Below are 144,179 nucleotides of genomic sequence, written 5' to 3'. Positions count from 1 at the left end.
CAATTAGTCAAATATCTTGGTTCTAGAAATAATTTTTGAAGACAAATTATGTAAAATGTCCCACAATTATAAAGAAGTTATTTGCCACTGATAGCTACTGGGTGATGAGAAATTGTTTTTGTTCATAGCAACAATGCTCTGTATATCAGCTACATTCCAGGACTAGCTCCATGCTCAAACGTAGTTGATCAATACCAAAATGACTCTATGATTCTTGTTTATTTGTCATTTTTTAAATTTTTCTTCCTTTTAAGAGAGGAAAAAAAAACCAAGACATTGGGTATAAGGTGATCTGGGAAGAATTTGAAGAGTAAAAAAGAATATGATCAAAATATATTCTATGAAAAAATTAAATAACAAAAATAATTTTTATTTTCTCCAAATGAGTAAATAGTGCTGCAGTGTCCATTACATCTGTGGAGGACAGAAGCTGCAATATGAGCTTTGTAAAAAATAATTAACAAATTTAGAGCTTTAGGATATTTATCACTTTTACTTTTACAAAGGTATAGAGGTTAGTTCACAATATGCAGTAAAGGAGAATAACCCACAGTCAAAATAAGTTGCTCACATATGTTGCAGTGAGAATTGACACTCTGGTTAAAGGAAAGATTGAAAGCTGAAATGAAAAAGGCTGGTGCAATCAGGAAGATGAAGAAGAGAGTTTATAGCTGGGTATTAGTTAAGCAAAAAGACATGCAGAAGGACAGCTCTTCAAACCAACAGTGGGAGGCTGGCTGGCCACTGAGGCCCGTCTGGAATGGCTATAAGTCCCCATTTCCTTTCAGATTTTTTTCTTCAAATGCAGTTAATTGTAACAGACTAAGTAAAAGTAGCATCTAAAAAAGCCTATTCCTATTTCAGGAAAGAGAACCGAGACCATCTTATAGACAAGGAATTAATTGAGAACTTCTTTGCTGCTGTAAGAACAATAGGACTTATTGTCATTAATAGCACTTGAGATACCTGAAAAGTCAGAGGATAGCAACTCTGGCCAAGTGGCTAACAACTACTAAACAAGCAAGGTCAGCAATGAAAAATGCCACTTTAGAGATGGACAAATACCCTTAGCTGGATGGCTGCTCATGAACAGAGGGATAATGCATAGAGCAGAGCCATGGGGTCCTCCATTAGGTTGGCTCAAGATAGCTCAGAGAACTCATCTTTTTCATGATAGATAGGTGAAACTTTGTCTAGTTTCTGCTATGGCTCTATGCAAGTTGCCAGGCAGGAGAGTTCAACAATTACTTCCTCTCTTCGGGACCCCATCCACTCTTGGGGATTTTAGTTTTCTTAACTTCTCACTGCTCTTGACATTTCTTAACAAAACTTGCTCCAGCTATGATCATTCTCTGTTGGGTAAAATCTTTCGTCTTAATTGACATAAGACAGTGAACACAGGAACCAGTATCTGGAGTGGACCAGTATCATACGTTCTTGAGCTAAGCAAAACAAGGCTGAGTAAGGTTCCATTAAACTAATAAACTTTCATCAACATGACCACTTATCAAGATGATCTACCTTACGATATTGTAAGCAACACCTTCACAATTGGAACATCATTCTCCACCCTTACACCATGGACCTGTTTTCTTTACAAATGAAGACTCGCCTTTTAATGAAGCAAGGCTTTTCCATTATGAATGGGAAACTACTTACCTATAACTAGGCAGCCAAACTATTAATTGTGTATTTAGAAAGAAATATGATCTTAGAAAGATGAAAATAAAGTTAAGTTTTTACATGTTAAGATAAATGTTGAATAAATTTTTATATGATAAAATAAATTATTTATTCTTTAGCCTCAGAGCTTTGGGTTTAAATTAAATTGATAGAAATGTGCTGCCAGGCAATGGGGCACATACTTCTAATTCCAGCACCAGTAGGCAGAGACAGATGGATCTCTGTGAGTTCAAAGCCAGCCTGGTCTTTAAAGCAAGTTCCAGGATAGCCAGAGCTTTTATACAGAGAAACCATGTCTTGAAAAAACAATTCTAATAATGATGATAATATGCTGAGATGTTTCTTTGTTTTTGTAAATAGCATGTTATTTTTTAATACATGGCACTTCCCCATGCCCTTATACTCCAGGGAGCTACTATTTCTGGGGATGGTTTTCATTCTCTCTATCCCTTCTACCTTTTGGCAATTTTCCTTCCATTCTTTTAGTGTATACCTTTTCTTAGAACACCAGAACTAACAGCTAATAACCCTACATAACTCACTGAAGAAACAATCCCACATTCTTCTTTCATGCCCCTGTGCTGCTTGTGATTCCTGAAAGGAGAATGGGTGAGTTCAAGATAACTGCATCAATGAAAAACCCATCCTAGCCTGCACAGAGGTGCATCCAAGGAGCTCCCTCCCCAACATAAGTCAGTGGTAAAGAGTAATCTTCTTTGCCATGTGATATGGATTTTAATTGTATTTTAATAAATAAAAACTGAATGAAAATCTGAGAGTAGAACAGTTCCACCAGTAAACCTTACAGACCAGATTATTATGGTATATTACACCTTTAAACCCAGTAGCCACACTAGATGCCATAAAAATCTGGTGGTTCATACTTTCAATCCGAGTGGTGCATGTCTTTGATCCCAAGCCCTAAGACACAGTCTCCTTTTGAGATTCAGGAGGCAGGATCACCATTTCAGACCGAGGTCGATGTAAGAGCCAGTGGTTGGCTGTATTGTTTTTCAGATCTTCGAGTTGAATCCCTAAGTTTTTATTAATCATGCTTCAGTCCTAAAAATTGTTTGTAGGTTATACAACTACCATAATTGGGAGGGAAGTTAGTCTTCTTCTCATTTTATTGACTTTCTGAGTATTGTGAATGTTTTGAATTTTCAGAGGCCTCTGAGCTTCCCTCCTCTCTCTGGGAAGGCATGTTATGAATAAGAAATGCCCAACAATATAGGACAGCAGGTTTTCATGATCAGTTCTTATTAATCAATTTGACTATTTTTATCTTTTAAAGCATATTTTCTCATATCCTTCTCCTTATAAATCATTGGTTATGGTTTATAAACTAGTGTCAAACAATTGCCCTGTATTAGCATCCCCATTTCTCATCATAATATGACTGGGTTCTCTAAAGTATATTATTCATCTTCTCCAGTTTTTTTAAATTGAAAATGGAATTTTAATACAACATATTGTAATTATGTTTTCCCCTCTCCCAACTCCTCCTAGAATCCACACTTCCTCATCCATCAAGATCTGTACCTTTCTTTCTCTCTTGCATTAGAATACAAGTAAGCATCTATACTAACAAATAATGAACTCCACAGTTTCTGTGTGTGTGTGTGTGTGTTTATTTGATTACAGTTTTCTGTGTATCTATTGTTTTGGTTGTTGTTTTGTTTCTTCTTCAGTGATGTTCTATTTTGTTTATAGGTTTGTGAAATTTTGATGTATTGGTTTTTGTTTGGTTTGTTCTTTTAAAAGGACTTAAAGTTAGATAGGGAAGAAGGGAGGATCAGGATTTAGTTGAGGGAGGAAAAGATATGATCAAAATCTTTTAAAATTTAAAAATTGTTTTAAATTATATAATTAATTAAAATAAAATTATAATAGAAAAAACAGACAGCAGAAGTAAAAGAGCCAAAGAAAACAGACAAGAAACATATATAGACACAGAGACTCATCCATTCACACATAAAGGAATCCCATCAAAACACAAAGAAGCACCTCTTTCTCACCCCTCATGACCAATGATCTGCTGGAGCCCATGAAGGGGCCAGGCCCTGCAGATACAAAGTTTAAGGATCTCCTTGACACAGGACAGTATCAGAATGTCTAAAAGGAGTCCCAGAAACGGCCCAATAGAAGGCAGAGGTCTGGAATAAGACCAATGACTCATTGCAGTGAATACTTGCACGTAAATGGCCTTAAATCCAACCAGATATTTGTTAATCACTCTCAGAAGCTTTTTTGCTACTATTGTGCATTGTGCAAAGGGGTCACTATTACAGACAAAAGAGTTTTTAGGTGGGTGGCATTTACCTTCCCTTTTCTGTACCTTGGTATAAGGTACAGAGGACCTTTCAGTACCATGAACGCTAGTAGTAGAGGATGAAGGATCTAGTTAGTTACAAGGTCAACTTCTGTATGTTCAGTGAGTTGAATAATTGTCTTCAATAAAACCTACCAATCAGTTAGTGGACAACAGTCAATAGCCTTGTCGATAGCTTATGTTATTTGGGGGTTCCCATGTTATCCCTTTGGCCAACAACTCAATTATATTCACCACATTCCCAGAATTGGAGGCTTCATATGGTGCAGAGTGATGTTCAGTTGGGTTCCCATCTCATCCATTATTTGGTGATTTCATTTAGACCACCTTCATATATGTATAAATTTTAGGATGTTTCTACTGTATTAAATTTCCATCATGTTCGTCCAAATATTCCTGATGTTTAACTCTCCCTTTCCACATTTCTTCCCTCACTACCTTTTCCCCATCCCTCTTTAATCTTTCTATTATTCACTTATATATAGCATTCATATATAAGTGAACATATACCTATTTATATTTGCCTTTTGGGTTCTAGGATGTCACACTCAGGATATTGTTTTCTGGCTCTATTCGTTTGCCCATGGTTTTCATATTTTTTTAAAAAAATAAAACATGAATAATAATTGATTGTGAAAATGTGCCACATTTTCTCAAGTATCTATCCATTGATGGGCATCTAGGTGGTTTCCAAATTTTGGCTGTTATTATAAATAAATCAACAATGAACATGGTTGAACAATTGTCTCCATAGTAAGATGTAGACTGTTGGGTATATGCCCAAGAGAGGTACAGCTGGATCCTGTAGTAGACCAGTACATAGCTTTTTAAGAAACAGACATAATGATTTTTAAAGTGGTTGTTTTCATTTGCACTCCCACCAGTAATGGAGGAGTGATCCCCTTGTTCCATAATCTCGCCAGCATGAGATATCACTTGTTTTATTGATCTTGGTCATTCTGATTGGTGTAAAATAAAAATCTCAAAGTAATTCCAATGTGCATTTCCCTGATAGACAACAATGTTCTATTTTTCTAGAAGTGCTTCATAGTTATGTGTATTTTCTCTTGAGGATGCTCGGTTTATATCAGTATCCCATGTTTTAATTGGATCTGTTATGTTCGGATATTTTAGTTCTTTTCATATTTTAAATCATGGCCATCTATTGGGTGTGTAGTTGATAAAATTATTTGCCATTCTGTAGTCTGCCAATTTGCCTGAGTGATGTTGTCCTTTGCCATATAGAAGTTCTTCATTGAACAAAACTATACTCATATGCAATTTTCTTTTAATATATTCCTCCAATTTTACAATATTTTGTTTAGATTGGTAAGTCCGGTATCTTTTCAGAAGTAGGTGACTGAACCTAAACTGGAAAACCAAAATCTTCTAACTGTTCAGTCCAGAACAGAGCACCATGAAGGAATAAGAGAGTAGAACTGAATCCATCTAGTGATTGCTTCAGTGAGAATGTCAAATGTCTCTGCTGTTGACCCCTGATACTCCTCTTTTCATATATGCGTAGAGATTTTGCTGCTCTGTTTCTTTTTTCAGCTATGTGAGTTAGGTAGTGTGACCAAACTTCTTTAGTTTCCAAAAAGACAATGATTGTACACATCTTTCCAACTCCTAACCTTACCACTGAGACTTATTGAAAACATTGTACTTTGCTAATTTACCAGCTGTCATTTTGCTTAAAATCATTACTGTTCACATCTTCTTAATAAAAAAAAACCCTTTATTTGGTCTTTATTTCTTTAATTCCTACACGTCCTCTGCAACTCAACTTATTTTTCCCAAGAAGAATTTCTTCGAGTTGTATGTCCTTTTGCTATGATCTCCTATGATCCCTGTATAACATACTGTTAATAGTTAACTATTTCCTGTGAAAAGAGGGTTTCAATAAGTCTAGAGACTGTGTTTAAATTGATCATATTTTAGTATAGTATTTAAACTATTGTGACAATTTTTGAACTCTATAAAATATTGTAATATGCCTCAAAGTGAATATATTCAATGTCTAAAAAATCAGAAAAAGTACGGAAAGCAGAAATTGATTAGTACTGACTTGGATACTTCATAGCACAAAAAAATGAATAGGCAACTACATGATTAATAGAGAGGCAATATTCAATGAGCTACAAACAAAAAACTCAGGAGGACATTTTGACTCTGGCATTATAAAGTTTGCAATTCAAATCAATGATTGCGAATTTGGGCTTTTCCCTGAGGTAGCATTTCATCACTATGTAGATAGGCTGACAAGGTTTATCTCATTTATCATTTCTGAGTACGAGTGGGATAATGAGGCCTCATCTAGCCTTGGCATGAATGAGTGTGGTGATTGATTGGCAATGCCTGCCTGAGAAGAGAAATTACCTATCAGAAGAGTGATAGGTATTTTCCATTTCTATGCTCTTGTGTTTATGTAATAAATCATCTTTTAGTTGCCTTTTTATTCAAATTTTTCCAGAAAATTCCTAGGGAGATATAGAAAATAAAAATGGACTTAAAGAACCCATAAAAAACTGATGCAAAACTATAGAAGTGTAAAACTGTAAAATGCCGGAAGCATAGTTGTTTTTTCTAGAGATAGGGAAGTCAGGATCTGCAAAGAGTACAAAGGATTGCCATGAAATGCTTACTGGTCTATAATCACTAAAACTTGTCCTTTCTAATTCCTAGTCTAGCATTTTCAACATACACAATCCAATTGAATTTTAAACCAAGGACTGTGTAACAATAAAACAACTTAATACTTGTGACAACTGGCCTAATTTTGTTTACACTCCCCCCACTTTAAAATTCATATAATATACCGAGTGATTAGATCATATAGAAACAGACAACTAGCAAAATTTACTTTCCCCACATATTTCTATATAATTTTATCTATTTTTAATTCTTAACTGAAAATAGATTTTTCTCACATTCAATACATCCCAACCACAGTTTCTCCTTCTTCCACTTTCCCCAGATTCATCCCTTATCTCCTTCTCCCCCTGAGACAATCCACCTTCATTTCCTTCATAGAAAAACCTTCTAGAGACAGCATTCAAACATCACAAAATGAAATACAATAAGACAAGGCAAAAGACATGATATCAAGGCTAGACAAAGCAATCCAGTAGAATGAAAAGGATCCCACGAGCAGACAAAATACTCAGAGACATGCCTGCTTCCACTATTAGGAGTCGCATAAAAATCATCAAGCTAACAGCTACAACATATATGGAGAGGACCTGGTACAGACTCATGCAGGCCCCATGTTTGCCACTTTTGTTTCTGTGAAACCCATATGATTCCTGCTTAGTTGATTGAGTGGGCCATGTTCTTCTGGTGTCCTCTATTCCCTCTGACTCCTACAATCTTCCCTTCCCCCTCTTCTGTAGGTTACCCATCTCAGATGGGAAGGAGTGACCCCTGGAGACCTCCAATTTAAACTCTTTTGATACATAATATCTGGTAGTGGGAGCCTGCACCTGTTCCCATCTTCTACCAGAGGAAGTGCCTATGATGGGAACCCAACAAAGTACTGATCTATGAGTATAGTAGAATATTCTTAAAAATAATTTCTTTAATCTTTTTTCCTTTTGTTTGGTTCCACTCTATGTCTCTGGGCTTTCAAGTCTTCTGTTTCTGTCCACCCAGGTAGTGTAGGCCAAGAGCTACATGCTATGAGCTTTAAGTTAAATCAGACTCTGATTGGTCACTCTCACAAATTCTGTGCCACCAGTGTCCCATGACATCTTGCAGTATGGATAGATTGTAGGTCAAGCCTTTTGTGGCTGGGTTGGTGTCCAGCAATGTCTTTTCATAGCTTTCAGAGTACCTTTATGTGCCAAAGAGACAGATGAAAAAATATCCTACTTCCTCAAACAGTGATTTTTCTCTTTTCTTATACCTCCATGTTTATCTAGCTGTGTGACTGCCTATTGCAGAAACAACTGTTTTAACAAACTCAATACTTCCAATAATCCTTCTCAGTGTCCCTCTTGAACCTTATCTGAGACCTTTCCTATACAACTGAATATGTTTCATGGAGAAAGACTATATTTCATGAAGAGTTATTCATTGCACTGCAGCCCCTTTAACACAAGCTTTTTCTACATGGAGGATCACAAGATGACGCTATATTAGAATATTACAGTTAGGATGTAGGTCACAGAAAAACAAGGGAAGGGACAGAGATATGCTTAAATTAGGAAGAACTATGGGAAAGGAACCAGAGCACCAAAGAAGGTATTTAAACAGATATGTGTCTATCTCTTTTGCAATCTGCCATTCAAGTTTCAAGATTAAGTTTTTTGTTTCTGGTGACAAATTCACTAAACTGTTATATTATATTTACACAAAATAAAACTGGTGACAGACACCATCAGGAATGGTTTGGAACCCCCTAAAACTCATGCCCCAAACTATGAAGAATAAAATAATCAGTGATAAGGACAGTTAGCAAGTACATTTATTTTATTCCAAGCATTGAAGTAATTGTTGCATTCACGTCACCTTACTTAAGAACCACTGTGTCTGTGTTTGTTTTTTAATGATCCTGTCTTACAGCTAAGGAAAAAAAAAAAAAGAAATTTGAAGCCGTCAACTAATACAAAGCCATGAAGACAAGAAAACACACAAAACCATCTGTCCCCAACCCTACACGATTCACAAAGCATCTGTACAGCTAATTTCCTGTCTTATTCTTTTTTCTGGTGACTTACCCACAGAAAGCAATATTTTCCTCCATCTCCGCTGAGGTAAGACTTAATCAAACTTGGAAAACTCTGGATCCTCATCCATTCTACTAACTGGATGTTCTCTTGGGTGAATTAGTTGACTGAACTATTCTAAACTTTCAGTGATAACTTGCACATATTCTTCTGGCTGTGTGAAGATACATTGATGACTTATCAGCTGTTTCATAGAAACATTACCCTTAGACACAAAGCAAGTATTTTGTTCTCAGGAGCTCAAATGCGCGGCACTAGGGGTAGTTCACCCCCCTGTTGCAGTGCAAAAGCCCTTGCAATTTTGTATTAACATTTATCTCCTTATATATGACACAGTATTAAAACAATTGATTAACTTCCCCAGGACACACACATGTACAAGCAACACTAAAGGAACTCAGCAGGTTACATATAAATGGTACATTATTTTATATATATTATATTTATGAATATGTATATCCATGTAACAATAATTATTAAAGCAGAGATTATAGATTTGAAATGATTAGAAGGAGGCATAGAAGGAGCTGAATGGGTGAGGGAGGAGTGAAAGTGATATAGATGCAGTGCTCTTATATAAAATTATCAATAAAAATTATTGCCAATAAAGGATGACTCTCTTTTTGGTCTTGGATAGCCAATTGGTGAACTTTCCCCTGGGGAATACTATTTATGCTCTTATCAGCATTCCTTAGTTATATACATTATATATATATATACATACATACATACACATACATACTTATACATATGTGTGTATGTGTGTGTACATGAAAACATCAATTAATGAAAACAGAGGCCAGAAATTAGGAAGAAAGTAAAAATGGTATATGGAAGTATTGGAAGTAGGAAAGGGTGAAGGGAAATGATGTAATTATAATCAAACAATAAAATAAAAAAAGTGAAGGTAGAAACACATTTTATTTACGCTTTGAATCTATAAAATATTCCAGTAAATATAGCACTTATTCGATAATTTACAATAATTTAGTTCCCGAATAATTTTATGGTCTAGTCCTTTGCTGTTTTTTTATATATTAATTTATTCAGCTTTTGTCCAATATACATAGAAGCTAAAAATGATTCTTACTCGAAAAGTCTAGAAAATTAGGCTTTTTCTGAGGATCTTTGCTTTTATATATTTTTTGAAGGCCACGGGATTTTTTAAAATTCGAATCAATACTTACAAGCACTGTGTTTTCTATTAGATCCCCTTTTGGTGGGAAATATCACAAACATCAAGATGTGGGCTTTTAAATGTGGATAGACTCTAAACTATGCTCCTGTTTAGAATTACATGTTTTTCAACAGCCCATTTCCTCACTATTGTCCTAGAATGGCTGTTTGTCTCCACCCTGGCACCTTTGTCTTTGGGCTCTCCCTTCCCTGATGGTCCCTACTATGTTCTTAGTCTCACCTTCTCTTCCCATTTGAGCTAAAAAAAAAAAAAAAAAGTTGTGGACTCTTGATTTCTAAATTCAAAAGCTCCCAGTACACACTGTTCAGTCTTTTACTCTATTTCCTGTGAGTTTGGTGATGTGTTGATGTTAAGTGAAGTAACCCAAACTCAGAAAGACAGAAGCCATGTGTTTTCATTCATATGTGGTTCTGTTTACAGTGTGTGTGTGTGTGTGTGTGTGTGTGTGTGTGTGTGTGTGTGTGTGAAACACATACATGTGGTTGCTGGTTATGAAGCTAGAAAGCAGAATATGACTAGAAAAGAACGGTTTTAGGTCAGGGTAAAACAGAAAAGGTACTATTGGGGCAAAGAGTACAAATGGATGGGTGGAATACATAAGTACAAATGATGTATAAAATTATCTTATATGCTAGTTTAAAAATGAACCAGTGAGGAAAAAAAGTTGTTTCTTTGGAATCAATAGATCTCCACTAGATATGATTGCAAAGCAATTTTGTTTTAAAGTTGTGTTGGCTTTACATATTTAATTCAGATATTGCCGTTGAATCCAAAGCAAGTCAATGGTGTTGCTTGTGGAAGTAAGCAGAAGACACATGGGTTTGGGATGATTATAGATCTAGATTCTGATTTCTGAGTTTGTCTTTGTTGGGTGGGGGTTTTATTCCTTGGTTTTTGTTCCCTCTTCTGTTCTGTGTAGCCTACAAAGTCTACAGTCTTTAAGTCTATGAAAAAAAACTGAAAACTGTTATCAAACTGTTAGTAAAATATAAAAGGCTGATAAGAAACCACACATTTGTCACTTGCCAGCTGAACTGCCCAACTCCCTAGATTCAGCTTTTAAAGTGCCCACCCCACTACCCACCACATTGTTCACCCCACTTCCCATCTCACTGCTCAACACACAGGTCACCCCACTGGCCATCACTCTGCCCACCTCACTGCCCTCTTCACTGCCCACCTTACTGCCCCCCACATTGCCAGGCCTCTTCCCCTAACTCCAGCAGGCTCCCTCTGCAAGGTGCAGGTTACACAAATCAGAAGAAAAAGTGACTGACCTGCCTGCTGACTGAACTGCTCTACTTCTTAGATTTGGTTTCCAAAGACCAATTCCACACTACCCATCCAGCCCCGCCTCACTGAACATGAACCTGCTAAGTCCCTTGTCCTAATTCTGAAGGGCTTTTGCTCTCAGGTACGTAGGTCAGAAGAACAGGTGCAGGCTACAACAGTTTGAAGAGCAGGCACAAGCCAAGCAAGTCAGAAAAACAGATAAAAGTTATAAAACAGAGACTCCCTGATGGACCAGAGACAGCACCTGCTGCCAGAACCACAAATAGGCAGCCCACCAGCAGAGCTTCTCCATTCACTCAGTGTCCCCAATCTTCACTCTCTTCCTCATCACCACTCTCAACTCTGGCAGACACCCTGTTACACCAAAAGCTCAACTAGCCAATAGAAATCCACTCTCATCTTGGACATGGACTCTTTACTAAATCAGAGGACATAATGGCCACCAGGAATACAGGCAATGAAGACAAGAAGACAAAACAGAAACCAAGGAACAAAACACCCACCCAACAAAGAAAAACTGAGAAATCAGTATCTAGACCAATAATCATCCAAAATCCATGTGCCTAAATAGCTAAGGAAGAACACAATCGTCAACGATCAAGTCAGTGTGGCACAAAGAGAGTCCAATATCCTACAAGACGTGAGTGTTCCAACGCAGCTGAGAAACAAGAAAATGATCTTAAAGCCCACTTTATGAAGATAGTAGGGGTCCTTAGAGAGAAAATGAAAAACTTCCTTAAAGAAATTGAGGAAAAGGCAAACAAGAAATCAAAGGAAATCAATAACTCCCTTAAAGGATGCAAGCAAAAAAGAAACAGTGGAAGGAAATGAGATGTTCAAGAGATGAAAATGGAAATAGGAGCAATAAAGAAAACACAAACTAAGAGAATTACGAAAATGGAAAATCTAGGTAAGTGAATAGGAACTACAGACTCAATCATCATCCAAAGAATAAATGAGATGGAGGAGGGAATCTCAGGTGATGAAGGTATAATAGAAGAAATAGAGTCATTAGTTAAGAAAAATGTTAAATTAAAAAATTTCCTAACACAAAACATGAAGGAAATAAGGGTCAATTTAAAAAAGAAAATTTAGGAATAATAGAAATAGAAGAAGAAATCAGTTCAAAAACTCAGAAAATGTATTTAACAAAATCATAGAAAAATATTTTCCTAGACTAAAGAAGGACATGCCTATAAAGGTACAAGAAGTTTACAGAACACCAAATAGACTGGACCAGAAAAGTAAATGCTTTTGTCATGTAATAATAAAAACAGTTAACATACAGAGCAAATAAAGAATAGAAAAAACTGCAAGGGAAAATGCCAAGTAACATATAAAGACTGAACTATTAAAATTATATTCAACTTCTCAATGAAGAATCTAAAAAGCAGAAGGGCCTGGACAGAAGTTTTGCAGACTCTAAGAGACCATGAAGCCAGCCCAGATGATTGTACACAGCAAAACTTTCAATCACCAGAGATGGAAAAACAAGTTATTTGCTGACAAAATCAAATTTAAACTCTATCTATCCATAAATCCAACCTTAAAGAAGGTACTAGAAGAAAAATTTCAATCCAAGGAAGTTAACTGCCTCTCCAAACCTTCAAACAATAAATAATTTTACACAAGCAAAACCCAAAGAAAGAAAACACACACACACACACACACAAATGCACACATACACACTACCTCCACCACCACCACCACCAACATAACAAGTATTATCATTCATTGGTCAATAATATATCTTTATAACAATGAACTCAATTTCCCAATAAGAAGATCCAGGCTAGATATAAATATTGGACCCATCTTTCTGTTGCATACAAGAAATACACCTCAACATCAAAGATGGTATTACCTCAGAGTAAAGGGCTGGAAAAATATTTACAAAGCAAATGGACCCAAGAAGCAAGCTGGTGTAATGATTGTAATATCAAAAAAAGATTAATTTTTAATTAAGAAAATCAAAATTATTCAAAAGAGATGAAGAAGGGTATTTTATCCTCCCCAAAGGAAAAAAAAATTAACCAAAACACCATTTTAATTCTTAACATTTATGCACCAAATTCAAGGGAACCCACATTTTTAACAGAAACATTGATAAAGCTTAAATAATTCATCAAACCTCACACATTAATACTGGAAGAATTCAATATCCTACCCTCATCAATGGGTATGTCATCCAGATAAAAACTAAACAGAGAAATAATGGCGCTAACAGACATTATTAATCAAATGGACCAAATATAAACCTATAGAACATTAAGCCCAAACACAAAAGTATACCTTCTTCTCAGTGTCTTATGGAACATTCTCCAATATTATACATACACAGAAAAAAAGCAATTCTCAACAGATACAAGAAATTGAAATAACTCCCTGTGTCCTGTTAGACTACTGCAGTTACAGCTGGATTTCAGAAACAACAGAATGCCTACAAACTCATGGAAACCTAACTCCCTACTAAACAACTGTTGGGTCAAGGCAGAAGCAAAGGAAAAATTAAAAGACTTCCATACATACCCAAACTATGGGACATGATGAAAGTTCCTAGCACTCAGTGCCTTTATAAAGAAAGCAGAGCAATCGCATACTAGGAACATAGTAGAATATCTGAAAGTTCTAAAACAAAAAAAAAAGAAAGAAAGAAAGAAAAAAGAAGCAAACACACCCAATAGTAATAGACATCAGGAACTTATCAAACTGAAATCAATAAAATATAAGCAAAGAAAACAATACAAAAATAAATGAAATAAAGAATTGATCCTTTAAGAAAATCAAGAAGAGAGATAAACCCTTACCAAACTGAAAGACAGAGAGAGATATTTAAATTAACAAAGTCAGAAAAGAAAAGGGGGACATAATGATAGACACTGAGGAATTCCAGAGACTCGTTAGGTAATTACTTCAAAGACCTATGCTTCACAAAATTGGGAAATCTAAAAGAAATTGAACTTTTCTTGGGAGATAACACTTACCAAAGTTAAATCAAGATCAGATAAACAATTTATATAGACCTATAACTCCTAAGAATATAGAAACAATTGTTAAAATTTTCCCTACCAAAATGAAAAATAGATAAAAATGGTTTTAGTGTAGAATTTCACCAGACATTGAAAGAAGGCTTAATATTAACAATCCTTAAAATTTTCCACAATATAGAAACAGAAGTAACATTGCCAAATTCATTGTTCAAGGCCACAGTCACCCTGATTCCCATAAAACACAAAGATTCAACAACAAAAGGGAACTGTAGACTAATTTTCTTCATAAACATTAATGTAAAAATACTCAATAAAATACTTGCAAGCCCAATCCAAGAACACATCAAAAAATATCATCCACTATGATCAAATAGGCTTTATTACAAAGATGCAGGGATGGTTCAACATACAAAACCTGTTCATGTAATCCACCATGTAAAAAAGCTGACAGAAAAATATCATATGAGAATTTCATTAGACACAGAAAAGTCCTTTGACAAAATGCATCACCCCTTCATGATAAAAGTCTTGGAGCGATTATGGATACAAGGAATATAACTGAACATAATAAAGGCAATTTTCAACAAACATATAGCCAACATCAAATAAAATAGAGAGACAATCAAAACAAGTCTACTAAAATCAGAAAAAAGACAAAGATGCCCACTCTCAAAGTATCGCTCTTTGTACATAATATGATAATACACTTAAGTGACCCACAAAATTCTACCAGGGAACTTCTACAGCCCTTCAGCAAAGCGGCTGGTTAGAAGATCAACTAAAAACAAAAGGATTAACTGGATGCATTGATCAGTGGAATGGAATCAAAGACCCAGATATATATCCATACATCTGATTTTGGATAAAAAAAAAAAAAGCAGAAATACACAATGGATAAAAGACAGCATCTTCAAAAATGGTGCTGGTCTGACTGGATGCAGTATGTAGGTAGGCAGAAGAATGCAAATAGCTCCTTATCTATCATGATGGACAACACTGAAGTTTAAATGAATCAAAGACCTCAACATAAAACCAAATTCACCAAATGCGCCAGAAGAGAAAAACGGGGCTTTTTTCAGGTGGGGCTGATTGGACAAAAGGGATATACCTTGAGAAACACTGCAACTCCTAATGCCACTAGAAAGAATGAAGAGGTGTTCAAAGGATTTGTAGGCATGGAACACAATTTCCTAAAAAGAGAACACCAATATGATAGGGATTAAAATCAACAATTAATAAGTTGAAACCTCATTAAACTGTAAACTTTCTGTAAAGCAAAGGACACTATCAATGGGACAAAACGGGAGCCCACCAAATAGACAAAAAAATATTTTTACCAATTCCATATCTGACAGGGAGCTGATATCCAAAACATATGAAGAATTCAAGATACTAGACATCAAAAACCTAAATAATCCATTTTAAAAAATGGGGTATATATCAAAACAGAATTCTTAAAAGAAGAATCTCAAACGGCCAAGAGACACTTAAAGAAATGTTCAACATCCTTATCCACCAGGGAAATACAAATCAAAATGAATTTGAAATTCCATCCTATACCCGTAAGAATGACTAGGATCAAAACCACAGGTGCCAGCTTATGCTGGCAAGGATATGGAGCAAGAGAAGCAATCCTCTACTGCTGCTGGGAATGAAAACTTGTACAGTCTCGTCGGAAATCAATATGGTGGTTTCTCGGGAAAATTGAGAATCAATCTGCCTCAAGAACCATCTGTATCTCTCCTGGTCATATACTCAAAGAAAGCTCCATCCTACCACAAGAACACTTGTTCTGCTAGATTCATAGCAGCTTTACTCATAGTAACCAGAAACTGGGAACAAGCTACTTTGTTTCCTCTACTTAAGAATGGATAAAGACAATGTGGTACATTTACATAAAGGAGTTTTACTTTGTGTTAAGAAGAAACGTCATGATGAAATTTTCAGGCAAATTTGTGGAACTAGAAAATTTATCACGAGTGAAGTACCCAAACTCGGAAAGACAAACATGGTATGCACTCACTCGTAAATGAATATTAGTTTTAAATAAAAGATAATCACGCTAGGTTCCACAGACCTAGGGAGGCTAGACAACGAGGGCTTAATGAGGGATTCAAGGGTGTCGTAGCAAAGGGAAATAGAATAGATTGGAGAAACTAGAAGGGTCTGGGATCCAAGGAGAACTGGGCCCACAGAATGAACTGACCTGGTCTCATGGGGGCTCACTGAGATTCGGGAGCCTGAAATAATCTAACCTAGGTCCTTTGCATATAAGTTATGACTGAGTAACTTCTTGTTTTTGTAGGATTTCTAACAGTTAGAACAAGAGCTGTCTCTGTTGTCTCTGACTCTTTCTATTTGTGGGACCATTTTCCTCCTCTTGTCTGCCATTGATGTGATATGTGCTTGGTTTTATTCTAGTTTCCCGTGGTGAATTTGATCGACTTTCCTGGGAAGTCTGCTCTTTTCTGAGTGGAAGCAAATGAGAGGTGTAGATTTGGGAGAGAGAGGAGTTGGGGGAGGGAAGAATGAGGTAGGGAACTGACATGAGGATGTAATATATGAGAGAAGAAAAAGAAGGAAGAAAAACACACTTGCAATCCAAAGGTTGAAGAACCGCAATAAGTTTCTATAGAGATTAGAGAAGACCTCAGGATGACTTATATGCACCCCTGAAGACAAATATTCAGATCAAGTTTAGTTTTAGTGCTTAACTTTACCATACCTTGGAGAATGGTTTCTCAGGAATATGAAAGGTTAAAACTGAAAACTCCCTGTAAAATATCTGGACATATTTTACCTTGTGGCTGCTTCTGCCCTCTTCTAATTCTGGTGAGTGTGTTTGTGTGTGTGTGTGTGTGTGTCTGTGTCTGTGTGTGTGTGTGTGTGTGTGTTTGTTTATTTTTAATTCTTATCAATCAAATAAAAAGGAAGTGTAATCTCTCCTTAAAATAGCCCCACTCTGCTCTGGAGGACATCTCTATTCAAGGAGGCTGGGCCAGTGGAACAGTTGGGAAAAGGATGGTCACTAATTTCCCTGCGTTGTACCAAGATGTCCATGCACCCTGCCACCTGGATCATTTAGCAGTCCCGATTAAAGAGCACAAGGCCAGGCAGTCTGGTAAAGGCTATTCCCTGGTGCCACCTGGACCGCCTTGGGCTGCAAGAAGCCATGCTGTCTCTCGACAATCTGTCGTTCTGCTGTGTCCCAATAACCTTTGGCAAAAGCAAACGCAAACATGTGCTTCAAGGCAGAGGTGTTACAAGAGAGAGAATTTGCCCTTTATTTATTTTTTATTAAGTATCTCTACCACTGCAAGAAGTCATTTGGAGGTTTCTCTAAGTATCAAGAACATCCCTGGGTTTACAACAATTCTAGATCAAATAACATGTAGATTTAGAGTGGCCAGTTTTTTTTTTTAATGCTGCTTAGTCTGTTTCACAGGGTCCTGAGAGTTGGGGTAGTGTTTTAAAACCGGGGCAATTGATAAAAACTTGTAAATGTTTAGTTTGAATCTCTCTCTCTCTCTCTCTCTCTCTCTCTCTCTCTCTCTCTCTCTCTCTCTCTGTGTGTGTGTGTGTGTGTGTGTGTGTGTGTGTGTGTGTGTGTGTGAGATAGAGAGTGAGAGAGTGAAAGAGAGAGAGAGAGAGAGAGAGAGAGAGAGAGAGAAAGGTGTAAAGATGGAGAAAATCATGGAGTGACAGAGGAGAACTATATTTTGTAGTATCTTTTAAATGTGAACAGAACTAAATATCCAGCTATATGAACACTACTCCTTCAAGTTTTGGTGCTCAGATTCCATTGATTCCAGACAGTGTAGGTGTCTCCTATTCCTACAAGGTGAACAAGATGACCACCAGTCAGTTAATAAGTGTATAGGCACAGCAGAGGATCAGTAGGCTTATGGAGACCTGACTGTTTCATGCCTAATCAGGAAGCGGCCGCAATCACTGGTCTCCTGTTCACTACTGTCTGAGAGATGCAGGTCCAGTGTTGGTAGATGCTCTTTTGTTTCAAAAGAAGCTGATCTGACAGAATGCAGGCTACTTCTAGTGACATCAAAATGGGAATTCCACAGGCTGAGTCATGCCTTTGAAACATACTCTACAGAATATGCTTTCACCATTAAATGGCTCATCGTGGGTCCAGCTCTTTCTTCTCACCCCACCCTTCCCAGTCCTCTTCTCCCATAAACAGCCTTAAACTTAACGATGAGGAATTTTCTTTTTCAGAAACGTCCTCAAGGTTAGAAAGTAGGTCAGAAGTACATCACCTGCCTAGCTTGGAAAAGATTGAAATGTGGTCCCTCAAAACCAAAGCAAAACAAAAATATAATTGTAACCATTTCTTTAGGGTATAAGAAAAATTAAAAGTAAACAAGTGGTAAAATTGTTTATAATTAGCATTCTTTATTTTGGACAAATCTTAGTTGATATTACCAAGTGACTTTTATTTGAATCTATTGTTTGTTTCCATATCAAGGCAGCAACATCTTCTAGTAAATATTGTCTACAATTTTAAATCTTTAACTCATTTTTACTGATGTTTAATAATGTTACACAAGTACATAACCAAAATCTAGCTAATGTTGTTTTTGCAATACCATCACAGATGTCCTAGACATTTCTGGTAAGTACCACAATAGGATCCATGGGACCAGAGGAACATGGAAAGATCATACGAAATAAGATGGAGGATTCCACATTTGAGGGTTTTAGCAATGCTATGCGACTCTTTCTAATGCAATACAGACATCTCTATTATCTATCATTACTTCTCTCAGCTCTGCTCTCAAAACCCTCTTGAATTGTGATAGCTGCTACCTATTATCTGGTGTGACTTTTTAAAACTTTGCTCTCAAATTCTCTTTGCATCATAAAGTACTAAGTAAGCCAAAGATTGTCTTATATGTTTTATGCCCTTGGCATTTGATGCACTAAAAGTTGGATGAAAAAATATTTAAATATTTATCTAAACATTAAAATAAATTCATTAGGCATAACAAATATTTCGTTGGAAATTAGCAGTTGAAACGGAGTTTATCTGGAAATGTGGCTCAATGATAGAGTGCATGTCTAGCATTGGGAAATTCTTGAGTTCTAATCTACAGAACCACATGCAAAAGTCCAAATTTATCTGCAAAGTTAGCTTAATGGTTAGTAGCATTTACTGCTTTTGCAGAGGAGCTCAGTTCAGTTCTGAACACTCACATCTGGATTCTCACAGCTGTGTATAACTCTAGGTCAAGGAGTTCAGACAGTCACTTCTGTCCTAAACTGGTATCCACATAGACCTGGAAAATATGCACACAATCACAACATATACATTTTTAAAATTTATTATGTAATAAAAGGATGTTACTGTTTTATATTCTTTGTAACTACTATGTGTTCTAGATTAATAGAATAAAGCTAAACATATAAAAATAATATATTAATATATATTATATTATAATAAATAAATATATGTGCATGTATATGTGTTTATGCATGCCTTGAAAATAATGAAGCATGCATGGGCAGCCTGTATATGGCAGTTCTGTTGAACTTGTCCATATTGAGTTTTATGGTCTAAGTTAATGAGGACAACTGACCAGGTCCCTTGTCGAGAGGGCACCAGATCACATTACAGATGGTTATGAGTCACCATGTGGTGGCTGGGAATTGACCTCAGGACCTTTGGAAGAACAGACAGTGCTCTTAACCACCAAGCCATCGTTTTTTTCATTCTAATGTTTGGTTGTTGTACTTGAAATTTAGAAAAAATTCTGATCACACATGTAGCTTTTAAGATATAGCTAGTCCTTCCTTTTCAAGAAGAATAATGTATATTCATATGTATGTATATGAGTAGTCTATGATATTGTATAAAACTTGAGTCATAATATTTTCTTAAAGTGTATCTTTAATATAGAATCATTTTTTTATTCTTTTCTCATACATTACATACTGACTGAATTTCTATCCCTTCTCTTCTTCCAGTTTATACCCCTATCTCCCTTCTTCCCAAGTTCCATTCCACACCCTCCTGTCTGACTCTCCTCAAAAAAAAATGCAGGCCTCCCAGAGACATCAACCAAACATGAATATCAAGTTAAAAAAAGACCAGGCACATACCATCACATCACCATTGGACAAGGCAACACAAGAGGAGGAAAAATAGTCAGACATAGCCCCCGCTGTCACTGTCAAGTCTCACAAGAACACCAAGCTTCTCAGTCATAACATATATGCAGAAGACCTAGGGCACACTCCTTGCAGATTCCCTGATCTCTGCAAACTCCCATGAGACCAGGTCACTTGGTTCTGTGGGCCTTGTTCTCCTGCTGTTTCTGACTCCTCTGGGTTCTCTGCTTCTTTCTCTCCCTCCTCATTACGACTCCCTGAGCTCTGCCTAATGTTTGACTACGAGATTCTGCCTTGGCTCCCATCCGTTGCTGGAAGAAGTCTCTCAGGTCTCTTTGGTGATGATTCTGCTAGGCTCTGGTACCAAAATACTTTGCAGGTAGGACACACTGTCAGCCCCAAGTTTTGTGGCTGAGCTGGTGTTTCAGTCCCTTCACTTGAGGCCTTTTCTGGTTATAGAAGATAGCCAGTTCAGGCTTCATGGCCCCCATTAGCAGGGACCTTCCCTATGATTACTCTCATAGATTCCATAGAGATTCCATATTTCCACTGTATTTCCACTTCCTCCAGAAAATACCCTCTAAGTCTAGTCATTTCTCCCAGTATATTCTCCCCCCCATAACCTGATCCCAATGCCAAACACCTCAATTCTACCCATACAATATCATCTATTTCCCCTTCTCATCCACCATTAAGTCCTTTTTTTTTTTTTTTTTTTGATTTAGCCACTCTGTGTCTGGGAACTCTAGCATGATTATTTTTTACTTTACAGCTAATTTCCACTTATAAGTGAGTATGTACCATGTATCCTTTTCTGGGACCGCATTACCTCACTCAGGATGATTTATTTTTCTAATTCCACCCATTTGTTTGCAAATTTCCTGATGTCATTGTTTTAACAGCTGAGTACTTCTCCATTGAATAATAAATGCAGCAATTTTCTTGTTCAGTAGAGGAAACAACATAGCTTGTTCCCAGTTTCTAGCCACTATTAATAAAGCTGCTATGAACATAGCTGAGCAAGTGTTCCTCTGGTAGGATGGGACTTCCCTAGGGTATATGGCCAGGAGTGGTATAGCTGGGTCTTGAGGTAAATCTATTTCCGATTTTCTGAGAAACCATCATATTGATTTCCAAAGTGTCTGAGCACTTTCAGCAACAATAGAGGAGTGTTCCCCTTACTCCACATACGTGACAACATAAGCTGTCACCTGTGTTTTTGACCATTCAGGTGTAGGATGGAATCTCAAAGTTGTTTTGATTTGTATTTCCCTGATTGCGGGGGGCCATCCTGTCCCGCAGGAATGAACGCCACCAAAAACGAGAATTCCTTCTCTGGTCACATCTTTATTTGGAGCACTCCCTTGAGGAAAATTGGGGGAAGGGAAGATAGAGCAGGGACGAGAGAAAGCTTAGAGAGAGAGCGTTGGGCCCCAAGGCAGCTGCTTTTAAACGGTGGAGCGGCTTGAACGCTGTCCTGATTGGTTAATGCCATTCTGCTGGTCTGAGCATGTGCAAGCAAGGGTGCAGGCAAGGGTACTCAGCCCCACATGGCTACCTCCAAACTGCAGGACCACCTGTGCCTCCAGGTGGCTCCCAACACCTGATGACTAAGAATGTTGAATATTTCTTTGCTTCTCAGCCATTTTGTTTCCTTTTATTGATAATTCTTTGTTTAGAACTGTACAGCACTTTTTTATTAATTTATAAAAGTTTCCACTTCCGCCCCTCCTACCAATACCCTCCATGAGGAACAAAAGGAGGGAGAACATGAACAAAGAAGACTGTACAACATTTTTAATTTAGTTTATTGATGCCTCATTTCTTGAGTTCTTTTTACATCTCTGGAATTCAACCTCTGTCAGATGTGGAGTTGATGGAAATATTTTCCCATTTTGTGGGTTGCCATTCTATCCTATCTGCTATAGTCTTTGCCTTGCAGAAGTCTTTCGAAAACTGAAAGGTAGTCCACAGAATGGGATGTCTAGAACCTAAAATCTTGGATTCATTAGATTTTTTTTCATTCTGCTACAATAAAGTTCAGTATGCAGTGTGTGTGACAATGAGCAGACGATTTTCCATATTTGGCATCTGCCATTATCCACCAGTTATTTGGAGAACCAGTCTTTCATTGAGTTATGAAAACCTTTATTAAAAGCTCAAATCTTATCAGGGGTGATAAATTTTATTAGCTGTCTTTTTTGAAGGGAATGTATGAATTCATCATTCATTTTGAGGAAATGTCTGCTTTACACCTGAATTAGAGCCTGCCCATTGTTTTTAAGTTAAAATATTTTATAGCACAAGATTTTTGATGGAATTAAAAAAAATCAGTGCTCTTTATTGTGACATCATGATAATCTGTCAAGCAGCAAAAGGATCTTTCCTATGCATTCCCCATCAGCACAAAAATACTAAGAAGGCATGAACTCAATGATTGATATTTAATAAATCAATAACCTTTACTGTTTTATCAGGAACATTGCTCAGTACAACTGGCTGTGCTTTGCCTGTGCTGTAGAGTGATTAAACAACACACGGACCTAGTAACTCAGAGTTTATGTTGATTTTCTCTGAAATGCAAACATGTTTGATCACAGATGTTATTACATCCGTGGTATAAATGCCATTATTTTGAAACAAAGACAAGAATCCTTTGGTACTATACCTCTAAATATTTTAAAGGAATCTTTGAGCTCCACATAGCATAGCTTGTTGTCTTATTGCATTTAAAGACTCACATCTTTCTCCATAATTCATTTGCATCCATTTAAATACAGCTTCCTTAAAACTAACAAAAGCTCAATAAATTTTACACTTTCTTAGTTGTTTACACAAAATTATATTACTAAAGAGACTATAATGAAGAATGTAACTTGCTATTCAAAGGAAAGTCACTTCAGATATTTTTTCTGTCCTTTTTTTGGCTAAAAGCTAACAAGGACGTTTTATTGGCTATGTAATAAGTAAATCATATAAAGTATCTTGTTTTAGAATAACAGATGCAATGATGAATATTTAATAGTCTATGGATAGACTGATGCACTTGTCAATGTTAAAAAAAATAGAGCCATTTGGGTAGGGCTATTGATTGTTTGCCTTTCTTGGGAAGATGGCATATCAACTTCTGATACTATGAGAGCTAGTACACAGGAAGGATTCTAGTTTGGTACCAGCTTGAATTCTCCTGTGTCTTCACATGTGATATCTCAGCAATACAGTCTTATCTTGAAGTTCCATGGGTCAAATAAGAGCAATGGCACTATTGTCAGTGGTTTTCTCATAGATCTGCCATAAGCAACAACTTGAAGAGGTATTTCCATTGTTTTACCCTAGGCTTTTGCTAGTAGCATGTGGCCCCTAGGGAGCGGGATATCACTTCACATCGAGTAGCTTCATTTCAACTATATAATATGTGTATGCATATATTTATGGGGAACATATAAAATAATGTTCCCCTGTGGCATTTTCAAGCATCCTTATCATTATATACTCCTCTTTCCCTTCTTTTCCTTGATTATTCTCCTCCCTCTGTGAACCACTAGGTATAGCCCAGCGACATATCCCCACAAGACAAAAGTGGCACTTATATCTTTGGGTAACCAACAGCTTTCTAATGGGACTTATGGTCTACTATCCTTGTGTTTCTCCAATATAACAAGAATTTTCATCCAAAGCCCAACAGAAGCTTCACCTTTACTTGAACAAAATTATCTCATATCTAATGACTCATTGTCAACTGCAGTGGGTGCATCATAATGCAACGTGTTTCATGGAGAGTGGAGTTTAATTCTAGTCAGATATTTTTTTTTTGGAAGGAGTACAAAGAAAGGTGGGCGTTAATTGCGTGATGATTAAACAACTTCAAGAATTATTTCAAATGCTTACCAAAAAAATATTTCTACTATTCTTATCACTTCTAAAAAAATTAATTTTTTAGATTCAAGTAGTGAACTTTTGAAGAGGAATTTAATTTACTCTGCCCATTCTAATATCTTTTCTAGTGACGGGATATTTCTGAGGAAAACAACTGAACAATATGCCCTCACATTTGTAATATTGGTACTTGTAAAGGGTGGTTTAAGTCCTTTTATGTTAAACCTAGTACAAATGATGTTGCTTTTACATTGATAGAATTTATAAAAGAGTTGTAAACCTCTATGTGACTTGAAAAGGTTGTGCCATTCAGATAAACAATCACATAATAGCCATAGACATTAGAAGGTCCAGGTTTTTGGCTGGATATCATACTGTGGATTTTAATGTACATCCCAATTTAGTAACACCCAGTTTCCGTAGTATCTTAATGTTACCCATTACAAAATACCATGTCTTAAGGCATCCTATTACTTTTAAGCCAGGAAAATACAACTGTTGTGCACCTATGGCCATTAAACATCATTTGGGTCACTATTTTATATGAGTATATGACACTTGTGAACATTCTCAAGATAGAATGATCACTAACTTCCTCTCTCAAATTCAGTGTCTCTAACATACTTTCAGTTTTCCTAGCAACTTTGGTACTGATGCCTTGTTTACAGGGATTTGTGAGTTAATCAGCTTGAAGCAACAGTATCTAAAGAGGAAGGATCACATTCAGGTAACACCCTTGCCATAAACAGTGCAAACTAGTTAACTCACAGCTCCGCTGCTCTGACCTCCTCTATGAAACAAGGCTGCTGCCCTGGATGTGCCTTTTCAATTCCATGACCTAAATTTCATTTCTAAAATAAGTGGCTGTGGTTCCTTGTATATGAATGTTTAAATACAATCCATTAGGACTTATTTATGCTCCTCTTCTTAAAAGTAAACCGTAATTTTCTATGTTGGTATGTTTATTCAACAACATACATGACTAAGGATTTTGCGATATGATGATGAATAAGATAAAGATGAAAAAATGAGAAGACTAATTTGTACTAAAGATGCCACCTCATCCCCAGAAAGATGCAGGTTTACATACATATATACAATTTTATGTGTATCTATAAAAAAGACAAGATAGTGCTTTCCTTCTTTATTAGAAATTTAAACTTATAATTAATATTTGTTTGTGCTTTTTCTCATTCATGATAATTATCTGATCCTAAATAGGGCCGTCGTGCAGAGATACTGAGCACCATCAGTGATGTACTATGCCATTATGGATTACTGTGATGAGATCTTCGATACACACCTGCTTCATGGTGACATGATTGAAGACAGGGACTTCTTTCAGTAAACAAGTATAAATGTATTTAAATGTACTTTTCTTTTTAAAGAATTGCAATTATATCTGTGAATGTACATGTTTTGGGGTGTTGGGGGGCAGTATACGTGCATGCTGTGACACCATTGTGCAGGTTCGAGGACAACTTATGGAGTAGATTCCTCTTTCCATCATGTTGGTTCAGGAATTGAACTCAGGCCATCAGGTTTGCAGGAAACTGCCTTTATTCACTGAACCATCTCAGTAGTACAGTAGTAAACTGCTTAAGGATAAGTTTTAGCTAATAAATGCCTGGTATAGAGAAGGCCTATGTATATTGATATTCAGATAACAAATAAGATGAGGTTAAGTTATGAGAAGAAAAATCACCCTTTCATATAGAACTAGATGTTACCGGATTGAATTTCTTAGGGTTGTTGATACAAACTAGCACAAGTAGATGATTGTCTTCAGCTGAATTCTTTTCTCAGCATTCTAGAGACTTCAAAATGCTGTCAGTGCTGGACTCTTCCCATGATTCTGTAGGGAACTACTTTCCTGTCTCTTCCAGCTCTACTGGCATCAGGAGTTCAAACACATCACTAAACAGGTCTTCATAGTCTATGGTCTTCTTGTGCCATTTCCCACATCCTCAGTCAAGTCTGTCTTTGCAATTAAAATATAATGAGCTTTAAGTGATTTTCAGTAAACTTAGGGCTCAGTAGTTGAGACTATCTTCTTCAGGCTTTTAATTATATTTTCAAACACTGCCACAGATAATAGAAATTAAGGCACAAGTTTTAAGATCTGAGCAATATTGATATTTATTTGTGAATAGCTACCATCCAAGGCATTCAAACTGTATACAAATGTGCTCCATAAAACTGCTAGTTTATTACTCTATATGTCACATATGTCTAATGGAAGAGAAAAAGATTTCCAGAGATAAAGGGTCTATTTATATACATCTTTCTATCCCCGAGGTCAAACCTGTTTTCTAACAGACAGTCACTCACAACACAAATCTACTCGTTGTTTTATTACCTCCAACCTGAGAGCTGTATCATTATTTACATTTTTGAAAAGTTTTTTTTATGCCATCTGGTTCAACTTTCTCTTTCTTACTCTTAAAGTAGAGGATTATAGTGTTAAATGATGCTGTGGAATGTGCTATATTAAAGAGCTAAGTTTTTGTTCTATTTCTTAGAGAACTTGAGAAAAATACATGGTGATGTCTGATCTACCTTTAGTGAATGGCTTATTCATTGTAGTTCTCTTTATATTTTATTTATATAATAATGCTGAATTTATAGGGATAATCAGCTTCTAGAATTTGCTCACTTTTTCAATGGCAGTCTGTAAAATATGTGACTCTTGAGCCAGAAGCCATGAATATAAATACAAACATCTTTAAGTCATCACAATTTCTTGCCTGAATACCTGTATTTTGAAGGGAAATACACAATAGTATTATGAAAGGAATCGATTTGTCATTCTTTTAAGATGTAGTAGGGACCCAGAAATTTAAATTATATTTAACGAGATGTTTTCATAACCCCTTCTATGCAGTGTTGCATGCAGCTTGTACATTTTCCAGTCTCTAATGATAGATCTTTGTCATTGCAATCTAAAACTCATTTTTCAACACTGCGGAAGCTGATAATAGTGAAAATCATCCTCAAATGTACCCCTAGACTTAAATCAGTTCAAAATTGGAGCCACTGGGAAAAATAGACAGACCCACAAATAAAAGGGGCTAATTTCATTCACTGGTTGGCCTATGATGCGTTGATCTGTAATGTAGGAATAAGAAAATCTTTCACTTATGGTGTCTGAAATTGAGCAAAACAATTTTGCTTTCAACAATAATTGAGTTTTCTTACATAAGGAAAACATGTTTTCTGATTTAGCAGATTCATTGATTTTTATTCCTTCACTTTGCTTGTATGTATCTTTCTATTTGTGGTGCAATTTGACAGTTTTATGCTGAATAGGATAGAATCCCCAGGAGGTATTTCAACAAACCTTTGAATTCTTTGTCATTAACAGTAAAATATATATGTTTTCCCTCGGAGAATCTTCACTCTTCTTTCCCCCTTTCCCCCTTCACATGGATGTTGAATCCATTGCATAAGCTGTGGTGATGTTGATGTCACCTGTGAATTGCTAGTCAACAGTGTCTAGGGACATTTAGAAACACAAGTTAATTAACTCCATCCAGACTTATTGAATTGGAAACAACAGGTTATATCAGGCTATCAGTTCTACAAAGCCTTTCTTGTCACTGCAATGTGTGCTCGAATGTGATGGCCACTGGGAGATTGCCTTCCAGAATCCTCAAGTTGAATGGTCCTATTCTCTCACAAAATTTCTTCAAGTGTAGGAATATAAACACTGTGCATGAAGAAAAAAGATAAATCTCTTCATTGATGGTTTGAACAGGTCACTGAATTCTGTCTACAGACCATATCCTTGGTAACCACTGTCCCTTACAATTTGCAGATTTAAATATTTTTTCTAGTTTCTTTGGTTTTATGATATGAATTGTCCATTGATACTTTTCTTTCTTATTATTTTCAACTATTTGTTGCCCCATGTCTCTATCTTAAGAAAGAATCAAAAGTCCACTAGGTTTGATCACACCCTAGGTTTTATGGGTGATACCTCACATCATTTCATCCCATTAGCTGTTAGTATATTCACAGGTATGTTACAAATAACTTAAAGATTTAATAGATAACTATCCACAATAAAGAGTTGGATAAATTGTACTAAGTTGATAATGTATGGCAATGACCAACTCACAACACTCTTTCACTATATCCAAAAAATACCCAGTGGATACCATAGATTTCTTTCAAAGAATATTTTGTGTATATGGGAGCATTTAAAGTAGGGTTCTCAGTGTCTAGGTTCTTTCACTTCTTTTACAGGCTTTTCAGTTTATCCGTGTCACTTGGCTTGCAGTGCACCGTCTCCCCTTCTGCAATTCCTTTCTTTTTCCTTCTCATCTTTCCAGAATGAAAATTTTGGTAATCATCAGTTTGGTCAGCATTTGTAAGGTTTTCAAGCTTGGGTGATAATGGATGGTGCTCCTATTAGTATTCACACAAAATTTTGAAGGAATTTGCATTTTTATTTTTATGGGGAAATTCAACTGCGGACACTTATGGTAATATGATATCAAACATTTTAAGAAGAAACTAAAGCATTTCCCACAGTGTCCACACTGTTTTATATTTTTGTTAGGTGTATGAGATTTTAAATTTTCCATATTCTCTTTAGTACATTCCCTGACCTCCATTATATTAAATTCATTTTCTGAGTAGAAAGTATTTTAGCATTTTGTTTTTAATTTGCTTTCTTCTGATAACTAATGTTATCAGTTATGAAACATCATTTAAAGCACTTATTCACTAAATTTTAGTACTTATGAATGTAGTACATTTTAAAATGGGTTGCTAATCTTTTAAATAATTCCATAATTTATATATTCTGTGTATTTATTTACTAACAAATGAAATTTCTTTCAGACAATGATTTCAGCTTTTATATTTGTCTTCACTGTTATAATTTTGTCTTTGAAGCACAAAGTCTTTTGATATTTAGTGAGTATAATTTATTATGACTGTTTTTTCAATATATTGTATTTAGAAGTTTGCAAGAACTTGAGTTAGCAAAATCGTGAAGACTTTTACCACATATCTGGTTCCAAGATATGTTACAGTTTGGGTTCTTTTGTTTTGATTTGATTTGATAAAAAATAATATAATAGCAAATTTAGTGATATACCTCTTTTATTATTTTGGGGAATTAAATTATATTTTTAGCATAACCTTAATCGCTTTGATTTTTGATTTGGAATTTTAACATTTCAAGTTATATTTTTAAATATTATTATATTTAACTAATTAAGATGTGCATTTTATTACAACACACATTTTGAAGTGTATGGATTGTAGAACACCAAAATGGAGCTTCTAACTATCTTTATTTAATATGTATTTATCATTTTTGTGATAAGAAGAGTTAAAATATAATGTATTAGAGATTTTCAACAAGTAATATTATGCCTACTAAGCAGACTATATTTAGGAATATATATGTATATACATATATATATGTAGACAATAACAATCAGTAAAAAATATAGGACATTTATTTGAAAGAGATTTGGAAAGAATATGGACAGATTTTGGAAGAAGAAAGGCATAGGAAAACTGTTATAATTATTTTATAATCTCAATAAAAGAATACTTTGTTATTAAATGTCAGTGTGTTATACAACACAAATCTAAAATTTGTATCTCTTGGACAATATCTTCCCAATTCTTACTATTCTATTCTCAAATGTGTCAGTTTAATAGTACTTAAGTTTGACATGTTTGTTTTTCTGTCCTGTGTTTTGCATTTAATATAATGTTTTCCAATATCACACAAATTTTCACAAGTGATAGAAGTTATCTTTCTATAGACTGAGTAAATAGTAGTCAACAATTATTCGTTAATTCATCAATGAGATACTTTTAAATGACAAATATATTCCTTTTATTAGCATTTATTACTCCTGCAAGCAAGTGATTATTTTTTACCTTTCAAAATCCAATCTTGGTAACAAGTTTATTTAACAAAATATTTTCATATCATTTTCCAAGTATGAGTTCCTTATATCTGTACAATAATTCTATTACTTTTAGGAATTTATAATAACTTCATGTTTTCATTTACTTTATTTTATTACCAACGGTAAACTGTCAGCTAAAAGAAGAAAAGTACATGGGATATTTGTTCTCTCACCATCTCTATTGTAAAAGGGATGAACAGAGTAAAATGCCTTGGAAAATGTTAGCACAAGGTCTTGTAGTGAACAAAATCAACAGTGGAAGGTAATTGTTTTGGCTAAATCATGTTGAAACAGAACGAAGTCAGATATTTGTTTTGGTTTGCTAAAAATGGTATATAAATTTAAAGATCTCCAACTAATCACTTCAATTAACAGATGATTGGCAGTAATGCTAAGCCTCTCTTTTTCCCTTGATACTTATGAACGGCATTGACATGGGCTCAGTTTCTTAGTCAAATAACCGTCATTCCGCATGGTCCTTCCTAGGTATGTTCAGAAATGAATGAACCTGGAAATTGATACGGTATACATGAGCAGTGTTACTGGATCAAGTAAAGTTATTAGTGTGTGTTATATAACATGACTAGTATTTAGAGTTTTTTTTTTTTTAAAGTTTGAAGAGACTACTGCATTTGTTGTAACTGAATCTCCATTGTTCTGATCCTTTCACCAATGGACAGGTTACTCACATCATCTCATCTATCATAAACTAAATTTTATCTCTCCATTGGATCTTGTCTTGTGCCTTTTATCTTTCACAAATGCTCACCATCAAATGTCAATCAAGCAATAACAAACAACAATTATTTGATAAATTCTAGTTCTTAGGCAATTCTTTACAAGCAATAATATCAATCTGTTGACATATCATTAAAAATTCTTCTGAGTGGTCAGGTTACTGTTGACACTTGGTACTTGCTGGTATTTCTAGCCCCAAAATGGGTTAAACAGGGCAATAGACGGACCTTTGCATGTTGTATAAACAGAATCAAATATTCCAGGTTTTTATTGAATAATGTAAGCTTTATTATTATCATAGGATACAGTGAGACACGAGATTAAAAGCTTTTGCTAAACGCTGTAAAGCGCGACATGCAGCTGCCATGAGCAATCTTGACTCAGGTTGGGTTTTATTGCCACTTCACTGCACGAAGGTGCATAAACATTCAGTGTCATCTTTTAAAAATATTCCTGGGAGTCAACAGGAACTGCCCTCAGTAAGGGTGTATCGTTATTTTCCAAGGAAGACTAACTAGCATTACATTGTTTAGCAAAGCACTGTTGTGGTAAAGCTACATAGAATAATTTCTCTTTGATTAAGTTTGCAATCAATTTACACAGTAGAATGCTACTCACATGTACTAACAAACTAAGAAATGACGGCAGTGCAATCATTGCAAAGCAGTAAGCAGACTAATAGATATTCACATCTAATAAGCAAAATACAGACCCAAAACTAGGCATGAAGAGTCTGGAAGATAAAATGCTCTCACTAAACATGTCAGGTTAACGTCGGAAAATAACAAGATAAACGGCAACACAAATGTTAGAGCCATAATTTATTTTATTTTCTTTACATATCTATACATGAAATGTCCTTGGTTTAGCCATTTTTGGCGTAGCTCATGAAATTTAGGCAGGACCAAATCAAACAATGAAGCACATTTAAAATGAAACCAGAGATTTGTCATCTTTAGGGATACACAAGCAATGTGTTTTCCAACATCATTGGATAGCAGCTTTTTGAGAAAAACATCACTCAAACATCAGGTATGAATTCTAATTGTCTTATTTGGCAATTATACTAAAAGGTTTGCATCATGGTCTTATAAATGTTATTAGACCATGATCTGTGGATTCTGAACACTAAAGTTAAATATCTGTGAAAATCTATCAGACAAAAGGAGACTTCAAAAATACCTTCTTCATAAATATTTACTTCTAAAACATCTGGGCAGTAATGAAAGGCTAGAATTTTTTTATAAGGAATATTAATGGACCTCTTTTATTTAAAGCCCTTACATAGTATACCTACAAATATATTGCTGCAGTATAAATGAAATGTAATAATATTACTCAATAAAAGCTAGTTCCTGTACATTCTTTCATGTATTTTATATTTTTGATGCTACATATGGTACAGCTCTTATTGAAATAGTTGGTATCAGCAAATAGAGAAATAATATACAGTTGGTTTTCTAGCTCCAACTACTGTTCCCTATTTTTTTTCTCTTTTTCACAATAGCCTAAAGTAGGGTAAATATGGTATGACAGAACTCAAGCAGATAGCAACTGTTCTCTTATTGAAACACTGGGCAACAGTGAAGTTATGAGCGTTCTCTATATAATTGGAGTTCATTCTCAATATGTTTTAAGTGGCATCTGTCTCCTACAGGCTGTTCTGTTCTTAAATGCAGGCTCTAAATGTATTTCCATAGCATTTAACAACATTCTAACAGCTATAAGTGGAGATTCCTCGATGATATTTTAGGAACATAACTTTAAAAAAGTTTTAAATGTACAATCTCATGCTGAATATTTACATATATAATTTATATATTCTATTTTTTATTGGCTAGTCATAAATTTCAATCTAAAGCTTTTGATGTAGTTATATAAAAGAATACATTCAACAATTCTAGAGCTTGCAAAATAGTTTTGCCCTTCTGAAAAAATCTTCATCATAAGAATAGAGTGATTCTTGGATGAGTGGACTATCTGGGAATAAGAGTGAAAGGGAGGGTAGTTTTAAAATTATTTAGTTAATTGATTTATTTCCTTTTCTACCAAGTAAACATCTGTGTTAGGCTAGCTGATCTCCAGAGGCTACTGGTAAAAGTTCAGATGACAATGATGCAGCCCGTTGAAAGGGTTTCCTTTCATTGGATTGAGAGTGCTACTTTGACAGCTGCATCTTACCCTGTTAGACTTCCATAAATTCTAAAATAGCATTGAACAACAGAATACTACGTAGTAAGATTTAAAAAAGAGCCTAGGGAATTTTTTAAATTTGACAATCAAAACATTAAATCTATATATCAGCTTAAGACACAAAACAAATAAACATAAGCACTCCATCATTTGAGCATTAAAGACGCAGATTTAAAGTTCATTAAACATTTGTCATGTATCCTTTTTAAACACCTTCACACAAAAATATTTTTGACATATATATTTTTGAGAATATTTGGAAATATATATTACAAATGACTCTGTGGTTATAGTTAAACTCTGTTTTTCTTCTACTTTCTATCCTATCTTTGGACCTTCTTCCCTTCTCCCTTGCTCTCACGTCTATCACCTTCCGACATGATTTTGCTTCCTGGCTTCCTCTCAGAATCCTGTCTCCAAGCTGAGAACTCTGCTCTGCTCTGGACTGTCAGACAGGGGTCTCTTGTTCTTATATAAAATATGGAAATAAGGAAACCTTCAGACTCTTTAAGACAGAGGCAGTTAAGCAGATAGGAATCACTGCGTTGAGAACAGAAAGCAATTCTCGGTGCAGAGGACTGAACAACAGAATGTGACTAAAAGAACCTATTGATGCGGTGTGGGGGCTTTGAGCTGAGGCTCTCTGTTTAAATAGGTGGCCCAGTAGACTAAGTTGAAGATTCCAAATAGCAGCGGGAAGGCTATTCTAGACAGTCGGTCGATTTTGCTGACGCTGTTAAAAGTCTTCTTGGGTTCTGGTGGTTTTGTCTCAGGCTTCACTTCTTTTGGTTCTATGGTCGCACTTTTAGCGATGGTTGCCAAGCCAGGATCACCTCTGGCCAAGTTAGGGGTGTAGCTGGTAGCTGTTGGAGCATATGTGTTGTTTTTCTTAATGAGAGGATCCTTCACTTTCTTTGGCTGGAGAAGAAAAAGTAATTTATTTAGCAAACAGTGGGAAACAAAATTATAAGTTTCTGAGCAAAATAGCACTTGCTGCAAAACCCAAATCTTTGCTTGACTTAAAAATCTACAATCTGTAATTTATGACTAACATAACTGTGATCACTTGAAAAGCCAGACAATGTTTGTAACCTTTTAGATCAAGAGGTAGAATCTGTTTCTTCACCGGTTAAATACAAAACAGGTGGAATTATAGAAGCAATGTTATGCAAGCTCAGGACAATGGACTCAAAACCTTTCTGCTGTCAGCCTTCACCTTCTAGATAATTCCTGGAGAAGAAAGCCCAGGATAGACTAGAGAATATCTTAAGAATAAGTACAGTGCAGGACTCTAAACAGCCAGAGCCCGTTGCGGCCTCACATATGTGAGGAGGCCAAGTGTTCCTCAACTTGTGTCGAACCTCCAATAAATCACAGCTGTGTGGATAAACCCAGATCACATGAAAGGCACACTCCAGGTTGTTCCCAGGAACAAATTCAGGATCGCCAGCAAATAATTGGCTGTTATTTTGGTCTAGTTCCTAGGCTTTCCATCAGGAGATTGTTCTAAACAGCTTTCCTTTTTCAGACATACGTGATTTCACACAGTTGCCATTAGCCATTTGTAGATATTGAACACTTGAAATTCACCTAGACTTACTTGAGATGTATTGTAAGCAAAACTATGAATGTAATATGTATCACTAAAAATATAATATAGTGCAACTCCTTAATGGCTTGCAACTATAAATTCAGTATGTTTTCTATATTCTATATATTGGAAAGCAACATATTAATGATCATGATTAATGTTTATTTATACTTTGTTCAGGTATTTATTATTATTATTATTATTATTAATTCTTTTCTGAGATAGGGTAATACTATATAGCTTTGGTTAGCCTCAAACTAATAGAGATCCACCTCCTTCTGCCTCTCAAGTGCTGGAACAAGATGATCGAGGTGGCAGAGGGACAGAGAGAGAGAGCAAGGGAAGAGATATCTTGAATGAGGGAGCCATTATGAAGCTAACAAGAAATCTGGCAGTAGGGAAATACTTAGGAATTCACAAGGATGACCCTGGCTAAGACTCTAAGAAATAGTGGAGTAGAGGTCCATTAATATTAATTCACCTGACTTCACTCTTTGCAGACTGAGAAGATAAGAAAGGAGTCCTCCCCATTCCCCTCTTGCATCTAATTCCACAAACCAAAATATTCCCCTAAAAGGCTTATGGCCTCAAAATCCTGATATAATAAAGAGCCACTGTGGTTTTTACCTTTTCTGGAACCACGCTTTTGCCATCCCACGCATACCCTCTCTTGGTGAAATAGTTTACGGTGGCAAACTCAATCAGAGCTGAGAAAACAAAGGCATAACACACTGCAATAAACCAGTCCATAGCTGTTGCGTAAGCCACCTTCGGGAGGGAATTTCTGGCACTTATACTCAGGGTTGTCATGGTCAGAACGGTTGTCACTCCTGTAAGGAGAAAAATTAAGTAAATATACTGGTTTACTGTAGACAATATCATAACAGCAGGCCTAAGATCAAAGGGTACCAACAGCATCATTCTTAGATTTGAACTCATCTATTTTGATTTGCAGTGGAGGATGCAGGATTTAGGCTCAATAGAACAACAATAGATTGGGTATTTTGGAAGAGATAAACCACTATGCTAATAGAAAATCTGTTACTAAAGCAATGAACTTTTTAAAATAGGCATCTTGTATGTGTATCCTAAGTAGGATAGGGGATAATTCAATGCACCCAACTCTTGATACAAAAATCTTAGGTATCTACTGCCTACGGTATTCTAGAAATATCTATAGTGTTGTTTAATAGTCTTTGTCCCAAATATAGGTACCTGAAACTCAATTAGTGCTTGATAGCGGAAAGATGAGTAACAGTTTGGGGAATTGATTATTTACTGCATTTGCAACTTTGCTCTTGTACTATTTCTTGCTCAAAAGAGTTGCTCATTTTCTAGAAGCAGCATGTGCATGCATGAATGTATAGCAAGTTGCATAAAAGTTGCTGTGAACAAAATAGTATGCATACCACTTGCATATAGATTGTATATATCTTGCTTAAAAACAAGTGGTTTAGTGGCAGCAAAACTCGTCCTTAAGCACAAGTCTGGTTCAAATGTCCATGACCTTTGTTCTTTCTAGTGTTGCCTCATCATCTCCACTCTGTAATTCCAAGGCTAAGGATTTAAGTGTTAAATTGGTCTTTATTTTCTTGTCTCTAGAAATATGATTCCACCTCATTGTAGCCTCGCTGGGCACTAGTGGGTGGGGTGGGGCTGTACCTTTCTTTAAAAAATCATTTTACAAACCAACAACAATTTTCCCTCTTTCCTCTCCTTCATCTTTGCCTTCCCACCTCCCACCCCACTCCTCATCTACTCCTTATAGAGCAAGGCCTCCCATGGGACTCAGCAATGTCTGGTATATCAAGTTGAGGCAGGACCAAGTCTTTCCCCCCTGCATCAAGGTTGAGCAAGGTATCCCACCACAGAAAATGGGCCCCAAAATGTCAGTTCATGTACTAGGGATAAATTCTGGTCCCACTGACAGATGTCCCACAAATTTATTTAGATATTTCAATGAGAGGGAGTGTGGGTAATGATACAGTTTACTGCTGATGTAACTACCATAAGAAACACATTGTGTTGGTACCGTATACTCAGTTTAATGCTTGGAGAGGCCTTTAGTAAAATCTATAAATGTTTAAAAATATTTCAAAGTCATCTTGCCAGAATGGGTCAAAGATCACCACCAGGGAACCTTGAGCTACTACAGGGTCTATTTAGGGTGCCATGGTAAATGAACTCACAGACCTTTGCCACTATGACTGAGAAGAGGCTAAATTCATCTTCAATCTGTCTACTGCCCATGCCATCAGTGAAATTCTCAGAAAGGAGAAGCTTTCCGCAGTCACTCAAAACATTACTGTGAGGATTACATTTAATCGCCTGAAGATGGCTGCATTGCTAAGGAAGGAGCTGTCAATCCATGAATCTGAATCTGGGACTAATTCCTCCTGCTGATAACTTGAGAAAATCGGATGTGCTACTTGGCTGATAGAAATTGTTTGTAATCTGCTTTAAATCAACAGACATTCTTAGGTTTTCCAGGAATATCACAGTGGATATTTGTAGTCATTTCACTACACTAGAAAATTAAATGAACTAGAAGAAATACAGTTGAATATCTATTAAATGATATTCTTGACACATGATCAGGATTGTAAGGAATATACTTAATTTAAGTTTGAATGGCACAGCGTTCAGAAAATTCTAGGGCAAGTTCCTTATTACATAACCAAGCTAAGGAATATTAGCTGGCAAACTGCCCCCAGATTTACATATCAATATTAACTAGAGCAGATAGCAAGGTAATTAAGAGTCAGTAATTGGGGAACAGAGCAGCCCAATTCCAAATCCCAACTGGATAATTGCTGAATGACCTTGGGACAAATTCTCCACAATCTCAGGCTTCGGAATTGTTGTTTTTAATTTCTTCCTTGTTAATTGATTTTATTAACTCTAACTCACAGTGTTATTGGGAGTATTAAATAAGATAATATAATAAAATATTAAATTCTTAGCCGAAGGGTTAAGGGAAATACTAACAACTATGAAGGAAAATGTCTGTGTTCTATTTTATATATCACTACTGCTATAAACTTCAGTTTTCTAAAGTTCAATTTACAAGTGCAAATATCAAAAGTAATCTGGAAATTAATTATTTTACCCCCCCCCCAAAAAGACCTCTGTAAACTAGGAATAGTACAGAATAGTTTAAAGGGTATGCTTGTGCATGTGTGTGTGTGTGTGTGTGTGTGTGTGTGTGTGTGTGTGATTTGAATAATTTGAAGTCCCTGCCATATAAAAAATGGAAAGAAACCAAAAGGTCAAAAGGTACTGAACGGTTTTTAGATTCCAATGGTTAAGCCTGATAATTAATATATTTTACCTATCCTGTGGATACATTTAAAGATTGTCTTCCCTTCCTTGTACCTGCATTTGACTAGAAATAGAGTTCAGATATATACATTAATAAAGATATTATATTGCTATTAGTGGACAAAATTAAAGCTAAAGCTTGGATCTTTTTAGCAGCAAATTTACAAGACATTGTTTGCAAATAAGAGAGCACAGGAAGATAAAAAGATTGTATTTTCAAGTTATGCCTCATTTTGGATTGCTTTGTATCAAACTGTTATAATTCTAGTGAGATTTTTTTTTCCTCTATTGGTATTTCTTTACATACTGGAGACGTAGTTAGGCATCCACAGAGCTAAGAGAAATGTGCTAAGTTCAGGTTAAAAAGAACAGAAACATGTACTGAATAAATGTTAAAGGGCTAAAGGGCTAGGAAAATGTATTTGTGATTTTTATTGAACTTAAACACCACAAATATATGACTTGGCACACAGAAATACTTGCTGTAGCTGAGTTTACAGTTATACACTTATGTTCACCAAAAGGTCATTGGTCACTGTGGTTTAAGATCATTGAAAATGTTACAAGTAATGTTTTGAACTCATAAAACACTGAAATGCTTTGGCAAATTTCCCATTAGAAAGGACATTCATGGCTTGAACAAGAAAAGGAAGGTAGGGAAAAAAAGGTAGAGAAAAAAAAAAAACCTTTTCTGTGTAATACTGGTTTCATTCTTTTGAAATAAAATAAAACCTAAAACTAAACCATGTATCTAATTCAATGTTTATTTCCTAGTGCAATGAGGGCTGAGATGGGATGCCCATACAGAGGCAAGAATCTCTCACGAGGTCAGTCTTAGTGTTTTCAATGGTTGTTAACATTAGCAAATAGGTACAAAGAAAAATGAATCTGAAATGAACTGCTCATTTATTCTGCAGGTGGAAATCATTTTGCAGGTAAATTTAGTTGTGTGCTTAAACTGTTGTCAGAAGGCCAGCGAACAGATTAGGAGATCATCAAGCTACAAGCATTGCTAAATTCAGAAGACAAGAACCTTCTGAATAGATAGGGCAGGGTTTGTCTCTTTGAGAGAACTGATATTTTATCCCTTAGGCACCATGGGTATCAGGGACATCAGAACCTCAGCATATAACATTTAAATGGTTTTCTATGTAGTACATATGGCCTTCAACACAGCAGGTACATAGTAGTTTCTCGTTGAAGAAACAGGGATGAATATGCCTTCCTCCAGTGAACATGTGGTTATTACTTCTAAATGAATGATCGGGACCAGAGTGAACCCATTACATGCCAGCTTAATGTAGCAGGATGAAACAAAGGTGACGGCTCTGGCCCTGCATTAAGTACAATGAATCTGGAGCTAATACTTTGTTGTGATTCCCCAGCACCACTCCTACTAGCTCCTAACCCGAGATGAATAATTTAATCATGTGTTCATTTGGCTTCAAGTTAATAAGATGTTCAGAAAAACAGTGTCTAAGATGATTTAGGTATAAATGACATGATGTGGTGGATCTCATTGAAAATGACTAGTATAGAAATCACATAACAACTACTCTTCATAATTTGATGATTATTAAAACTTCAAGTTCAAGCATGTATTTCATTAAGGCAATAGTGTGCATGTCAATTATGACCTCATCTTATATTCCACAACAGAGTCCTAGCTTGGTGCATTTCAAAAAAAAATCCAGTGTCTAAGTGATCGATAAGTTTACTGTAACATTAGTGTCTTCATCAGATTGAAAAGCATGGTCAAGATGGTGTTTTAGCTGAGATTCAGTCAGGAAACACTTCTTTCTATGAAACATAAACTCAAAAATAATGTACCAGTAGGTCAGTTTTCACATTATACAAGGGTGTTCACTGTTCAAATAATTTTCTAATACATTGTCTTAACATACAATGTTCAGGTTATTTTAGAGACTCTAATAGAAAAAAGTCTGTTTCTAACTCTTTTGGAGTGCACTTGAGAGGTAAAAGAAAGTATCTATTTCTTTGTTCACTAATGACCTCTCCCTGCTTAAGGTAATCCTGGTTCTAAAAATAGGCTGCTGCTATTTTTCATGATTCTCAAAATCATATGCTATACATGATTTTAAAATTTTAGGTTATTATATTTTAATCATGTAAGTGCTTTTGATGTCCATTTCACTGTCTTCTATGCCAAAACATCAAATTAAAATTATATTAAGACATTCTATTTGTATTAGCAAAACAGTTTTCTATGCAAAGGCATTAGTTGTCAAATTATATCATAATAGAAATGGTAATTCTTCAAAACATTTTAATAATACAAAGCTCAAATTTGAACATAAAGTGACATTTTTTCATTTTCTTTTCAATGCCACAACCATGGGCTACCTGCCCTCTAGATCTGTGCACACATATATTGATTCCACTTACCAAAGACAGTTCTTGCTGGAACCGACTCTCTGTTGAGCCAGAAGGAGACTTGCGAGAGAATCACTGTCATTATGCATGGCAGATAAGTTTGTATAACAAAGTAGCCAATTTTCCGCTTCAGGTGGAAGTGAGTAGTCATAACCACATATTCTCCTAAAGCGAGAAATGGACAGTGAATTTGAATAATGTACCTTTGAAAAGATATTATTCTCTGGCATTTCAAATGAAGCACAGTTCTAGAGGTTAGCCGCATCTTGTTTTCTACATGACATCTATATGCTAGAGGGCAAGAAACGTTCTCTCTGAAGATAATATAGAGCTATTTTAACTTGGGATTTCTTCCTTTTACCATTGTTTAATCATATACCTAAGGGATAAAGTTAAGCCTATATTTCCAGATTAATCCTTAAAAGTGATGCACTCAATCGATCAACAATAGTGTGTTCAACAAACAAAACCAGACTTGGTTTCAAGTGTGACTTTGCAAAACAGATTGGGGATGCCAACTGAGCAAGCTTTGATATGAAAGTTGGAACAGTTGGATTCTAGTTTCAAGACTTCCTTGGGCCTTAGATTAGTAATGGAATTTGGTCAGAAATAGAAAATTCACAACAAGGTAAACTCCATTTTTTTTCTCCAAATTTATTTCCCAGAATCAGTTGTTAGTATTTGGGAACACATAACTCTCTTTCAGGTATGTAAAGAATTCTTTAAATTTACAAGGAATTTTATACTGGTAATAATAATTTTCTGTTTCTTTTGTCATTTTTTTTCAGTATTGGGGATAGAACCTAGGACATCACACATGTAAGGAAGCTACACTGCATCCATATCTCTGTAACTCCCTTTAGGGTTTATTTCAGCCCCTATCCTGGACTGAAAAACAATGCTAGGCACTCTCTAAGATCTTTCTGTTTTAATAGTCTGAAACAATAGGTAAACAACACAAACTACAGAAGGGTGGGTGCTTTTTTCATTTTACGTCTTACTCAATTGCAAATCTTCAAAATGTTCAGCCTGATTCACACAGAATCTATATGGGGATGTATACATGAGAAAAATAATCTATTCAGAATAAGAAATCATCAAGCAGTGTAGAATAATTCCCTAGCAATCCCCTTCTTCCTATTCTAAGCTTCGCAATACTTGATTTATCACTTAGCAACAATTCCTGGACCTGACTTCAGTTCCTATAATGTGCCCACACCTCCGCCAGAGCCCAAATCTCATGATTCAGTTTTCAGTTTCTTACTTCCCTGTCACTCTACTTATAGGGCACAGTAGTGGATGTCCCTTCTCACTAATACATTCTCACAAATATCTTCTTTTTAATTTTTTTTCGTTTGACCTCTCTTAATAACTCATTGGCCTCATAAATTACTGAGTTCTGTGTCAAATCATCGTTTCCCTTTTAATTTTGAAGTAAGTGATGTGTGCTTCTCTCCACAAATCCCTCCTCTAATCTTTCTTGGATGACAAGATTACCCTCCATCTCTCTTCTTCCTGGCTTTGTGGAAGTATAAAAATGCCTGCTGATATTGCAGTGAGAATAATTTGGTTTTAAAAATAAAGACTTGTAAGAGAAATTCAAAAAAGACAAATAATAGCTTTTTATGGTCCACTAACAACTATGCTTACAGTCAACATTGCAGTTCACCTAGCTATGAACTAGCTATGAACTATGGTACATAGCTATGTACCTGATATTCCTATACTGAAGGACAGAGAATTCTAGTCCAGCCTAGGTTACATAACCAGAAAAAAATCATACTAGTTTATTTCCTTCAAAATATTGACCAGCACATATCTGTCTAATCATTGCCAATAATATATTGGATTAGTACTCACATATAAAAGGTTTAGAAGGAGAGGATTCTATCATCACAATTGATTTTACCTCTGCAGCATCTTTCATCGCTCTTTTTGCTTTTCCATGCTTACTGTTCCCATCCCTTTTAGAGATTAATTACAATACGCTGTCTTATGTTCTACCAGTGACATCTAACTCTAGTTTTTTCCTGCCTTCAAATGTATATGGATCTTTTACTTGTAATCGTAATATCCTTCCTACTTAAAAGATCTAAACAGATTTGCATAGAGATGGTTAATCTTAGTAGCTAACTTGAGTGTATTGGATAGAACAATTCTGGAAGTGTCAGAAAGGGTGTTTCTGACGATGGGAAATGACTCAGGGAGCTAAGAGTTGAAGACCCACTTTGAATGAAGGTTGGACAACCCAGGTTCCGCCCAGAAGCTGAAAGCCCAAGTATGAAAATATGCATGATTCCCTCTGTCTTACAGTGATTTTGCTGCTGTTCTAGCTCGCAGGCATGAGACTCTGGTTGCTTCTTCGATCCTTGAAGTGGGACTTACGCTAGCAACACTCTTGAGAATTTCAATAACCACAAGTCCCTCTTGTTCTGAGCCTCTAAGATTTTGAGCTCAGCATTTTTGATTCACCTCGGGCTTGGTGTCATATATTCTACTATGCCACATGCCCCCAAACCATGGAACCATACAGTTATGGACTAAAATATAAAAATTCTTGAGCCAAAGGCATACTTTTCCCCCATTTAATTATTTTCCTTGGTATTTTTTTTAATAGTGGTAGAAAGCTAACATGTACAATTATCTATATCAAAGTTTCTCAAACTTAAAATTGGCATTTGGGATCGAAGGTTTGTTTGTCGTTTAAAGTCCGTCTTGTACTCTGCATATCATTTAGTTTTATCTCTAGATTTTACCTGAAATGGGGATCCCAAAACAATAGATATCACAAACTTAAATTTCCCAAATAATCTCACATTAGAGGAGGAGAGACCTAAAACTCTGGTAGGAAGGAGGAGGAGCTGCTTCCCAGAGGAAATTTCACACTGTTCCAACAGTTTTTCTGAGATTACCACCAGAAAACCATTATGCAAATATTTCCCAGCTTTCATTTCATCTTCTTTGTAAATTATAGTCCTGCTAAAAGAGAGATAGACTCTAGTAACCTTTTGTGCTTCCTACTGCTACCTAAATCAATTCTCTGTTATCAACTTCTTCGGAATATTTTTTTTAAGCCACTGTGTTTGTGTCACTAACTACGAGTCAGCAGCATCAGGTGCTGCTTCCTTCCCTGCGATGAGGATAGAAATGGTCCACATTACACACAATAAGGCATAATTATTATACTCAAGGTTCTTTACAATATAGATTAACTATGCATTACCGGTTCATGCTTTTCCATACATCTTAACATCTTTGCACCTTGGCCAAGCAAACTCTATTTGACTTCTATTGCTGAACACTTTGTACACCAATTGATTGAGAAAAGCCCAAATACCAGGTCCTCAGAAGGATAGCAAGAACTGTCCTGAGGGGAAATTGTATTAGTCTTGGAAGAAAATAAGTTTATTTGAGTTTAATACTCAGATCTATTTTCTATTTGTATAGCTGTGGGCACCACATGTAGACTTTCTAACTCTCAGTTTTCTTGTCTGTACCATAGTAAAACTCTAGTATAATTGAATAAAGAATAACTGCTCTAACAGGACATTACATAAGAATGTTAAAATAAATTTTAGCTACTTTCTTCATTTCTTTCACTCTTTGCCCATATCAGAACTGGGGAGAAGTATTGGCAGAAGAAATGCATTTAGAGTTACAGAAAAAATAACATTCCTAAATTCATCAATTGGTATTAATGACAACTTCAACTTATTGAATATTTACTAAGTACTTTGTATTTTAATTACAGCTGCTCCTTATACTCATTTATTAAAACTATGTTATCCATTTTACAATCTCTTTTTCAACTACTATATACAGCCTTTAGTAGTTTCATTTTAATTTCTCCATATATTGTTCCTGATATCTTCAAGGTAAATAGGAAGAAAAGCAAGAGATCCAAATAGCATAAAAGCTCAATTTTCTGAGATCTTTGTTAAAATATATCCTGTGTAGATATGTTAATGCTGTTTTTCCATCCCAGGGGTACACTTTACTATCCCTAACTGTTTATTCTACTGTGGCCTGAAAAATGTCATCATCCTAACGGCAAAAATATTCCATCTTTCATAAAATGTCAGGAAGATGAGCATCTATCTACATATATTCCTTCATCTTTTGTTATTTACACTGTGACATTTTTATAAAAAGTCTGTAAAGAATATGATTCTGGAGAGTTACTTTTTGACATTATATTGTATTATAAGCAATATATTTTACTGAGAGATTAGAAAATTACATGAGGATTTCCACTGCTTTGAAAGCATCTTAATTTAAATAAAATGTAAATAGCACTGGCCCAAAACTTTTAAATAAGTGGCAGAAGTGGCAGCGACACCAGAAACAAATTGTAATCATTTAAAAATTAAGGAAAACCAGAAAAAGGAAATGCCCATATCTTAATATGAATTAAAAGTCTAGACACCAATTGTGTGTTACTAAGTATAACAAATTTGCAATGTAGAAGAAGTTTAAGTTAAATATCCTCAGAGAGCATTAACCCTGAGGGAAGAGCTTGTAAATTAAAAGTGATAAAGTCCCTGATATATTACAAAGTAAGATTAAGGAGAATGCAACAATGGAAATGGATATAATTTGACAAATTGGTATTTGGAGTTGGTTTGGAGGTGGCTTTCTCAAATGCTTATTAAACATCTTGTTTGTTTTCTTAGCCTTCCTTTTATTATTTGTCTACATTATATGACACTGTTGAACTAGCCTATGTGCTATTATGATCTGAGGATAAAATTTAACAGCATGTGTGACAGTATTTGTAATCCTAAATAGTGTGTAGATTTACAGCGTAAGATAGAGCGGTAGATGTATATTCTTCCTGACTTAGGAAATCAAGCCTCAGTCAACTTGTAGAATGTTATTGAACATTGAGTTCATATGGAATGTTTTCCACATTCCATGGGGAAAAAAAAGGAAACGTGCTTTTGTAATGGAACGCTTAGCCTAACCAGATCTTTTCTCTCATTTGAAATATGAATTAGTTGACTAGAAAACCGCAGAAGCCTTTTCTCTGAAGACCATGCACCAGGCATTACAGATAGGAGCTCTGAATGTTGATCACATTTTAATCCAGTCAGATAAGATGATCCCTGAAAATGTTGATCTAGGAAGTTATCTTTCAGACAAAATCTAGAAAAACCTCCTTATCTAAGAAAGGTGACCCTGCAGTTTTTCTTAGTCATTTTTCTAAGGATAAGATATCATAATTCAGAAGAAGCAAGTTACATTCTAAGCTTATAACACACCCGCAGATCAAATTGGCTTTGGAAAACAAAGCAATGTCAAGTTGTCCTTGAAGATTTTAAAACCATTGCGTGAACTACTTTCTTATTCTTTTCTGGATATTGATGTTATTCTTGTCCCAACGGCCAGTGCGATGATTTCATTTTTCTTTACATGAGCTGCAATCACTGACCTAAAGTACCATTCTTTCTCACATCTCTGAAGTGATATAGAGGTATTTGAACCTGAAGCCTGTCACGGGATTGCAAGATGTGTGTTTACAGGTAAGTAGGAGAGCACTGATTAACATTGTAAGTAGTCGTTTAGAATTGACTAGGCCCCTCAAGGGACATTAAGGTGGCCAAGATTTTTTTTTTTTTCTATCCAGCGACTGTTTTGTGTTTAGAGGTATCATTTCTCTGGTCTCCTGGCAGGAACAGGGAGGTAACTGAACTCACTGTCATCTATCTGAATGTTTTCTGGGCTCCACAATGTGGTGTGAAATACAGCATTGACACCCATTCACGAAACCTTTGTTGACTTCATCTGAAACCTGCAGAGATGGATGGTTGATGAGCTAACGTGGACCCAGAGGATGTACAATTTGGTTTCTTATTGTAGTGTTGAAGATGGACATCACACTGAGCTCATGTATTTGAGAATTTGCTGTCATTTCCTCTGCTCCCCAATACTTAATAATAAGCAGTGATCACCTCTTTTGTTCAGGTATATTCAATGTCAACTTACAGAATGACTATTCCAAGTAAGGTTAACCTTTGGGATTGATCAGCTCAGTGACCGGAGTGTTGGGCTTTTCTCTCCCTGCCTCCACCCACCTTTCTTTTTAATTATATTTTCTTCTCTTAATAACTGAAATTTTGTTGGTATGACTTCTTAGGAAGCAAAAGGTCATTTGACAGTACCATACATTTAAAGACATAGTATCTCGTAGTATCTCATCCTGGAGTGGGCTACAATTGTATGGTCACAGTCATTAGGGATAGAACTACAGTAGAGTCTTTTATGTCCAAATGGTCTTCCAGTGTGTGTGTGTGTTTGTGTGTGTGTGTGTGTGTGCGCGCGCGTGCATGAATTACTGCAATATGATTGTCTCCTTGATATCACCAACTACTACCACAAAAGATTAAATGTGCCTGTGTATATGATACTAAATGTATAGAACCTGGAATATTGGCTACAGTTTCCCAACAGAGATACATACTACCAACGTGAAAACTTGCCTTGGGTTGTAATTTTTCCTCAATTAACCAAAACTACATTTTTCCCTTATTTATTCAAAATACTTATTCAATGCCTCCTCTGCCATAGCTGCTACAGAAAATAAGAGGATAAAGAAAATAGAGATCATTGAGCACTTGATCTTTGCCCTCACAAAAGCATTAGCCTGGCACTTAGCACCATTATGATAATTACAGTTTATGTGTTCATCCACTCTAGACTTCACCTTCCCTGAGAGCAAGGTCTGTGCTGTGGTCGTCACTGAAACTCCCGTGCCAGCCATGATACCTTACTTATCAAAACATTCCTTTTTAAGAACAGAACTTGTTTAGATATCTTTTCCAGCACATGTTGCAAAACAAAAACAAGCAAAAAAAAAAAAGAAAGAAAGAAAGAATTTAGGACTGGAACAACAGCCATTGTGCAGTAATTTGAGCATCTGCTGTGTGATGTTCCTCAGTGTTTTATACTAGGGCTGTACCTCCACTTCTAGTTTTCCTCTTAGATATGAGGCTAGAACCTGAATGCTTATTCATGCTATGTAAGTCACTCACACTGAGCTACATCCCCAGCCACTATCTCATCTTTAATGAAGTATGTCATTCTGACCCCTTAAATGGAGCACAAACTTCTGTCTGGAGAATGAGGAAAAGTTTCTGTCTGGAGAAAGAACTGGCTCAACATTTCCACTTCTTTGGTGACAGTACCAGGATGTCTATCCACATCCTCCTCATAGTAGAGAGGACATCATAGGATTTCCACCACACTGCTGCATTTCTAATAAGGGCAAAGTTGAGAGCAGATTCTTGTCATCTTATAAAACAATAAGTATAATTATTTTAGCTCCTTAGAAAGTAATGGGTATTTGTAAATAAGCAAAAGACACATCTTGCATAAAAATTAGGTGATTGATCTTTTACATGAAAATGTTAACATTTTCAGAGTCCCAAAATGAAATCTGAAACAGTAGAGTTTTGTTGTCATTCATTGATGGTCATGGTGGTTTCTTGATAAATTAGCATCGCTACGTTTGTACATAACATCATTTTTTTAATCAAAAATTAAAGTGCATTAAATAAATTCAAATTCTGTGAGATGCGTGCAAAAATAATTATTAGCTCTTAACAAATATTTAGCAATTTAACACATGTAAAATACAGAACTTTGAGGGGAAGCATACGTTTTCTGATTTACTATGTCCCATGTTTAATTTATAATATTTTATTATCAGTTTTCAAATAATCCAAGATGATCCCTTGTATTACTTAACTCTTTACAATAATCTTAGAACCTTTGGGCACAGTTGGCTTGAACATTAATTGATAAAACTTTATCTACTTTCAATTCCAAAATGGAATGATCAGTGTTGTATACCTCCACTGGCTTCAGCTGTGGGACAGTCTTTTTGGTGTCCTGTGTATAGTGGTCAATGCTTAAATTAACACACGATTCTTTGACTATGACAATAAGTAGGATACAGAGGCCACAAATAGCTAACATTTATATAACGACACTACATGCAAAAGTTTGTAGAAAATTACCTGCACGATTTAATCTATTCTTCCCAATATACTGTAGTTACTACAATCAGTTGGAAAACTGAAGGCATAACAAATTAACACAGACGTTCATCCATAACAGTTTATATCTCAAGTTTCTGTTTATATTTCAGGCTGCCCTGATCACATATAACCAACTTCTTTTATGCAAATAAAAAGGAAGCCTGATATACTGAGTGACAAGTATAGCACTGTAAGCTTAGAGTTCACACCTTTTCTACTTTTCTGTTACTATGGGAGTTACAGAGCTCTTACATTCTTACTATACACTTTTCATTTCCTTAGTATCCAGAGTAATTAAATTGAACTTACCTGTACTAGATTGAACAATTCCAGAGTCAACTGTTTGACCAAGAAGGTCATACTGGTTTAAGCGTGACCCATCTTCGGCGACAACCACTGAGCGAGCCGGCTCTCTGGTCCACTCATAGACAACTTCTGCTCTGGTATAAGCATCTGAGAAAGAAAAAAAAACATAGTTATACATCTTGTCTCTGTTTTCCTCTAATGAGCTGATTGGTCCATCAGCTTCATATTTTCAGCCTCGTTGTTACAGATGGCATGCTAGGAAATGAAAGCTCAAATTTGGTTGATTGGTAATATAAATACACATTTATTCTGAGGTTTTCTTTTAATCATTTGTTCACTCCTAACATTAAGTACATACAAAAGATACAGCACTATTCTAGTATTGCTGTAATAGACATACACAAGGTTGCTGATATTATGTGACTTCTATTGGCATAAGAGAGACACAGACAGAGAGCCAAAAGGGATATATTTCCACAGAGATTTTAAAGTCATACACTACTGGGTGAAAAAGGGATGGAGGGAGAAGGGCTACATTTAGATATGGGAAAGGACTTGGAGAGACTCATAGTCAACACTTTTATAAATGCAAGTCCAGAAAAGAGAAGGTGGGTAGAACAGAAGTCAGAAGAAAGAACTTGTTCAATAGACAACATTCTTTGTGGCTGTTGTTTGCTTCTCTTTCAGGCAAAGGTGTGACTCAGTTGAGGAAGACTAGCATATCCACAGTAGAAGGCATGAGATTAGCGACAACAACCCTGGGTCCATATGTACCATATGTACAGTAAATGGAAAACTATCAACAAAAATGTTGCCGTAGAGCCTTTGGAACAGAGACTTGTACTGGCATTCTTTCAAGTTGATTATTTGTGTGGATATTTATAATCATGATGCAGCTTACTTTTATTAGCCAAGTCACTACTAGAGAAGATATCTCCCATATGAGGTTCTAGTTCATAAATCCTTAATCCACTCAGATTAGAGATGAGTGGATGGAAATGAAGGAAAAAAGAAGGAAGAAAAGAAGGTGGCAGGAGGGAAGCAAACATTTCACAGAATTTTCTGTTTTCCAGTCACAGAAGGCCCACTTCACATGACTGAGATGCTGTCCTCTGTTTAGATGCACAAAGATGTTAACATTGTAAGGAGTATCAGATGAGGAAGAGTAAGCCGCTTTAGATTATTTGATGGGAGGGCATGACAACGAAGGTTGGCCTTATGATACAAGCTTGATTCCCTGGCCAATGGCCAACTCATCCATTAGTCACATTTGGCAATGCTCCCAGGGACCTAACCACTTTCAGAGGGTTATGAAAATGTTTTAATTTATTTAAGATCTAAGATCAATATAACCTAAACTGTCATGTATTCATCTTTATACCACCAGTTATAAACTATGATTTAAATAACGTTTTGGAGCAATGCCCCTCCCCCAAATATAAAATTATTTAGAGTTCATTGAATTCTTAGTACTGACCTTTTCAACACAACATTCAAGCTCAGCCTTGAGAATTATGTTCTAAAGTATTGTAAAATTTTGCATCATGGTTGCCTTTTATATAAAAATGATGCTCATTGCAAAAGGATACACTGACTTTGAAACAAAACTTGGAACATCACTTTTCTCTGAGCTGAGGGATGCAGGAAAGTTGAGATCTTATGTCCCCATCTTAAGTAGGCATCCTGCCTGTCCTATCATCATTTATAAGTCAATTTATAGCAGCTACTCTTGGAGAAAACTCTTATAGAAGTTTGTAAGAAAATAATGTATCCCGAGACAAGTTTAAGTGACAAATGACTAATCTATAATTTGCCCCCACAGACTTAAAACATTTCCTTATTTTCAGTGGGTAAAAGAAAAAGGTGTTTCACCATTTTACAGAGTAGGAAAATTTCATCAATGAGGAAGGTATAAAACTAGACTTTAAAAATTCTCTTAGGAAAGGACAGAGCACACAAGTTGGTAAAGTATCTATATTACTTGCAGTCCATGAATACGAAGTTTTAGGAAAATATCTTTTCTGGTTAAAGCAAGCTTGTTTTCTTACTGAATTCAACACACTGTATTTGTTAGAGCACGAACTGACCTAATGTACCTCATTGGGAAAGCTTCAGTGGCCACATGCTTTTATCACATTTTATAGACAGTAAACCGGGTCACAGAATCAAATACATGTTACAAGGCACGTCACTATTTAGTGGGGAAAGAGATATAAAAGCTTAAAATGCTATTCATTCTGCTCCATCTCATTTGAAGTATTTTTTTCTAGAAAAAAAAAATGTCCACTTTGCACATAAGCCAAGGAAGTCGACTGGTTCTGTAAATGTCGAGGAAGCTAATTCTAGAGCTCATGCCATTTTGGAACAAGTTAAATCTCCTGCTACTATATTGTACAGTTGTTGGCAATAGTGGCAGCATGGTATCATTTTATACTTGAGTTGTCTCTAGAATGCTAATATGGTTAGAGCGGGAAAAGTGGTGTGCTATCTTTGATGCCTCATGCTTCATATTTTTAGAAGTACCGTGGTGTATGAACGCGTTCCAGCATTCTTATCCAGGGTAGGGAAGATTTACATCACTTACTACATTGAGTTTTTCCTGGAAATTTCCCTAAATAGGGCAAAAGTTGGGAGCAGGGGGTACGGTTGGGGGTAGGGGAAGGGGAGATGGGGAGAGAGAAGGGAGAAGGGGAAGATTGGGGAAAGCTTGGGGAAATGGGATGGTTGAGATGGAGGATGGGTAGATATGGGAGCAGGGAAGAAGATATCTTAATTAAGGGAGCCATTTTAGGATTGTCAAGAGTCTTGGCTCCAGAGGGGTTCCCAGGTGTCTGAGAAGATGTCCCCAGCTAGGTGCTTGGGGAGCAGGGGAGAGTGTGCCTGAACTGGCCTTATCCCATAGCCACAGTGATGAATATCTTGCATATCACCATAGAACCTTCATCCGACGATGGATGGAGACAGAGACAGAGACCCACATTGGAGCACTGGACTGAGCTCCCAATGATCAGATGAAGATCAGAAGGAGGGAGAACATGAGCAAGGGGTCAGGAGCTCGATGGGTGCGTCCACCCATGGAGATAGTGGGGCTGATCTAATGAGAGCTCACCAAGGCAAACTGCACTGGGATTCAACAAGCATGGGATCAAACCAGACTCTCTGAATGTGTCTGACAATGAGGGCTGACTGAGAAGACAATGATAATGGCACTGGGTTTTGATTCTTCTGCATGTACTGGCTTTTTGGGAGCCTGCTCTGTTTGGATGCTCACCTTCCTAGACCTAGATGGAGTGGGAGGACCTTGGACTTCCCACAGGGAAGGGAACCCTGACTTCTCTTAGGACTGGAGAGGGAATGGGGAGGTGGAGTTGGGGGATAGGGAGGGAAATAGGAGGAGGGGGGGAGGTGGAAATTTTTAATAAATAAATAAATTTTTAAAAATGTTTAAAAAAATAAAATAAAATAAATAAGAATTAAAAAAAAGAAAAGAAAAAAGGAATGCACTCCAGGATGCAAGTTGGTACTTTATAATAGAGAAGACAGAAGGAAGCCATTGGTTGAGATTATGAAATAACGTAGTGTTAGTACTGCATGCACACCTTTATTTACTATCAAGAGAAGAACTATAGAATCTAGTTAGAATGCCCAATATCAGCCTCAATGCCCAGGTTTTTATGTTTTCCTTTGATTCTTCACTCCTCTTCCATATATCACCTCAAGTTTAAATGCTGAAAAGCAAAAAGATACTTAAAACCTGGTTAGTATAATCTATCTTTATTCAACAAACATCTATCTACTGAATTGTGCTTCTCTCTGCAATAGAAAATGCTAAATAAAATATACTCTGCTCCTACAGTTTTGATTGTGAGCCTAGCCTTTAACGGCGGAGCAATCTCTCCAACCCGACCCTGCTCTTATAAAAGTTGTAGCCTGCATACAACAGAAAGTGCTCATGAATAAACAAAAATGATAATGAATACATACAGTAGCAAATGTTATAAAATAAGTGGGAGAAAGAGATCAAGAAGATTGATAGGGCCATAGACAAATACTACAGAACCATGGGGAAAGAATTTAAGAGGTCCTGCTGAGATGTGGAAGATGAGAAGGCTATCCACAGAGAAACAACTAAGAGAAACGCAATACAGGAGTGATCACAGGCAAAACATCCAGGGAAAAGCTGCTTAGACATTTTTCTTTAACTTTATTCTTTTCGTAGGGTACCTTATTTGTTTTCTTCCCAAGTCCCATTCTCTTCTTTAAAGCACCTCTCAAATCCATCAGATAAAAACGGGTCTATTTAAAAATATATTCTGCCCAACCTCCTCTGAGAACATAGGCAAAGTAAAACACATTACATTACGCTGAGAAGTAGGTAGATGATGCTTAGGTTTTTGGAAAAGCTTTGATCTGTGTGGCCACTAATTTCTTCTTTTCTTTACCAACAATTCCTCATCTCCCTGAAAGCAGATGCAAGTGCTTGAGGTGCCATTTTGAGATGAAGAACTTCATGTAAAGACACCCTCTGTTAAGAGGTGGGACTGAACAGACTTCAACCAACAACAACCTCTACATATTTTATATGAAAATACATGCCCCTTTTCTTTAGCTGTCCACACTATCAAAGTACGTCTTATTGTAAAAGAAACTTTAATTCGTTGATCAAATAAGGACACACTTGAAGCCTAATTGAAGTTGAGAAGAAGGGACATTATTGGTAACCACACAGTGATGGTGGTGATGGATCAATACTGTCTTAGAAACAATACAGTAGGTGATCTTCTTCCTCCTAACGTTACATTGTGGACTGTGAGAACTTATCAAGGATTATATATTTGATGCACTAATTGATATCCAAGTAACATATAATAGCATCACTGTTAGAAATGGAACTCACTCAGAAGGAAACAGAAGAATCATAATGTAAAGAGTACATTGAAACAAGAAGGGGGTGGGAGAAGGCTGTCTTCCCTAAAGTCCTGTTTAGCTGGAAGGTATGGAGGAGATTAATTTTGAGTCTTCAGGATAGAATGTGATCCATAAATAGAGAACAATGTCTCCCCATGACTAGAGCTGCTAGGCACATGAAGGCCCTTTGCTATTTTCTTTGCTTGCAATCATCCTACACTATCACTATTTTTCTTCTGTGAATCATATTTTACCAAAATAGTTGCTCAGTCTGCCTGTCTAGTGGGAACAGTAAGCTAGTTAGGTAAACCAAGATTGACTCAGTCCCTGTCTGAAATCCCTCTGCAGGAAGCCAGGAATACATTATCCTCACTCCATGTATGCATTACAGTCAGAAATAGAAGGGAAGAGAGAAGCTCAGAAAGTACAGCTCAGTAGCCCAAAGTTCCCTTGTCTCCCCAAAGGTACACCTTGGTGTTGTTTTCAAACAGTACAGATCTATAAAGTTGACACAATAGAAATATGTCTATGATACTATCAAGTGGAAACGAAAGCATCAACACGTTCATGAATTCCATGGAACACTCATACCAACCTAGAAAATTTTAGAGACAATAATTTATTTTCTAGATATCTCTATTGCATGCCTTTGAAGATATATCTTTAAAGCATGTTTTAAGAAAAACACCTACACTTTGTCACAAGCCAGCTATGAATATTTTCTCAAAACCTTGTCATACATTGTAAATTCAATAGAGTAATCTACTTTTAATAGAATGGAAATGTATCTATGAGAGTCAAGATTCTTGTTCATTTTCCATAAATACTATTTGATGCTGTTTTTATACTGGATGGTTTAATCCATGGTTTTTATTTTAGTAAATAAAAAATAACATGGGAACTGGAGAGATGGCTCAGCACTTAAGAGTGTGTACTACTCTTCTCAGGATCCTGAGTTTGGTCCCGTGCAGTTCACGGCCACTTGCACCTAAAGCTCCAGGAGATTTGATGTCCTCTTCTGGCCTCAACAGTTGCACACACATGCATGATGTACATTCACATAGTGTCCAAGCTAGAGTTACTATTGCTGTGATGAATTACCATGACCAAAGCAACATGGAGAGGAAGTGGTTAATTTCAGTGTACACGTCTGTGTATCATCCCTGAGAGCAGAAACTCAAACAGGGCAGGACCCTGGAGGCAGGAGCAGATGCAGAGGCCATGGAGGGGTGCTGCTTCCTAGTTGCTTCCTATGGCTTGCTCAGTCTGCTTCCTTGTACAGTCCAGACCCACCAGAGCAGAGATGACACCACCCTCATTGGTCTGAGACACACACACCCCAACTAATCACTTATTTAAAAAATGTCTTGCAGCTGGATCTTAGAGAAGCATTTATCTCAACTGAGGTTCCTTCCTTTCAGATAGGTCTGGCTTGTGTAAGCTGATGTAAAATTAGCCACCATACATAGACACACATACATATATGAAAATAAATACAATGACTTTTTTAAAAATAAAAAAGGACTATTACTCATAGGCAAACAACTCTTGTAATATAGGGCTGTCTGAATTTTCTTGATATATTTGTGACTCTCCAACAGACCATAACTAATTGTAAATCTCTTGCTTAAGTTCATAGATCTTGCAGAAGAATAATGACAATTTGAAGTAAATTTACTTACAGCTTCCAAATTTTAATGGGCAGGCATGAGCATCCATTGGGAAGTCCTCCAAGTGCATTGGGCATTCAGCTCTCACCGTGAGTCTAATTAATTAAGGAGACAGAATACAAGCAAAAGATCTATAGATTAGACACTTGCTGATAATTAGCTCTTGATGTTATTAACTATAGAATACATATTACCAAAGCAGATTATATGGACATAAAAGGTACACCTATGATATAGTCCCAATAATCAAATGATCTAGAAAGATTCTGAGCTACCATGATTGTTTTCTATAATTTTCTGTTTGTTTTGTAAAAATCAACAAGATTGGATTTTGAGAAGGGAAAAACATTACTGGTGTTTCTTATAACAGAGAGTATCCACTATTTCATCTGGCTATGAGAACTGTTCAGAGAATTAAAGTAGATATAATCAGGTATATAATTGCCTAGTCAAATAATGGATATAGTAATTTGCCTGATTTGATTATTAAACAATGTATACCTAAATTGAAATCATATTGGAAGTCCTAAATATATATAATTATGTCTGTCAATTAAAGGTGCAAAAACTCTTATTAAAGAACATGCATCATTGCCACTTGATCCTTGATTGAGAAGGACACAATGTCAGCAATACCAAGAATAGTCTTCCTGTCCTAATCACTCTCTAAATCCTTCCCCAAGTCACACCAATGAATGGGACAAAAATGGAACAGGTGAAGCAGAAAGCTCCCTGGACTTTGTGAGACTGGCTCATGTAAGGTGCACACCCTCCTTAATAATTTTCATGAAGTAGGACTGAAATTCCAATAGTCAGTTCTATTCACAAACCCAATGCCTAGTTGAGGCAGGGCTCTACTGTATTTTCGAACAGTCTCAAATGCTCTGGGAATGTGGACTCTACTCATGTTTTCGTTTGTTTTTTTTGTTTGATTTTGAGACAGGCTTTCTCTGCGTTACAGCTCTTGGCTGTAGTGGAACTCACTTTGTAGACCAAGCTGATCTCAGACTCATAGAGATCTAGGTGCCTCCGCCTCTCAATTGCTAAGCTTAAAGGGATGTACCACCCCCACTGAGACATTATATTCATATTTTTAAAAATATGTTAAAAATTCATAGGATTATAAATATATATTTATATTATATATAATAGATATATTAGTAAATACATGTGCATGAAAATTTGTGTTCATTTTCTTCATAAAATTTAAAAAGAAAAAATTTATTTGAGTGTGTGCATGGATATGAATGCAAACATTCCTTGGTGTATGTGTGTGTGTATATATATATATATGTGAAAGAACAAGTTCCAAGAGTCAGTTCTTTCCTTCTACTATGTGTGTCTTGTTTTCCTACCCACTGAACCACATAGCCAAAAATGATTGAAAGATTTTTAGCAAATCCTGCATTACTCCTTCTATTAAATAGCTCAGAAACATGATAGAATTGCTTCACAGCCAATTAAAACAATTAGGTCTTATAATACAGGTCAAGGCATCTCAGAATGCATGTTAACATTTGTATTACATGTTCAACTATTTTAAAAGTTGATAATGCAAGGAAACTGGTGAATAATAGAATGTGTCATTTATTTATTTAAAGAATTTTACAACCCCAGAAAACATTAATCCAAAACCATTTAATATCTGAACATAATGGACACATGAAAGGAATAAACACTGGGTTAGGTTCAAGCACAAATGGACTTTTGTGAAGAGGAGAGTTGCCCATACGTAACTAAAGCAGATTTTAGTTTGCAGCATGCTTGGGTCCTGCTCGGGTGCTGCCACACTCTGCGTATTCACATCTACCGGTCCCTTATTTTCTTTTCTGTTATTATTTTCCCCATATTCTTAAATTCTACTGTGCTTTGATTAGATTTGATTCAATTCCTAAAGAGGTTTTTAAACTACTTTTTCTATCTTTTTTCATCTAAATATTTGTTTTTGAAAACATGTATATTCTGGCAACATCTCGCAAAGGCAAACCATTATTCTAATCCCGTATTAAATACAAACAACACAGTTGAGACTTTTTCTTCCTGTTCCTCTTCTTCCTGTCCTCCTCCTCCTTCTCCTTTTCTAAGAAGGGGATAAGCCCCATAAAGATGGCAGCATGAGGCTTTCCCTGAGAGCTGACTTCTAGGCCACTGTACGCAGTCAGTCATTGAATGCCTCTTTAGGATCAGATGAAGACACATATTATACAAGATGCCCATTTTTCTGGTATTTGCCTGTATCATCACCTCAAAACAAAACCACGAACTCAGAACGTGGCATGAATATCTATGTTGGTGTCTCAGTACCTCTTCCTCCTTCCTTCATCCAGGCATTTTCCCTAGTGGAATGTGAACAAATTACTTCTATGTTTTCAAATGAAAAAAAAAAGGGTTTTCTTTTTTTCGCCTTTCATTTCAACAGAGAGAAAACCTCAGGTTACAATTATCCTATAGATTTCTCCAGGATGAAAACAAAGTAAAGCAAAGCAAGCAAACACGAACACCAGCTAGTGTCTTTTGCTAATTTGCTCTATTATTAAAAAACATTTTTAAATACCTTAATTTGAAACAGGTGCTTAGATTGTGGTAGTTGGGAATTCTTTCCCCTTTGCTCCATACAAGAAGATATCTCCAGTTTTGATACTACTGTGATTAGCATAGATGAAGTTGTAGCAGCTTATAAATAAGCATGCAGTATGGAATGAGAGGGATGTTAAGAAGCAGCACACACGAAATATAGCTCACCCGGGAACATAGAAATATTTGACAAGAATGGAAAGTTCATAAAGACAAGATGTCAAGAGGGATTCTAGGTGTGAGATAAATTGCAAATTCATGTCTTCCATGTGAAAATGCACAAATTTCAATGGAAACATTTTTATTATGGATTTTGGAGAAGGAAGCTCTTGCTAACTTCTTCAGAAGGCTTTGGACAATTAGATATATTTAACAGTTTTTCATTCATCTAAAGATGGATTGGGCAGCCCTGCTAATGTGTGTTTGTGTTTAGTTAAAGAAAAAAACACGCAGTAAAAGAAAACATGGGTTAGAAGTAGTGCTCACCTTGTTATCTCAGGGGTTTTATATGAAAGGTCAGAATTTTATATGAAAAGGAAACCTTTGCTCTCAATTACTTGTGAATATAGAGAGAGTTTTGCAATTTCTAGATGAAATTGGAGCCAGACAGTGTTATATTGGATATCTCAGTGTATGGAAATGGTTAGGCAAAGATACCATGAGGTAGGGACAGAAGGCAGTGAGGCCAAATTTTAGCTAGAAAAATAACCAAACATAGGAAACACTGACCATTCCAATCAATAGCCACATTGAGCAACCAACTTTCAATTGAAAAAACTATTTGTTTTTCATTTAAAAAATCAAAGAATAAATCATAGGCCATTCAAAATTTGTAAATTAATATGTAAACTGTCTTTCTATAAAAATTATTTAATAATTTTTTATGATTCATACTTCCTTCATTTTATCTCAAAGATGCTGTATACTTATGACATGCTTTTCAAAGGAAGGAATTTTTTATAACATACCCACATACATACACACACAGTCTTCACGTTAAGCCAAATTAACTATCTCTAGTTAAGAATACTATTTGAGAAATTATTTATTTCTTCATATACATAATTCCATGTGAATTTTTAAAAGAACTTTATGCAGTTATACTTTTCATTTTGTCTTCTATTTTTGCAGAAATGTTTTTGAATATCTACCATTAGATAGCCTCTAGAAATTTCACCTAGATCTTATCACAAATCAGGGAGATATGAATTTCATAACAGGGACTAAAATGTCCTCGTGTTGAATTAAAGCAGATTGGAAATGCAGCCTCTGCAACGTTGTATTACTTAATCTAGACTTCATTTACATTTTATTTTACATTGCAGGCGTGCATGGTATTTCGGAGCATTATGATTGCTTAGCAGAACAAATTTAATGCTGAAAAAGTACAGGAAACCCAAAGACCAAGCGTGGTCTATCAGCACCCTGAGGATTTACGTCTTGTAGCAGAACAGGAAATACCGACGTTTTCCCGCAGGAACCGCAGCCGTCCTTACCTCATGGTGTACAACAGCGTGCCATCCTCTGTGATGCGCAAGAGCTTGTTAGGCATGGTCATGTTGTGGGCCACAGACTTCTTTCCGTTGTGGAAAAACGTATCTGGAGTCCAGATTTTACTGGCCATGAGGTTGTTTAACCGAAGAACTGTCATGGGCCCTTTGAATTTTAATCTTTCGTCCTTCCAGCTTTGACGAAAAAACACATCTATTGTATATTCCTGGATAATTTTGGGAAAGAGCAGAGCTCAGTCTTACGTTTTGCATAGAAATAACTTACAAATATGATTTTGGAAAGTCAATGTGGCTTCGGTGACATTGTAAGCAAATGTGAAGTGGCATTTACAAGTTAGTGTTAGAGGAATCACTGGTGGCTTTTGCAATAATCTTTAATATATAGATGTATGTATGTGCATACTACACATATGTCTGAAAATTTATGGGAAAAGAATGCTCAATTTTCTCCTTAGATATCTGCACGTACAACACAAACAAGGGTCACCAGTAGTAAAATAAAATCGATAAATTACACTTTGAAATATAAACGCATACTTGCAGGTTGTGTGTAAAGGAGAATATTTAAATTAATGGATTTCAGTAGTATGAAGAAAACATAAAATTTATAGCTTAGTTTCTTTGTGTTCCCTGCAAACCTCATCATCAAATTTCAAGCCAATCATGGTGTTGATACATAAGTAAAAATCCTTTGACTAAGGAAATAACTTCTTGTCTTTTTTTTAAGAACAGTGTACATAGCTCTCAAGTTCTCCTACTTAGTGAATCAAACTATAAAAATATAGAATAAACTAATCACTTTTCACTAGTAATTCAAACTTTTTTTTCCATAGAGAGGGGCAAGAGTAAGGAATGCAAAGAGAGGAGGTGTGTGTGTTAGTGATCACGTATGTGTGTATATCACGTACACATGTGTGAACCTCATCGTCATTCACAGCCAGGGAGTCTATTTATTTGAATAAGCACAGCATTCCTTATGGTATTACCCAGAGATGGACATCTGCTCATCTACAAACAAGCAATGTGACTTACCAACTCCTGAAATTGAAAAGGATAGTGTTCATCTTCCTTGCAGTACTTGCTACACTGGCACTAAATTTAGAACTCAATGGTTCAAAATAAAGATTGCCACATCTCCATTAATCTTAGCATACTCAAAACCAGGAAGGGGGTGGCTAACTAGAAAACATTATGCCACATTTTCCTAATCCTGTGAAGCTTGAAGCTTCTGAAAGCAGCTGCTTTTGAATCCTATGCACATCATCCTTAGGACATACAAAGCAAGTAATTTCTGTCTCTAGGCATTCTGTGTATGGTTTCAAGTACCTGTCTCTTTCTTAGGATTTAAACAATATGAAGTGAAGTCTGAAAGTATATTCACCCTTCTGGAAGATGTTTGATATTGTTCAGTCATCACGGATCCATGACGTTACATCATTAGTGAATGTCTTCTAATACACCGTGTGGCTAATTGGGGTGACTGACTTATAAAGAAGGAAGTGAGCAAAACGATGCTACTCTCTTGATACAGGCCAGACAAGTTATCCTATTTGTTGTTGGGTTTTTCTGTGTCAGAGTGTCAGATGGAAATCACTGGGATACGTGATAGGAATTTATTCACTGCAAACATTTGTTAAGCATCCATTAAACTCAACAGAGGGGGAAATTATTAAGCCTTGAGTTTTATTGGAAGAACTCATGGAGGACAGGAATTGGAGATTAGATGATGAGTCAATATTACAGAAGAACAGTGTATATCATTCATCCTATATATAGTCTTGTGCATATGTCTCCTTGTTGATATGATATCTGATGACCTTTCTATTCTTCTTTATCTAGCTATACCCAACTGTTCTCAATACAATGAAATGACTTTAGACTGAGTCATACAACAGAGAATATCTACAGGTAAATCGAGATCCCACACATACCTAAACAGGTCATGTTCTCGGTAATCACAACACCATTCATTTGCTAGTTCTAAGGAAGATTCGGTTTGTTTGGGTTTGGTTAGTTTTTGAAAGCATAGTAAGTGTTAAATGTAAATTAATCATAAAAATAATTTTCAAAGAGATAATGTCTAAGAGCAATGGCTCAAAAATTATGCCAAAATTGTCCATGTCCTAACGTTTGTGTTTTTATTATATTTCCATTCAGCCTTATTTATCTGTGTTAAAGACTGACAGTGAAATTACCTTTTCCAATTTTGTTTGAGACAAATTCTCAAAAATAACACAAACACACACACATGCACACACACACACACACACATGCACACACACACACACACACACAGACACACAGCAACTCTAAGGGTAAAATATATTCCCTCCTTTTCTCTGGTAGAGGAGAAACAAAACCTAAACAAAAGCAGTTGATTGTGATCATATCCCACATAACTTCAAACAGAAACACTCTCTGCCCCATGTTTTCTGAACCCGTCCATATGTTTGAAATGGTAGCAGCACACAGCTTCCAGGATGTCCTTGTAAACATGGACTAGACCCCATGGCCACAATTTGTTAGATCAAGATTGGCCATTTGGAACAATATGAGCCATGTTTCCCTTTTCAGAAAGATGAAACAAAATTTAGGGAAGATATATAGTGTTAATGGGTATAAAATCAGTAGCTATTATTTGCTTTCCAATATTATCAACACAATTTTTAGGCCGGAATTCTTTATAGCTTGGGATCAAGAAAAAGGCTATTTGGGAAAAGTGACGTAGTAAAAGTTACACAATGAAAATTTGAAGAAGGTAAAAAAAAAAAAAAAGCAGTCATAACCAAGATGAACCAAAACAGACTACAAAACATGGGACTAGGACTAAGTAGAACAGATTGAACAAATGCAAAGTTTCCCTGAAGGAGTTACTAACGTTTCAGAATTACGGCTCCCACCTCACAAGAGAAAATTCTCCCCAAGTTTTTCTGGTTAATAGAGTAGGTCCCCAGAGAATATGAGTCTTATTTCTCAAGATCTGGGACAAAACATCCACTCTGTACCTAAATAAATATCGTATTGAAGTGTTCCGGTTCATGCTATTTATTGACATCTGTGTGTGCCTTGACTTGATACATTTTAAGCAGCACAGGAAGCAAGGCTGTGGGATTGTGCAGCCTGGATATTTCTGTCAGAGCCGAGTGCCCTGGGAATGTGCTGTTTGATGGCCAATTAATGGTTTTTAAAATAAGCTTAAGGAGTTGACCTCATTTTTTTTTTTTTTTATTCTAGATGAAGCTGGATGCCTTGGGAGTTAAGCAGTCTTCGGGGATGGTCTGCTGAGGTTTCAATTGGTACCTTAGCTAGTGGGTCACTTTCCTTTCCTGAGAGCATGCAGATAAAATATTCTTGAGCTGAAAGTTTTGAAATGGGGAATAGATAGAATAACATTTAAGTAACATTTAGAATGTATTAGGACCTTGAAAACACTCAGTAATGACAAGTTCAACTATGGCTACTATTAATCAGATATTTTATTAGTTCCTTCTGAAAATATAGAGAAAGCTTTTCCTGTTTGTAAAAAAGGAACTTTATCATCCTGTCTTTAAAATTTAACTGCCTCTAAATAAAACTCCTTTTTATACTTAATCTCCCGTAATACAATTTGAATGATTTTCTAAGCAAGAGAAGAGGTACAAATTCCAGGACCCAATTTGTAATTCAGTTGTGAAGCCTAATTGGATGATATCACAAAACAACTCGGACGCTGTCTCAGAAATTATAGACAATGAGAAAGATTCTATACACCCTCTATTTTCCTTTTTGAACGTTTGAGTTTTGTGTTGCTATTTTGAAGACAGGATTTCTCTGTGTAGTCTTAACAGTCCTGGAACTCACTCTGTAGACCAGGCTGATCTCAAACTCACAGAGATTGCCCTGCCTATGCCTCCCAACTTCTGGAATCAAAGGCATGTTCCATGGTTACCCAGCTCTTTTATATTTTTTTATCTGAAATTTATATATTAAATGCAATTTTGATTGCTATAGGGATACAGACAAGTAAAATAATCCTATAATGTACCTTTATCTTAAGGCAAAAGCATATCATTGGTCCTTGGAATTTCTGTTAAATTAAATCAATAACTCAAATTCATGGTCAAGACAGTCAAAATCCAGCATGGATGGAGGAGGAAACTCCACCCCTCGTCGAGAAGTTATTGGCAACTGGTGAGTGCTCAGGGAAGGACAATTAGTTTTCATTTGGAATGTGGTCCCTGCTTGCCTGCCCAAGCTCTAGGGGCTGGTGCTAAAACCATAAATATTGGCAGTACAAATAGGACACGGTGGGCTCAAAATAAGAGTCCATGAAGTTGGAAAGGAGATTCTCTTGGGTGATTGTGGTGGTAGTTAGAGGGAAGAGAGGATCCAAGCTCATTGTATAAATGGGTGAGGTTCTTAGAAGAATAAGTATAAATGGATTTTTAAAATAAAAATAATTAAAGTTTGCTAAACATTTTAAGGAAATTTTATGTTTCACTTTTGGTTTCCTTTGAGTGCTGTCCCTTAACAACATGGGGCAAGAGACAAAGGCAGAATTATTGTAAAAAAATAAGTTAAAAAGTAAATATAAACAAAAACAATATGTTATTCTAATTCCATAACCTTTATTCCATTGTCTTCCTTATCATGGAAGAGAGTTTAGTTTAGTTTAGTTTAGTTTACAATGGCCCACAAGAATTTATTTTTTTTCCCACAGGAATTGGGCTTCTAGTTTGTTTTTATGTTGTTGTTTTTGGTTTTTTGAGACAGGATTTCACTGTAGCTTTGGAGCCTGTCCTGGAACTAGCTCTTGTAAACCAGCCTGGCCTTGAGCTCACAGAGATCTACCTTCCTCTGCGTCCTGATTGCTGCGATTAAACGTGTGCACCACCGCTGCCCAGCCTGGGCTTCTAGTTCTAGCAACAAGCAACTAGTAACCCATTACTCCCTTGAAACTAGCAATGCCTTCACACTGTGATGTCAGTAAGACATGTTTGTCTTTGCAACTTCTAATTCCACTTTAAAAATGAAAGACATTAATTTGCAATAAAAAAAATAATCTCACCAAGCAGTACTGTGCATGCAACCTAAAGCAGTATTAAATTTAATGCCAAGGAATTTGATTGAAACACAAGTAAGAGGAATTAGTTTAGTATTGTTTCAGTGATAAATGGCAAGCTTGTCTTTCTCAGTTTGGTCCCTGTGTAAATATAGAGTTCAGAGGAGTTTAGAAATGAGAAAATTCCCTTGAAGGGAGTGTGGGGGTGGGGTGAGGGTGTGATTTAAATCATTTGTAATCTTACATGAATGGGTACCTATCACAACACAGATATCTGAGAGATTTTGAGCTTTTGGTTTTTAAAATTTTGCCCAAAATACTGAATATTCTGTACCATATGAATGTGATTTTATTATATCGTACTTCAATTGGGTGGTGGTGAGACTTTATTTATTTATTCCTAGAGACAGGTTTGTGAACTCATAGACTCTATCACCTTATAGTAATAAGGTAAGCATGATGGACTATATGAAGGTGATGAAGCCTGTGAATGAGTAAAAGAGAATGCCAAGATTAAGTATGCATAATATGGAATACAGGAAGTATAATTTGAGTTTCCTTTTAAACCAGAAAAAATCTGCAGCTTTTATTTGATTTCTCCCTGAACTACTAAGAAATCAAAAACACATTTGTATGAAGAACTAATAAAAGACATCTTAAAAGAATAAGACATATTTGAAATATTCATAACAGTATGTTTTCACGACATATTTATAATATTTCAGTTTTATTGATGGAACTCTTAAATTTTCTAAGATTTTCCATACAAAAGAAAGGACAGACACACACAGTTCCATTTTTGGAAATAATTTGATGCACATTTTGCAACAAAAAATATTTCTCTGTCCTGTATTTCTCCCTCTCAGTATTTTTTTCTTTTAATTAGGGTCAAGTGTTCTCTCAACTTTGATATTCATTCTCCATATATTGCCAAAAAGCATTCAAACATGGTGGTACAAATAGCTGCTTGTTCTGGAATAGCAATTCTTATCTGGAAACTTGACATCCCTGAATCACCATGTTCTCACAACTGAAGTGAAAGGCACAAGGCACATTGAGTCCTGTGGTCAGAATCTAAGCAGGATAGTCATTTTAGAGATGAAAGGGAGAATGCTGTAATGGTTGACTAATAAACAAAGAAACTGTATGTGTGTTTGTGTGTGTGTGTGTGTGTGTGTGTGTGTGCATGTGTGGGTGAAAGCATGTGTTACAAAATGTATATTGTCAATATATAAACATGTATTTGTTATAATATACACAAAGACACAAAATTATAACCAAACAAGGCTTTTCAAGTTCTTAAATATTCTATACCTTCTTTTTAAAACATCCATTTAAAAAAATACTAGAAATGGCGATACTAGAAATGTCAGGTAAGCTTCCCTCGGGATCCAACAATGCCTCTGTCTGAACAAGACCTGAGGTACAACACCAGCAGCCTTCCTAACATAAAAGAGGGAAAATGTCATAGGGCTCTACCAAAAGACAAAGAACTAAAGGCAACTAAGGATGACTGAGAGGGGGAGAATTAGTCTTCCCTAGGAATAAGTTATCTAATTACAAAAAAATATACCACTGCAGATATCTAGTACCAACTGTTCAGCCCCCAGATCACACACATACACACACACGCACACACACACACACACACACACACACACACACACACGTTACACTAAGTGACCTGAGCACTGTATATACATTGTTAGACATATATAACAATAGCAGTCAAAGAAAAGGAGACCATGATTTCAAGTAGTAACAAGAAGGAAGAGGGTCCTTAAGAAGGAATTCAGACAGGGCAAGCAAGGGGGAAACGACGTAATTAGATTTTAATTTTAAAACTCTAAACAAAATCAAGAAATCAAATGTGTAGTGTTACGTACCATATCATGGTCCGAAACTGGCCCAAAGCTGGTGACGAAGATGTCGGTCTTCACCTCGGTTACACGCTCTGAGGAAGCAAGCAGTTGTGCCAGTGAGTGTCTATCAACTGCTGCTATTAGAGCTAACTCACATGCTTACAACCAAATGGGAAATTCATCGGCTTTGATTAGCTATTTCTAAAACTTGTACACTGTGTGGTTCTGATAATTGACTGCTTACACATGAAATCTCATAGTCAGTACTTTCAATGAGGTAAAGATCCTAAATATGCCACCTTGGGAAGCTGACTTTCAGGAGAGCTCAACTGCCTCTTCACGACTTTTTAAAAATGACACACTTGTCTAAGTGGTTTGGAACCACTTCACATTTTATTAAGAAAAATGCTAGTGCAGTCATATGCCTGAAGGTTCAATATTTTTACATAGTTAGACAGATCTCTCAGGTACATTGTTTACCCTTGGGAGCTATAGAGGAGAGTTTAGCAGGCTTTATGGATTCTTGCCTCAAGTGTATGCTTCACAAATGGTTGCTTTCTGTTACTAAATCATACTTGAATTATCCAAATTACTCCCCGGGAAAATCATGACAAGTAATGGAAGCATTTTTAGTTTTGATGATGAGGAGAACATATTGTGACATGGAAAAAGTTAATATGGTATGCTGTTTTTTCCACATTGAATGTAATTTTATTAGTGTGGCCTCTGATAGCCTATACAGAAACCAATGAACCATATTTATTGCAGTTTTGTGACAACTCAGCAGAGAGATTTTCAAAGAAATACAGTTGCTAACCAAGAAACAGGAACAGATCGCTGGCTGAAAGGATACGATTTGTTTAGGGGTGCGAATGGGAAAGAGCGCGAAATAGTTATCAAGTGCAGTCTGGGAAATGACAACCCAGTCTCGTAAGTGTTCCTATCACATGTGCTTTCTTTTCTAATGCTGTCGCAGGACATTGAAAACATCACTGCTGCAAGAGTAAAGTCTTCGGAGGATCAAGAGCTAGCCTGTCTCCTTCAGCAATTCACTTGTGGGTACTCAAGACTTCAGGATAAATTCATTACCAAGAGGTTCATCTCAATCAACCAAAACAAGCAGAGGAGGAACTAGAGTTTGAGACAATCGTTTCACTTTTTCTTGTCTGAGCAAATACTTCCCTGATTTTAAAACAACCAGTAAGTTTCTTCATCTGAGAAAGATTGTTGGTTTAGCCTTTAAGAGTCTTAAATTTTTCATAGCTTGTAGCCAAAAAAATCAGAGAATTGTGTATTTAGATCTCACTTCTAACCAGGCTGTAGGGTGAAGATGAGTAAATGCTCAGCCATGGGCCTCAGCTGTGTTACCCATTTTCCTCTTACATCCTTGGCTCTGCATCTTCTAACATCCACTCTCATATATTCCTTTGCCTGTATCGCAGACTTTTTCTCCATATATTTTTAACTATCAATTTTTCTGATTTAATACATCTCATTATTTGATATAATAACAAAAACTTAATTATATAATGATTTCACTATGATATTTTCATGCATATTTATTCTGTGGAACTTAGGGTTCCTTCAGTTAGTAACATTTTATAACAATGTTGTAACCATTCTTCAATGAAAAGTCACAAAAGGAAGATCAATGCAACATATTTATAAAAATTAAAGCTTATATTATGTGGTATCTCTTTTAATTTTTCTCTTCTGTATCTCACACTTAGATTTTATTTGATACAATAAAATAGGCACACATTTATTCTGCAGAGGTGCAAAAAATGATGGTAGATATTAGGGTCTTAGGAAAATTTGCAGTCTAAATTATTTCCTATCAAGTATGAAAATTGGAAATAATTTGTGTTTTATTATTTATTATCCAATTTGTGCTGTTAAATCCTACTGATAGTGTGCAATACAAAGAATTTGAAACTGAACTTGTTTTCTAATAATTCTTCATCATATGATCTGATATTCCTATTGGATATTGCTTTTTAATTCATTGAGTTGACCTTTTATTATTTTAATGTTCAAATCTTATTGCATAGTGACTATTAAATATATGATCTATGGTAATTATCTTATGTAACTGAGTGGTATGCCATGTCAAAGTTATTTCTGCATTTCCGTTTTACTTTCATCTTTGAGATGCATGTTCGTTTAGGAAATGCTAACTAATCCATCTGTACCTTGGCATAATATAGTTAAAGTGAAAACTTACAAATCTATGCCACTATTGTCTGTTTCTTGTATATGAAGAAAACTAAGTTTCTTTTATGGAAATTCCACAAGGTAGCTAGTTTAAAGAAATTGGACTAGCAAATGTCTTTTAGGATCAAGAGATTTGTATCAACATTCATTTTGGAGTGGTCTGGAGAAGTGAAATTTTACAGAATATAGGTACCATTTTTTCTCTGTTGTTTTAAGATTGAAGGTTAATAGATGGTCAGTTACATAATCAACAATTTTAAAAGTCTAAAATCTTATTGATAAATATCATTGTGCCAAACAAGTAAAACATGAAACATAGTTAAGGTAGGTACACCTATTGCCATGCATAATAGCACCTGTGCCATGTGAAGATTAGATAAAAAAAAGGGAATAGATTTACATGAATGACTATAACTACATACTAAAATTTTTAAATTATAAAAGATTTAAAATTTTTGTTATCTTTGATTCATTGTTGGCCTGAAACATAATCATCATATCAGTTCATCACCTTCAGATACTTTATTTTATAACAGCCACTTGTCTCTGAGATTTGTTAGTTTTCACGTTAACTATATTCCAAAACATGAAATCTGACCTCAAGTCCCTGCATCATAGGAGTCTGAAATGACTTTCTCGCTGTATTCTCTAATTATATATGTATCTTTAAAGAGTTTATGACTGCTAATCTCTATCATTTTCTTTTAACCTCCAAATGGAAAAAAGAGAAAAGTAGGCAGAAAGAAGTCGGGTAGATAGGTAAAGGGGAAAGAAGAGAAGGGAAAGACAATTGAATGGGAGTGCAGGGGAGAAGGGGAAGGGAGGAGAAGGGAGGGCAGGGCAGGGGAAGGGAGGGAAGCAGAAGATGCAAACCTGAATCATGCTCATGATAAAAGCAGAAACAAGTAACTACTAGATGTGAAGGATGGTTGAAGTCATAGGAGAGGGAAGAAGCATAGTCATGTGAAACTCAGCCTGCCACTCAGAACAGCATAGAGCAACTTCAAAAGTAAATGAACACTTTCTTTGCTTTTCTCCTTCTTAATGACTCTAAGACACTATGTTTCAAATAAATATAATCAGCTTTATTGGCCTGTTTGTTTCCCAAAGATCTTTGGAGGGAGATTCTCTCAAAACTACACAAGGGTTTCATGCTGAGTTTTAGGTCAAAATAATACATAAAGTTTTGAGCTAAAATCTACTGTTAAAAAGTTTACAAATCTCAAAAAGATATTAAAATATCAAATGCCAACATTGAAATAATTGTTTCATTCATTTCTGTGGCTTTCATTATACCATACTTCTTGCAGTCCAGCTTGAATTCAGAGTAAAGGGTAAGTTGTTGACCAAAACAACACTGTCATGGGTAGCAGGAATGTCCTTAGAATTCTGCCAGTCACTCTTCCTTATAATTCCAAGCACAGAGTCTCAAGAGAAAACATTTCTACAAATGAATCTCAGCAAAACTCTTTGGTAAGGCCTGTTTGGGCTCAGGACCAAAAGGAAGTGGAAACATTGTCATCTCTTGGTGCTCTTGTTGAGATCTCAAAATATTGTTAATGAACCTTATTTTGCTCGTGTTCTTGGAAAATATTTTCCTTCCAGGTCTTTCTTCCTCAATGAGAATCCAAAGTTATATCTATCTATCTATCTATCTATCTATCTATCTATCTATCTACCTATCACACACCTACCTATATGTCTATCTACCTACCTATTTATCTATCCTTTTGACTGTCTGTCTATGATATATATATATATATATATATATATATATAGAGAGAGAGAGAGAGAGAGAGAGAGAGAGAGAGAGAGAGAAAGAGATGGGATAATATATACCATATATCTATCAATCTATCATCTATCTATCATCCAACTATTTCATCATCTATCATTTATATATCATGTATTATCTATTTAAACCCAGAAAAATTAAAATTGAATTATATGCTCTAAAACCAGAATTTAATGATTTGATACAACACTATCATTCCATTAGGCATACTTGGACGATACCCGAAATTTTTCTGGAGATCACATGACAAAAAGCCAAGACATTTTATGTTTCAATATCTTCTACTTGAGAGTATACTATCAGGAATCATGAGCCTTAAATGAAACTTAGGTAAAAATACCTATTACCTAGCAAAAACCAAATATGGCCAATTCCCTTCTATATCTATGGAATTGACTGAAAAATACAAATCAGTTAAAAGAACTTGAATGGAAGAACTGTTCAAGCATCTAAATATTCAAATCATTTCCCCCAAGTTGTTTTCTTCACTGTAGTCTAGTCACAGCCAACGAAACTGAAATTCAATGGATTCTCTAAGTGCAGATGCCTGCGTGTATTCATGATTCAAGGAAAAATATGTGAATGCTTCATGTAAAATAGGATCACAATGATGATTGTTACTACAGTTTGGGAGAATATAATAATAAATCAAAGCAAGAAATTTATATTTTAAAGTCACTCCTCAAACCCACCTCTCAGTGCTGTGTTTAAACAGATACCAATACTGCATCACCTTCCAACTGCCAGACAACAAAGATCTTTGACCTAGACTTTTCTACAATATTGAGACACTATTAAAAGTATTAAAATAATAACAGTTTGGAAGAAATATTTCAAATGGTTGATTAGTGTCAGAGGCATAAAAGAAAACAGCACTAGAGTAAAGTAAGTAGATCATGCATTGGACTGAGAGATGAAACACTCAACTTTTAATTCTGATTTTCTTCTAGGAAAAGCTGTGTTGTTGTATGAGCCATCTTTGCATCTTTTTAAATCTACCCTTTTTCAGGTTTTGAATGAAGAAAAAGTAAATGAACCATCGTTGAAGTGATTTTTTTTTAAAATAAGATTGTAAGGTCAAAGAAGCATTTGTTATGTTTGTGAATTTAGCATATTTCTCATATTCAGTGTGCTTGCTGGACATAATTCTTTACAACAGTAAGAAAACTGTGAACAAAAGTGACTAATATTTCTTTCCTGCAGTGCATCTCTGCGCTCTACAAATGAAGGCATATTCAACCAAGATTTGATAGGTAGATACTAGATAGACATATAGGTACGTAGATGGCTATATAGGAGACAGAAGGAAAAGATTGGCATGTCTGGAGCCTGGTAATGCTAATGATCACAGAACAAGATGTGCTCTGAAGTTAGTGGGGCTGTAGTGGGAGGCCCCTGTAGATGGCAGAAAGCAGCTGACCTTTCTGCTAATGCCATGGAAAGCCTTGGGGTACAGAAGTAGCATTGTTACTTGAAGTTCGAGATAATAGCTGATACTGTGTGAATAGTGGAGTATAAAAGAGACTATAACAAGAAGAAAAGGGATAGGGGAGAGTTGTAGGCAACATTTCAACAATACCCAAAAGAACAGCTTGTTTAATAGGGCATTAGCCACATGTTAGATGACAATGCTGTCAACTGAACAATTCAGAGATATCCATTCGGAAAGTTTTCATGCACTCTTAATTTATTAAATTCTATACTGAGACCACATGGACTCACATTAGTCAGGATCATAAAATAAACGCAAAAATCTTAGTTTCAAATGGCTCTGTTTAAGAACTGGAAATACCCTGGGTTACCACATAAACACCATCATATTAGACAGGACCGTACCATAGCTCCAGATCAACCTGCCAGAAGCAACACTTATCTCTCAATCTTGCTATCCTCCTAATACAAGAGAGGGGAAAATGGAAGTTCTTCCCTGGGTAATTTGTAAATCAATCTAGTTTGCTTGTATTTACCTTCCAAAGCTGGATATAAGGTGAAGAGACATGCTTTAAGATGTCTATAATGTCCCTGACCACTTAGTGGGATGGAGTTCAAAGAACTCAAATAAGACAAGCATCTGTGTAGGGAAAAAGGGGATTAATTTTACTATGGCACAGTATGTACATTTAATTTCTACTGAAAAACGCTTTCCTTCTATTGTCTTAGGAGTGCTGTCTTCTAGAATAGTGTTCACTTTAGAGAAAGGGTGTGCATGATAGTCTTGGGGAAAATGAGCTTCTTTTTATATGTATACAGTCATATAAAGCTTTGGGGCATGATACTCCATGTAGTATCTGAGATATATGACATAACAATATCGAATAGTATTTCACCACATAGGAATTAGTTCTCTGTTAGATTCCCAAAAATGATTTTCTGTGATTCTTAACTCTGAGGTTTTTATCTCAGGAAAATTATATACATACATTTTCATTTAGAGAATTCACATTCTACCATAAAATGAAATAATCTACAGAAAACATGTAGGAATCCTCCCAGTGGACTGGAATAAAGTGGAAATGGAGAGGATAGAAAATATTAATTATAGGTACACAGGTATTATCCATTCCCATTTTCCAAGACTGGTCTTTGTAACCTGAGTATAGTCTCAGGGGTTTCCTCTTATCCGAGGAAATTCCTGGCATTGATCCTGTAGATGATCGACACACAAGAACAACTAGAATAGAATATTTATAAATGTGCTAGAACATTCCTTCATATATAATGGTGATCCATTACATAAGCTTTATTCCAAATCCAACTGAAGACTTCAACCAGAAAAGATTCAGAGGTATTCTCTGTTTATTGAACTGTGTCTCTTGGGTTTTGGTAGCTGCCTTTCTCTTGAAATACAACTATGTTATAGACTGTCTGCATCTACTTTTACTGTGGAAGGGTGTTGCATTTGCAAGTATCTGAACATCTGTTCCATAACTTGCATTTAAACTCCATAAAACTATAATAATTTTAAAGTTAATAATTCCAAGTGTATAAATTTTAAATACTCTTTTCAAGATCATTTTTTTTGTAAAATAAAGCAATCATGTGAAGGGATTAAATAAGCAGAGTCTTTTTATTTGTATTTTTTATTTTCTTCAATATATATGACTTTTTTAAATTCCAACACTATTACACTGTGAAAGAAATATAAGATGTTTGAAATTCATCCAAACACAAATACAAACCAGTATTTTAACATTATAAATGAATATAATTTTCTCTCTGATCTCAGTATTAGTTGGGATGCCAAATAATCATAAAAGTTTGTTGAATACCAAGTATCGTATGAGTTAGTCAATCATATTGATTTTTTTTTAAAAAAGTGTAAAATAGTCATTCTGATGCTGTGGAGTTTCACATTGGATTTCACTTCTTCACTATCAAATTTATTTTTATGCACTTATCCGCCACGAAAAATAAAAAATTTGTGACAGTAAAGAAACTTGAAAACGGTCTGCTTCATGTGACAGTATTGAAACTTGAAAACAGTCTGCTTCAGGATCACCTTCAGAACTCGTGTCCGTCACCTGATTGCATGAGAGTTCATTGACCTTCAAAGACTTTGGGTCTGGTTAAATTGGGAGTGTTGATGTTTATTTTTGCAAGTCTTTTTATTGAATACTAAAGTTTATGAATTAATTTTAGCTTAAGGTAAAAATAAATTTTAAAAATAGTTAAAACTATAATGTTTTTCTCATTTGTAGTGACAAACTTTTTGGGGGGTTTTCGAGACAGGGTTTCTCTGTGTAGCTTTGGTGCCTCACTCTGTAGACCAATTGGCCTCAAACTCACGTAGATATATGCCTTCCTCTGTTTTCTAAGTGCTGGAATTAAAGGTGTGTGCCACGACCACCTGGCAGTGACTTAAACGTTTAAGCATTGCACAAAATATACAGTTCACTCACATTTGCGTTCCTTTAGTTTTCCACTTTTCTTATATTTGAAAGAAAAACACAACCCAAAACACAAGTAAATTCTCTGAGAAATCAATATTATTTTTTCAGCAACAAATAACTTCAGGCAGGTTGGCTTTTTCAAGCTGAGTCCTCTTACAATAACTGGGTTAAGAATTAGTTCAAAAGATTCTGTAAGAGTTTGACAAACTCAAGATTGGGGAAACTACTTTGTTTTAGCTTCTCTGTTTATTTTTACAGGGTCTCTTATAACAGAGCTGGCTTGAACTTATTTTGCAACCCATGATGACTTTAAACTCTGGGTTCTCTTGCTTCTTGCTATCAAGAGCTTTGATTGCAGGCTGGGATTAGAAAAATTCTAATGATAAAGGATGCTGTTTTAATTAAGGTTTCTACTCCTGAGATAAACACCATGACTAAACAAAGCTAGGGAAAGGGGGTTTATTTCAACATAGAGTTCCACAACACACTTTTTCACTGAAAGGAGAGGTCCAAGCCAGAACTGATGTCAGGCAAAACTGGAGGCAGGAGCAGATGCAGAAGAAGTCATGGAGGAGTGCTTCCTACTGGCTTGCTTCATCAAGAGTTGATTTGTCTGCTTTCTTAACAGCCTGCAGGACTACCTACCCAGTGTGATACCAGTTATAGTGACCTAGGTCCCACCATATCAATTATCAATTGAGAAAATGAAGCACAGGCAGGCTACAGACTAATCTAGAAGGCATTTTTTTCAGTTGAGATTCTTGATTCCACATGACTCTATTCTGTATCAAGTTGACATAAAACAATCCAGTACACATATCTAGAGGCAAAGATTACCTCTTAAACATACTACTTCTAAAGTACTTTGAGTATCTAAGGTTGCCAACACCCCACAGGGATGATTAAACCCCTGTTAACCTATTTATTTTTATTTAGGAAAAGAACAAGCCCCAAACCAATGAATTTAAATCAATAAAGCATATAACAAAAATATAGAGTATTTAACTAAATATTATTCATATGTAGCAGGGATAGAATCCCTGTCTAAATGTCTATGTATGTATAAACTTAACTTCTCTACTCTCCCAGCTGGGCTTGTAATACTAAAATATTGACTCACGTCTCTTTCCTTGGCTTTCTTTATCTGTGTTGTTTAATGACAAATTCTTTTGAGAGCCATCTATCCATCCTTGCATTATTTGTTACATCATTAAACTTTTAAGTAAATTTAGAAATTGTTAACAGTACTTCCAAAAAATACCAAAGACAAGAAGAGGGAGGGATGAAGAGTTTCTGTAAGTCTTTTACTTGTGACTTTACCCATATTTTATCTCCTCTGCTCCATCCCATTTGTATTATAGTTAAACAAGGGTTTGCTGGAATTTGTTTTGAAAAGGGTAAAATGGGGATACCTGTACAATATATTCACGATATGCCAGTCTGGTTCACAGCGGAACTGAAGCATACCATAAAATGGAAGAGGTCTCTACAGAAGAGACAAAAAGAAAGGGTGTAGTGATAGGGTATCCCTTGTTCTTAGAACCTCTGAAATATTTCTTCAGCATTAAACATGTGGTGACTGCCCGTGGATTATTTTTACAGTTCCTAGAGTTGGAATGAAGTCTATATATAGTCAAATCAAATTTCACCCAAGTCTATACAGTTGCTTAGTTTGGGAAAAATCTAAAACACCCAGCCATCATTAATATAATTTAACATATAGAGAAAATTATTAAAAGTGTTTTATTGTGAACTATCAATTTGGCCCTGTTTATAGACAAACATAAGAAGTTCTGTGTCTGTGCACGAAGCCTATGTCCTCCTCTGTTTCAGAACTGTCTCTAGTCCTCTCCAGCATACTGATGCTTCTTGCTACACTCTAGGCCCACTCCCCAGCCCTGGCCTCTGTTTTCCTTTCTTTCTTCTTGATCTTTTCTTTTCTTATCTTTCCACCTCTTTCTGATTTTCACCTTTATTTTCCTAACTTTTTAACTCTTTTAGTCTTGAACTTAGGTTAGTCAATCACACTTTGAGTTTTCTGGTTGCAAGAAGAGTCTCTTGTTCTCTTGTCACAAAAACAAGAGATTGTAAATGAGATGGAATTCAGTAATTATTGATGAGTCTATACATTTTCAAGCTATTTATAATTTTAAATCAAATTTTCTGCAGTTATTTTACTTGATGTATGAACTTCACTGACTCATTAGTTTTTGTTCATTTTACATTCAATAATTAGTACTTTACTACATGTTCTAATCTATTTTTGCTCACCCATTTTTAAAAACAACAATATTTAAAAAAAAAAAACAGTCTCCACCAGAAAATTTCTCCTCATTTTATACTTCTATTTACTTTTTCTTGAGTTGATCCCTGGTGCTAACAGGACAGGGACTAGCTTCTTACAATAGCATTATAATGTCTGCAAGCTGATTTCCAATACCTGGACCAATCAAGTCTTGAATTTCATTCCTAATTATATCCAGGTGTACACTCCGAAATAATAAAGCTGAAGATGTTGTAATGGATATGCCTATTGAAGAATTACTTATACAAACCTTAAGTTTCATTGACATATCTCTATTTCCTAATTATATTCAGAAGAAACATCTCTGTTTTTTTCACATTGTTTAAACATGATGAAAAAGACAACAGGGTTCCTGTCTAGGAGAAAATTATCTCAAATGTAACTATGAGCAAACTACTAGGAAGTTTTTGCCTTGTTCTCATGTAAGATAAAGACGTGACTCTTCATTTATGTAGCCTTTTCTTCTGGAAGTAAATGAGTTTTGTAAATAACAATAATAAATGTGAGAATCTCATTTTTTACAGAAGTTTCCTAGTAACCGTACCACTCTTAAATTATCTGGGATATATAACAAATAATGTGATTAAATATTTTATTCTTAGAAATATAAGATAATTTCAGTTTAGTCAGTCAGTATCAGACCTAATTATTTTCTGAAAACTCATAGCTGATTATATTATAAAATCAATGCCCTGGAAAGATACTTCAAATATTAACTGTTATTGTCTAGATATTTAATATCAAAATGTGAATAAACTGTTTTGATCCTATAACAGTTGCATGGCTGTTGGTCCATTAATTAGGACTGTCCATCAAAATGTAAAAAAATAAGGTTATTCAATATTATGGTTTAAAAAAAGACTCAGCTCTTGCACATCTGGTTTCATTACATTCCAAACCAATATTTAAAATAGAAACAGAAACAAGATTTCTACTATATTTTCCTTTGTTTTTATGACCATCGTATTCTTTGAGTCAGCATTTTCAAGAATGTGAAAAAGAAAAATAAATTCTTTCCTAGAGGTTAAAAGATTTTCATTTTTAAAAAATTGCATTTTTCTAAATCATGAGTTTAGATTACTTTGTAAGAGTATAGCTGACCTTTATGAGATTAACCGTTATTTCTGTTCTCTAACCCACAAGTCTGCTTTTTGTTATTTTCAGAGATTAAGCAATTGTAAACTAAAACGTACTAATATTCTGATAGTGTATCTATTTCTTTAAGAAAATCTTTCAATGTCATAGATCTCAAAAATTAACTTTGAATTTGTACTTTAGGTTGTCTGTTCATTTGAAATGCATGGCTGTCTGTGGCTTAGGTGTAGGTACAAAATATTTATTAAGGAGTTAGAATGTACAATTAAATGAAAATTAGCAGTTGTGCCTTGTTACTCAGACTCTAACAGTACAATCACAAATGATCATTAGAGGAATTGTTGAAAGTCATATGAAAGCGTTCAGAGGATGCTTATATACACACAATAAAGTAAAAAATATGGTTTCCTAAACTATTTACATATGAGGTCCATCCTACTGCTATCCTAAGGTTTGACCTGAGACAGGATGGGCATTAAGTAAAGGAAATACGTACCAGAATTTTTAGAAGCCTTTCTTTTTTTATAATTTGTAACAATAACCTAGTGGTTGCATCATTTTGTACATCCCTTATATCTAGTCTTTTCAATTTATTCAGATGGTATGCAAAGATAGCAAATTTCTTAGCATCAATCCAGATGCTTAGATATACAATGACATTATATTTTTATATTAAGAACAAACCTGTGCTATCCATTTTATGAATATTTCATCTCAAATGTAAGGTTTGACTATTCTTGACAGAGAGACTTCCTAACCCACCTAGACTGCTTTTGGAGCATCAGATGTAATGTGTTTACGTTCCATCCTCAGACTTCTTAGTGTCTGAGTCTATGAGTACATGACATTATATGAAGCAACTTTGGAATACTATTTACTCTCCAAGAAGTTAAAAGAAGGCAAGGTGGAGGCCAAACCTAAAGAAACCATGTCCAAAAATTAATTTTTAAACTTGATAAGAAAGTACACCTGATAAGTTTATATATATATATATAATTTTTATAATATTATATATTTATTACTATAATTATTAATATAATTATATATATATATATATCCACAGTTGTGACTTTGGTGAGGTACTCTCCTCTTAACCTATGCAATGATAATAATATTTGCCAGCTTTAAAATAGATGCATAATTTCCATCCATGTGATGCTAATATGCAAGCTATATATATATATATTTTTGAGACTCTGGATCTGGAAACGTAGCTAAGGAAAAGAGAGAGCATCTGCAATGTCTTTCATTACAGTACCACCTATGAACGGTGAATGAATGAATGATTCTAAATCCATGATACCAATTTGTTTGAAATCCAGTGTTTGAGTTCTTAAGTTTAACTTCATTTATCTGTTCTATCTAACTTAATAAGAAGTGACTTTTCATATGGCTAGTTAAATATTAGTATGCATTTCTGTTCTTTGTGAAGGTGACAATTTGGCTATAACTTGGAGTTAAAGAGTCATATGTTGGTTTCCTACGAGACTTTGAATCACAATTTCTTCATTTTGTTTGTTTTGCTTAAGATCAACATTTTGACGTGGCTTCATTAATCTTTACTCAATCACAGTAAGGTAGCATGCTATTTTTTTCAGGGATTATTCAAATAAGCATGCAAATTCTGGTAGGCACTAGTGGTCATATAGTATTAAATACATACTATTGAACTGATCATAGAGATTGGGTAATATAACGCAAAGGTATGATTGAATACATGATCTTCTAAAGTAAATATATCTAGCATGGAATCAGAAATAGAATTCAGTGCAGGCAGAGCAGTATAGGTGAAGCAGATAAATCATACTAAATGGGAGAATATCACCTCTCTTTTTCTATAACCAAATTAGACAGAGAAATAAAAACACTGTGCTTGTCAAGAATATGTATCTCTTTTGTGTCAATATAAAAATTTTGTGTCTGTCTTTCAACGTATTTATGTATGTGCATAAAAACTATCTTAGTAAAGTGGATTAGCACTGAGTGACCTATTAAAATATGATTAATCAATCAGTATGCTAACATTTTTAGTTACCATTAGAGATATACTAATAAAGATTTAATAACAGAATTTTCTAAAGAATAATGTGAGAGTATAGCTTACCTCCCAACCCTGGTCTCAAACGATTATCATAACCATCTAGCAGTCGGTCCAAAATCCTCGTGAAGACAGTGGTATTGTCTTTAAGTTCATCTTGGGAGGGCTGTCCATAGCTGAGGGAAGAATAAAAAAACATGAGCACAAAGTTGTAAATTTCCACTAAACCTCTTACCATTCAAAGCCTTTCTCAGATTTTATTACTCTCCTCGCTGTTGCGAGTTTGAAAGTAATTATAACATTCTTGTCGTTTTCTCATCTGTGGTCTCATTGGTGATGGACTTTTAATTTTAACATAGAAAATGAGTTCTGAGTCTACGTTTTCAGTTCTCAAAAGGGAGGGAGTCTTAGACATATCTTCCCTGAACAAGCAAAAATATGAACTCATTCTATAAAAGCCATCTTGGAGACTTCGATCCTCATTACTTTTGTTTATCTACGTGCATACATCTCTATGTGGGTTATAAAACTAATTTAAAAGTTTATGGAAAAATTAAATATGCATTTTTTTTCGACCTACCAAACTTCCTTCTCCGATTTCCTTTTCCTACTCTGTGCTTTTAATTTTTGGATGTCTTTTAAAATATTCAAGAAAGGAAGATATACAAATGATTTATTATGTTAATTATAATTAATCAACGTGGAAATTTTCATTCTCCTGAGATGTATGAACAAATTTTGTAATTTTATTTAAACCTTTAGTTGATCGAATTTGGTCATTCCTGGAATAAGGTCTGTAGAACCATTTTGAAAAAAAGTCAAGTTAATCCTCTTGATGTAAGGTGCTTGTGTTTTGAGATACCACTACTTAAGAGCACAGCTCAGACCAGAACTCAGTTTTTTTCACCTTCTGAGATAACACTTTATTTTTATCTTCTGTAAAGGAACGGCAATTCCCGTGTCTTCCTGTTTGAGGATATGGGTTTTATCCCTCAGTGTTTCTATTCTGGTTTTCAACCATATAGGCTATACCTCGTATACTGTGTGTTTCGTATACCAATCCTTTTATTATCTATAAAGAGTCAGTCTTATTTTATGTAATGATTTGCGTGATACTTTCAAAATCCATGGAGAAAGGGAGTTTCTATCTTAGAAAGAGCATACACTTCCTGGCAGATTTCAGTGAAAGCTCTGACCTTGAGTGGAAAGAGTAAGTGGATATAGTGTATAAAACTAAGAAAGGGTAACAAATCTATACACTTCATATTTAAATTATTATTCTTTTGCTTCACTCATGTGTAGTTACATTGTTAAAAATACATGTAAAAAGGTGACATTTTAAACCAGGATTCAGTTATTTGATAAGAACACCAAATATAATCTATTATCACTTCAGAAACAAATGCTGTTTTACAAACAACTAATTTTGTATAAGTAACATTCAAATGCCACTTTTCTTTTTCTTAATTTTATAAAACTTTATTTAAAACTTGCAAATAAAGAAAACACACATCCAGTTATCTAGGTAAATAGAAGGGAATAAGGAAGGCCTGTATGCAGATAAGAGCCCCTTTAAGGATACAAAAATATTTAGTGTTTCTAGTTCTGTGATGGATAAATGCATAAAAGATACTCATTGGGAAAGGGTAAATTTAATGTAAATCGTCACTGTTTCTTTTCTGAATTCCTGTTCTAACTGCGTAGACGTTCACTGAGTTGTACGGACTTTCAATGGCTACTGTGCTGATAAAGTTTTAATTCACTAATCCTAAGTTCAAGTTCTCTGTGACATTAAATATATGAAATTTGCTTCTATGAAATCATATTTATTCCCTTAAATTAAACATTAAGCTATCTGCCACGTCACAGAGATTGAGGACTTACTCTCCTTTAGCAAAATTAAACGTCCTGTTGTTTCATTTTGTTTTTTAAATCAAATTTTCAGAGAGCGTGTGACTTCCCGCCCATCTCAATGGCAGATGACAGCGTTAAGGCACAGGCAAAAGAAGGTTTCTGAACGGAATTGTTTATAAAAATTCATTGCCACAAACCAAACGCCATCCATGCATCTTTCAAGGACATTGGAAGGTCACCTTGATAAAGATGAGAAGGAAATATGAACACACCTTAGAATTCAGCAAACTCTTTATGGAGAAGTGTCTTAGGGAGAAAGCAATAAATTTTAGAGGGCAAGGGAGGTAAGTTGGATGATATCAGAGGGCAGTTAGGCTGCAAACACAACCCTCAGGATCCCTGGTATCTGTTACCTTTATCTGGGCTCCCCGTGTTTGCAGAGCTGATGTAAAATGCAAGAAATCTGTTCAGCTTATAAGTCTTGCTTTCAACAATTGTTAGCGTTGGAATGCAAATACCAAAGAGATCAACCCTCTCCCCAGCAACACCAGTCCTGCTAGCCTACTCAGAATGGAAATCTTCTTTTATTATGATTTTGTAATCAGGCTCCTCTACAAGCTGACTTCTAATTCCATATATAAAGTTACAACTGACACAGAAGAACCCTAGGAAAAAGATTAGGATGATTTTTGGGGGGGAGGGATATAAATACTAATACCAATGTAGAGTGCCCAAAACTTAATATGCATTTGGAAGAGAAATGTCAGTTACTAAACCTGCTTTTGATTCCATATGAACCACTCCGTAATAAAACACTGTGCACTAACTCCACCTACAGGTCATTATAATAGTAACACTTCATATATTTTTTCAGAATTCAGTTCTCACTTAACTTCTCAAAATAAAAGTATTTGACAGTATATCTGATACAAGTACCATCTGATATTTATTTACATGATAAGGCTAAAATGTAGCACAGTCAGGATCTCATTGAAAACCATTTCTCAGAAACCTCTACCTTTCCAAGACTTCATACCCCTGACTTTGACTCGTATTCACTCCCTATTACATTTCAAGGAGTTCAGAATTTTAGGATATTGATGAGAACCTTCCAATGAGGCACAAGAATAGATTAATCAAAAGCAATTAAGGTAGATAAAGGACAATATAAACTATTTGGTCATTTGCTAATACGGTATCTCATGTTCTTGATTGGTTAATTGGAAAATATATTTGTTAGTTTATCTTACTGAAATCTATTCACATCATGTCTTCCTAGTACATAGACTTGATTAGAACAGTTTAATTTTTATCTAGTATTTTGAAATATTCATCTGGGTACAGTTGGTTTATCAATCTTGGCTTATAATACAATATGAACATGTTCATAGACATGATATTCAAGTTATAAATATTATTTTAACTTTCTACTCTCATGTTTTTACAGCTTACTCTATGATTTTTGCAAATGATTAGAAATTTTCTTGTCGGAAAATTAATTTACTTAATTAATTAATGTTTATAAGGCATGCAGAAATTAATCCAGTAACTTTTTTGTAAATTAGGAAACTACAGGCTTTGTTCAGTTAAAAATGAAAACTGCAAAGTTCAATTTCAGCCTTAAAAGTTGAACTCGGATATTTCCTAGTCTAAAGAAGCTTCTTAAGTGTACTCTAGTGAGCATCCTAATAAGAAAGTTCTTTTCGTGTCCTAGTCTATTCTTTAATCTTAGCTGAATTTCTGTTGCAGTTAAGTTATCTCAATTCCCTTAGTCATGAATTCAGCCATGGACAATTTTCTTCCCCCTGATGGAATAAATGTAAAATTACAGAAATTGTCATGCAGATTTAAGATAAAATGCCCCCACCTTCTTCCTGATAGAGTGCTGAGAATGAGGGTCCAGGCCCAAAGATAGTCAGAGAGACCCGGACTTTTCTTCATCACGAACTTGTGCAACTGAAAAGTGGAATAAGTAGAGATCAATGTGTCTTGCAAGAAACATCAGGTTATAACCACTAGGGCTGACTGAGGCAGTTCAGATGGATGCTTTGAAGTCAGGAAATGACCTCACTGGAATATGACACCTCATTGGAAGCAATGGGAGCCTGGACCATCCACTCTCCACCTTCCTTACCATCCCTTCATTCAAAAATATATCAGTGTTTTAGTTTATCCTGTAAAAGAATACAAGTTGAAATGCTTTTAGGTGACAGTATTGCTCAACACAAAAGCTGTGAGTTGGTTTCTAAAATAGCTTTTAAATTTCCATTACTTGCTGCCTTATTCCTTTCTGTTGTTGTTTATCATCTGAAAAATTTGACCTTTGTGATTTGGGTCCCTGTGGCCGAATCTGTATTGAAAGGTTTAAGCTTGGTGTCTCTGTCAGGAGAGCATGCGGGTAGGTGGGATGTGATAGGTTAACACCTCCTGTTGACTGACTACGTCTCTGTACCTTGATTTCAGAAGCAACTGCATTCACCTTTTTATAAAAGAAAAACATTGGAAACACACTGTTGAATGCCAAAGTCGTGCTTCTGCTCTGTGGCTGTTAAATATACTCACTAATGTTTCCATGAAGCTAAAAGATACACTTTATAGTCAAGCCATGTGCTCTCTCTCTCTCTCTCTCTCTCTCTCTCTCTCTCTCCACACACACACACACACACACACACACACACACACACACATCAATGCGTACAAACATACCCACACATATCTTGCATGTATTCTCTGATTTCTTCCAGGTTGCTGCTAGAAAATGCTTCATCTCCAACAGATGGAAGCTTAAGTGGTTTGCTTTGCATGAAAAGAAGGGGATATTTATTCTCACTTAGGTAAAGTACCATCAATCATTAACTGATTGCTGAATTTGGTTGTGTTAGAGGGGTAATGCAAGAAAATAGGAGTATAGAATGAAGCACTTAGAAGAAAATATATGTGTCTTGTATGTATTCATATAATTATGCGTGCATATATACATAATTATTAAGCCATATTTTGATGCCCTGAGCACTACCTGGTTAAGCAGATAGAGTTACTTAAATGCACTGAAATTAATTCCAGTCCTACAACGAAAACTATCACATGTATTTTATTTTGCTACTTTCCTGAATCTTAACTCTTTAGTAGAATCAGGGATGAATATATGGAAGCATTATAAAACCTATTTTTCACATTGAGCATTCTGTAGGTCCATGTGGTATGCCTTTAAACACATCAACAAAATGCTCTCCATACTCTCCGGGATCCTTCCAACCAGTAAAACCCCTCACAAACAGGCATGTAAGTAAGGAGCCAGAATTGATTCTGAGCGAAATGATGTAGCTAAGAACTGTGAGCTTCATCATAGCTTTCTCTTCATTCGGTGGCTGCGTTTGACACATAGGAGTAAAACATGACAAGACATCTTGGATAAATATCATTAAGTTAAAATATTGGATCCAAATCACACAATGATTATCCACCCTTTCTAAAGAAAATTAACATCTGTTCTGAGTAGCAAAATATCTTCTCTTGGCCCTATTAATTCCCATTGATTCTAGAAAAGGGAGAAAGTCCTAAAGGGGAGAAGGAAACAGAACCCCAAGCTCAGACACCATAGCTTTTGCACTCCTCTGATATTTGGAGGAAAACAACCCTGCCCTGGCACTTCAGTTGTGGAGGAAGAAAGTTTCTTGCGAATACAAACATAATAGTTGAAAAGAGAGCACGGAGCTGTCTCCTTACCCATCTCCACCTCCAGGCTACCCCTAGCCAGACACATGCTCCACTACCCACCTCCCCTGTCACCCAGATCGAGTAAGTTCAGCTTCTCATTCCCCGAAATGAGAGAGACCCCTACATCAGAGGGCATTTCAGCCGCGGGCTCTGGATAGGGGAGAAGGGAAGTGTTCCAGCAGGGTGAGCGAGTCTTCCTTAGGATGGAAGAGGGTGACAGGTTTTCTGTTGTAGCCTCTTAACTTCAGCTGATGGCAAATCCCAGCGCCCCTCCCCAACTCACCCCAGCTCCCCTTGGCCAGAAAAAAAAAAAAAAAAAAAAAAAGAATCAAAACAGCATGTCACCACCCACCCCTCAGGGTACATTCAAATCTGCCTCAGAGAGAAGAGAAGGAAGAGAGAAAATCCTGCTCCGATATCGCTGCAGTTTTCACCCTGAAAGAAAAACATTCCTTGTTTCTACCTGCTCCCAGCTTCAGCTCCTGTCCTGCTGGCTCCTGCTCTCTTCCCCTCTAGAGCATCCCAGCCTCTCCAGCTACGACAAGGCACGCTGAGAGCTCTGAGTGTTCGCGGTCCGAAGTCTCACTTACCTCGGGGCCCCCTCTGGGCACCGGATTGCTCCAGACCAGGGAGAAAAGTGTGGGAGAGAGGATCGCGGTGAGCCGGAGCTGCGCGAGTGTGCGAGCGAGCGCGGGCGCGCCGGGCGGAGGGCGTCCTCGCGCCGCGCTCACTCACTCGGTCTGAGCCATCATGGACACTGCGTGCTCCTGCACTGGAGATTTCATACCCAAATTTGCTTCCCAATATCCAATCTGCAGCTATACAACAAAAGATTTCTCTGTACCAAGACAGTAGTAATACGTCCCAGCGCAAACCGGATGTGAAATAGGCGGTGACTTCATGCCAGAGAGATTTTATTTTAGAAAGGAAGGTGGTACCAGCCACTGGATCTGGACACCAATCCGCCCATTTTTTTTTTTTTTTTTTTATATGCAGCGCAATTTAACTTGCACCGCTCTGGCCCTAATCCCTTTCTCTGTAGCTCCCGACTCAAATCTTTCTTCAATCTGCTGCAAGCATTCCTTTATTTTGGTGGGTAGGAGGTGGTACTGGGATGGGGGAGGGAAGGGGAGAAAGGGTTAGACATGGGGACTACACTTAGGATCTCTTCTCTCTTGTTCACTATTCCAAGGTGTGCTCATTAAAGCACAACCGATCCTTGTAACTCTGCTACCCCTGATCAAATATTTAACCACTGCATCCATATGAATGAACGCAAGCTATGAAGCGGGGAGAGGCAGGCTGACACGTGTGGGGAGCGCTCTGTCCTCTCGACTTGTTCACCCTTGAACACTCCCACACATATGTCGAAATCGCAGCATGTTGCAGAGCCAGGGACGGTGGGGGACAGCAGGGAAGAACCCTGCCCGCTAGGGAATGGGCCCCTGGCTTTAGAGTCCTTCGTACTTTCTTAGGTTCTGAGCGCTTTGCACCCTGCCTTTCATCTGTAGCATAGAGGACAGCCAGACAGGCTTCAGAACCGGGTTTTTAACCTTTGTCTGTGTGAGTTGTCGAGAAGAAAGCACAGATGCCCTTAACTCTGGATTTTTACTGGGTTTCCGAATGTTTAACTTTACATAAATCATTTTTGGGTTGGAGAGGCATATCTCCATTTCCAGAAACATGCCTTTGCCGTGAACTCCATCCTTCTCGGATCAGAAAAATGGGAGAGAGGATGGATGTTTAGAAGTCAGGAAAAAAGAAAAAGTACAAGGGTTTTTTTTTTTCTTCTTCTTCTTCTTTGCCCTCTTTTATTACCTTCCCTAGGAGTTCTCCACCTTCTCCACCTACAGATAATTATACACTCGGGGTGTGTGTGTGTGTGTGTGTGTGTGTGTGTATGTGTGTTCGACATCTTCCTAACTGAATTTTCAGGGAATGAGCGATGACTGTAATTCCTTGTTCAGGTTTTGTGAATGACTATATCTCAGGTCATGGGTGCTATCTTCCTGGGGGCGCTGGTAGACAAGCCCAGCGCTGCCAGGAGCTTTCTTTCAGCACTTTAATACCACAGGAAAGACGTGCTGAAATACGAGTATACTTCTGGTGGATGAAGTATGAGTGTTGGTAAGCCCGCTGGCCATTTTCTACCGGTGTATTTCCCGGGGAGAAAAAAATTAGAAATAGAGGCCAATTGCTATCCAAAAGAATATAAAAAGGAAAAACTAATTAGCCGACCCCAAACCCTTTTGTGTTTAGTATTCTACAAGTGTTCCTGACTTCTGCTGCAAGGAAATCAGCTTGTAAGATTAAAACTGAAGCTAGGCAGTTGCAATGATGTGGCCTACAGAATGGAAGATCACATTCATATGTAACTCTCTTCTCTTTTGGGGGGTTAATTTACTAGCAACGAGTCTTAGAGATAAACATTTGGAAGGTAGGTTTGAAGCCTGTGTTGCTTTTTAAACAGTAGCTAGTGGCCCGTGGAGCAGATAACAAACAACGACACACTCTTAGACACTGAAGACCAAGATAGTTCCCTTGTGTGACATAGACCCATTTATTTATCAATAAATTTACATATTCATTGAGCAGTTTGTAAAGCAACCCCAAGTAATAAAATACCTTCTTATATTTCCATAATACACAATATTTCATAGTTTCAGTGTCTTTGGAAAAAATGTCAATAGCCATAAAAATGTTTTATTTTTAAAGTATTTTCTTCTCCTGTTTGAATTATTGTAGCTCCTTTAACATTTCTCAACAAATTGAGGAAACCTTTAGCTCTTATATCTAATGTCATACACCCAGATCTCTACTGATTATAATTTGCAAACATTAGCCCTGAAATGTTACCATTTCAGCAAAAGAGTTTTTGAACAATTCCGCTCACATACTGCTCTATGCTCAGCAACAACTGGGTGCAATTATACAGCATTTCCACACACTAAAAGGAAATACACACAAATAATTTTGGAGCTGTACTGTGAATGCTGAAATGGAAATGTCCCTTAAAATAAAAAGCGAAGTAGAATATATTACATCATAACCATGGATACAATCTTGGTTTTGCTAAGCACATCTACACATACATTGAATTAACTTTGTAGTACATATACATTTGTTTTAGGGCACCTGTGCTTTTATTGAATAAGATATATGCATTTAAAATATTTCTAACTTCATAACTCCAAAAACAATAATCAGAATTCTAAAGTATGAATGTTTTTTATAGTTTTCTATCTGAGATATTAATATATTGCCATATTTTTAGATAATAAAACACAAAAATAATAAAAAGAAAGAGATTTATTTTATATTGTCTTATTACATTAATTCTTTAAGACAGTTGATGGCACTATACTTTTTCTGTTACATCTGGAATAAATCCTTCCAAACTGAATGTATGTGATAAGCTATTAAAGTAGCATAAATCATGATGTCTAACATTTCTAAGTGTTTACTTCATATTTATGTCCTGAATGTTTAGCATAACTCATTCAATTCTATTCTTAAAACAAACCTTAATATACCCAATTTACAAATCTTTCAATACCTGTGTCTTAAAGAGATCAAAATCTGTGCCCAAGGTCACATGGATCATGATTTATCAATTCTAGAATGGAAATAGAATCTTAGAACTCCAAAGTTCACCCACTTGTTCAATGACTTTCAAGTCATTGCTTTTTTACTGTGAGGCATGTGTTCAAACAAACGCCCCTTTCCATTTGTCTGATGTTTCTGCTTGACCATGGATGCCAGTCACAATGCTTCCCTCTGATATCAATGAACATTTTTATTTCAAAATACCTACTTTTAAAAGCTAAAGGAAGATAGGAGAGTAAGAGTGTGTTTGTTCATAACAAGAGTCTTTATTTTGAAGATCTAGGTGTTGTGAAATAGCACTTATTTTCCTTTTTATTTCAGATTTCTTGTCTTCCCTCTGTCGTATGAAGTCAGTGGCCAAGAACCTCTTAATGGCTACCAGTTCTTAGCATGAGGGATATGAGGTCAAACCCAGGAGCAGAGATCCTGAGGAAACCAGAGAGCTTTACCTCCAGTGATATAGTCATGTCCACATTGCTTTTTCTGTCATTATTAAGCAGCAGAAAGTCCTGACCTAATTGAAATAGTTGGGCTTCTACTCAATAGAAAACTTCTTTTACTTGCTCAACTAAATGTGTAGAAAATGAGAGCAAAATAATGAGTGTTCTCATTTATTCAGTTACCTTTTTTTCACATTTACAAAATAATTTCAGGTGAGGATAAAATATAAGTAAAAAAAATCAGCTGTAGTTGAAACCTGAAAAAAATTACTTTTAAAAAGACAGTGTGATGGCTCAGATACATGTGTGCTGAAAATAATTTTAAATATTAGCATACTTTAAAGTATGGCTAATAATACATAACACTAAATATAAATGTATTTTAATATCTATATTTACCTATACATAAATTAAAAAACATGCAATATTTCTAAACTTACTAATACCCATAGTATATAACACAGATGACCATATCTATTGAATCCTATAAATACATTGTATAACATATTCTTTATTGTATAATTGATACTGAAATAAAACAAATGGAATTTATAAGAAAGGATGCTTTTGTACTTTCTTTGAGATACATTTGTCATCAAAGACAGTACTTTTTCCAGATTAGAAGCATGACTTAATAATTGCAGATATTAAGGGACATGTAAATATAATGTTAAAAATAAAAAATAAAAAGGTCACTTACTTTTTCATTTGACTCATGCGTGTCTTACAAGCTGATGGCATAAAATGGTCACTCCTACAATAATGTTGCATCATTTTTCAGGTAGGTGGTGGTGGCACCTACGATAAATCTCAACACTCACGAGGCAGAGACTGGAGAATCTCCCTGAGTTCAAGGCCAGCCTGGTCTACAAAGTGAGTTCCAGGAAAGGCTCCAGAGGTACAGAGGAAATCCTGTCTTGAAAAATAGCAAGAACAAAAAAAGAATTACATCATTTCCCAAATTATTTGCAAAGGAAATAAATACTTATAAGTACATAAATGCATAAATCGTATATATGTATGTGTATATACACACACATATGTATGCATGTATATGTATGAATATGTGTATACACACACAAGTCATATATTTATATATAAGATAGGTCTATTTCCAAAGTTCTTCAAATATTCTAGTGGGAGATAACACTAACTCAAGATAATACCTTGAATTGTGACATTGCATGGGAAAATATATATCTCGTTTGACTTTATTGTTTGAAACATAAATTGTATCTAATAAATACACAGTTTTCATTATATCCCTTATTATAAATAACATCCATTTACAGGAACTTAGTACACATTTTAAAAGACTGGTCAAATAACTCATAGTACTAGGGTGAATATTCACTTTTATATGAGACTAAAATTCCGAAAGAGAGGTCATCACACAAGGTACTGGGAGAATCTAACTCCCATGCCATCTTAACTCTGGACTATGTTCTTATACATGGGGTGTTCTGACAAAACTAATTGCTCTTAATGAATTCTTCTTATCTATAGGTTATTTTGCATAGCTTCAAAAGCAAAATCTTGAAGAGAAGATGAGGCCTTACAGAAACCTCACAGCACGTGATTCATCCACAGCCACTTCACACAAACATAGATTCTCCCAGGGATGAACTGAAAACACTTTTTCTTCTTTATGATAAAAAATAACATATAAACATGTACAAGAGCAATTGAATAGTTATTTAAGTAGGACACTCTTGAGGTTTTCTCTGCTGGTAATTTTCAGTACAGCAACTCACAGTAACCTGGATTCACCCATTTTCTTTAAAAGACGTTTCACAGATGTCAAATCCATCCACTCGAGTAAATAAATTCAGATTTCTTTAGAATTGAATAAACTGTAAGCTGACAGCAAGACGTGATTTTATTTATTTAAAAAGAAATAAAGTTTTCATATTGCCCAAACCATGAAGAAGGGTTTTCAGCTTTGTACATTCACTTGGCAATTTGAACAAAATGAGAAAAGTAAGAAAGAAGGTATGAAAACCGACAGCTGTTCAAATATTCACTGTGTAATGTATTTTAAAATGTAACCTCAAACACATGCTAAATAGCCTGAATGAAGAAACATGTTATCTGTAGAGCAGAATTAAAGTATTAAATATGTGTATGCATTTTGTTTGATAGATCTGAAATACATGGATAGGTACAAAGCAAACATTTTAACTGTCAGTACATCTTTCTCTATTTTTTGTTAGACAAATGGGATGAATAAATACTCAATTAGCAACATATAGTAAGTGTTTACTATCTAGGAAAAAATTTAGATAGCTTATTTACCAAAAATAATAGCAAAACAATAGACAAGCTGGTACTCAGAAGCTGCACTTACTTTATGTAGAATATTCTGGTAGGATTATGATACATCTGGCTTATAGGATTTCAAGACTTTAATGTGTTCTCATTATCCCATTGGACATCTGCATTTTTGTATTTGTTTAGAAACATACCACACACAAAAATGACACGAACATTATAGGAACATTTGAAAACCTATTCGTCATGCCCTGAATGGTCGCAGGATTTGTGGAAAGGATATGAAACGAAAGGATTTGTGGGAACAAAGATCAAGAATTAAGACACTAATGCCCCATCTGTTCAACAGCTCTCAGTTTTTGATGTTTACCATAATTGTGCTTTGTGGAATGAAATAAAAGCGAGTGTGGAGATGTAGATGCATGTGTATTGTACATAAATACATCCAAACATAAGTAAAACCTGTATTAAATGTGGAAACTAGATTGTATTTACTATAATTTGCATCCATACAAATCAAGATCTTTAACCTAAACTCATTTCCCACATCGCTTATAATGCAATTTATAAAAATGCTTCTTTAGATAAGAGTACAATGTCTCTCTGTTCCTCTCTAAGTGTGTAAATGCATATATGTGTATCCATGTAGATCTTATATGTTCATATATAAATATATGTATATAAACTCTTTGTATGTCTTTCTTCTGTCTCTTTCTTACACATATATAATATGTATTTATATATATGAGTGTATTTTACATACATTTTGAATAGATATATGTGCACATACATGTATGTATATATACATATATTAAAGCTTGAATAGAGGTATGAAGAAGTTTAAGAGCATCATATATGAGTGACAATCACTTTTGTATAATTATCTGTGAAACAATCATAATACTACAAACAATTCATCAGGGTAATTTTGGGTTTCGCCCAAAAAGCACTGTTCTAGGTCATAACATACACACACAAATACACAAATATACATACACACACACACCAGAAACTCAGAAAGCATATATTTGAAGCTCATTTAAGACAAAATAATCTAGATGATAAATGAAGACATAAATGTTATTAATTCTTTGAGAATTTCACATGTTGTATTTTGATCATATTTACCCAATTTCCTCCAGCTCACCCCAGATCCACATCCATACTTTTTCCATAATCAGGAAATTTTGTGATATTAGAGATGAGAAGAGAACGTTGGATGTCCTGGAATAGCAAATGTTTGTGAGCTGACATGTGGGTACTGACAACAAACTCAGCTCATCTGCAAGAGCAGCAAGTGCTCTTAACTGTTGAGTCATCTTCCCAGTCACTTCATTATGTTTTTTAATGAGCTGAGCCTAATTAGGGTTACCTATATTATTTTGGTTGTGTGGTCAATTTACCTGAAACCGCACTCTTAGAGAAAAAGAATTCCCCATCCCAATTCCAAGGCATACATCATTCAACTGTAGCTCCTTAACTATCAGTGGGGCTTTATAACCAACACTTTCTGATGCAAGAATTTGTTTTTTCTAGCTTGAGTTTGCCCATATCTTATGGATCCTGACTTACCATTGTGAGTTCACACATACACTCCTCTGTTGTTCCCAGAAAACGTTGTTTCTAATATATTTTTTTGCAACATACTTTAACTGCTTGTGAAGATGATAGCCCTTGAACACAAGAGGTGAAATTTTGAGAGCAGTTCAACGGACTTGCTGTGTGCCTTCACTCACACGCAGCATTCTGATTCTGAGAAGGTAGACCATTCTCAAATTGCCTTTACAAAAAGGATAGTTGAGTCTCAAAACAATAGTTTCTTATCTCATAGACATGAAAACTCATCCTTCTTTAGAAGCAATAGCATATCAGGTATTGTATTAAGGTCTTGTTCCATATAAACTTCAATTATATTTTTATAATAGCACTATCCACAGATAAAGAAACTAGTATCCAAAAATGTACAGAACTTTCTCAAGCAGAGAGTGCTGGATTCATTGTTTTCAACCCTGTAATATCAAAACTGTGATTGTAAATCCCTTTCACTTAATCTTCGAATAAGGTTATGATGAACAATTTTTATCACAAATCGTTAGCTATTTACAAAGAAATAAGGTTAGGACTATTTTGTTTATTGAAATAGTCTTGTATAAATTTAGGAAAAAATTTTGAGTCAGGTATATCCTTTCTTATGTCCTTCCTTCTATCCTTTCTTCCATTCTTCTTTGTTTCTTTCTCTTTCCTCCTTTCTTCTTTTCTCTGTGACTTATTTGTTCTTTGATTGCTTCTCTTAACTTCAGTTTTCTTATTTGAAACACGAGATTCATATTTTCATCTTGCATGAAATATTTATGAGTAAATATCTGCAAAGTCATTTGGATATTTAAACAATGCTAACAATTGTTGGCTATGCTTTTTGCTACCACTGTTTTTGAAATGTTTGCCATCTTATAGAAAGTAACATTTTCTAGGTTGTTTATCAGATTTCCAATATTGAAAATAAGTTTGCAGAAGTGGTGATCCAACCAGCAGAGGCTTTGCAGTTGAACTGGAATATGCAGAGTCCACAAATATCAAACTGACTATTTGGTTTTATTCATCATGTAGTGTAGACAGAAGCAAGAGATGTTTGGCCTTTGCATGAATAGTGAATTCATTATTGCAGAGACACTGGACTCAGTGCGTGGTCAGACATCTATATAAAACGCTTAAGGTTAAAAATATAGCAAAACGAAACAATAACTGATGGAGGAGGGTTATCTGTCTATTGTGTTATTTTCATTGGTTATGAATATAACCAATAACTCCACAACAAATAACTCTACAAATAACTCTACAAATAACTCCACAACAGGAAGTAAAATATGCTTTCTCCACCCAGTTTCTACTCAACTATTTTGCCAACAAGACAACTGAGGTTAAGGGACAAGTAGAATGCTTTATATTGGAATCAATAACATGAAATTAAGATAAAAGACATGTTGGAGGGAGGGCCACTTGTTTGTCCTGGCCACCTGGCTAGCTTAGTCCCAAAATAACCACACAGAAACTGTATTAATGAAATCATTGCTTGACCCAATTGCACTAGTTTCTTATTGGCTAATTCTTACATCTTAAGTTAACCCATTTCTATTAATCTGTGTATCGCCATGTGGCAGTGGCTTACCAGGTAAAATTCCCAGCATCTGTTTCTGGTGGCTCCATGGCATCTCTCTGACTCTGCTTTCTCCTTCCCAGAATTCAGGTCTGTCTTCTCCACTTACCTAAATTCTGCCCTATCAGGCCAAGGCAGTTTCTTTATTCATTAACCAATAAAAGCAACGCACAGAGGGGACTCTCACATCAGGGACATGAAATGATAAATTAACCATAGTGTGAGAGATATAATCTGCTCCTGTTGGTTCTTTGTCTAACAGTTGGGAGAGATATTTGTCAAGTGAGCAGCAATTCACCAAAGTCCAGAAGGGACACTGCAAGACAAGGCACTTAGACTGAACTTAGTAAACTCAGAAACTGAAAGGCCACTTTTGCTAAATAGAACTAAGAATCTGGAATGCTATTTTGGAGTTCTCATATTGTTATTTAATCTTTGGAAATGTTGTAGCAAGGAAATTCTCTCTATGTTGAATTAAGTAAAACTTATCAATGACTTGAAACTGAAATTAAACACAAATATCAACTGTTATACTGGAAATAAAGCAATTTTTATTCTGGTTTACACGTCTTTATGTATACTAATATAAACTTAGGCATGTCTGTCGTCTTCTCATCTGTTAAGGCAGAATGAAGACAGAATACAGAAAGGGTGTCTGAAAAGCAGCTTGGCTAGACTGCTGTTTCGTGTTTTTCATCATTAGGCCTTTGAACCATGTTGAAACACTTTTGTTCCTCTCCTAATGACCTTGAGACTTCATACCTCTAGGAAAACTAGCTATTTTACAGATTGAACTGTCCTAAGTTAGTCTGACAGCCATATGTTTAAATCATGACTTCACTGCCTGGAGAAATTTTTGTCAAGCTCCCAAACAAGTCATCGAGTTTTGTAGAATTGCCCTGTGGCTTGGAGGAACATGGCTGGTGAAGGTCAGACAAGGTTCTGAAAGCCTTTGTCAAAAGCTTAAGGGAACCCAAGTATCAGCCTGGCTTCCAAACATTGTATGCACATGCTCAGAGAAGATTCCACGGACTTCAAAGGATGCCCTGTAAAGTGTGGCTACTATTGCTCATATTTCCTAAAACCAAATTAAAAATTGACTCTAAACAATATGTCACAAGACAGGGAAAGTAAAAGTAACAAATAACAGCAACCATCAGACTACAACAGAAGGTAGACCAGTATTTTCTTTGTGCCAGCACGTAAAGTCTCAGAAAATGAAGAGTGTGAGACCCAAAGTTAAGCACTGAATGCTTTTTAAACCCAATAAAAATGTTCATGAATCAGATCATTTTCAAGACAAACTTTCCTTTTAAAATATCATTTTAAATTTGATCCTATACAAAGCATTATTCTATAACTAAAAATAATTTTCAGAGTATATGATGTCAAATATTTATAAAAAATCTATATAAATGCAAAAACATTTCAACAAAGATAATTTAAAGTATGTATATCAATTTTGTGTAGAAAGATTTCAGTAGTTTCCTTTGTATAGATCATTGCTTTATATCCAGCTTCCAAATCTAATGCTAAATTTGAGATTTCTCTTCTTATTCCCACACTTTACAAAAACATATCATCATAAGGCCCATAGCATCACTTTCTGGTGACCCTTGGCAGAATTTATATATGCATAGATATTTATTGCTTTAGAGTATTCACAACATCATTCATATAAAAATTCAATGCTCTGTTTAGTTTGATTTTTATTAAGAATCAAAGTGGATCAAGAAGTTTACTGAAGAAAGTGATATGAGCAATATCAAAAATGTTTTAGGCAGGGGAAATGAGCATGCATGTATTCTGTTTTATATAAAAATGTGCATGGACCTTGCTAACTAGAACTCAATAGCTATTTTTAAAGGAGGCTTGCACAGCTATGAAGAAATGAAGACTCTAAAATTAAAGACCCTGTATAAATTGGATTCTATATGAATAGTTTTCCAAACTGACATTATTTATTAAATAATACATGGAGTGATATATAGGTAACAAGGTAAAATGAACCAAACCAAGGCAAATCCAAGTAACCTCTCTAAAATTATTTTATACCCAGAAATTAAAACAGATTCCTGGTAGAAAAAGAGAAACTTGGACTAAAAAGAACAGAAATCCAGTGCAGGAAATGATAAAACAATGAGCAGTTGTTGCATTTTCACTGAACACAGAAATAAGCATTTGATTGAAACTGTGGTCATGGAAAAGCAAACTGAGCCTATATGATGCCAAGGCTGTCTAAATAAAAAAAGACTAATAATCGGTGGTAAATGGCACTTAATATTAGTGGGAAGTTAGTAAGTTAACATCCTTGGCAATTCATTCAAAAATCAAAATCTGCACCCAGTTTCAGCAACCTATTTAATAAACAATTCAAATGTGAAAGCATATACCTAGGTGGAATATTAATATAAAGCTATCACGGGAGCATCCAAAATGCATAAAAATAGAAGAATTATTGAATATATTTGGATATATTTACATCACTAATTTTGTGTAGAACTTTACAAAAGACGTAAATCTTTATTCATTGGCAAGAAAAATGTATATACAATGAATGCATTGCTATTCAAAAGGAAAAATCCAAATATAATGATTGTCAATTTACAAAATACCTATAATATATGAGTTAAGTGGATCATGATGATGCCTGTCTTTTATCCCAACTTATCTGAGATGAAGGCAGGAATATTGTGCTTCTGCCAAGCCTGGAATATACATTTTAATACCTAAAACTATCCATAGTTATATAGGGACTACTATTTGACTTTTAAGATAATTTTTATATGTGTCTTTGTGTATATGTGGGTGAGTTGATTGGTAGGTATGTGTACATGTGAGTGCATGTACCTATGAAGATAAAGAGCGGGCGCCGAAGTTAGTTATGAAATAACTATGGAGTTATTGGTGTTGTGAGTTCCTCCATGTGGGCGCTGGGAACTGAACTTATATCCTCTGGGAGAGCAGGACATGCACTTAAGGACTGAACCCTTCCTCCCGTCCCACACCCTCTGCCTACACCACATGCTTTTATCTGTCCCTTTCTATGCTGTTAGTGGATATATCTCTTTCAATTTTCAAAGACAAAAACAACAGCAAAATAATATTAAAATGTGATTTAGATTTCTGGATACCAACATAGTAATTCAATGACATCCAGAGTTCATTTGAAATTCCAGAAGTCTGAACATTTTGCAAAGACAGTTTTGTTATAATTATCACCCAGGGAGAGCTGGCTTCTCAGAATTGCTGAGATTTCATACACCCTGGGAAGCTGAGGAGGAAGTGGCTGCGTGGTGCTAGAAGCTCATACTCACTTCTTTGTCATCCAGGAGTAACACATCCCTTCAGAAATAGGTTTAGTTCAGCATCTCAGTGACTCCCCCAAAGAGCACGCTTATAGGTCCCCATAAATTCAACAACAAATGCATGAAAATGTCAATCAATGGACCAAATATTTGAGTAAGAAATGCACTCCAGCATGTACTATAAATACCATATCACTTTGTCAGCACTGCCTGTGTGGTGATATACAGTCACTTTTTTTTTTTCAAAAGAAGGAGTTGTTCTGTGCTTGTAAATACCCTGGGGAATATATGCTTAAGTCTGTTAGTGTCATGATGATGGGTACCAGAGTTCTTTGCCCACTCCCCTGTCCGTTTACTTGGCAACTCCTCTCCAATGTCACTGTTAAATCAACCACCTTTTATCTCTTACATGGAAAGACACATAAGATTGGCTTTGTGGTTTTGCATAAGGATTATGTAATCAATCAGCTCCAAACTCCTACCAAGGATGACTTTTCCTCTCATGTGTGTTTGATTCCCACACATAGAGAACAGACCTTAAAATGAAGAATAAGTTTAAACTCCATAAGTTCCTTTGTTTTTAATCACTTCAAAACAGGTTATGTATAAGTTCAGTGCTTATAGAGATGTAAATGTTTATTTCATTTTCAAACAAAGTGTCACTTCTCCAATGTCATTGCTCAAAGGAAGGTAACAACGCAGCAAGGTGTTAATATACACTTACCTATCTATGACTATTTTTTCTGTGTTGAAAGCATAGCTTTATACAATACAATTTAGGGATAAAAACATAATTCAGATAAATTACCTAGCCTAATGTCTGGTCTATGATATTTAATGAAAATTTCTAAAATGTTAGTAAGAGTTGAACTTGGTGGCACTCACTATTCACACCAGTACATGGGAGACAGAGCTGGGCAGAGACAGAGCTGGGCCAAACTTTATGAATTTGAGTCTATCATCGCCTATATACCAAGTTCCAAGGCAGTCAGAGATACATAGTGAGACGCTGTCTAAAAAAGAAAAAAAAAAAACAAAAACAAAACAAAACAAAATCCCTAAATTGCTGGGTTAGATACAAATAATTCAAGCTGTAGGACACTGTGAGTACCTTCAATATAGATCTTTGCCATTGGAATATTTTTCCTTAGGGTGGTAGCTCTTTATGTTACCACCATTCAAGAGTTCATAAAGTAGTTGTGTAAATGCTGCACTCCATGAAGAATGTTTTCCCTAAGGACAATCTTATTCAACAGGTAAAAAACAAGACAGTGCTATAGGTGGTAAATCATGTGTGGTTTCCTGGCTTCTGTTTCTTCATTGAGTAATGATATTTTGTATATTAATCCCAACATTGATCAAAAGGCTATTTTAGCTTACATCCACCCATGTGTATAAAGCAGAGTCTTGCCAAGAAGATTTAAACTTGACAGCTTGGGTATTGATGCCTAAATTTTTAACTAGGCCTTTTTTGCTCATTCTGACCCCATGCACTTCGACTCTGACTATATTATTTGTTATGGGAAACATATTTTTTGATCCAGAGGTTAAGGAGTCCAGTCCATTCAGATTTAAGAAATTCTGATCTCTAAAAATAACAACAACTGTCACTCACACATGACGATATTTTTAGTGTAAACATGGATTAACTTCTCTGGTGTGATTTAATATCCCTAAATCTGTCAGAACAGACCCAGGAGGCTTAACTGGTATGTTAAGGGAGACATCTCTGAGAAACATTAGCCTAGCCACTAATACTACTTAAAGGTGGTTCTCATCAACTTAGGCTGATGAGAAGTCTTCATTTGGAGTTAGAGCCTTTGTATCTTATTATTTAATACCTGCAGTTTCTTGGTGGCCAGGTGAAATCAATTGCTCTCATGAGTCATACAGAAGGTTATCTCCAAAAGAGCACTGCAGACATTAGTTTGGAAGTTAAGAATTAGTAGAACTGATTGAGTTGCAACCTCTAAATGCATCTGCAACTTTTGTTGTCTTATAAAGAGAGACATGCCCTTCCTTTATGCCAGATTAGATTGTTGCAGAGAGCTTGTAATAAATTCCTTGCAAGATAAAGACAATCTCTCTTCCAATAGTAGGTTTTCCTGTCACCTTAGAAGGCAGAATAGCATTTCCTTCTGGAGAAAAGTATATAAACTCGCTTTGTGTTTAAAATAAAAGATCACAGCTGGAATCCATTGAGGTTACTCTCTTGTGGTTAGCACTTGTGGAGTTCAGTCTAGCCTTCCTCTTATCTCTTCGTGAGACCTGGGGGAAGGGGAAGTGAAGCAAAGCTGATTCTTACTGGCTGCTGATTTTACACCAAAATCCTTTCTTTGCCCTAGGAATTGTATTTCTTCTGCTGGCATGTTTGAAACAGTAGCAATTTATAAACCATGAACGTGAAAGAGATATAAGGAAGAGCACAGTTTTTGACCGAATGAAAATAAAGATAGTGATACAGGAAGCAAATTAACTAAGGAAAAAGACATACAAGATAACCTGAGAAATCCTTTACCTACATGTGATACCAGATCACCTAGCATTGATTTCCCCATCTACTGAACATTTTCCATGGAGTAGATACTGTTTTCATTACCAGAAATTCAGTACTGACCGGGACAATAATTTGATAATTTCTCTCTTCTTTTATGCATCCCTAGATTATGAAACAAGGGAAAAAGTCAAATACCTTAATATCTACTCAAGCTAGATATAAATTCTATGAAAGTAAATTATAGGGAGAAAAATAGAAAATGACAGTTGTGGATGATAGCTCCTTTCATTAAAGGAATCATGGAAGATCTTTATCAACTGATGATTGCTCTGCCCTTGTGTGAAGATGTTATAGAACGAACATCCCAGGAAAGGAGAGGAAAGGAGGAGACAGAGAATTAATTAATTCTGGAAGAGTCTCATCTTATTGTAGACTATTCAGTCACATTGCAAAGATACTGTCTCTTTTCCTTTGCAAAGTTTAATTAACTTACTCTCTTCATAATTTTTTGAAAGATAAAACTGTTTAATATCATAAACATTTGAAAAATAAGGAGCAAAGTGGCAATGCAAAACAAAGATGCATAAATTTCAAAATAATAATAGCAAAGATTCCTTAATCTAGTAACCTATAGATAACAGGACCTAAGTACAACCACAACTACTATTCTTATTGCTATTAAAATTCAGATAATTTTAATATTACTAAAAATAAGAATCTAAAGATAAGATGGGGAGAACAAGGAAGTAAAGAAGGAAGAAAACAAAAGAGAAAACAATAAAATAAAAATATTATTGAAGGGCATCTATCTTCCAAAAGCTGTGATAAACACTGCAATATTTTTCCAAACATCAAAGTTACTCCCTTTGATGCTCTTTTCAGAGATGAAGAATCAGCATGCCAAAAGGTGAATTCTTTGCTTTAGATTTTCCAGCTAGCCAATGCCTATGTCAAGGCTTGAACCTTGCAAGGGTTTGTCCCCACAGGGAGAATAATTGTGCAATATGCAGGCCATATGCCAAGGCAGAATCTTCCCACTGCAGATGTCGCTTCCCTTATGCAGTAGACAGCTTTGTCGTCAGCAGATACAGAATTGCAGTATTACAAAGATTGTTAGGATCAGAAATGGGACAAAATGATGGGTGCCTTTTAGCTATATTGTTTGAAAAGCGTGGCTCTATATAGAGTCTGAAACACTGTATATAAATTCTTCCAGTTGATGCTGTAAGAGAACAGATGTTTCAGATCTACATAATAAGATGGGTAGAAGTACCTATCTTGATCATTCACCATGAGGATATAGTTAGCCCATACTTTATCCCACGTGTTCAGAGACTCTGACCATTGAAAAGAAAAAGAATGAGTTTCCTAATAATATCATTAGAGAAAAGGATTATTATTGTCTTGGATAGATTGCTTTGTAAATGCTCAAAGTCAAAAGGATTTCAACTACCTGAAAAAAAAATTTTAATCTAATGAAATTTCAAATGTGTTTAGGATCAGACACATTTTTACACTAGGAAAATAATCATCTGAAGAAAATGCTGTTTTAAATTGTTTCTAAGAAATGTAAAGAAATTCGTGTCTCTGGAAGTGGAGCTACTTCAAAGAAGGGGTAATTCATAGTTTGAGAAGGCTTACCTTATTTTTCTTTATGCTTTTGTTATCTGCATTATTTGAGGAAAAGCATAAGCTAAGTTATTACATTAATTCCCAATTCTACATTTCTCAAACTACTAAAAACCAGACTCAAAAGTGCTGGTTCTAGTTCTTAGTATATTCAGTTCTCAGGCCCATGGTTTATTAATTTTGCCACCAGGGTTTTATTTTATTTTTTGTATGGAGCTTGTTTTGATGGTAGAGCTGAAACAGGCCCACAGCCATGTGATACTTTTTCATGTTTGAAATAAAACCCGCAAGTTAGCATAGAAAATTAATAAATGAAAATTCACCTGATTTTGTGGTAATGCCATATGAGACTGGATATACCTCCATCTGTATATTATACCTCCATCTCTATTTTAGTAAGAATATAAACCATGTGTGTAAGTGATTCTAGTAACTTACCAAGAATTGGTCACAGTACCTGATATATTTTGGATATTTTATTCTTCCTAAAGATTGTATAGATCATTTGATGCTGAAAAGCACTGCCACAAATAAAAACCACAAATAATAAGAACATACACAAAATAGTTAAGACATTACCCTGTTGTGCTAGATACAGGGAAGATGAAAGAGTGAACAGATTGACTATATCATGAAAGCAAGCTTCCCCAAATGATGGGGAACCTCAGCCAATCACATTCCGCTTAAGGTGTGTTCCACTGGGGCCACACAAAAAAAATAAATGATCGAAGTACGCTTGCCACTTCCTCTTTGCCCTCTGCGTTCTCAGATCGCTGGAACCCTGGTTTTGTAAGTTTTTTTTTCTTCTGTTTATTAAAGCTAATTTTTTTATATTAAGCTAGTCTGGTTAATTTTTAACTACCAATCAACCATGCCTCTTCACCCAAAGAAGAATAGCTGGGGAGGGGCATGTAGGCGTTTTCTAAATAGAAGAGAAATCTAACTTAGATAGAAAATGTAAAAATAAAGAGATATATCGTTTGTCAAGAATTTCATCACCTTTGCTATATTTATCTACAGAATATAGGTGCATCACTCTTGAAAGAATATATGTTCCTGGGACAAAGTTGTCTATGGACAAAAACCTAACTGTATAATGATCACAATGATCCACATATTCTTAGCAGCATGATTCCAATTAAGAAGCTGTGAGCAAGGAGAGGCAATATTAAATTTACCTTATTGAGATATCAGGCTACAATCCACAACCCCAGAGAAACTAGGTAAAAAGAAGGACCCTAAGAGAGACACATATGTGGGCCCCAGGAAATAGTTAAGATCCCTTGAGTAAACTAGGAGGTGGGGGTAGAAGGGAAAGGATGGGGGTGGGAACATGAGGGGTCAAGAAGGACTAGTTGGGGGAGGGACAGAGAGGGAGAACAATGAAAAAGATATATTGATTTAGGGAAAGGAAAAAAACGTTGTGCTAGGAATCCACAAGGAAGAGCCTAGCTAAGACTCCTAGCAATAGCGGAGAGGATGCCTGATCCTGCCTTCCCCTGTAATCAGATTAGTGACTATCTTGATTGTCATCATAGAATCTGCATCCAGTGACTGATGGAAGCAAATACAGTGACCTAAGCCAAGCTCTGGGTTGAGCACCTGGAATTCAGGTAAAGAGAGAAAGGAGAGATCACATGAGCAAGGGGGATCTAGATCATGATGGGGAAACTATAGAGACAGCTTGACCCGAGCTTATGGGAGCTCATGAACTCTGGACAGCTACGGAACTTGCATGGGACTCTGAATTTGGGTGATGATTTTGATTTGTTGGATGGGGGCTGCCAGTGGTACCAGGACTTATTCCAAATGCATAAACTGACTTTTTGGAGCCTGTTCTTTATAGTGGAATGCCTTGCTCAGGCTTGATATGGGGGGAGGGACTTGGTCCTGCATCAACTTGTTATGCTAGACTTTATTGACTCCCCAAGGGAGGATTTACCCCTCTGAGGAGTGGGTTAGGGGTGGGAAGGGGGATGGTGACATGGGTAGGAGAAAGCGAAAGAGGAAGGGGAATTGGAGTTGGTATGGAAATAAAAAAAATAAGTAAAAATATTTACCTTATTGAATGACACATTTTGGAACCAAGTTAGAGGGTGAAAAAGATGAGCTATTTGAGAAAATTAGGTAAGACTGCCTAGAAATGGATATACATCAGTACTAAGCTGAGGGGAAAAAGAACTAACAACATTCTGAACATGAATTAAGAGAGGTCAAGATCAAACAGTACATCAGTCAGTTCCTGAACTAAATAAAAAAGAACCATGAGTATTTATTAGCATTCCATGGAACAACTATGTCATGAGTTGAGGGATCTTAGACTCAGCAATAGAAGAAAGCTCCTATTGGAGGAAGTCAGTTACGGGAACTCCATTTGTGCTTTCTTTAGACACATGAGAACGCAGGTCTGGCTTTCGTTTTACCTCATCTTCACACTAACACTTTTTAACTTCCATGCTAACAAATTTGTGATCTCTCTGCCACTTTGCAGATCTCTCTCTATCCTAGAATAAATCACAGTCTGTACAACTCTGTGCCCTTATTCAGGAAGGCTCGTTTTCCCAGGTTCCGCTGTTCCAGCTACTGAGAAGCATCTGATTGTGCACTTTCCACGGCACACTCAGTATTATGGCAGAAGCCAAGGACGTTTTCTCTGAAGTTCTGTCTCTAAGACTACAGAACAAATGATGACAGCATCAGTGAGAATCTATACAGTCCTGTGTTCAAAGGAAGTCACTCTTTTCCTGGTGTCTTTGTGTGCTTGACCACAGGTTTTACAATTATTTATACACTACAAGTCTTACCTTGCCAAATGAATTTCTGAAAGAAAATAATCATTATGAGAAGAGACCATTTCCAAATACATTCATATTGCTTTTATCTCTCATCTATATGACTTAGTAAAGACTCTTATCTCTGATTTTAAACCTTTTTTTTTGCTTTGTTTTGTTTTGTTTTTCAAAGCAGGGTTTCTCTGTAGCTTTGCAGCCTGCCCTGAAACTAGCTCTTGTAGACCAGGCTGGCCTCGAACTCACAGACATCTTGAGTGCTGGGCCACTACTACCCAGCAAAACTAAGCGCCCAAACAATGATGTGAATGATTTTAACCCTTTAAAAATACGTTTCCTTTAAGTCCATATTATATTATATTATATTATATTATATTATATTATATTATAAAGAGTAATTCTTGAGCTATCTCCCAATACAAATATTGGCAGAAAGCTTCACGATTCTTGCTGCAGTAAGTCAGGCACTGAGCAAAGAAATTGGGAAGTGATATTTCATAATGCATTTGCATATCTTGTAATATTAATATATAGACATTTAATAAGAAACTACAGTTATATTAGGAATATATTACTCTAAAATATAAAATTACATGCTCATAAAAAGTATATTTTTACTTATTTGAGTTGTACACCTTTTACAGAAGGTATTTGCAGTAGTTAATTGGATACCCTCCATCTGGATTAACATTACTGATTTACTAGATACTCACTACCTGGAGCATAAAAATACAAGCAGTAGACAAGCACATTAGAAGACATGGTTCAACTGTCTTCTCTTTTACTGCTCTCAAATTATTATTTCCATAAAAAATGGATTTGAGAAAGCAACAAAACACAATTTAAGTATTAAAATGTTATAGAACCAGGATTCTCAATCTTGGTATATTCCATAAGGAGAGAGAGAGAGAGAGAGAGAGAGAGAAACAGGAGCACAAAATCATGAAACTTAGTCTTTAAAGCACTCAAAAAACATTTTTTAAAGAATATGGGTATATACCATTCCATAAAGAAAGCATCCCAAAAGAGCGTTACAGAATTAATAGAACCAATAAAATACCATTTGTCTTGAAATACTGATATTCGCCAAGCAGTGTTGACACACACCTTTAACCCTAACACTCAGGAAGCAGAGGCAGGCAGATATCTGTAACTGGTCTAAGGAGTTGTGGACAGTCAAGGCTACATATAAAACAAACAGAAAAGGAAGGAAGGAACAAATGAATGAACAAACAAATGAATGAATGGAGGAAGGTAAGGTGATATGCAGAAAAATGGAGATTCTCAGGGAACATTTAATTCAATGCCTGCACTTCATAAATAGGGTAGCTGAAATCCCAGAGCAGCTAAAAAACATTTAAAAATCACAAAGAAGCATAAACTAACTGGAGCTCTCTGATGCCAACTTGAACTTTTTTAGTAAGTAGTGAACTTCCGGACCACTTACCTGTAGAGAAGCACTCTGTGCTAGAGTTCTGCTTTGATTCTCTCTATAGAGTAGAAGTGTGAACTAGGGCATATTTACCTTTTGAGGTTTTGGTGGAAGGCATAACTCTGGTTTGCTTTTTTTTTAAATTTTGTTTTGTTTTTAATGTAACACAAACCAGAGAAAGAAACATCATTTGAGCCAATGTCCAATATCAAATACTGAAAGGTCTTTTGTTTAGAAACTAAATGTTGCATAATTCAGTTCTTTTTTTTCCAGGTCAGGTAAAAAAATTCTATGGAGCTATTTCTCTTAAGGAAAGAAGAAATGAGAACATATGATTCCAAATAGGAAAAAAGAAAATCCTTCACCATGTTCACTTGAGGCTCTGCTGGTTAAAAGATGAAAGAATCTTCCTTAGGTTTCTAGAAATACTTAGTAACCCAGTTTCTCAGGATCCCATTATATCACAGCAGGGTGTGTGTCTGAGAGCTCTTGGATGGGAAAGCTTAGCCTCAGGAGAAAGAAGAGTCAATCTACTACAGGGAAGGGTCCATATTTATTTTTGCCAAGTTTCACCTTTAGTAATTAAATTAATCAAATCGACATTTTTCACATTTCTTTTCTAAAGCCCATTTTTAGAGGCTCTGCAAATACAAATTGTGCTCAGGATCATGTTAATTGGCTCTCTGGTCATCCAAGAGATGATTTCTTGATGAAGATGATAATGACAGACTCACAAAGAAATATGAGGAGGCCTATTGCTCTGCATTGTTTAAAGATAGAATATATGAAGTGGAAGTTTGCAAGGTTGAGGTATGTTTACTAAAGGGATGGGAAGGCTGATGCATCTCTTATTCTCATAGTAAAAATGTAAAGATATGAGAAATTTAAAGAATAGAAAATATATCATATAGTAAGAAAAATACAATCTTAGTAAGAATTTGAAGCTTTCACATCCTAGGGTGAATCTATCTGTCCTATTTGGCAACATAGTGATGGTTTTCTCAAAGTTCAAAAGTTTCTCAACCGATCATATAGTTTTACCCATGTAGAAATCTATTTTACTATTGTCCCTCAAAATGAATGATTCAATTACAGTCTATTGCTATTGCCTTTAGTTGTCCCCCAGAGTGGAAGGTAAAGTTCTACTGCTGAAGAAATCATGTTTCAAAAAGAGGTTCCAGATGGCTATGATTTGGAACTGACCAAAAACCTTCTCCTTGAGGAGCAACAGCCATGATACAAGAAGGTGCTATATAAACTTCCAAAGTGGAGAAGTAATCAAAATTCTTACCCAGCTATGATGTCAATGAACCACAATCACTAACATGGCACAATAACCCCAAGGATGCAGTCTTGGCATGTATACCTTAGCAGTAACCATCAGTTTTATAATTGGACTTAAGACCCAAACAACAAGACAGAAATATTGCCTGGTAGTGGAAACCTAGTCAAATACATAGACCCTTTGAAGGCATGAATATTGAAGAAGAACCTACAATGATCACTTTACTAAGTCACCATAATCTAAAACCATATCTTGACATTTATCTTTATACCCACATATAAGTATGGTAGGAGGAGGCCTCTTGATCGTCCCTGCCGCCCAGAACCAAAATAACTGCACAGAGACTATATTAACTAAAACACTGCTTGTCCCATTAGCTCTAGGTTCTTATTGGCTAACTCTTATATTAATTTAGCCATTTCTATTAATCTGTATACCACCACGAGATCATAGCTTAACAGCAAAGTTTCAGAATGTCTATCTCCTGTGACTCTATGGCATCCTTATCTCTGCCTTCCTTCTCCCAACATTCAATCCAGTTGTCCCTGCCTACCTAAGTCCTGCCCTATCAACAGGACACTGCAGTTTCTTTATTCATTAATGATAATCACAACACAGAGGGAACTCCCACATCAAAGTGTAGTTCTCATGCCTCAGCAAGGAAGTTTATTTTCACAACAGAAGGAGACCATTACAGCAAACAACCCTGATAAAAATGTAGAATTGTAGAGGCCAGATCCAATGAATGCATCTATAAATATCACTTCTTCACCTAAAGCCAAGGGAACACTGCAGAAGCAGGGCTGGAAAGATCATAAGAGAACCAGGAAATTTGTTGTGGAATTGTGTCTCCTATGCATGTCAGAAACTCCAAGTGTAAAGTCTCACCAGCATCACTACCTAAACATGAACTGAACAGAAACAACAACAGACAGTAAAGTGAACAGAAAAGCTCACAAGGTCTCAAATTTACACAGAGATCTACAGGAAACTAATGAACTCTAAAAGTGATGGAATAACTTTCCTCAGGGGAGAGCACACCAATTGTTTGTTCAATATCAATAATCTTCCCTGAAAACATACATGCAAGTAACATTATACAGACTGTGTAGTTGTACTTAATAGATAGATAGATAGATAGATAGATAGATAGATAGATAGATAGATAGTGAGAACAAGGAGAGGTGTATGGGAGAGTTTTCAGAGGTAATTGATATAGCCATATTATGATCTAATAAAGCTAAAATAAATGATGAAAAAGAAACTCTTTGAAGTTATTCAGTAAAGAATTAAAGATGTCTTTGGAATGCATGAATCAGATAGTCTCAGGATGATACCTCGTCAACCTCATCCACTTATGCATTTTCTGTACAACTTCAATCTGTTTAGATGTTCTTGCACATTTTTTAGAGAAAAGAGGGTGAACAGATTCATAGTCAGGTTCATTCCCTTTGTCATTCGGTGACTAAGGATGGCATATGTGACCCAAGCTTGGCGGAAGCACAGGTGGGGGAGTTAGCAATGTAGCTTCACCAGCAAACATGTGCAAGAGAAGAAAGACCCTTTGTGATTAGGCAGCTTGGGTTTGAATGGACTGAGTGCCTTAGAAGGGTCCATTGTGAAAACATCTGAGATACCCGGGTAGCCCTGAGCAGGAGCTGTCAAATATAATGGGAGGTAAAGCCTGGTGGAAAAAAAAATCTTCAAGTCATTTGTAATGAGCTCTCTCTAATATGGATTATGAAATTGGTTATTTAGGGTGATGTGATGTCATGTTTGTCAATACAAACTCATTAATAAATGTGTTCATGCCTAGATATGCTACCTCCCATTGCCCAGGTCAAAGGCTGTACCACTATCCACCCCAACCTGCTTTTGGACTTGAGCCTCCAAAACCATGAGCTGAATAAACCCTTTTTTATGTTAAGTTACTTGCCACTGGTATTTTATTGAACACAAAAGCTGACTAATAACCGAAAAATTGCCAAGAGGTGTGTGTGAGAGAAAGAGAGATAGAGTACACACACACACACACACACACACACACACACACACACACACATTTTAAAAAACCTATTGCAAACATCTTGCCACCACAAATAAGAACATTGCCAAAGACAATAACAAACAGAGGACAAAAGGAGCAAGCCTCTGAGTCCACAGGGATATTGCTGATATGATAAACCAATCCAAATCCACCCACAGCTGGGTATCAGTTTTCCTTTAGTCTCTTGGATTTCAAAAACCTTACAGGCACAGCTGATATCTATTTTTCTGATGATCTTTACAAAGATATTTGTATACCAAACAGTTTGGAAGACATACTGTCTCCTCCAGAGACATAGGGCTGATTAACATATTATTTATTATGGGATAGATAATGTTCACTTCCAAGACAGAGATGAACAAAATCTTCAGTGTGTTAGGAGAGACTCTTTGTTCTTAACAAAGGACCTTTCCCTAGAAAAGTCAACAGCCTTTGTGAACAAACTTTGTTTTCCCTTTTTCTTTTCTTTATAACATTAGGGCTAATGTGCTAGCACAAAAGTGATATGGTTATTACTCATGCTGTGAGTAATATAGTCTTGTGTTTTTAATCCAGTGTATTTCTTGTATTTCTATCTACTCATGAATGTTGGGTGGCTAATTTTCACTTGGGAGGCAGAGTAAAATTTCAGACCTATCATGTTTTTAAAATGAGTCTATTTTGATTGTGTGTGTGTATGTGTGTGTGTTTGTGTGTGTGTGTGCATGTTTGTTTACATGTATGTAAATCTACCACATTCATGCCTGGTGCCTGTGGAGGCCAAAAGTGGGCATCAGATCCCCTGAAACTGGAGATATAGCAGGTTGTGAGCTTCCATTTGGGTGATAAGAATTCAACTCAGGTTCAACCAGCCAATTCTTTTAACTACATATATATATCTGCACTTTCTTCAATCATATTTGCTGATCCAAGCTTCCTCGAGTTTGAACTAGCTTTGCCTCAATCATTAATTTCATAGTACAGGATATGGGACTTTCTTTGGCTGTGGTTACACCTCGATGCACCTACCTTGATGTGTGAAGGCTGCTTTCACAGTGTATGTGAAGTCCTGGGATGGGTCCCTAACACTGTATAATTTGGTCTCTAACTCTGTATAAAACCCATCATGGCAGTGAATATTTGTAATCCAAGTGTTCTGGGGGTAGATTGATTAGAATGAGAGGCTCAAGATTATCCTCGCTATATAATAAGTATAAGTTTGGCCTCGACTACATGAGGCCTCATTACATAAAAAAAGAAGAAGAAGAACACATTCTGACTAGAAGCATCATATTATTGTACAAATTTGGAAGAAATGGAATGCTATTTAGATATGCTTTCTTTTATCTTAGAGTAAGCAGCATAATGCAGTGAAATTGGAAGAGTTGAATATGTTGGAGACTTCATCATAACATCCCTCTCCCTTGGTGTTTGAGTATCAGCCTACCTACACAATACTTTCTGTTGTAAACAATGCATATGATCATTTAATTTGCAAAAGTATAAACTTATATAATCTCTTTAAAGAGGCTTAGAGGAGTTTAATATTTGCTTCTTAAAGTTTTAATTCTCGTATCAGGAGTTGCAAATAACAGATGCCTTGAGTTCTATTAAAAATAACTTATCCATTTAACATTTTTTTTCTGGAGAAAGAACATCACAAAGGTAAACTTTTAGGTACACCAATGGAATTAGTTCTTTAGTTGGCATAAAATAGAAAGTGTGACCTAAAACTCAAGCACTAAGAACTAAGTTGTATGCCTTCTTTTTCTGTTAGTAGTCTAAGAGTGTGTTTCAGGAACATCCTCGGTGAATATTTTGCAAAGTGATTGTCAGTGATCAAAATGTTATTAAAAACAATTTACCATTTTTCAACATTGTTCAAAATTTTGTTTTTGTGATTATGATATAATTGCATTTCTCCTTTCCATTTTCTCTCTCCAAAGCCTTGATATTACACTCTGTACTCTTCTTTAAATTCATGGTATCTTTTTTTCACTAATTACTATTTCATACAAAACATACACACACACATTCTTAAATATAATCTCATCAGCCCACATCAATTTGCTGGTTTATATGTTTTTAGGGATAATTTTGTATGTGTAGTGGAACCCAGTTTTTTTGAGGTGGTAAGGATTCCTAGATTATCATTACATAGGCTAGGAAAATGGTGATGATGAGGGTTGGAAGTCATAACAATAGGGTTAGAGATCCATGTAGATGAGCCACCTGGAAGACTGTGAAGCAAAATAAGTGAATCGGGAAGTAGGTGAGACATACTAGAAAACTCTTTGTATTGAAAGAGTCTTGAAGCAATGAAGCTTGCACTGGGGTATTGTAAAAATCCTGATGGTCTTAGAGAATTGATACATAGAGAGAAATTATATAAACCTTGTGCATCACATTGTACCCAATATTAAACTATTGTTAAGTCTTGTTGAGGACATGGCAAAACACATGGTAAAAGCTTAGGGAAATATGATTTATCAAAATTATAACAATTCAATAACATTATTGAATAGCATAGCACAAGGATTTTATATAGATCTGATTAGTATGATAAAAGAATTATGACTTCTATTATAGATTTCTGATTTATGGCATAAACAGATAAATAAATAAATAAATATATAAATAAATAAGAAAGGGATAAAATTCTGTCTTACAATAGACTGCCAGAGAATTAAAAAAGCTATGCAAATAGAAGAATTGGTATTGTTAATTAAGGCATATGAAACAGTGGGTGCATAAGTTGTTTTCTAAGGATTTGATCAGAAACAAGCAGGTTACATAATTATGATATTGTTCCTTCTTATACACTAAATAATTGAAATGAGTGATTCTTGTATACTAAATGCATGACAACCATATGCTAAACAAATGGGAAAAGGGTGACTGATGTGGAAGATTTGGCAGCATCTTGGGCATTAATATTACACTCCCGGACAGAAGCATTAACTCACAGCAAGCTCCTCCTGAAGATGAAGGATCAGGAAGTTGGCAAAATTTAAAAAGGAACAGGTTTGAATGGCAGTACTACTTTATTTTCTTTTCCTGACTTATAAAATTACAATATTGTTGTTTAGAATAGACATTTGTAAAACATAAATACTAACCTAGTTTTGCTATTATTCAGTGTTGTGGACTGAACCCGGGCTTCAGGCATGGAAGGCAAACACTGAGCATCACACCAACCCAGTGCTATGGTGTAGCAACGTTGAGCCTGTAACTACATTTTGTTCCTGGAAAGGCCTGAAAAAGATGAAATAGGATGCACAATATTTGCATATAGATTATTTGTTAGGAAAGAAAATGAAGGTGCAAACTTTAGTAATTGAAGACCATAAATAGGATGCATATTTATTGTCATCTCAAAAAGATAATATTAAATATTTGTGTTTTTGTCAAAGAAGATAGTATGATATTGAAAAAATATATACATTTCCATTTAAATTTCAGTTGGCTATTTCGGGGAGCCTACAATGCTCTCACAATTGCAGACATTGTGTCGAGGGTTCTCCCCTCTTCAAGTGCAGGGTTTAACAGAGAAGGAGAAAGCAGACAATGTCTCTCTCTGCAAACACCCAATTTCTAGTGGAATCCAATCACCATGGTGAGGACTTTGCTTATTTTTCCTGAAATAATTAATTCACGAAATACTATTTTCTTTATGGTTTCAGTAGTCTCACAGACTCAATGAACTCTGAAGTGGCTTATAATTCCCAGCAAAATACTAAATGTAATTACTGAAACTTTTAATGGAGAATAGTTCCTAATTCTTTAGAAATTGAGTTTGGAGGTATTTTGTATCATCAGGATTATGAAGAGAGATTAAAAAAAAATAATCTTCGCTGGGTGCCTTCACAAGTTTGGTCTCTTTTTCAAAGCCCACAGCGTTTTTATAGTGTAGTGCTCTATCAAGTCATAAATACTACATTCCTGTCCTTCCTTATAGCTCAGTTTCTTGAATTTCAATTGTCAGCAGCATTCTGAGTAAAACCCTTATAAATCAGGCTGCAGACTCATGGAAAAAGCATTTTTTAAAACTGTTTAAGTCCAAGCAATAAGGATGATAGTATCTTCAATATGTTAACACATCCTTTCTTGGAATCCACTCTTTATAAAAAATAAATACTTGTTCTCCTTAAATCTATCCTTCACTTCAACTTTATAAAAAGTTCAAAGTGACAAAGAAAAAAATGCTAAAATCCCTTAAAATGATGCTGCGGAGACCTATCAGTAGATAGGACTGTTCACAGCACAAACAGAATGGCTTGAGTTTAAATTGTTACCATCCATGTGTTAATAAAAATCTGGGCATGGTTATGCACCTGTAACTGTATTGCTGTGAGGTACTTTGGCAGGAGGATTGCTGGAGATTTCTTACCTCCAGCCTATCCTCAAGTTTAGTGAGAGACTGTGATTCAAAGGCATCAGATTGAGAAACAATAAAGGTGGGACACATAAGGGTGTGGTCTCTGCACACACACACACACACACACACACACACACACACACACACACATGCATTCATAAACTATGCACTCATATATCACATAGCCCCATACCATATAATCTGCAAAACAACACCATATAATATTTATAATTTAACCAACAGTCTATGTGATGCTTTATGAACTTATTCTTGTCAAGTCTATGTCATTTAATTAAAATATCTAGATTGTGAAGGGCAGAATTTAACCTAGAATATATTTTTTTGCCAGTAGGATAATCCATTTTGAAACAATACTGATATCCATAAGAAAAATGCAAATGAAAATCCTTTCATTTATGAAACATCCTTTTGAACTAATAAGGAACTGACACATATAGTTCAATAAATAGATGAACATATATGGATTTTTATATACGCATACATAATAATATATAAATTAGATTATATAAAGGAGATTATAAAACATGATTCCATTCATTTCAGAAAATATTAAGATGTATTTAGAGGAAAAATGAAGACTACAAAAATTGAAGTTCATCATACTAATTAAAAAATAATAATAATATCTCAAAAGTTCTAAAATTTTTAGAAAATTAATAGAATGTGATGAATATGTGATAAACACCAAAACTACTGCTTCAGCACAGTGAGCATTTATATATTTGTGTATGAGCAACTAGAGAGAGAAAAATGTAAACGTGAGGATTGCTGTCCTTCAAGATCTTGAATTCTGTACTACAAAATAAAATAAAACAGAAAGCTCAAGAATTTTTATGGAGGATTTACGAGTTCATGTAAAAAATTAAGCCATTGTTAGTAGCTATAGAGTATTCAGGTTGAGTTGCAACTTAAAGAGAATTATGGTTGAGATCATGTACTGGCTTTTTTCAATATGAAATTATATCTAGTTTAGAATTTCCCTCACATCATGGTTGCTACCTCTAGACAAGGTTCTTTTTTCTCTGGGGTTTTTCTTGCTACTTCAGAAAGCAGGAACAAGACAGTAACAGGAGAGAATATTGGCAGACATCCAGGGATTTGAGGAGTTACCACAAGCCCAGATACATATAAAGTGTTCTTTCTCCATTCTATATATATTTTCAAATCAATGTGTAAGATTAAGTTTGTATGTGCATGTACATAATTTTAGTAAAGATACTTGCCAATTCTAGTTTTTACTCAGAAACCCAGATCAAATAACGTTATTCTTCCGTTGAAACTCCCCAAGGACTTCTCGCCGCACTTAAAACAAAATCTGAACTCCTTCGCATGACCAGGTTTGCCAATTACTCCATTTTTATTTTAAATCCTTTCCTCATCAGTCCCCAATTTCTTACCAAGCTAACATTTCTTTTCTGTTTCTAGAATAACCTGTGTTTTTGCTTAGCACATGGGTTTTTAACTTACTGACTCTACTGACTATTCTTATTAGCACAATGACGCCTTTATATCTTAATGTTATAGGTTAAACGCTAAGAAGAAAAAGAGAAGGAAGAAGAAGAAGAAGAAGAAGAAGAAGAAGAAGAAGAAGAAGAAGAAGAAGAAGAAGAAGAAGAGGAGGAGGAGGAGGAGGAGGACGACGACGACGACGACGACGACGATGACGACGACGATGACGAAGACAATGAAGAGAAGCAGGAGGAGGAGGAGGACAATGAAGAGAAGCAGGAGAAGGAGGAGGACAATGAAGAGAAGCAGGAGGAGGAGGTGGAGGAGGAGGAAGAAATGGAGGAGAAGAGGATGAGGAGAAGAGAATGAAGAAGAGTAGGAGGAGCAAGAGTAAGAAGGTGGATAGGAGAAAGTAGAAGAAAAGAAGTATTCCATAAGATTCCACCACTTCCCATGTTCTATGCTACTCTCCATGATGACAACATTAACTGTTGGAGGCAAGGTGGAACTGTTGGCACAATGTGATATCCACTGTGCTGGGACTCGAACCTGCAGTGAAAACTCTAGTTGCACAAGCTGTGAGTGCTTGGATACAATCCTTAGAAATCTCTTAGCCTCATTCAATTTTACTGAATTCAAAAATAAATTCATCCGTTCAGGCACTGTTCTACATACTAGAGACCAAGCAATGAGAATGAAAAACAAAACACCACTGCATTTACTGTGATTTAGATGCATGGCCAAACTTCAAAGAAGGATAAGTGATATGATCTAGTATGACACATCTTTTCCAAGTTTTCATCAAGCAAGGATTTTCTTTGAAATTCTGTAAACTGAGGTAGTTACTGAAGCAAAAGCAATTTATCAGTTCAGGAATGATATCCACACATTGAAGCTTCAATTTTTAAATACTCAGAGTTTATTTTGTATGCTTTATTCTTTTAGGATTTCCTACAAGTGGACAATACATATTGATCAGATCTACTCCATTTTCCCTTCAGACCCTTCTCAGAACACTACTGCCACACCCTTCCAGACTTCCCATCCTCTTTAAATAATCCTGTCTTTCGTCAGTGTTGCCCATGCCATTCCAAAGGGAAGAAAGAGCACGGGCTACCTTCCTGAAGAACACTTACTCCCCCACCTCAGTATCTTCAACTGTCAAAACTCATCAGTTAAGGGACTTCATGAGAACTATCCCATGTATGTAGGAATTATACCTGCTTTGATCTTATATGGGGCCCTGTGCAGTCAGCCACAGCCACTGTGAGTGTATGAGTGCAATTTGCTGTTCTCTCCGGAAGACACAATTTCATAGCCAGATTCCCACATTTTGCCTAATAGAGCCTTCAGCCCCCTTCACAAGATTCTCTGAGGCCCGTGAGGAAGAGATATGATACAGCTGGCTCAATCAGGGTTGAACACTCGGTAGTTACTCAGTCTCTATACTCAGACCTCACAAGAGTCCACGAGCCGTGTGAGGAGGGCTATGTGATACAATTGATTCATTCAGGGCTTAACAGTCAACAATTATTCAGTCCCTACACTCTGATCAACCTTGAAGCAAAAATAACTTTGTCTGATGAAGACTGAGAACTTCATTACAGAGATACCTGTCCTTATATGTTGATTGCTGCTCTTCCACCAAAGCTAAGAAATACAGTCAGTCTAGATGTTCATCAACTGATGAACAGATAATGAAAATATAGTATATATGCTTAGAGTTGTTTTTGTAAAGTCCTTCTTCTGGTGTATGGAAGAGTTAAGTGTAAGGCACACAGTGCTTTTCAGACTGCATAGTCAACACTTGAAAATGATCAGTTTTGTCCTTTCTTATTCCACAAAAAAAGGGGGAATTGAGGACATCTTAAAAAAAATAAAATGATACTTATTTTGACCAGGGTTATTACTTCTTACAGTCTCTTATTTGGTACATTTTATATTTGGTACATAGGAATGTGGTAAATTGTGTCTCTCAGAAATAATACTCATTAAGGAAAAGGCTATGTCTTTCACATGTCTTGACCACATTTTTCACAAGTATTGTAGTAGATGTTGCTAAAATTATAATTTCTTGGCAACATAAAACAAAGCAAAAAGAATATATTGAATTCAAACAAATCCTCCTGTGAGCCTGCGAGTCATCATTTGTTAGTTCTATAATCTTTGCTTGCATTATTTCCATTTTTGAGACCTAGTTACCTCCTTTTAAGAATGTAAATAAAAGGTTAGCAAAAATGCTAAATCTTTTTCTGTGTGTAGGTGTTCCCTTGCTTTGTCCACAGTGTTAAGTAGATTATAAATACCTTTCTGTATACACATCCATCACTCTCTGACACACACACACACAATTATTTCCCCATTGTACACATGAGGAACCTGAGGGACAGAAACTTCAGTCAAGGTTTTCTCAAGGTCACATCGCTGGTAGCTGGCAGAACTACTACTGAACCAGATCATACAATGGTAGTAAATCAGGGTTTGAACTTTTGCAACTGGTGTGTGGTGGATGCTTTCAGTATGGCTTCTCAAGAGATGGGACAGACTGGACTATATATAGATATGAACATGCTTCACAAAAAAAGAAGAAAGGAGGAAAAAGAAGGAGAGAGGGAGGGAGGGAAGGAAGGAGGGATGGAGGGAGGAAGGAAAGGAGGGAAGAAAAAGGGGAGGGAGAGAAGGGGAACTTTGGGGTTTTGTGTAGGTTCCATGTACTTAATGAGAAATTGAAATGGTATCTTAGGATCAATGAATTGAAAAGCGGTCAGTGGTGCTCACTTGTGTCCTTTTCTATAACAAACCCAAGAAGAATGCAGAGGAGCAAAAATGATTTTCTATGTAACTTATTTTTTTCATCATTTTAAATATACAATAATTAGTATTCATTTTAAACATGCACACAAATGTGTTTTGATCACCCTTTTAAGGGAATCCTGTCAAAGTCTGAGAAGAAAACAACAGTGTGGATCAGAAAGTGCCAGTATCTTGAAAAATATGTTGAACCACAGGGATTCTATTTCCTTTATTTTAATCTGAATTTTCATTTTTATATTCTTCATTTATTAATCTGAATACAGTTTCTCCTCCCTCTATACTTCCCAGTTGCTTCCCCCATCTCTTCTTCTACCCAGATCCATTCCCCTTCTGTCTCTCAGAAAATAACAGGCTTCTAGGAGATGACGCTGAAATGAAAAAAATAAAATACAATAAGATAAAATAAAAACCAGCTTGTTGGAACTGGGCTAGCCAAGCCAAGAGAAGAAGAAAAGAGCCCTAAAAGAAGGCCTGAGAATCGGAGACTCACTTGTTCTCACAATCGGGAATCTCATAACAATACTAAACTGAAAGCTGTAGTAGATGAGCAAAGGGTCTGGTGCAGATCTACGTCTGCCCTGTGCTTGTTGCCTTATTCTCAGTGAGTTCTTATGAGCTTTACTCAATCTTTAGAGGGTCTTGTTTTCCTGGTGTCTACTGTTCCTCTCTCTCCACTACTCCTTCTGCCTCCTCTTCCGTGGAATTCCCTGAACTTGATACTTCAGAGATTTAGGGTAAAACCCAATATATCACTGGCCTAAAAATATACAGCATTAAAATTGCTCCTAATGGTATTTTGCTATATTTATATACCCGAGCCTTACTCAGCATTATCTGAAAGGACTTCTGCCACAGATGGGCACAAATACATAGACCCACAATAATACATTTCGCAAAGACAGAGACCTTGGAACACATAGTTTTAATGGGATGTCTCCATAAAATCCCTTCGCTCTGGGAGATTTCTAGCTTTAGAATGAGCCGTCAGAAGCTTTTCTTGAGAGTTGTGTTGAAACAATCTTAAATTCAGAGTTATTTAGTTTCATTCGTATTATTTCTCTACTAATGATTATATGAGCTTAGCCATCTCCTTCTCAGTAGACTGCTGTCCATGCAACAATTATACTGAGCGATTCTTACAAGTGTCTCACTGCTAATTATAATATAAACCAACACCTTCAGTGTGGATTTCCGGGAAGACCACTGGTGTGACTGTCATCAAAAGAATTAGAGTTAATGTTGCCTGTCTTGGTGAAGTGAAGGTGTAAGCACGTGGATCCTGTAAGATCTTGGGGGACATCCCAATATCCTGAAACTCAAAGCCATGATGCATCACAGCTTTCCATACACCATCCACAATTAAGCCATTAATTAAATAAAAACTTTATTAATAGTTTTATTATTTTATAAAATAGTCATACACACAAATAACAAAAAACCACTCAGCAGGTCATATTTATGTATAGTAACCAAAGGAAAAAAGTCACCATTGCAAGTGTGAGAGTGGTCATGTGAAGGCCCAAGAAGATATGGAGTGTTTGAAGGGAGATATGGCAAAAGGGAAAATGTTGTAATCATATTTTAACTTAAATAGCTAATTAAAAGTACTCAGTATGATGCAGCAATTTTTCTCTTATCAATTATCTTTACCCATTTTTAGTCTAGCTCTATGTTATCTAAAATTTAAAAGAAAATTTCAGAATATTGCTGATTTATCTTTGTTGTTTTACTCATCTTGAAGCCATGGCTGGATTTCCAAATAATGAACATAACACATTCAAACTTTCATTAGTCCAACATCAAACATAGGAGAAAACAATTTATCTTGATGTTTATCTGTCATGAAAATTCTACTCTTCAATTTTTTTATCTTTTGTTGTTAGCTGCAAAAACAAACATTAACGTGCACAAATAATACCTGTTCCATCACAAATGCCTTCTAATTAATGAATATTTGGGGAAATTTAAAATTTTATTATTGAATGATGTTAATTTGGCTTCAAGGTTAATCTAATATTCTATAAAGTATATAGATATACTCTTGAGATATGCAGCGATTTTGAGAGATATCTTTATTAAGATATCTCTTATTAATTAATTTAATTAGTATTTTCATGTACTTGCTTTTTAAAGACCTGCAGTATTTGGAAAAAGCTTGGTTATTACTATTCAGATTGTAGACTCATGGATTTTCCTTTACTATGTAAATTTGAATAGAAAAATCTTCCCCTTAATTTGTGTTGAATTGTCGTTTTCAGTTTCTCTCTACTAACAAAATGGTAAGTGCCTCCCGAGGAGATACATACTCTTCTCTTTAAAATCGGGATTTTTCTTCTTTTTAGGCAACTATGGAAGTGACCAAGATATATGTAGGAAAAATAGTGAAATGACACAAAATTGTTTAGACTAAGTGAAAATATGCAGGTAACACAAAAGTCTGAGCCTAGAGAAATGGTTCAGCATAATCACTGAGCGCTTGTTGCTTTTGCAGAGGACCCAGGTTCAGTTCCCAACATCCTCATGTTGGCTAACAACTGTCTGTAACTCGAGTTCCAGGGCATCCAATGTTCTGTCCTCTGAGTGTACCAGGCACATACTTGGTGCACATACATACCCGCAGACAAATAGTACACATAAAATAAAAATAAATATTCAAAGGAAAACACTAATGTGGTTCCTGCTTTAACGACAGAACTCTATCCTGTGTCTCACTAAGTCGTGAAGTGAGAATTGTCTTGCCTAAATCAGTCACAGGCTCTCCAAAGGAACCTTAAGTCACATGGGTTCAGATTCTGTGGCTCGGGAGTCCATGCAAAATGAGGTGGGGGAGAAAAGAAAAAGAACAATTAGTTTTGCAAGAGAGAGTCTTGTTACTACTAGGGAGCAAGCTAAAACAGAGTTTAGAGACAGTCTATGAAAGTTAAGGCACCAGATCCAAGGACTTCGCTGAATGTACATTACTGCATACCCTGGACCTGTTCTCGGTGCAAATTGCCATGATAATATGTTAAGTAAATATATGAGTCTGGGCTGTGATTTATGCAATCAAGGAAAAGAGAAAGAACATCTGTACAGTTTGATGGGCATTATCTATACTGAGGTGATGAATTTTTGCTGTAGCCTACTTCATTCTTAGAAGCATTGCTAAAAACAAATTCAAGATTCAGTGTCATGCATGGGAAGTTTTCAGAACTTGAACTTTTCCTATTTTATTTTCTCATTAATACATTAGTCACGGTTCTACGGAGGAAAAGAACCACAAGAACAAAGGGTATGTACAATATAGGAGAGTTATTAGTCTTCCTTACTAAGGGGCATTAGTACTCCAACAACTATCTCTACATTGAGGAGACAGAAAAAATGATGGCTCTTAAAAGTCCAAGAAGCTGGATTCCTTTGCAGTCCCAAGAAATCTGGTACTGAACAGCTTGGAAGAAGTTTCTGGAGTTCAAAAAGTCCAGTTCAAAAAGACGAAGATGAAGTTGGATGTCAGTGGCGGTGCTCGGCAGCAGGGTTCACTCTCTGGAGGAGTAAAGGAAGACTGAACCTGAGTGAGCAGGTTGTTTACTCTGTGGACGTTCTTTTTGTTTTTGTCTCCCCTAGATCACCTATCTATATGTCAGTTCTCTTAGGAAACAACATTGAAAGTCATGGGTGTATCCTCAGTCCTGTGTATCCTCTAACCCAGTCAAGTCAGCAACTAAGACCAGTCATCACAGTTAGCATATATTCATTGTATAAACTAATGGGTATTGATATGTTTTTCTCATGAATGAATATAATATACTTTAATAACATCCCTAGTTAGTTCCCTTTCCTGCAGTTCTCCTCCCACTTCCCAAATATCATCCTCTACTTCCATGTTATTTCTAATAATATATATATATATACATACATATATATTTGTGTGTGTGTGTGTGTGTGTGTGTGTGTGTGCCTCAGAAGGCATATGGAATCTGGGAACACCTGTGGGAGTGGATTCTCTTCTTTAAGTATGTAGCTCTTGGGGAACAAACTCAGGTTGTCAGTCTTATTATCTACGGAACCAGTCCACTGGGCCATCATATATATATGCTTATTTTAAATGTCTAAGAGCTACACATGAGAGAAAACATCCAATACTTATCTGCCAAATTCTGGCTTGTTTCATTTAATGTGATGATCTCCATCGAGTTACATTCACTTTCCAACAGACAGGATTCTTTCTTCTTTTTGGCTGTCCACACACTGATCTCTAGACTTAGATCCTTATTCACTCTGAGAGATACAGAAACAATAAATATGGGCATTGGGGTATCTCTATATGTATGCTGACTTGGTTCCTCTTATCATATACTAGATATCTACTACATGTGGAATATCTGCATCACATATTGGTGCAATGTTTGGTATCCCAGTAACTTCTACAGTGATTCAGAACTTGGTCATTTTTTAATCGGTAAATAAATAAAATGTTCATAGCTTTATGGATTTTTTTGTTTTAGGTAAATGATACATAAAAAGTGAGGTTTTCCTTTTTACTCAAAGGAATAAACATACAGGAACAGAAGAGGAAAACTTAAATAGGAATCTGAAACAAATTGCAGTCATAGAGCATTCAAAGTATGCTGTAAGTCTCACTGATAACTTTATTGGTTCCTATTCCTTTTTGTTAGGGCAAGCATAACATGACTAAAGGAATTTCTGGTTCTATGAAACTAAATAACCATCAGAGTCTTTAAATAATTCAGATGAAATTCTATCAGCACTGTCTCTGATTGTCTGCTTTTTCTGTTGCAGTTGTTTTTAAAATAAGGGGGAACCTACAGAACGTCAGCTTCTTTAGTAAAGCAATTTACATGAAAATTATTTTTATCATTTTTATTCCACAAGCAGAATTTTTAAAGTCGTTTTTATGGAAACTGATTCTTCTGTCATACAATACATTCGGGCCACAGACTCCCCTCCCTCCACTCATCCCAGTTCCCTGTCCCCGCCCTTTCCCACAGAGCCACTCCCCCATCTTCTCCCTTCAGAAAAGAGCAGGCCTTCAGAGACACCAACCAAACATCTATTCAACTTACCTTACAAAGTCAGACATTTGCCTCTTCGTTGAACTTCAATTTCTAGATTTAAGAAAGTTATTGGATCAAATTATCTCAAGCTGTTTACTATCTTTTATGCACAATTACCATAATAATTCCCTGAACCAAAAAGACGCCCCCAACCTTACTTCAAAGCAGTCGTTTTCAACCTGCCTAATGCTGCGATTGCTTAATACAGTTCCTCCTGTTGTGGTGACCTCAAACCATAAAATAATTTTGCTGCCACTTCACAACCGTAATTTTGCTGCTGTTATGAATTGTTATATAAATATCTGTTTTCTGATAATCTTAGGTGGCCTCTGTGAACGTGTTATTTGACCCCCACAAAGGGTCACGACACAAAGGTCGAGAGCAACTGCTTTAGAGAAAAAAATCCCTCATGTCATCGTCATTTCCTGTCATCCTGGTCTTCTTGTTTTGTCAGAAGTATGTATTTCTGTTGAACATTATAATCCTTTAAAAGCATTGTCTCCTGACTTATTTATCAATGTGTTTTTTTTTCCAAAATGCTACTAATGACCAACAATGACCTTCAAGAATGACCCAAAGAGTTTCGGCCACACTGTGCAGAAGAGTAGAATCAGTAGCAAGTAGGCACAACATGCCCTTCTGGTTGTTCCCTGCCTTGGACTGTAGTCCTGTCAAGAGCTAAGACTGTGATGTTCTTTAAGGTTCATCCAAAGTCTGCCATACTGATTATTCAATCTAGGAACCCACTGAATATACACACACGCGCGCACACACACACACACACACACACACACACACACACACACACACACACGGAACATGTCAATTAAGAATGAAAGAAACATATTCCTTTATTTTGGGATTAGTTTTTACACAGATTTAATGAAGAAAATACATTCTCACATTAAGTTAGGTTTCTGAGACAATGTCTGTTTGAAGATAGATATGAACATGCATCCCGCCAATAAATGTTGGCATATAAATATGTAGGATTTATATCTACAGAGGAAGGAGGTGAAGAAGGAAAAGAGGAGGAAGGAAAGAGAGGAAAAGATGAAGAACAAGTTATGTAGAGAGTGAGGAAGGTGATCTTGAAGTGAGAGAGGAAGTGACGCAGCTAGAAGAAATAAAACTCTGAAACACAGTGTCCCAGTATGAAAGGAGGCCAGGGTGGCTCGGAAAAAAAATGGGTAATTTAGTTTACTTCCAAAAAAAAAGGATTTAAAAAAAATGTTTCTGCAGATTCTCCACACTTCACAATTATAAACTCTATACAGTGAATTGATTTTAATATGCCTGTATTGATTTTAATATGGGGATACATGCTATGCCATCTCCAAATTTTATATTGAAATATCACAGGATGGGGAACGTTAGTCTACTATTTTCAATCTACCCTTAAGAAGTAGATTAAACTCGCAGAATGCAAGTTTGTGAAAAACCAATGTATTAGATCAAGTACTCACACAGTTTTTTTTTTAGCCCCTTTCTCCATCTAAACTACATGAAATGATATTTCAGGATTGGCCTCTGTATAAACCAGATGCTACCACAGACATCATATCCTATCACGTACTGTTTCTTTATTCTTCTGCACCCAATGGTAGCATCTTTGTGAGAAAATACTGCAGGCCTATTTGATGGCATCCTTACAACAGAAGTCAGAAAATGCTCTCCTGTCTGAGTTGCTAAGAAAGCTTAAGGAAGTTTTGTCTGAGTTGTTTTCCATTTACTACCACACTGGCATTAAGGACTTTGTTTCCTCCCTCTGCCTCTTGCTTTTATAGCTCCCCCAAACAATGGGATAGTTAAATCTATCTGATCTAAGGTAGCAGAAAGAGCATCCCAGAAAGACTCTGGGTTCTCGGTGCACAGTGTTGCGTTCTGATGCTAGAGTGGGAATCTTGCTTGACACCACTACACCAGACACTGAGAGAAACAATTAATAAATGGGACCTCCTGAAACTGAAAAGCTTCGATACAGCAAAGGACATGGTCAACAAGACAAAACGACAGTCTACAGAATGGGAAAAGATCTTCACTAACCCCACATCAGACAGAGGTCAGATCTCCAAAATATACAAAGAACTCAAGAAATTGGTCATCAAAAGAACACATAATCTGATAAAAAATAGAGTACAGATCTAAACAGAGAACTCTCAACAGAGGAATCTAAAACGGCTGAAAAACACTTTAAAAAAATATTCAACATTCTTAGTCTTCAGAGAAATGCAAAGCAAAACAACTCTGTGATTCTATCTTACACCTATAAGAATGGTCAAGATCAAAAACACTGTTGACAACTTATGCTGGAGAGGTTGTGGGGAAAAGGGAACACTTTTGTATTGTTGGTGGGAGTGCAAGCTGGTACAGCCCCTTTGGATATTAGTGTGGCGATTTCTCAGAAAATTAGGAAACAATCTTCCTCAAGACCCAGTAATACCACTTTTGTGTATATACCCATAGGATGTTCAATTGTTCCACAAGGACATGTGCTCAGCTATGTTCATAGCAGCTTTGTTTGTCATAGCCAGAACTTGAAAACAGCCTAAATGCCCCCTTGACAGAAGAATGGATAAGGAAAATGTGGTACATTTACACAATGGAGTACTACACAGCAGAAAAAAATAACATCTTGAATTTTGCAGGCAAATGGGTGGATCTAGAAAACATCATTTTGAGTGAGGTAACCCAGGCACAGAAAGACAAGTATCAAATGTACTCACTCATAGGTGGTTTTTAAACATAAATCAAAGAAAACCAGCCTACAGACCACAATCCCAGAGAACTTAGACAACAAGGAGGACACTAAGAGAGACTTACATAGTTTTAATCTACATGGGATGTAGAAAAAGACAAGATCTCTTGAGTAAATTGGGAGCATGGGGACCTTGGGGAAGGGCTGAAAGGGAGGGAGCGACAGAGAGGGGAGCAGAAAAAATGTAGAGCTCAATAAAAATTAATTTATAAAAAGGCCTTTCAGTCTGGCCTCTGTCCTGGAGCCTTTCTTGGTAATTCTGAACTACAAGCCCTCTTCATGGTCAACCCTTTCCTTTCCAGCTCTGATCCCTCACATAGGTCTCTAACCTAAGCCTCAGAAAGGTCTTCCATGATAAAATGAAGAAGAATTTTTTTAGTGACACATCAACAGCATGTGATAAGAATTAAGTTACCTGTTTCACAGAAAAGTTGAGGAGTCTGTGGGGGAGGGGACTGTTTTCTAGGCAGTTAGGAGGCAGGCTAGCTATCTTCCGTAATACCATTTTCTCATGCTAGATACCTTTAAAATATTAAAAAGCAGAAACCAGAAATAAGTAAATGCAAACTCTTTTTTCCATAGCCTTGTGTTTTTTCTCTTTGACTGCAAATATCTAAACAGGGGATGCAATGATTTCAAATTCTCCTAAGAAAGACCTATGTATTGAAATATGTCATATTACCATATTAACCAATATAGAAAAAATAAAAATAGGCATGAATTTATATTTAGAAAAAAATATCCAAGGTATAATGATTAATGAAGTAACTGTGATTCAGTAAACATGTTTTATAAACCTTCCTTCATATGTCTTATGGAAGGCATAAGCGGGACATGCAAGCAGCGAGGGAAGCATATACACCTAAAGGAATTCCAACAAAATGGTCTGTGACTTATTCTATTTACGTTGGTTGTGTTGTGAGACAGGATTTCATGTGTCTAGGCTTGCCTCAGACTTCAACTGTAGCACAGTAGGCTATGACCTTTTCCTTTTCTTGCCTCGATTCCCGAAATGCTGAGATCCAGGCATAAACTATCACGTACAGCTAAAATAAAATGTTAGTTATGGTGTTGGAATCACACACACACACACACACACACACACACACACACACACACACACACATTTTTAATGGCTTTCCTCTGTTTTCCAAATCTGTGTAGTTTGTAATCATAGTTTTATAGTTAGGAAAGGCAGTGATCTAAAGCAGATATGCTGTTTTAGGCACAAGATGTTTCTGCATTACCCTGTGCAGACAACAGAATATGTGATCTACCTAGGAATGCCTCTTCATTGCATCGGTCTCTAAAAGAGAAACAAAAATCCCACAGCTTGCCATCAGCTTCTACTCTACATGGAGCTGAGGTCAAGAGTTATGTGTGTGGCTCAGCATAGATTTCTCCCCAAAGGCGATCTCAGGGGATGTTTAGCCTGGAGAACATGGGACACAATTAGTTGGTCTGTTTTCTTAGACTGTTTCCAACCCATAAATGCATGTGGCCCGCTAAACACGTAGTTTCTTTCTGAAGGAAATTTTCTGCTGTAGGTTATATTGCGATTTCCATTAAAACAGAAGTCTGTTGGCTGTTTGTAAGGCCTCTTGTACAATGAAACCAAGGCAATCACCAATACATGTGGCTCACTGGACAATGTAAACTTGCTTTCCCTCCCCAGGAAGAATGGATTAAGTAATGCAAAAGGTTTTGCTCAGGAACTCTCCACAGGACATCTCTGAAAGGGAGATTCTGGCTGCAAAGCTTCTCCTTGTACCTGCCAACTCTGCCTCTTCTCTCTAAAACACAGGTTCCCATTCCACACTGAAGAATGAGTAATGCCTATAAAGTGCCCAGAATATGTTCATAATAATTGATACTTCAGCCTCTGGTGCCAGGCCTGCACGGATGGAAGGCTCTATTTTGAAAGCTGATGGCTGTGTTTTTCTCCCTCTGATACTGTGCCCAGAAGAAGTATGCCCACAATCAGTGCTGGCCCAGTACAACCTGAACACAGAATTTGTATTCCTCCACATGTAGGAGTGCCAGAGGCTTACATAATGGATATAATGCATCAAAGCCTTTTCTGAGGGAAGGGGATAAAGATATGATACGGTACAAATCTAGGGACAATATCTTTTCTTAGGAAATCAGGTCAGTATTAACAGTAATAGCTGGGCATCACTTTGGACTCTGTAATTTAATGTTACTTCTTTTTAAATTCTGTATATGCACTTTTAAATTTATTTTATCTTATTAAAGGGAAGCATAGTTTTTTTTATTTTTTGAAACTGTTTTTCTTTATTGAAGACATTCCTATTCACTTATATTATTTCAGAGCTTATCCTTAATAAATTGCCATATGCTTTGAAAATTAATTATTTAAATAATGCATTTTATTTAAATAGTTTCGCTATAATTGAAATTAACACCTCAATGATGAAAGAGAATACAAAGCTGCAAAGGTTTAAAAAGACCCTTGGAAGCTTGCCATATGGCAAGCCAAGTTTCCTACTTTCGAATACCAGAACATTTAATAGGAATCCTGTGTGCATTTTTATTAACATCTGACTATGCCATATTATTGTAAAAATTAATGTTAGTTAGTTAGAAATTTTTGATTTAGCTATTTACGCTTGCTTGGATATTAATAAGATTTTCTAAAATGGAACATGTGTGCATTCTATCTCTGTATTCCCAAGAAATCTCAGATTCTGCATCTCAGTAACATAGACGGGGCAGTATATTCAGACAGCACCCTGTAGAAGCAAAACCATCCACAAACAGGGATGGTTTATCTCAAGATTAAGCCATTGAAATAATTTTTTTAGTAATGCTTGCAAGATAAATTCCTTTCCTACACCAGGTTCAGGTTCTAGTATTAATGTTTTCTCTGCTGGGCTTGAGTCCATTGAGTCATGGTACTGCTGATGGTCTCCAATGCTCATACTACTTCAGTGAGTCTATTTTCACCAAGTCTTACATGTGTCCAAGTGACTCATCTTTGCAAGAGTACATAATCACACACCAAAATTGCTTATCAATCCATCTCCTACGTTAACTTCAATTGAAACTCAGAATACTAAGAAGCAGAACCCTTCGTTGGAGTGGTTTGTGAGCAAGTCTGTGAGATATTGCTCTGATTTCTCACTGATGTAGTAAGGCCCAGCCCACTGGGGGTGGCACTATCCTTAGGAAGGTAGGTATGGGATGTATAAAAAAGGTAGATGAAAATGAAGTCAGAAACATACCAGTTAGCAGAATCCTTTGTGGTCTGTGCTTGAGTCGCTTCTTTCAGGTTGCTGCCTTGAGTTCTTCTCTTGTCTTTCCTCCTTGATAGAATTTAACCTGCAAGCCAAATAAACCCTTTCTTTTCCAAGTTGCTTTTGGTCATGAAGTGAGCAAAGAAGGTTAGAATTCTACCTTTGAGGTCCTATAAGCCAAGTAGGCGAAACATAAAAATCAAAGGCTTCTTTTTTTGTCTCCCGCTTCCATCTCTCCTTCTCTCCCTTTTCCCTCTCTCTCCCTCTCTCTCCTTCTCTCTCTCTCTCTCTTTCTCTCTCTCTCTGCCTTTATGCTCTTCTTCCCTTTTCCCTTTCTCCTCCATAACCAACCAAATAAATATCCAACCTCAAGAAAAATAAATAAAAGGCAATATTAACTCATTTAATCTCTACCACCAACTTGAGGTTAGAGAGTTCTGTTATTATTCCTCTTTAATAGGAAACAAATCTGAGGCTAGATAGATAAGTTAGTTTGGCTTAAGAACACTAACAACTAGTTGGCAGATTCAATATTAACTATAGTAAGCTTGATTTTAAGGGAAGTCTAAAATTAACATTATATATATTTGTTCCCATACTAAAACAAAACAAAAAGCATACATTTCAGCAGATTATAATTTTAAGGTTGATCTATTCATCCTTTGTGTTAATGTCCCAGGTGGAATGGAAACTAGATCAGCTGTGACTCTGTTGCATGTCCCTTTCTGCTCTGAAACACAGGCTCCAAAAGCATCTCCTAGCTTACCTTTTGTAGCCATCCTGTCTGTGTACAGAAACCGCAGCACCATTTCTTATAGCTCTTGATTGTGCTAAAATTTATGACCCAAATGGGTACCGAAGTGACTGAAAACTCCCTTCATTTTGTGGGTTAGACATGAAGGACTATCGCTTCAGGATAGGTCTGTAGGACAGCGTCTATTTTGAACAAATAATACAGTGCAACTGAGAATGAGAACTGTAAGTGAATCCTAACCTAATGTGGGAGTTGAGGAAAGCTCGGCATGACTCTAGCTCAGTCGTATTCTTGTGAAGGAGATGTTAGTCAATATATTGGACTCTAGAGAGCCTCTTAGGTAACAGTAACATCAGGTAAACATTTTGTGAATACACGCACATGAGCATAGACTTCTTAGAGAAGTGAAATAAAACAGTTAAAAGAAAAAAGAAGGCGGCTTTGAGTTAAAGCTGTTGAAGTGAGCAGGTGTGAGTTTGTACAAGCCTTGGAGGGCCTTTTAAGGATTTGGGCATTTTTCCCAGTGGGGAGTCACTAAATTATCTTTAGGATAGCAGTGACATTATCATTCTTTGGGAATTTTGGCTGCTTTACAGAAACATCATTGAGGTGAGCTCCAGGGCCTTAGAATGTTCCGCAGCCCCACATTCTCTTAATAGTATTGTCTTAACTGCTTAAGAAAGGAAACTGTAACTGTTTCTCACTTAGCTACTGTACTATAGTTACCTATCAGATCCTCCCAAATACTGTGAGCACAGACAACTTCCTCCCTCTCCCTCCCAGGGAGCTGCTTAAACCTTATCATTTATAGTGAGTGGTTCAGGTTCTCTGCAGTCACAGAAACCTTTTTTTTCCCCCTTTATCCTCTCATCTCACTGATGCAATAAGGAAAGTCAGCCGTGACTGGACAATCCTTGTAAAAAGCTCTTTGCCCTTTTTGGTAAAGGGTGGGGGAGCACAGCAAGGGATTATAGACATTTGAGATGGGAATATGTAGAAAATTACCACTGAAGGGCACATTCAATTGGGAAAAGGTGCAGCATGCATTTCAGATGTTGTCAGCAGAAATGTGTCTCCATCCTGTTGTTATGACAACCCTCATTGCATTTTAATGTGAACTCAGGCCTGCATTGGACATTTGGGGGAGAATTGAGTGATTCCCCCTAAAAGTACGCAATTTGTTCTTGGCTTGCTTTCTACTACCTGTAGCTATTCGATTCTCTTAATAGTTGTTAACTGCTGGCTATTTTTGATCATTTAGCAGAAATCAAAAAAAAAAGTAGAACTACCCAGTTTATGCTTTTCACTAGTTAAATATCTAGGAAAGTTTCAGTTTATCTTTCGTGAAAAGCAAACTGTGGAATAATGATTTCCACAACTCAAAATCATCCAAATTCCAAGTCTGTTCTATGTTAAGTGACTAGAAGTGGTCCAACATGACTGTCCAACATGTGGAAAGTGAGAATCTCTGACCTTCTATAGAGTTAAGACAGGGCCTGTGAGAATTTACAGTGAGCTTGGTGGAGCAGGTATGCAAAACAGAAAATGGTGTTGCCATTAGCAAAGATGGTTGCTAATAACTCTAAAGTTAAAACAGTTCTGTAATTAACATCAAGCAATAAAATAGCACTAACATTAGGCTACTGGCACTTAGGATTCAGCTAATTAAAGTTTTACTTCCCCATATCTTATCATAATATTGATCACCAAGTGTGGAGATTTAGGGAAGAATCTTTCTTTTCACTATGACTGCTAAGGCTTTCCTTAAAGAAAAGAAGAAAGAAAAGAAAAGAAAATAAAAAAATCTCAAAAATTGGTATCAATTGCAAGCTGCTGTTGCTTCCTTCTCAAGTGTGATCATTCTTCTTTGTTATTTTTGAATATATTCACTATCAGATGGCTACTCCACTCAAATGCTATATTAGATCATGGACAAATAGGAATAAGCCAAAAGGTCAATCTGTTACCTCCTGAACCCTACATTCTACAGTGATCGGGGAAAATTATACACAAAAAACCCACCCTATACAATTCACAATTATCTGATCCTTGTTGTAAATCATAAAGCCTGTAGTGAATGTGCACAATGTAGAAAGTTGGAATTCTCTGTGTATTCAGTAGACTGTAGGCATGAGAAGAAGGGACACATTTTGGGAAAAACCAACTGTATCACTGCCGGCACAGAGATGTTCTTTGGTAAGAGGAAGGGAAGAAGAGACCTGCGAGAGAAAGAGAAGGGAAACGGACCTGAAACATGAAGGAAGTTGGACTAATGCAGATGGAGACATAACGTTGATGGATTAAGAAGGCATCCATGCTTGCTTATAAATGAAGTGGATCAGGGAATCGGGCGTAATTTGGATATATGACATGCTCTTCTTCAGCTAATCCAATAGAAAGGCACCAGTAAGGAGGCTGTCACTTACTTTCAAGTAAAAAAGACAAAATTATGTGATAAAAGTTCGCTAGCATTGAAGGAAGTAGGAAAAATAAACAGGATGGCAGAGATTATTAGATTAAATACTATCAGTGATGTCAGGCATATTAAGGTGGCACAGCTATAGATGATTGAAGGTTACAGACAATAATGCAAGAAACAAACAAGGAACATAGCAGGAGAATAATTACTGTTATAAATAATATAGATATCTCCATGCTTCCCTCACTTCCAGACTCGTTAGCAAGTGGTTCTCATCATTTCTCCAGTTCTGCTAGAAAACTATGTAGGTTTGACCTTGCAGTTCCTATTCTCTGCTAAAACATACAAATTGTAGCCAACATGAAGCAGGTTCTCATGACCTACTATTTCTAGTTTGAGGCACTCCAAGGTCACTCATTCCGTGTATAGGAATTGCTAAGTCCTAGGCATACAGGTAAAACTTCCCAGGATGCAGTATGTCTTGACATGTTACCTACTGAGACAAGCTTATGCTGTTGACTATGAGTATACCCCTTTCCCTTTTATTCTACATTAGTCACAACACCAAAATCAACAAAATGAATTGAAGAAGAATCCACAAAAATAAGTACTTTTTTCTCAAAATATTTACTTACTTTTACTCTTTTAGCTTGTAGCAATGGTCCTCCACAACAACTGCAGGCTACGTTATGACTACTTACACAGTACTTTCACTGAATCTTCAATATCTTCATTTTCCTGCCTTCAAATAGCCTTCTACTACATTACAGCATGAGATCCCCCAAACTACTTAACAACATCAATTCCCAAGGCAGCAGTTCAAATCTGGTCTGCTGCAGTCCAATATTTATCAACATTATCTCATCTGTTATTTACAATGTCTTATATTTCTCTCCTTACTCAGTATAACCAACACAGGTTGAAAATGTGCTCTTGCAGAAACTACTGGACAGCTTTAGTCACATGTGTCTAGGTATCTGTGAAGCAGGTGAAGTTGACCTCTCCATCCAGAGACTCTGAAATGCCAACTCCTGATTCACTGCACCAATGATTGATTATTCTCAGTATCTTTTAGCAACTTCTTTGCCCTGAACAAATATTCAAACATGTATTATTCGTGGACTCTCATTTTCACCAAATATTCTTCTTTCCTTTTCTGTTTCATTTGATACATTTAAATACACTTTATGATCCATTTTTGTGATTTGGGGACTTAACTTTTACTTCTAATGTGTGTGTGTGTGTGTGTGTGTGTGTGTGTGTGTGTGTGTGTGTGTGTGTGTGTGTGTTGATGGACACTGATCAAAGAATTCCAGGCTAACTCAAAAATATTTTAATTATATTTTCTTGATTATAAGGGGCAAACTCATAAAACAGGAACAAGAAGTCCAACCTCAGCTGTGTAGCACAGAAACTACAGAGATAGAATGAGCCCTGGGAAGGCCAGCGGTTTTCTCTGGGTACCCAAAAAATCATGTCATAACCTGGTCCAACCTCTTAAAGATTACTGGCTGACAGTGGTTCCATATTACCTCCCCCTTTTGTCTAAACAAGAGATTGCCAAACCCAATACAAAACTGTAACATGAGGGGGCTGGCTTGTTTGTGGGTTTCTGTCCCGCCCGGTCCCCCAGCCGTTTAGTCCCAATAAAAAAAAAAAAACACACTGAAATCTCTGTCAGAAATAAAGCTGATTGGCCCCTTAGCTCTAGCCTCTTACTGGCTAACTCTCACATCTTGATTAACCCATTTTTCTGATCTATTTTAGCCATGTGGCTCAGTACCTTTTTCAGTGGGGCAGCTTACATCCTGCTGCTTCGGTGATCTGGGCAGGAATGGGAGGAATCAACTTCCTCCTCCCCAGAATTCTCCTGCTCTTCTCGTATCATTTCCACTTCCTGACTGGTTTTCCCACCTACACCTCCTGCCTGGCCAATCAGCGTTTATTTAAAACATGATTGACAGAATACAGACAATTTTCCCGTACCACTAACTGGTGTGGGATTGATTCGCCATTATTTGGTGCCCCACGTTGGGCACAAAACTATATATACTAGGAACAGATATCAAGTATAAAATAAGGATTAAACCCAACATAAACAATATTAAGCAAGGAACACATGCTAAATGTTTTAATAAACATTCTATCCTAAAGAGTGTAAGTCTTGCATTGGAAATGGCTTGGTTAAATCATAAGAGGAAGGTAGCTATGACTATCCAATCGTCAACCCCACTGAAGGCGGGAGAAGGGAGGGTGCTGTAGGAAATCCTACAACTAGTAGCCTTTAAGTTACCCGCCCACTGGGGCATAGCCTCTTATACAGTTTATGTCGATATAAAGTGTGCATCCAGCCACTTTTATGGCTGTGAGATTTGGTTGCTGTTCTCCATTCCAACAGAGGATATTGATTTGTGAGTCTACCCCTAAATAAATAACCATCTATTATCCTCAATTTTGAGCTAGAGGGATTTCTTTTAAGCATCCTTCTACAGGAGATAATATTACTTGAGTAGGCAAGAAGTGCAGTAAAGAAGCTTCGAAAATGTGCAGTATATGGTAGAGAAAACTGACTACCTGAGCAATCACCCAAAATGAACAAGTCTCATTTGCAATGTTGAAGTAACCAACTTTGACTAAGGCCTATAATAACTGACAGACCATTTTCAGTGACAGGAAAATTCTCAGAACCATCTTACCCTGTCTTGACAAGGTTTGGCAGTCTTTTTCCTTGTGTCCAGTCTCTACACCAAGTACTTTGTCAGTGGTTAAATCATGGGCAGTTCCTTGCCCAAAGGCCAATTGTGCCAAGATAAAAACAAGCTCGAAGTGGAGTGTCTTGGGTGTTCAACATTCTCTCAAGAATAGATCTGTGCTGTCAGGAGTAATCGTGTCTCATATCAGCAAAACCCTAAGTTATCTAAATGCCATGTTATATAGATCCTTGAAGTGGCTAAAGATTACCTATCCATGTAGAATACAATCTCTATGTATCCAAAGAACCTAATTAATCTGATTATATGTATAACAAACATGAATAACTATTGACCTATAATAATACCTGTATAGCTTAAAGACTAAGACTTCATATCAGAATATTAAATAATCTGTAAATAACTGTTCAGTAAAAGAGGAAATGACCTCAAAATGTAAACATTATATAAGCATCTTGATCAGAGGTAGAAATGTATAATGCAATATGATAAATATACTCTAAAAATTGTATCAATATATAAAATATCTTAGAGTTAGAAACATGTATGCATACAATCTGACAAAATAACTTTGCATAGGTGTACTAATATTGTAAAAAGATATAACAAATATAATTTTAACTTGTATCAATATACAAAAACTATACCAATGTAAATTGTCCATAAATAATAGCTCACAGTATTCACTCTATTACTCACTATTATTATTATTATTAGTGTGAATAAATTCACACTCAATTACCTACAGTTGGTAGAGCATGAGACTCTTAATCTCAGGGTCATGGGTTTTTGTCCCACATTGGGTACAAATATTGATGTATGAAAGTCAAAGAATCTCAGGCTAACTCAAAAATATTTTAACTATATATTCTTTTTTAGAAGGGGCAAACTCACAAAATATGAACAAGAAGTCGAACCTCAACTGTGTAAAGATAGTGAGCCCTAGGCGGGCCGGAACTTTTCTCTGGGTACCCAAAAGGTCGCACCCTAACCTGGTTCAACCTCTTGTTGTGAGCAACTCCCTCATATACCAGCCACTATACTTTATGTACCATACTAGACTTTACCTTTAAAATGACAACCTAATTAATCTGTCCTTCCTTATATTGATCCTTGTCAGATATTTTAGTCTCAACAATGAGACAAATTGCTAAGATATCTGATTGTCTATGAACTATACTGAAAATACATATAACTGAAAATATAATATAAATATAATTATAAATGAAAATACAGTGACTCTATATATGTTGACATAAAAGATGTTGTATTTATTTAAATGAAAGCAGTAAGAAGAAATTATTTGTTTGAAGGTGTATAGTGAAGGCAAATCAATTTTCTTAGAATAGAAACTACCTCTGACTGAGTTTATACCCCAGATTAACCTGTGATGTGTGCAAATAGGATATAGGTACCTCAATTCACCAAAAAGAACTGAGAAAATGTCTATCAGTTAGGAATGAAAATAGAGAGAAAGTGGGATTGTGGAAGAACAGAGATCTTAACATTTATTTTTATGTGCTCTTCTTTTCAAACCCAAATTGGATATGTGTATTTGCATATAAGTAAAATAAATTTAAAATATTGGTAAGACAATTTGGGATAGTACTGTACTAGTTTTTATGTTTTATTTTATCATATTATATTTTTGTCTAAGAAAACTTTATTAGCACTCCTTGATTTCTGCACCAGAGAGCTGGATCTGGCCTGTTGTAGGAAAACATCCCTTACAAGACTGTGTCTCACATTTCTTTGGTTGGTAGCATACTCTGTTAGGAAAGAGACAACTATCTGTGAGACAAGCATGGATTTTCCTTGGTTTAGGGATCTAGCCTCAGGTAAATTTACTCATAGAATCATTCTAGATCTTGCTCTATCAAGCATAGATTAACAAACATAAATCCAGACATTAAAGAAATCCTGGACTTCTGTGTTTTGGTTGTAATTCACAACAGTAACCAAAAATTCTAAAATTCTAAAATCAGAAAGTGGCAGAATAAGTAGGAACTGTTTATTTCTTCTGTCTGCTGTCTCACTGTGTCTTGCAGTAGAGGAAGAAAGACAAAGGTGCCCTTTAATCTGATTAATTCATCTCTTCTCATGGATAGTGTCTCACAGTGGTCATTAGAATGAAGACCATTTAAAGGAAACTGGAATGTTTCTCTATTTAATTTGTTTTTCTACCAATTTGAAGTTTAAAATTTCCTATTAAGACATTTTTGTCTGTCAGCTCAATATTTTCCCATTATTCCTAAGCATGAGCCCATTTATTTCCTTTTGCCTATGTTCAGTATTATATAAGAAAGTTAGCAGCTTTGACATCGTTAAAGTTAACCCCATATTATTCAGTAGATTTGCTCAGCTATGTTCTTTTATAGTTTTGTTTAAGTTCAATTTTAAAACTCTTTCCTTACACTGATTGTTACACTCACGGACTTGCACGTAAGAGACAAGCACTCTACCAGTAAGCTATATCTGGTAGCAAAATATGTTAATATTTTGCAATTATATTGCATCCTCCTATGTCTGTTTGTCATGCACACATAAATGTCTTTACACCTTGTTAATTATCTAAATAATTTCTGACCGTCTTGTAGTTAATTTACTTGTTCATTGCTAATCATTTAAAATTTTGCAATTTTTTTGGGTGTGTGTGTGTGTGTGTGTGTGTGTGTGTGCGAGTGTAGATGTGTTTAAGTGGGTCAGGGCATTAACTTGTGGGAACTGGTTCTCTTCTTCTACCTCGTGAGACCCAGGCATCAAAACTGAGCCTATCATGCTTGGCAGCAAATGCCTTTTCCTGTTGACTCATTTCACAAAGCTTGTCTATTCTTAATTTACAAATAAATAACAAGTGTTGTGTCCACTTACTAGATGGTACTTTATAACCCTCAGATTTTCTGCTTGTATAGCTTTTTTTCTGTAACTGAGGATTCCTGAGAAATTTTTCTAGAGATATAAATTCCCCAGTGCATAGAAGAACAGAAAGTCTTTTACTGTTAATTATTTTTGCTAATTAGTTGCCTAATTACAGGACCAGTCAGTCCCAGATTTATTATGAAATAAGACTCCATTCAACATCCATGTTATATTCTATATCCTTTTTCTGTGGCCTCATATTTTCTAAAGAGCTATTCCAGTTATCTTGTGAAAGAAAAATAGGAAGTTGATGTGTATCGAGACATTTGCAAATTTTACTAAGATGTGCTTGAAGTGAGAAAATATAGTTCTTCCATCTAATAGTGTTCTCAAAAGAAAGGCTGCTAAGGCAGTGCAACAATAGAAGAAGTAATTTCTGAACTCTTCCAACGCTCTTGTGTGATGCACAAAGGTTGTTAGCACCAATGAGAAGAGGGATTGATGTGAAGATGCTACTGACAAGGGGAAATGATGGATGTGACTTCAGGAGATTTCAAAGGCTTAGTCAGAAAACAGCGTATACAACTCCTGTCTGCAGGGCAAGACCCAGTCTCTCACCTCAAATATGGTGCCTTGTTGATAATGTTGCAGCAAGAGAAGCACAAACTGCAAACACATGAAATGGCTATTAATATGCAGGTTGGCATGGATTCTTCTGGTTCTTCCCAAATCTTTCTGACACTTATAAAGGAGTATTTTGGGGATATCAAAAAATGGGGAAAAACTGGTATCCCTCTAACCTGCGAATATCTTTATAAATCATGAAATTCTAAAGCATGGCTTTGCTGTGGAAAAATGGTCTTATACTTTATAAAGATTTATCAGTTGTATTATCTTAATAAAACGCTGATTGGCCAATAATCGGGCAGGAAGTATAGGCAGGGCGTAGAGGCGGGGCCACCAGAACAGGAGACTTCTGGGCAGAGGAAAGGCTGAGTTTGCAGTGGTAATCCAGATGCTGAGGAAGAAAGATGAAAATGCTTCACTGATAAAAGGTACCCAATCACATGGCTAAGATAGACAAGAATAATGGGTGAATGTACAGTGTAAGAAGTAGTTAATAAGAAAGCCTGAGCTAATAGGCCAACCAGTTTATAATTAATGTAGACCTCTTTGTGCTTCTTTGGAACTGAATGGCTGCAGGACCAGGCAGGACAGAAACCTCTGTCAACATATGTTCGAGAGGATGAAAATTCCTTTCATATAAAAACTAATCCGATAAGTACTTTCTATCAAAAATGCTCCTAAAAGCATGTAACAATGTAATGAGGTCTTAAATGTACTTAGAAGAGTTAAAGATTGTACTCTATGTACTATTTCCTGTGTCCAGGCAGACAGAAGTCTGTCCTTTTACAAAGTCAATAACAGTGGTCCTTTTACCACAAGTGCAGAGTCGTTTGTGCTAGGCTCTCCTAAATAGAAACTTCAATTCATGAGACACACATTTTTGCACTGTTCAGAGCATCTGTGAGTACAATTTATTTCTACATACAAAAAATCCTCAAATAGTGTCTCAAATCTTGTTTGCTTTTTTTGATTTTCATGGCCATCAGTGGGGTAGATTTGAAACACTGTGTTCTCTGTGTGTAGGAAATTATTAAATAATAATGCTGTGTATGGTGTTAATTCTTTTGAAAGGTTTAAAAAAACCCTCAGTGTGCCTTATATAACATGATCTATTTATACTCTGTCACTAAGGAGTGTCAGCTGCATTTATACGGAGAGTGAACAGAGCAATTCATTTGTACCTTCAGTCCAATTGATCATTACCTGTTACTCAAACTGATGGAGACTCTGAGCTAGTTATGAGAATGTTCCAGAGGCAATTAAAACATTTTAGGCTGAAACTCTCAAAAATGCAAGCAGAGCAGTTGTAGCAGTAGAATTTGAGAGTCTTCCTCTACTACGAATTAAAATTAAAACTCCATCACAGGATATTATTCATAACAGTGATGAAGAGATCATGGAAGTCTGCGTGCCCCCCACCAGCTTCCATATACCCAGCACTAGCTAGTGACTGGTTGTATTATGTGATTTTTCTGTTTAAATAATCTGAATCTGTGAGTAGAAAAGAATTCTTGAATTGTGGCAAGTTAAGGGTGAGGAGATAGATTCTGTTTTTCAAAGTACTAAAACTTAAATCTTCAAAAACTGTTAAGTGTTCTCCTATGTGTGTGTAGAACAGTAAATTAGAACATCAAATGTTCCTATATCTATAGTCAGCCTATCTTTGTACTTCTATTTAGTATTCGAGTATTTTGACTGTTTCTTGGTATTTGTTGCTTCTTTTGTGCTTAGCATATAGTTTCTTTTGCTCATAACAGAGAGAAGATAGTTTGCTGAAGTGTGCAGAACACTTTACGGCTGAGTTTCTAAAATCTTTCAAAGGAGGACTACTGTTACAGATGTTCACATATGTGAAAATTGAAAGAGTTTAACAAGTCCATGTTGGAGAGGGCATTGAACTCCTAAATAGTGCATTCAGTTTCTCCATCATTGCTGTCATTCTTCTACAATTCTGTCTTCTCTGTCCTCTTCAACCTATATCTTATGTCGTAAAGATCAGAACAATGAAAGCAAACACAGCTATACAAATATGCAGTTTAGAATAGCTCTTTATTTCAGTGTTTCCCAGCTTTCTCCTCTTCATGAAGTCACGTGAATGCAAAGGAAACAGAGTTACATATGTAGAAATCTTGGCACTCCTCTACTTAGCTGCAAAGACAGTGTAAACTTCCATTCCCTGAAGGGCATTTCAAGGTATTCCCTTTCAACAAAACACTCATTGCACAAAAGGACACTGTTCAAACATTGGCAATTAAATCCTTTGAGTCTTTTTTTATTTGTTGTTTTATATTACATTAATGGACTTCACCTAATCCAGTTTTATTTATTCCTTGCTTGTTTTATTACAGCAAAAAGATGCCACTTATAACCCCACACATTACATCTCTTTATATGCCTCTTGTGTAGGCGTCTTTTAATTTTCTGTAAACCTTACAGTGTAAAGAATAATGAGAAGTGGCTTGCAATTCAAAAAGGAATATAAAGAGAAAAGTGCTTCAAAGAATGGAAGCATAAACAAATACAGAATAAGCAAGCAAAATAGCCTGCTCGAAACATATACTTTAAAATATTAAATTAGATGTAATTTAAAACTCTTCAAATTACTAATTTACAGATGACAGGTGGTTTCAAATGTACCAATTTTTTTCAACATAGCTGAGACTCACATACATGTTTTCCTATGCATTTTTACATGGTAATAAAGTAGAGTTTTAAAGTATATTTTGTAATTTCCACTTAATTAATAAATAATATAAAAAGACATAAATAGATGGTGTCAAATTATTTAAGTCAGGCTTGACTTAAATGACAGCAGAATGTTCTTATCGGAGAATATTTGCTTTAACAATAAGTATATTCAGTTTTTTCTCTTTTAACCATCTGTACGTAAGACCTTTATGCAGGTGAAAATATGTCAAACTAACTTTAAGCTTCCACATCATTTCACAGGTCACACAGTCATGAGTTTTTGTGGTATAACCATTATTCTAACTGCAAGGAGGCCAACAAATGAATTATGTGAAAAAGTCAGGATATAAAGTTTTTGCATAAATCTGCATAACTTACACATCCAGAAAAAAAATCCACTCTCCAGCCAAATGTAGTTTGACAGACAAGAGCATTTGGATTCAGTTTGATTTCTGATGGTAACATTCGTTTAGGAGACTCCTGTCTTACATATTCACATATGGCTTTGCTTCTCTTTCGATACACACATCACAGGCTAATGCCTTGATTTGGAAGAAAGTATTTTCAGCAGTTATTTTCTTCTACTAAACTGGTAAGTTTCACAAAGGCAAAGCCGTCATGATTCTCAGAGAACATAAAGTCTACGTTCAATAAATATTTTTTCACCAATAGAATTCACACAATATTTTATCAACCTTCTCAAAAGAAACAAAAACAGACTATGTTAAACTGTCCTAATGAAAATCTTCTCTGAATGCAAGATGTGCTGGGAAATAGCATCATCCAGAAAAATCTGATTGAGGTAGGGAAATAAATTTCAAATAAACAAATAAATTTGTACCATATTTAGAATTGTTGTATTGCTGTGGAAGTAACACTGTTATAGTACCCTTCACTGTTTTAGATTGTCGTGTGATTTTTGATTAAGCAAGGGAGGATAATTTAGTTATGTTTTATAATTAAAACTCATACCCAGTTCTACAGAGATAACACAGAACATGTTTTTCTTACATCAAATATACATGTGTAACAACCACAGAAAGGACGACACACACATACCCTATATTTTACATAAGGATATTCATTCCCCCGTGTCATTCTAGACTTTCACAATGCTCTTGAAATGTGAGATTTCTAGAATAATATAAAGGAATCACGAGAACTTGATTTACACGGTGCTTTCTCTGCCCAGTTCCCACATATGTTACTTGAACATAATGTTTGATTCAGTGTAGGTTTCCAACAAGCTTTAAAATTCTGGAAAGAAAAGTCTCTGCAGCCTCGAGTTGTATTTATGCAAAACAAAAATCTTCTAGGTATGTCAAGGACTGGAACCCACATGTTCAAAATGGTAAATGCATGTCAGCTTCTCTACACTGACATCATAGTGATCCTGGCGCTCCATCTGACTTTCGCCACCTCTGAACGGTATTCCTAACAAAATTAATTTATAGTGTATGAATCAGAAAAATCTCTTTCAGCAAGACTTTTTAATGTCTAATTATACTTAGAACCTCTGAGCTAAAACTTCAAATTGCCATGCTGGGTAGTTTTCTTTGTCTCCATGAACATCTAGCTTCCCTGAAACCCTTTCATGTGTTCTTCCTTTAGTATAAACAAGAACAGTAAGCTCAGCTTGCTCCCTGAGTTGTCCATTTACTATTATACATAGATTAGTTTTATGTTTTATTCCATTTATTATTTTTTTAAAAGTACTCTCTAAATTTGTAAAATAGCGATTTTCCTAACATTTTTTTTCCATTTATAAGAATTAAAAGAGCAAAAGTCTTTTAAGTACATAATAGCAAATGTGCTTTAGCTTGCTTTAATGAATTGTGTCATTTTCTTATAGAAACTTGAAGAATTCTGCACTAAGACCATAAGAAGATCAGGTCCTGGACAGTTTTTGGTTGGTAGACTTTTGATGACTGTTTTTATTTCTTTAGTAGTCTATTAAATTTGCTTCTCTGGTCTTGATTTAGTTTTGGTAAGTGATATTTATCCAGAAAATTGTACATTACCTTTACGCTTTCCAATTTTGGGGAGTAAAGTTTTTAAAGAAGAGGAATAAAAAGAAGAAGGAAGGAAGAAGTAAAAAAGAAGAGAGAAAAGAAAATGACGGTATGAATAGATAGACTTCCAACAAGAAATATGAAAGCCCATGCAAAAATTCTCAAAGGCCTTTAGTTTTAATGAGGAGTAAAGTATTATTTTAGTAAATGTTACTCAGAAAGGCATTGTTAGGCATTCATCAAAATAACTTCCATCTTCCTCTCTATAGTAAGAAGTAGAATGGCCTGTGTTCTGTCCAAAAGATGATGTGCCAAATAATTTACACACTTGAGCTTGCCTAATACTGCCCCATGGTCATCTACTCAGTCACTGTCCGTGTTTTGAGATGAATTTGAAATATTAAAAGAACTGACACATAGGCTGGAATAGTTAGGAACACATTGATAAGTGTAGTAAGTATGACACATTTCTGAAATTTTAACATGTCAACAATTAGTCTACTTTCACTGAAAATGCAAGTAATAGAAACATTTGTGAAAAATAATGTTTTCATGTGATATAATTCAATAAAGATAGAGAACATATTATAATAAATCCATTAAGTACATATTGATAACACTTCTTGTTCTTATTTCTTCCCTTCTTATCATTATTTGAAAAAGTGTCTCAATGTATATATAGCTCAAGCTGGCTCCATTCCACAGTCACAATTATCCTGTC

The 144,179-nt window shown here is 35.9% G+C and overlaps 1 protein-coding gene across 2 annotated transcripts; it reads right to left on the bottom strand.

Moving 5' to 3' along the window:
* Positions 1-31,166: 31,166 nt before the first annotated feature.
* Gabra1 (gamma-aminobutyric acid type A receptor subunit alpha1) lies at positions 31,167-86,461 on the bottom strand. Of its 2 annotated transcripts, none has more exons than XM_048435994.3 (10): positions 85,811-86,461; positions 83,371-83,459; positions 79,716-79,825; positions 66,337-66,404; positions 59,395-59,615; positions 55,337-55,419; positions 48,750-48,893; positions 40,414-40,566; positions 35,314-35,516; positions 31,167-34,013 (listed from the first exon to the last, which is right to left on the bottom strand). In XM_048435994.3, the coding sequence occupies exons 2-10, from the start codon at positions 83,442-83,444 to the stop codon at positions 33,702-33,704; spliced, it is 1,368 nt and encodes a 455-aa protein (XP_048291951.2). In that variant the 5' UTR covers positions 83,445-83,459; positions 85,811-86,461; the 3' UTR covers positions 31,167-33,701. The 2 variants fall into 2 exon arrangements, with proteins under 2 accessions (XP_048291951.2, XP_048291952.2); XM_048435995.3 differs by lacking the exon at positions 85,811-86,461 and adding an exon at positions 85,684-85,798.
* Between the last annotated feature and the right edge of the window lie 57,718 nt (positions 86,462-144,179).

This window comes from Myodes glareolus, chromosome 9 (assembly GCF_982192425.1).
Source record: "Myodes glareolus chromosome 9, mMyoGla1.1, whole genome shotgun sequence".
Classification (NCBI taxonomy): Eukaryota; Metazoa; Chordata; class Mammalia; order Rodentia; family Cricetidae; genus Myodes; species Myodes glareolus.
Note: the sequence above shows the minus strand (reverse complement) of the source record. Positions and strands in the feature narration are given on the sequence as shown.

What these genes read in the sequence shown, in the direction of transcription:
- Gabra1 (XM_048435994.3), bottom strand. Translation starts at nt 83,444, where the DNA reads ATGAAGAAAAGTCCGGGTCTCTCTGACTATCTTTGGGCCTGGACCCTC. An exon ending in TTTGAGACCAGGGTTGGGAG is followed by an intron (nt 66,405 to 79,715) that starts GTAAGCTATACT and finishes TTGCTTCCTCAG; the next exon opens with AGCGTGTAACCGAGGTGAAG. An exon ending in CCCATTAAAATTTGGAAGCT is followed by an intron (nt 48,894 to 55,336) that starts GTAAGTAAATTT and finishes TTTCTTTCTCAG; the next exon opens with ATGCTTATACCAGAGCAGAA.